This window comes from Falco biarmicus, chromosome 5 (genome assembly GCF_023638135.1).
Source record: "Falco biarmicus isolate bFalBia1 chromosome 5, bFalBia1.pri, whole genome shotgun sequence".
In the NCBI taxonomy this organism is placed as follows: domain Eukaryota; kingdom Metazoa; phylum Chordata; class Aves; order Falconiformes; family Falconidae; genus Falco; species Falco biarmicus.
Window position 1 is genome coordinate 11,953,537 of NC_079292.1, and position 120,994 is coordinate 12,074,530.

Consider the following 120,994-nt stretch of genomic DNA (forward strand, 5'->3'; position numbering starts at 1 on the left):
CATACTGAGCAAACCAAAAAATACATTTCTATAACATATGCAAAAAACCCAGCATCTGACACAGACTGTAAAATAAGCTTTGCTGTAATGGGCTTACAGAAAGCGATGTGATGGACAAGTTATGAGAACCTGAATAGAATATGAACATCATTCACCACAAACCAGTGCCAAGAAAAGGCAAGTGATGAATCTGCACAGCAGGGATGCAGCTGCCATGGGCTGGGTGTATGCGGGGCGATGCAGGCGTTCCTGCCCTGCCACAGAACACAGACCACAAGCTGTTCTTGGCACTGCCAGCAAGGAAGGGGTCCCAAACCCTACAAACATTTGTAAATCTTATCTTAATAGAAATTGATTGGAAACTCCTTTAAAGGACTGTAACTCCTACACTTGCTCTGGACTCAGGCACCCGTAAGTCAGGGGTCTTCCTTGTGTAAGTCTTGATTTGCACAGGTACCCCTGAGAAATGGTGCTGCAGCACCCTACAGTCTGGGGACGAGTTTTGGGTTTGTCTGCCTCCGTGCCACAGTGCTGAGTACACAACACACCACCTGCTGACTGCTGAGGACAAATGGGAGAGGATGGCATCTTACTGTACTTTGTGCTTTTTAATTAATTCCATATTTCTGCACTAGGTTCTATAAGACAGAAGAGGGTACAGTGGAAGCCTTCTTATGCACTTGTAATTGTCAGCAGAGAATATATTTGGGGTTGTCTGCTCTGGGCTCAGAAAAGGAAATAAGAAGTCAGAATATATGTACTTAATTAGTGCTGTTTCCGAACAAAATTCCTAATTAATATAAATTGTAGTCTGATTTAAAGAACGGCTGTTGTTTCTATTTCCTAGATTTGCTGGTGTCTGGGGGGTTTTCTGTTGGTTTTTTTTTACCTCCCTAAATAAGAGAAAGCAGACTGGGAATCTTGAGTTTCTTTCCTTTGAAAATGTTACTGGTGAACACCGACCAGAGCCACTTCTGCACTGGCACTGGTGGCAGACAGGAGGTCCAGCTGTTGAAGAGCTGCCTCTTTGACAGTTCTCTGAGGATGCCCACCAAGAACTGCGCCGTTTGGATTCTCAAGGGCTTCACACATGCAGCTCTTTGATGCCATCCCACGTGACTGTGGGTGACAAAGTCTGTTCTGAAGTCACCGCAGCTCAGTTCTGAAAGCTCAGCGTTCTCAGATGTGAAGCCAGAATGAGAACTTTGAGCACTGGGGGTTGTCTGTGACTGCAACACGGATAACATTGCAACTAGATCTTTACCTAGGACAACTTAGGAGGGAAGGGAAAGCGTTTAACTTGAAATTTAGCCTTCATGTGTCTGCACAACTCCTGTGACTGTCAGCGGATGTAAGAGTTTTTCTCCTCGTTGGTGCTTTGAAATTCAACTTTCTATGCAAACTGGAAATGTAATAGGCGTGCGTGTACTTTTTCTTTATGCTTACATTTACAAACTCACACGTTTGGAATATTTTGTGACCTAATTATATAGTGAAAAGCAAAGTATATGGATGAGCTGAACACATAAAATGTGAGAAATACATTTGTGTATGCATATATAGTGTGAACAGCAAATGTAACTACATTTTTAACAAGAGTAACTGAACTGCTGGTAGCAGATTTATTTAAATTAACCTGGCTACATGAGTTTAACATTAGGAAGCAATAAGGATGGAAATAGCATTTTCTCAGCTGATATATAGCTACCTTTCATATTCAGATTCTGCTGGAATGTTAACAGGAAATTTGAATTTCAGGCTTTCGTTAATAGACTAGACTCTGAGAGGTACCTCCATAACAACACTTGCCCTCCTCCTCGGTTCCATCGGTTGGAGATGATGCCTACCTGAGTTCTGCTCTTTCTACAATACTTCAGATGCATCTGGATGGCCCAGAGAAAGGCTGCAGTAAGACAAGAACCCAGAGGAACCAAAGTGGTTTGTTATGTAATGTGACAGCGCCTAGGAAGCCTGCGAAGTGGGTGCTGTGCACTTAAGTTTCCCTGGAGTCTCACTTTCAGAGGATTATAGAACAGCGTATTCAGTGACTGCACAGATGCCCTGCTCAGATGTTCCCAATGGCTCTGCTTTCTAAATGGGAAGGATTTTACTGTTCCCACCATGAACTGTCACTGCCTACCTCCATACATGCAAAATCTTTCTGAGGATTCATATTTTTTGTCGCAATATTTACATGGTGTTTGACATCTGCAAACGACTTTCATAATCTTAAGAAATTTATTCAGACAATCATATATTTCTAGGCACTTTATTCTGCAAGAAGCCCTGTATAAATCAAAGGAGGGTTTTTTCCAGAACAAAGTGCCACCCAATGTAGTAACAGCAACAGAATGACGTAGTGCAAATGACCTAAATGCTCCAGGACGAGGGTAGTTGTTCCTGGCATTCGATACTTACCCCAGAAGTCCCTGATTTGCATCTGAAGACAGCACTACATTTGGAGCACAATTTAAAGATTTTTGCAGACTTTGTAAATTATTATTGTAACTATTGTAAATACAGAAGATACTGAAACAAGAGGCTCCTCCTTCTTCTGAGCAAGGTTCTCTCCTTACTGGAAAGGTAAGCCAGAAGATGAAGGGTAATACCCCCCTTTCAGCTGACCACTTTGCTGATAATAAAATAGAAAATATATCCCGTACCGATGCCTTAATGGCACTCGAAGTCTGGTACTAATCTCAGACACAGGCATAATTGCTGTGAAATCAGCTGTAGGGGCACATGCAAGAACTGATTTTGTAAAATATTTCCTATGTATTTACTCAGGATTAAAACTGATTCTCACTGTGAAGCTACCTTGATAAAGTGAAGGACTGTAAAAGGTTAAGACAAACATGATTTGGAGACAGGTTATTTTTTGTCCAGAACACCCATCTCCACATGAATTGTCAGCTAAAAGCACATGCGATATATGCTACAGAGTCATGACCACAGTGGGAAGAGAGGCACCAGATGGTGACAGATGTGAGGGCCACCACCGCAGGGTGCTCCGCAGGTCCAGGGCAGACTCTGGAAGAAGCATCTGGCAGCTGAGAGGAGCACAGGGGGCAGTGAGACCAGGTGGGAGAGAGCTCCAGAGAACAGAGCACTGGGGGGAATAAAAAAACCTGTCCAGAGTACCAAAATGTCCTGCCCCTCTCTGAATTCAATAAACAGCTTTGTGCATGGACCTTCAAGACCTATGTATAATCAGTGCTCAGTTAATTTATCTTATTAAAATAATTTTATCTGGGGAGAGAGGAAAACCTATGAACATTTAGTGCATCTGAAACTCACTTGCATGAACCAAACCTCTAGTATTGCTTTACACATGATTTCACTTACCTCTGTTTTCTACTGTTGTAATCCCAGTTATTTCAGCAGACATTTTATGCCATAACATCTGAGGTCAGAGTGGGTCCTTTACAACAGACTTTAAATATTGTGATCTTGGAGGGTATCTTCCGTCTTGTGGCATAAAAATTTGTACTGGTAATATTCAGACCATGATTTTTTGTACACATTTTAAATGTTGTGTATAAGGGACCATAAACTGCCTCTGTGGAAATCAAAGATTGAAATCACTATGCTGAAAGCTTCAAATATTTGTGAGATTCACCATTCAGGGATTCATTAGATGTACAACTCCACTAGCAGAAAAGTTTGTTCTCTTCCGATTACCTTGTTTTCCTGTTTATGCATGCCCCTTCTCACAAAACATGCATTACATTTCATCTTTTTCTAATGTGTAGGTCAGTAATCTACAGTTTTGAGATTTTTCTCTATTAATTTCTCAGTCCACAATATGTGACATTCAACCGAGATTAGTTGTTGCATATTTCAATGTGGGTGATGATTTTATCAGAATCTTAACTAAGGGGCTCCGAAGTGAAATCCTAACCTCTGTCATGCTTAGCTTTGTAGCATTCATGGACAAACACCGTGTGTACTACGCATCTTTATGGGGAACTTCTTTTCCTTCAACTTTTTGCATTAACAACACGGTCTTTTAAAACAAAAGGTCTGTACAGGAAAAGTGAATCGTGTAACTCCATTGGCATCATCCCTCCCTTGATCAGTACTGCATCCTGCTGCTCTTCATTCCACATACTTAACTGTGCAGCAGGGTGGTGGTCATTCTTCTGCTAAGAAATGCCCCCTGTAACACTCAAATATTGTTAAAATGTGGGCAATATGTCTAAAACCACTGCAGTTATCTGTAATGAAGTGAAGGACATTAGAAATATTTCTTCCACACCACAATCCCCACTGCAGCACATACATTTACGAGACACCCCCCAGGCACTGTATGACATTGTGAGGACACAGCGACTGAAATAATGGGTAGCCACTGTGCAGTAACATGTCATTTTACAGCAGGGGACCTGTGTATGGTAGGCATGGTGCCACAAGAAGATTGATTAGAACCAGATGGTAAAAAATGCAGGGCAACTGGCACCCTGATGAGCTTGCTGGAGTGATTATTAAAATGGTAGACCGGTCCTCCTGAAGCATACACACATTCTGTAAGGCACTTTCTGGTGTGGTCCAAGTTCCAGATGTCAGTATTAGGATGGAAATGGTGGCAGTTGGCCACACTACTGTTTAAATGTAATTATATTGGTGATGTACAGTAGAGTACAGAGGTCACATGCCTAGCAAACTTCAATCAAGACAAGTGTTTCTACGGTCCCTTTTCTGGTTGAGAATTCAAAAAAAATTGCGTTCACTTCCTGTCTCTCTATATACTGCCTGTACCACTGCAGTATCATCCTTGTGGGTAAAGGCCTAATCCTGTTGCTGTCACTGGCAAAATTCCCACTGACCTGCACAGAGAGATATTTTAATTCTTAATCTTCATGTTCCTCATCTAGTAAACAAAGAAGATATTCTGTTTCTCTTAGTACATCTGTCTATTTTTTCTTTATTTAGACTGTAATGCCTTTGGACAAAGACTCTTGCTAATTTTGGCTTTTCTGTAAAATTGATGTCAGTAATATCCTGTGCCAACCCCAAGTCAAGCAACATAAGCATGTGACAGCCCAAACAGCAGTACCATAGATTTCTAAAAATCAAGCATGCGCACCAATGGGTAGAAAACTACAGCTAACAAATTGTCAGAGGTTTACATGATCATACTGTGGCGTGCAAGCAGTCCTGTCCTGTGGTTAGTGCTTTTCCCACACCTTCATGGTCAATGCTACACCAGACACCCAGAAAGACCAAGTATCTTTTCCTGCAGTTCACTGGGAACTTAGAGCAGCTCAGCTGCCCCAAGCGTGTAGAACAATTAGATCATTCTCTATAAACTGCTCTCACAAAAGTCTGATCATTGCAGCACGGCGGATACTTTATAAAGTGGCCATTCTCAATTGAGCTAGATTAATGTGGTTAAGAATATTAAACTTACTCTTAGATAATATCTAGCACAAAGGCCCTCAGTCTCAGCTGAGATCTCTCTGGGTTACAGTGATATAAATAATACTTGAATAATTACTGTGGGAATTAACTGATATTCGCAATTTCAGTTTTATTACAGCACTTATCCTTTGAAAGCCGAAGATGAAGTGATAGATTCTATAGGAACATTCGATGCTTGTGGAAACACAACTGTAATTAATGATAACAGCAACAAAAATGTGATGAAATCTCATAGCAAGTCTACAATTCAAAAAAAGATTTGCAACATGAGCACATGTAAAAAGCATTTGTTTTGTTTGTTCTACACGTTCAGCAAAAGTTTTAAATATGTAAGTACTGAAAGCATTTTTTTTTGTCCAGAACTGCTGCATTTTAAACGATATTTGTAGTTCTCCCTTCAGTGAGACAATCCAGTCTCATGTATTTCTACAGCCTAGTAATATCTTCTTCCTGTGTGATAGGTTTTGTCTTACACTACAGTACAGAGTGAATAATTTTCCATTATAAGTAGGACTGTTTTCTCACTTCAGCAGAAAAAAAATGCTTAATTTTCATCCCACCAGCATTTAATTCACTTTGGGTCTATTTTTCATTCTAGCTAGTTGTGTAATTCATGCCCATCTGTTTCTCTGCAGGTCAAGGGATGGTTTTTATTTTTGAAATGTTTTCTTCTTTTTGTATATTGCAGTAAATCTTAGAATAATATTTTGCTGACTGATTGACTATTTCCACTTATCACAGAAGACATTTAAAAAAGGAGTACTAAAGAATTTCCTTAACACATATGAGGTTCACAGTAAGTGCAAAAAATTTCTTTGGTCACAGCAAAACTGAAAGCAATCATTGTCTGGAATGCCAGGTTTATGCTATGCAGTCGCAGTCAAAGGCAAACTCTAGTTTCTAAATGTCTAAATTCTAAAATATAGTGTCTCAGCTCTAGGAGAATGTATAAGAACAAGGAACAGAGGATCATAGCTTAAATCCACATGGCAGCATTCTGCTTGGATCATGAATAGACAGCGGGAAGCAAAATACACAAAAAAGTGAAAGCAAAACAATGAAAAAGGAGATGCAGCTATTCAGCAGTAAAAATAGTGAGATGATTCTTGGGGGTCACATACTGGAAAATTAAATTCTTTAGTTTCAGATGAAAATATGAATGTAATACGAGACATTGTAGAACATCTTCATTACCATGTGTTATATACTGTTTTGACCAAACTTGTCCTAGCTCTTGTCCACACCAATGGGAAAAGACTTCCTTCCAACCTTAGAAGCATTTCTCAGCTTGGGGTCCAGCTGCTGGGCAAGAGGACCATCTCCTTACCTCATTCCTGCCCCACATGGGAGAGACCAGAGCAGCTACTAGGTACAGATGTTCACAGTATTCCCATATTCAAGGGGGAAAAGGAGAGCAAGATGTGTCAGATCCATGCTGCCTCCAAGAGCTGCTCCTGGAAGGAGCAGGTTACCCTGCACACTTTGCCCAGAGCTACCACCGAAGGCACAGCCCAGTCTCTGGCTTTTGGGCTCCTGCAGCAGTTAGGCTTTCTTTTTTCAAACTTACAGAAAACATCAGTTGCTTTAATGAGACGCTTCAAATAATATCGCACGCTGGTGAATAGCACTCTTGGCAGCAGGCTACCACTTCACTGTCCTTCCATAAATATAAAAGATATAGAGGGGGTCTGCTCTCAGCCCTCTCCTTCATTTGGGAATAAGCTATTGGCTCCCTAGATTTGTGTTTTCTACTGCAGGGCTCCTGGAACGAAGCCAAAGAATCATTCCTAAGCAACTCTGAACATACAGTAGACTCGGTTTTGTTTGTTTTAAGGCTTCTCCACTTTATTTTCTAGCCTATCTTTCCAAGGACATGAAGTTCACAAAATTACAACCTCTGTTTCTTCTTTGAGCTGGCTGGCAGGCAGCTCTCCCCCCTCCTCCCCACCCCCCACCCCCCACCCCCCACCCCGCTCCATCCTCATTATTTTTGGTACTCCTTGACCAATTCCAGCCCTGTATAGCAGATGGTTAGAGTTCTCAAATACAACAAACATCTACACTGAAATCTAGATGCTGATTAAAGAAAAGAGACCCTACTGGTGCTTCCTCTGAAGCAACAGCAGAACAAATTCACTGTGATCTCTTTAGCAGCATCTAGCTGGTCAATCAGCAGGCGTGCCCTGACTGGCCAGTTAGCAAACACATTTCACCAGGTTATACAGCTAAGCCAAAAAAATAGCTTGGATTCATAAAAAGTGTTGGTGAGGGGAGAGGTAGATTAACACCAGCAGGCTGGAGGACTACCGTGGTGTGAAGAGAGGGCATGGGGCTTTGGGAGGAGGCTGCACGTACTGCAGGGGGAGCGAGGAGGACAAGAGGTAGCATGGTAGCAAGGCGAAGCGACATAAGGGTGAGCTGAGTGTACTGTGCTAAGGGTATTTTAAAGGATATACTACACAGACCCGTAAGAAACCCAGCTTCGCCAGCTCCGCTGGCTGTGGATTAACTGCTTTGGCATAGTTACCTCACCAGATCCCGACAAAACTCAGGGAATTGAATTTGCAGTATGGGCCGTCCTCCTGGGAAGCAGGCAGGACCAAGAAAGCCCACTAACAACTTCAGGAGCAGCCCCAACCATTCTGATTCCAAGGCTTTCCAGAAACCTCAAATAAAACAATCACTTTTTATTTTCCGTGTCCAGACGAGTCAATATGGGACTAGATTGTGTACTTTTTATGTCGTGTGACTGAATTTTACCTGGCTCATTGCTTTTCCATTTCAATTTCATGGCTTGATTCTCTGCTATCTTAATTTCTGTAACTACATTGCTTCTTAATTTCCATGGATTTGAACTGAGAACATGGAACAGCAGAATAGAAAATTATTTTCCAGTCTTGCAGGATCCTCAGCCTTCCCCCCACACCTTATCTGACCAAAACTGAATTTTTTCAAAAACATCAGAGGAAACAAGTCAAAACCTACACCTTCATGCTGGAATAGCCCCATGATGTGGGTATTCACACAGGATCTGCTTCACCACCTAAACATCCAGAGGGGTTAAAGGGATTCAGATCCAAGCTTACAACAGTTTATGAATGCTTGATCTTTAATGTATAGTGTGTGCTTACAAACATACAAAATGCACAAACATATCTATGGATCACTTATCTTATTATCATCACTTATTATGATATGTACAGAAAAATCTGCAGAAACTGTCTTCCCAGCCCTGCCATCAAAAGCAAGCTTTTTGAATTTTCAGATTTTTTATGTGTGCCCACATTACTTGCACATTTAGGTGTGGGTACATATATAAATACGGATACGTGAATATACAAAAATCTGAAAGCAGTGTCATGCTTGCAAGTATGATTACAGAACATCTAAGTCAAAATGAGCACTTTTGCATGCAGCTCCCAGTGCAGTGAGGTTCTATACCAGTTCACCTCCGCCATCAGTGAAGCCGCAGGACTGGAGTAATTCTAGCCCCATGCAGTTAAGGTGCTTTTTTTGGTTTGTTTATTTTGTTTTGCCACTGAAGGTAATCTGTCCGGGTAGCTGAATTACAGGATGAGATGGTGATTGCCTCTCTGAGCAGGTCCACTGCTCTAGCAGACTGTAACAGCACTTGGTTGGATTTGTCAGCCAAAAGGAAAAGCAGCACAGAACAATTAGAGAGAGATATATTCCTGCTGAGTTGTACTGATGAGCAGATAAGCTGCTGCATTATGCACATGCCCTTTAGTACATTTAATAATTAAGCAATAGGTGGACATCTCTTCCTTAGAGTTTAAGATCGTTAAGCAAATTTACTTGGAAGCATTCCTAGACTTGCAATTACTCTTATTAGATTTAATAGTATCACAGGATGATGTGGGCAGCCAGCATCTTTCCTGACGCAATTCAAGTGATGGGCTTCATGCTGTGTAATTTGAAGTCAAGTCATATTACTTCTTGTCATTATGGTTTTTTCCACATTGAAATATTTTGCTCTTGGCGCTGTGCATACATGATATCTTAGTGCTGAGAAGCATTTCTGTTATCTGCCTTTCAACAGGCACTCTTTATTCACCAACAATTCACTTGAAAAGTACATAGATCAATAAAGCAACATAGCAGCTGATCAGACGAGTGGCCATTGCTGACTTCTTATTCCTTGGTAATGGTCATCAGGCAGATATATAGGTATGACTTCTCTACACAAGGAATAAAAAGAAAGCTAATTGTACAGACTACCTATGTTAAAAGATTACTCTGTCTCCACTGAACGAGAACTCAGGCTATAATGAAATAATCACACTTTATCTCTAAAATGACAATATTCTACGTAGTGCCTTAGCAATTTTGTCATACTGTTGTTACGCCAAATTAGATGATATGAAGGGATTCTTTTTTCTCTACCAGTACCCACATCACATTTGGCTAGAACTTGGCTGAGATCCACCTTTATTGCATGGTGAAGGAAGAGCAGAGCAGCTGAATCTCCAATTATTTGCTCAAACCTCTGTGAACCTCTGCAAACCACTGATGACCACCTAGAAAGCTTTAGCCACAAATGAATGCTCCAGGTACATCAGTGTGCTCTCCTTTTGAAAAGGCCTAACTCGCCCTAAATCTGGAACCCAGATGAGCATAGGAGAGAAGGGAAGAATAAGATGAAAGCAGAAGTATGCTTCTATCTTATACACCACTCTCTGTGCTAACAAGGCCGTTGGCATAACGACTGATGATGGTCCCTGCACCGTCTCCGCTGTGTCGAACCAAGAAGGGGTCTTTGCTGAAGGAGGGTCTTGCTTTGTATTTGAATATGCAATTTTACCAGTTAATGGAGGTTACTGTTAGAAGATGGTGAATATTAGAGTTTCTCAACATATCAATAGATTTTATTTCATTGGAAATGAATGATGGTTTTCTAGCATTAATTACTAATTTTCCAGTATGCCATTACTTAAGAAATCAAGGTGCTTACAATGGAAATTTAAGTGGAAAATATCTAGGTCATCTCTGAGCAAGTATGGTCTAGCACAGTGTTTCCTTAGCCTCTCTAAAACAATTCCTTTGTGCTTGCTAAAGCTTCTTATAAAGTAATTTTGGTCCACAAGCCGTAGGGCTCCAAAGCTATTGGTGGTTATCACCAGTTGCTTTCCCCTTCTAAAAGTGTCTTCTCACTGGGACACCAGTTTACAATTAACATTTACTTGGCACTTAAAACAATAAAATACTAGCATGTATTTCTGTTCCTCAGTTTCTTCCTCAGAGTAAGCACTCTCTAAGCTTCTATCAGATTCCATTTCTGTTTCTAATAGATGGCTTCACCTCTAGCCATTACATCCACTTCCCTCTATGTCATCCTGATAAGCTTCCTCTGAAGCAATCTGTTGAAAAAGTACCTTGTACATTTGCTAAACCTCTATGTCAGGTGATTTTTTAATTGGCCAGAGTATATGATCAAAGCTCTTGGGAAAAATCCATTGGTCTGTTCAGATTTGAAAAATCTTCCTCGAGTAATGACCATTTCTTTTACTCAAGGGTATCCTATTTGAATGGATCATCACAGAAGTTCAGAGACTGCATCTTTTCACCTCCATGCAGGATACAGGATTTTTCCCATTACTTCATGTGACAGGGAATCACAGGAGGATAAGTTCCATAAAGTGGGACCAATGGTTTAACACAGGTGTACGCAGAGGAACTACCCAAAATTCTCCAGATCACATGAGGTTTCCAACCTGCTTTGTGGCAGTAGAGCTGGAACAAATATAGAAGGGTGAGTGACTGTAAATCCAACATGAAAAGGTTTATCTTCTTTGGTTCCACCCATGTGGAACAATGGGAACCACAAACATTGGTATAGCATTTTCGGTGGTGGGATTCCTTACTGCCTTATCAGAAGGGGCATTGGTAGCTGCTTTCCTTCTCCTCTGTTGCACTCACACACTTTGTGCCACTCTTCAGTTGATTAGCATTTTGAATTTTGCCACAAGATCATTCTGTTTCTATAGTGATCTTGGCACCACTAGTGTAGGCTCATTTCCTATCAGTCATGGTTTACTTACGTCAATGAGCGCATTATTTTCAACTGCGTTTCTTTCATTCCTGCATCATCTAGGTCATTATATTTAAATGCAGCCAATGAGACCAACAAGTTTCTAAAATTGCCAGAATATTGAGAACAGTCTGACAAACTGTACTATGTTTCTGCCTATTAATGTGCCATTATGTTGGGAAAACAGAGCATAAGTAAACACTAATTAGGAAAATAGGTAGGAAAAACCCTGAGTATGTCAGTACAGCACTCAGAAACAAAAACCTAAAAGATATAGAAGTTAAAATGTCGGAATATGTTAGTTTTACAGAAGGAGAAGTATTGAGTCCTAAAACCTACACCAGGGGCTTAGCAAGAACAACAACAACAAAAAAGATGGCTAAGAAAGTCTTCAGAACATTATTGTTGTTTCTGCTTAGTTGAAGTTCTAGCTATTATTTACCATAATGTGTATAGCACAGGGCAGATGTCGTGTTCTGGTCTACCTTTTAAGAAGGCACCTGTAAATCAGGTAAATGAGCTTTTCTAATTCTGTGTACTGAAAACACTTCATAATTGTCTACACCGATCCATCTTTTTCACCTTCAGTAGCCACTATAATGATTTTTTGTTCTCTTGGATTACGAGTGTGTATGATGGAGGCCTCTGTTTTCAAACAAGGGAATTCAGGAAGAATTTCTCACTGAATGGGACAGCTAGTAGATAAAGACAAAACTTTCCCTAGAAATTATTTATTCTTCTTCCAGCACAAGTAATACAAAATGTACTGATGTAGTTTAGCTATGACAGACTATGAAAACAGGGATGTTGTTCAGACAGTTAATTTTAGTATGCTTGACTTTCTCTGATTTAAGATCGTGTTTTCAATAAAAGTATTGGAATTCTACATTACATTGAGGTAACCTTTTACAAAGGAAATTAAAGCAAGTAAAAAAATGCTTCTATTTCAGTGGGAGACATCTAGAAAATGTGAAGTTTTGTAGCAAGGATGGGTAGATAAGAATGAAAGTGTATTCCTTAATGATCACTGTGCTCTAGTCTTCAGTAACACGCCTGGTGAAAAAAAAGGGCTGAGAATGAGTTTGCAGGGATAGAAATGGAGGTACAGCTACTGAATGTTATGTTTATATCACTTCAGTTAATACGAGCCTGTGAAATCAACTTGAAACCCTAGAGAAGGTTGTTTGACTTTGAACCTGCGACCATCTCTAGCCCTGCCACAAATGTTGATATCTGTTTTATTAAAGACACATACATTAGAAACAGAATTAAGGACTTTACAAAGCCTCTTCCCAAAGCAACATCTCTGATGAGACGAAAAAGGTTTACTTTAAGAATTTCAGGGTAGAGACCAGTTATCATTTGCATTTGTGTTTCAGCTCTTGGAACAAGTGATTTCATTGCTGTTGTAATCTTGCTGGCTAAACTGTGCAAGAACAGTTCTTTTTGTCAAGTAATGGTATAACCTTCAGCAAAGCTGTAAGAAAAAGTGAACTAGGTGGGACAAGTGTTTAAGTTCTTATTTTGCAGCACTGGAACACTGAATTGAAATTTTTTTTATGCTTTTTTTTTTTTTTTTTTTTTTTTAATAGGTCACTGAAAAATACTGCACTGGGCCTAAGAAAACTGCAGGTTGGGGTCAGGTCACTGAAAAATACTGCACTGGGCCTAAGAAAATTGCAGGTTGGGGTCAGGTCTGCAGCTGATGTGCATTGGTATTGTTTTGTTCTTTTGACTGTTCATTTCATACAACAGCCAAGAATCTGGTCTCCAATAAATAGGGCATTTTATTATGTTAACTCTGACAAAGTTCCAGGATACAAAAGAAGGTGAAATTGTTCTATAACTAAAACAAACAGCTCATGCTCAGACTCTCTAAACTCCATATCCACAAAGTGGGACTGAGACTTCAGAATCTTAAAAAGCCCTGCTACTGCTGCCTTTTCTGCAAAAATAACCAGTTTCAGAAGTGCAAATTCCTAACCCAAGGTGATTTTGCTGTTGGATTCAGGCACTTCCAAAGCTAGCTACTAGCTTGCTGGTCAATGAGACCCAGGTTGCTTTGTGGATCTGGGCCAGAGAGAAAACATTGCTGGAGACAACTGGATTAAGCATAACAATCTCACAGACAGACACATAACAGACTCACAGATTCCACTGAAATGGAAATGAGATTGAAGTTTTAGTTAGAGGCTGTAACTAAATACAACAGCTGACTGAGGAAAACTTCTGATCAAAGAATCATAAACCAAATCTAAGCTATTTCTAATGAGAAAAATGAAGGAAGTAGAGAAGAGGTTGGCAGTCCTGGGTTAGTGGCTGGACTTGATGATCTTAAAGGTCTTTTCCAACCTACATGATTCTATGATTCCATGATTCTAAGATATACAATAGTAAATAAAGAACTTGAGGCCCATGGTTCACTGTGTTAAATGACTACAGAAATGCTGCAGAATAATTCAAAGTAATATAGCTACTCCCCCAAAAGTAAGAAAAATAAAGACTATCAATACAGAGTTCATTTCCATTTTCATCTAATGCTTTCAAATCAGACAAGTGACAGAAAAGACAAAACACGTTGATCAAACAAATATCAGGAAAAGCGGAGGAGGTTTTAATGAAGATTCATAAGATTCTAAGCAGGTAGTCAAAAATCAGTGTTACAAATAAGGCAGGATGTGAGTCACACTTATTTGTAGGTTGTTGTGTGAGTTCGGTCACGTAAACAAATTGTATTGGTCAGGCTCTAGTACGGACACATATCCTAAGCCAGATTGAAATTTGCGGTTGCCATCACGCAGTACATCCTGGCATCACACAGAACGAGGCTGAGCAAATCCACCTGCTTTGGAAGTGCTACCAAAGGAAAATCTCTGCTAGCTGATAGAAAAATATTCCATATGACAAATGTTTGAGCAATATGATATTAACAACATATGCATTCACATTATTTATAAAATTACAGTATGTTAGTTTTCTTTTCCAAGACGGCTAATTTAATTTCTACATTTCTTTGCCTGTAGCATGTCTTTGTGGAGCAATCTTTTCATTTTTTTAAAATAACTGATTTCCCTAACATACCACTTCATTAGAAAGTATACAATACCATTGGTAAGATGCTACGCTTGAAAAAAATATTCAAAATAATGTTCTCCTAGCTTTCATGGAAGAATATTTATCGGTATGAATGGCCAAGGGATAGTAATTTTGTCTTGTTTGTGTGTCCAACAAAATGGTGAATGAAATGACTGCTCCTCATATTCTTCCAGTTGGAAGCCATGACAATAAAAACAGGCGACAGCCTCAACTGGGAAGTCATGTTTTGGAGTAGAGAACTGCTATGGAGACAGCTGTGAAATTTCCATGCTTTCTGCCCCCATTTGATCAAAACTGAATGTCCAGACTCGTCACTGCCTACTGGAAGAGGACAGGTTTAGAATTTTTCTGGTTCTGTCGTTTTTTGTTGCCTGCCTGATAATTTTGCTCACTAGCATGCTCTATGGGCATTTGAAGCAGCACAGTACCAGTCTGACTTAGTGTTCCAATTTCTGAAGCATGCCGAGTCACCTGATGGGACGTCAATATTCATGACAGTTTTCTGCCACATATCCATCTAAAGATGTGACTCAGGAAACAGAACGGGAGCTTTACCCTCTATCATGTGCCTCATGTACAGGTGGACATATCAAAGTGCTTCTGGTTCCCCTTTGCTGCATTTCACTCTCCCTCTGCACAAATATTAGTGTACTCAAGATGTGGGAGAAGGCATCCTTGCATGTGCAAAGATTTTCAGCCACATAACCTCTTAGTGGTGTCTCCTTGAACCTCTCCCATCCACAGTGTCAACTTCTTTCTTCAACCAGGAAACAGTCAGTACTTTTTCTCTTGCAGTAACTGATAAAAGTCTAATAATTTATTTCTCTAATTTTCTTATTACTCAGTTCATGTGCTGAGACAGTAATTTATTTGCTTTGGTGTTGGTTACATTTTGTCACTGTCACTTCGCAGGAGTTTCCAATACACTGCTGGTTCTGTTTTCACCTTTGGTAATGACTTGCTTTAGTGTGAATTCCATTCTTCTTTGCACTAACTGGAGTCTCTTCTTGACTGCCCCAATTCATTTCAGAGGGTATAACCTGTCTCATTCAATGCATAACCATCTCCTGAAAAGTGGGATGTACCATGTATATATGTCCCATTACGCTAGTGATGATTAGTAAGGTAGGCAATGCCGGAAAAGGAAGAGCAGCACTACTTTCTCATAAATACAAGCCAGTGTCATGAATTATATGAAGAAACTTATCTCAAGGATGACACTACCAGCCTAAATGTTGCCTCTTTTCACAAGATTTAATTTGTTGATTCAGTGTTGCAACATGCAGCTGCCATTAAGTGTTTTATAGCTTTCCTATTCATATTCTAAGGTGTCTTTTTTTTTTTTTTTCTTTTTCTTTTTTTCTCGACTACTGACCTGAACTACTCAAAACAAAGTGCTGGTAAAGATCAGTTTAGGGCTAGGCACTTTGATCGGGGGAACAAATGAAGCAATATTACACTCAAGTTCAGAACCTTTAAACAGCTTACTGTAACTATATTGTTGTTCAAATCCCCTTGCTGCAGTTACAAAAAACCAGCATGACAAAAAGAAACTATTAGGCTTGGCACAGTCAAGTCACCTTTGAACAATTTGTCAGGTTCTGAATTTTCTGCAGATTAATAATGCTTGTCCATCAGAATGCGAAATGACTTATCCTGCGATGTGTCTAATTGCATATTTCCAGGATCTTCCATGGAAAAGGCCCATGACAATAATTAATACCTAATGCTATAAACACCATTGCTTTGAGTGTTGCCTAGCAACCAGCATCCCGTAGGCTTCCTAAGGGGCCTCAAATAAAGGCAGGAGTGCAATCCTTTTGTACCATTATGGGTGAGAAGCTGCTTTGTTCTAGGCTCGTGCTCTGTTCTCATTTTTTCTAGAATGATCTCTGTGAAACAAATCTCGTTTATGAGGTTGCATGTCTGAAGAGGCTTTTCAAAGGCTAAACAGAAGCCAAATGCTGCACATGCTGATTTTTTTTATATTTTGGGGTACCTTTTACAATCAGAAACACAACCACTATCCTCTTGTTACCCTCCAGCGACACAGCCTTGTTTCCAAAGGAAACTGGGTTCTTAGAGAATTCATACGTTAAATTTAAAAAAGGACTTGGGCTGTGAAGCATTTTTATAGAAATACTGTTGCCTTTCAGTGGTATATACAGTGCAGAGTAGAACAACCTTTACTGAAATGCAGTCTTTCCCAGCTGTGAAAGCATTCCTTTTTCATAGTGCCATTTTGTTAAGTACCAGTTCATTTCCAGGGCAAGCTCTTTATCTTGGCACAGGGACATCTAAATCTCTTCTCATTAAATATATATTTTCTCAGATGGTCACTTCAATAAGAGCAAGAGTCTGGAAACCTGTATTCCAGGGTTTCCTTTCTCAGGTACGGTTTCTGAACTGTTCTGTGGTCCCTAGGAAGTCACTCAGCTTTCCTTTATCTTTGTTTTTACATTGAAATAACTGCTGAAATATCTTCAGACTCAGAATGATATCGTGGTGCTTAATTAGTAGCTACTATCTTATTTGATAGCCCTTAAGGAAAAGTCACCAGTATCAGGACGTATTTAATTTTGTTATAAATAATGCAGAATTTATATAGTTTTAAGCTAACACATTCAGCACTATTTGAATAGAAAAGATACAGCAAACATTCTGATTTTAAAGTAATAATTTTATTGACAGGACAATGTAATATGTATGCTAGGATCTGGAAGAGGTTAAACTGACTGATTCATAATCCAGTCCTGTGTTTCTATGAATCGTATTTTGGAGTTGTTTTAAAATAACAAAGATAAACTATTATGTAAATATTCCTCATTCCAAATCCACTGACTTTCCTTTTTTTCTGCCTTTGTCTTGCTAGATTATTCAGTTTTTTGAGATGTTTTATAAAGTCATTATATTCATACAGATTTCTTTTTGCAACACACCTTCTGTAGAGCTTTGGGTGTTTATTCCTGCCCAGACTTGAAATCTCAAAGAAAATTGTCAAGGCACAGAAGGCAGGAGAGTCCCCAGCATCCACTGAGAGCTGATGAAACTCAGGAACCTAAACACTCTTTTCATTTTTGCAACAGAGATAGTTTTTTTAATTTTGTTTCCATTTAATTCACAGTGAGGTAGGCAAATGACACCTTGAGCACCAAAATCCCATACAATCTAAGTGACAGTGTAAACCATCTCAGTCTTGATCCAGAATTTAAATGGTACAGTAAAAGCAGAATCGTTAATCCCTGACTTAAAGATTTCAGTGCAGCTGTACATTGGAAGATGTTTGTGCATGACAGGAAAGACTAGACAGGGTTATCTCTCTCCTGCTCATTGCTTTTCCTCTGTCTGCCTCATTTACATGTAAATAAGTGAATTTTGCACACATACTGAATCCCACATGAATTATAATTTTGACTTTTTTACTTGTGATTTCACAATGAAAGTCTCCTACTGATTATTTTTTTTCTGATTAAAACATTCATCAGCACTTGATGGTCATAAACTTGAACCACAGGTTTACATGTGAGTTGCCTGTCTTTAGTTTAGGTCACTATGAGTTTGGCAGTATGATCACGTTAGTTCAGTTTAAGGAACACACATTGTCAACGTTGTCATTTCACAGAATTATTTTTCAACTTTGAGAGTATAAATAAAGTTCCATTGCAAAAGCTGAATTGCATCAGTAAGTGCATCGTTCTCCTACAGGCAAGCAAATTAGTTCATTTACTCTAGCAAATGCTTGTTTTCCAGGAGGGAGTTAACTTCTCAGCACAATGCTTTCTGTTCTGTGTCAGCAGCACAGGAGCTGATTCTCTTGGGCTATGGTTCTACAGTGTCAGTGGTGTAGCTAACAACCTATTGAAGCAGTTTTGTTTCATTAGCAAGGGAATTTCTCCCTAGTGCAGCATTTCAATACAAACAACATTTCATTACCTGGTCCCCATATAGAAGTTCAAGTGCTAAGGTAGTTACACCTTACAGAGACTGATCCTTCTTGGCAATGAATTGATTAACCTCCCTTGAGATTTTATTTCTACAATTACACAGTAAAGGTCCACTCAAAGCTGTTTCATGTGCTGAATGCCCACATACAGTGCTGCACTTGCACAGTCAGCTCTCAGAGCAATAGTTGAGCTTTGGCAGAGAGGACAGCCGCCACTCTGTGCACTGTCATTTCGATTCCGGACAAGTTTCTTCTAAGATACAGCGGTCCATATTGGCAGTGGTACAGCTTCATCCCTACAGAGGGGCATTTAGCGATCCAATATTGTTCCTAGGATGTCAGCAGTATAAGAAAATTTCAAAATTAACCTTTTGTATAATCAAAAGGGGGAAACGCCAAACCAGCGAGGATAACAATCAACGGATTCTTTCTCAAAAAACAAACAAACAAACAACACCCACCCCCAAAACCAAACCAAACACCAACCAAAAAAAAAAAAACAAACCCAAAACCCAAAACAAAAAAACCCCACCAGATTCTGCAATAAAGTGATTTAACAATCACTGAAAAAAATTAATTTCACGGTGTGGTGATTTGAGGGCTAAGAGTTAAATTCCAAAATGAGGTAGTGCACTTCCCAGCACTGCAGATCACTGCATAACTCCTGCCAGTGAAGGAACAAACTCTTCCACGTCTGGCAGTTGCAGCATGAAATCCCCTGCCTCCTGCCACTACAGCCGATATGATCACAGCAGCAGGCATTTCTCCTATGTCCAGAAAAAAATGTGGTTTTTTGCTTGGAAGTGCTGATGCCTGTAAAATTACATTAGTCATCATGCCTGCTCAGGGAAACTGTTTCTGAGACTTCTTGATTCCTGCATCTTTACTGCTTTAGTTAGCAGTCTCTTGTGGATCTACTTCACATTCCTTACTGGTACCTATGAGAAGATGAATGAAAGAAAGAAATAAGATAAGGCTAGAAGTTTTTCTGAATATTTTCATAGATTTTCAGTCTAATAATTTTCACTGTACCTTTCCAGTATTTGGAAAGCAGTACAGTCTTTTTTGCCTTGACAGTAAATGACTTATCATTCTCTTCCTCATAGGGAAACACATGCAAAACAAATATTCAACTTTTTCAGGTATGACAGCATAGGCTTGAAATACATTGATAGTCTAGTAGCAGCTTATGGATTTCAATGCTGGGGAGATCAGTGTGTGATCTTTTCTTTTTGCACAACATAAACTGCAAGACTTCTTTAAAATAAATGTTTCAAATTCATGGGTTGTACCCATTTTTAGTTCCTGGATTCCATTCTGTGCTCAAATTTCTAAAATTTAGGCACAGCAAATGCACAGATTTTAGATTCCAGTTTATCTTTTCCTCCTCATGTGTTAAAATGAGGTCTCATTTAGAATCCTCCTGCTCAAGGTTAACCTTCTGAATTGTCACCTGTAATTTTTAGACATTTCCAAGATGTCACAGTACTGGCAGAATGATGTCATTCAAGGTGAGGCCTCAGTGATACCAGTTTTCTCTTTCTGTGCAAAAGATAGTTAAGTATCTTGCCATTTTGCTCTTTAGTATGATGTAAGGTTTGCAGTAGGCACTAACACTTCATTTTATGTTTTAAACACTAAACCACAGTTCATAAACATTCAAGTAACCTTTCCTGAGACATCAGTAATGCTAACACACAAAACATTCTATTGTGATAGCTTCCCCTTCCTTTTGTCCACTTGTGCCTTTCTAAGCAGATCATAGCCAGTTTTCAACATTCCAGTCATGTGTATCACGTCACTAGCTTATACAAATATGCAGCACTGTTGAATTTATGCTTATAAAACAACAATTCCAATACTTTATTTATTAGATATGTTCTTTGTCCATACATAGTCAATTAAAGCATCTCTTTTGTTGATGCCTACTGGAGATTACATTTTGTTCACCAAGCTTTGATTTTTATCTCCTTTTCACCTTTCTTTTTGTTGTTGCTTTAACATCCTCTGAAGGAGCCAACAGGCCTTCTAGAATACTGATTCTTTTTCTATTGAATTTCACCCAGACAGTGGTACACCATCTTCCAGAGAAAGTAAGCCCTTCTTCACAAAAAACCCAAGGTAATGGTTCAGTTATCAGTGCTTTGAATTGCTGAATTGCTTACAGGTCTCCAAGACCAAAGTTTCCTGAAGAGGTAATCAGTGCAGTATTTGAATTATGTTGTTTGGCTTGGCTTGATGAGTTCTAGATGAGGGTGATGGCAGAAGTGTCTTAAGTTAGCACTGAGGTGACCTTTGAAAATATTGCAATGATACAATGATACATTACTTCTTCTCAGATATCCAATATTCTGTAAAAAATTAGCTTGGGACTTCAGTGTCTCCTGCTTGGTTTAAATTCAGACACAGGCTTATTTTTTGGAAAAGAGTGAATAAAATACCATTTTACATTTTTTGTTCATTTAAATGGTTGGTAGCAAGGCGATAATGCCTCAACACACTTTATGATTTAGATACATAGCAGTTTGCTTCCCTGCCAGCGTAAAGCCAAGGCATGCATTTTCTACTCTACCACATCAGTTGTGTGCTAATGGAGGGAGCACCGTTCAGTCCAGCAGCTGTATCCTGTAAGGTGTGGACATTCCACCGCTGCATGCCAGCTCTAGTCATAGGAAAGAAATATATTTAAAGCTCGGTTGTAAGGCCTGCTCTAGGCTTGGCATTGCCTTTATGTCACTCAAGCCAAATAAAACTGGAACAGCAGAAAAAGAGTTAATTGCATTCAGCTTGCCAGCTATGTGCTAGTAGTAAAACAGTGAGCAACTTTCTTTGTGAAAAGCAACTTTTTTGCCTCACTGTAGTGATAAAATTATTTGTAAAAGCACAGGCAGTTTCTTCTCCTGGAGGGGCTCTGGCTTAGCCATGTGTTAAAGAGGTGTTTTACCCTGTATGATACAGGCAATGACAGTGAACTATGGGAACAATCACGAAGCCATGCTGTCCCTCTCTTATGCACAACTTATGATGTGCATAGTTGCTATATTACTGAGGTTTTAAAGCCAGTTCTGAAGGAGGATGTCAGCAGCATAAACAGAGCAACTAGAGAATAAGTAAGACATTGTTCAGTGATGCAGTACTAAGAATCAGGGAAAAAAACACTTCCTACTTTTAAGATGATCCAAAGTCCAAAAATGTTCTTCATGCAGCAAAACCTCAAAGATATTTAGGCCCCTACCAGCATATCACTGAAGATGCAGCAACAATGGCTATGCAGCATGAGAATCTACTCCCAGTAGTGAATGGTGATATCTAATATGGATTTTAGCGCTCTCACATCAACAGGAATCCCCGTTGCTGTCATTAGGGGAAAGAGAGAAGACACACAAACGTGTAGTATAGGCTCATACAACTCAAAAATCAATAATATTTTCAAAATGTTGTGACAATTCATTTCATGGCATAAAGAAGAAATACAAATCATTCCTCCTTTAAAAGCATACTTGCCGTCTTTTTGACCACAACAGCTTCCAACAACCTCAAAGTGATTCCAGCAGTTGGATGATGTGCTGGATATTAGTTGTCTGGAGGTGGGCTTTTAACTGAAATGTTGCTGGTCCATCTATCCCATTAATTTTTCTCTGGCTGAGATCTGAACACCCCCATCTCTCTCAGAAATCATTTTAAATTTATCTTTGGATGAGGAAAGAGAGATCAGTTCTCCAGTCTGAGACGGAAAGTTATGGCTAACCTAATATTCATTGTTATTTTGATAAATGTACATTTGGTAATTGATAAAATATCAGCTAAACCAGAGCTTAATACCTGAGCAGAGCAAGAGATGAATGGTGCCATCTTTGCTACATCATTGCTGAGAAGTGGATAGTTAAAAAAGGTAGTATTTACACAGCATGTTGCATGCATGTTTGTACCAACGTGGTTAGAAAGACACATAAGTAACTGTGATGGCCAGCAGATGATTCTAACACAAGAGTGAAATACTGGAAATTATAATGGTAGGCAGAAATCAGTAAAAGATATTCTCAAACTAGTTTTAAAGCTTCAAGCTTAAAACCATTTTGGAGAGGAGTAAGTATGACAAAGTCCACAGGAAACAAATGACTTCTTATTAAGTTTCTCAATGGCAAAACACCACATGCTCTTCAAAATGTATATAACTTAATTATGAGTAATGTGTGGTACTTTGCTTTCAATAAAGTAAGCAAGCAATGATGTATCCTAACACCAATTAAATGGTGTTAGAGTTCTGGGAGCCAAGAAAAGCAAGTTGTTTTAGGCTCTGTGTCATCAATGGAGTTTCTCAGTTTCAGCGGTGAAAAGGATGCAAGCACTCACTACAGTTACAAAAAGTGTAAAGCTTGAGTAGGAGGACAGCTAGATGATTTTTAAGGAAAAAGAAAAACAAACCCTGAACAGAGAAGGCATGTTTGACTGGATTTTACGTGCCCTATAATGGAGCCTATACACTGCCTTCTGCTCACTCTGTTCAGTGTACATTTACGTTACGGCTGGGAGTTGATTCTACTAATCACTCATCAGTTTCCCTTCCAGTAATGTAAAGGGGAAAGTTCATGCATGTTTTTACTTACATCCTTAGGTACTGCATGCTTAAAAGAACATTTGCTGTCTTTGATCAAGGGAAGGCATTGGCCCATTTCTGTCTGGTTGCGGTGCCAAGGGAGTTCAGCATGAACTTAGACCTGAAGCATATTTATGAAAGGAGACTGGCAAGGCACAGAGGAGCCTGCTGTTGGTGGAAGTTGTATGCGGCTACAGAGTAAACAGGTTGCAAATTCAGCTTATAATGGATCTGAGCTGGTTCCAGAGGAGGGTACATTTGGATTTTGTTTTGGTCTATACCTCACCGGGTAGGTTCCCATCGCAGTGGGGCAAGACCTTGAGGAACAACCCCTGGAGGCAGACAGGCAGCACAGATGGAAGGGTGCTCCTGGGGGGAACATTTAGCCTGTCTGGTAGCAAGTTCAGCTCAGCCGCCCGAAGAGTCGGAACAGGCTTTAGCTTTGGTACCAGCCTGTTCCTGCAACGGGCAGCCCCAGGCCAGTGTGGGGGCTCCAGGCCTGGGGCTGAGGCGCGTAGAAGCACTGGGCCTATGTGCCCGTCCACCCACAGACGGCTCTGAAGCCACCCTTGCGCGGAAGGTAAGCCTGTAAGCAAGAGCCGGCGGCAGAAATGTCCTCCCCCAGCCCCTCCACGGAGGACAGGGAGGGAGAGGTGACTCCTGCCAGCACCCCCAGAGAGAAAGAGGCAAAGCGATGCCCTTCCCTTAAAGGCTTCAGCGGGTTTAAGGATCTCATCGATCAGGTGAGACAAACCCACCGTAAAAAAACCTTTTTTTTTTTTTTTTTTTTTAGCCCCATCCACAACCTTTCCTTTCGTTCTTCTAGCTCCCAAGCCACGGGTGAGGGAAGGGAGGAGAGCGGTGCCTGCGTGGGGCCCGGGCAGCGCGGTGGCGGAGGCACTCCCCTCAGCCACCATGGCGCGCCGGTAGCCCGCGGCGGGGTCCCGCTCCCCCTCCTCCGCATGGCTCCGGGCCGCCTTATGGCGGCCGGTGGAGGGGGTGGGTGGGGAAACCCGAGTGCCCGCCGGCGGGAGTCGCTCGCCTCGGCCGGCTAAGGGGGCGGCTCGGCTTCGGCAGCCCCGCCTGCGCGGCGCCGGAGGGGTTAAGCGCCCCCGCTCCCGGTGGGCTCGCTGCCGGCGGGGAGGGGGTTAAGCGCCTGGCGGCGGCGGCTGCCGCCACTCGGCTCCGCGCCGCTCTCCGCGCCGGAGCCGTTACAGTGGGAAGATGGCGACGGAGGGCGCGAGCGGCGAGTCGGGCTCCGGCAGACGGGAGGACTCGGCGGCCACGGCAGCGGTAACCGGCTTGGCGGGAGAGGGGGGTTCGGGCCAGCCGGGGCCAGGAGGGCTCCCTGTGGGGATGGGACGAAGCGGCGCTTGGAGACCTGCCTCCCCCGCTCTGTCCCTCCGCCCTCCTTCTCCCCCGGGGCGGGACGGGGCTCGGCTGCGGGAACCGCCGCAGCCGAGCCCCGTCCCGCCCCGGGGGAGAAGAGAGAAGGGCGCGGGGTCTCCCTCCCTGCCGGCTTCCTTCTCCCCCTCTGCAGGGGCGGCGGGCTCTCTCCCGCATTGTTCCTTCCCGCTGCCCCGGCGCGGGGTCGGCGTGCGGCACCCGTGAGGGTGCACGGGGCCGGGGGGTCCGCTCCCCCGTCTCGCCTCGGGCACCCACCCGCTCACCCACCCGCCTTTCCCAGCCGCTTGCCACAGCCAGGGCGGCTGCGCCCCGTCTCCAGGCGGGCTGAGGTGGTGACAGCGGCCGGGGCGGTGGGACCTGTCAGATCGGGGAGGGGGAGAAATGTGGGCCTTTAACCCTTTGCCGGGCGGCGAGGAGCTTGCTCTCTCCTTCCATCCCCCCGTGCGGCGTTTGCGGCGCCGGGGCAGCGTCCTTTCCCCTCCCGTCCCCGCCCCGAGCGCCGGTGTGTGGAGCAGTCTCCGCTCCCCGGGCCTGCGCCCCGGGGGCAGGATCTGTCTCCCCGCTTAAAATATCCCAGAAGCCGGGCAGACCCCCCCCCGCTCCCGGCGTGCCTTATCCGCGGGTGGGTGAGGCGCCTGGGGCGGCGGTGTGCTGCCGGTCGGTTAAAACGGTGTCGGATGGAGGCTGCGCTCCCCTTGGCGAGCGGGGGGCTGCTCGGGCTCGCCGGCCCGACGCCCTGGCAGGGGAGCAGGGGCTCGCCTCTCGGGCGGTCTGCGCCTGTGCTGCTTCCCCGGCTCCTCACCCGCAGCGGCAGACCCCGCTCGGCGGGCTGCGCTCCCTCCCGCGGCGCGTCCCAGACCCGGCGTGCTCAAACCTGCCTGGGCGCCCACCGAGGCTCCGCTGCCCGTGGCGGCGGCCTGGCCGGCAGCGGAGCGGGGTGGCCGGGTCCGAAACCGGGCTGCAAGTGCTCGGCCTCGTCGTGACATGTCCAGGTTGAGGCAGTAAAACCCCTGTGCCGCCCCTTTTGCTTGGGGTCGTCTCTGGAGGGGATCACCTATCGCTAGCGATAGGGTCACTAGTTTCTGTGTAATTATTGCCGGCATTTTTTATTATTATTTTGTTTTCTTTCAGACAGGCACTAATTCTTATCTGAAATCCTGTTCCAACTGTGCACTTAATCATCCTTGCGTGTATTAACTACTGCAGTGTTGTGGAAATTGAGTTTTACTTATAAAAAGTAAACCTTACACAGTGAATTTTTATAACGTCATTGTCTTTTAAAACAATGACATAACCATGACATAAATGAATGTTAAGGTAAGAGTTCACAAAAGCAGACTATTAAATACTTTAAAGCCCTAGTTTTGAGTTTAAAAAAAAACAAAACAACCAACCACTAAATTATTTAGTACAGTCATGTAATTACTCTCTTGAGTTTGAGTTTTAAAAACTCAAACGAGTAGCTCGTAATCAAGGAGCACTCCAGTATTGTCCTGCTAGGTAGTGCAATGTAAGCCACTCGTGCAATTTGATGTTCTCATTGTGGAAGGCAGGAGCAATAGCCTTATACTGCACACTGCTTTTAAAACATTTTTTTAAAGCTGAAGAGATGCTAGGAAGTAACCTGTGTGTTGCTCCCTTACAAAAATAATAGCCATACTGAAGCAATAACAAAATGTTTTTTAAATTATTGCTTTTAATTTGCCTTCAGTCATTAAATATTTATTACTCCTTTTCATCTTTTTTTGCTTTGCCAATGCAAACATGGTATTGTTGATTTCATTTTATCTCTTGTAGAGGAAAGCAAAAGGAACTCCTCTGTGCAATGAAAAGATTTTAAAAAATGTTTATATAATACTCCAGTATTCCTTTTGAAGGGTTAGTGTGAATAGCTTGTTTTCTGTCTTCAAAGTCAAGATACATAATTATGAATTGGATTGCCTTGCTTACTTTTAGGATGACAGTAAATGTCCAGGTGACTAACTTGTAAGTCATGCTAAATGTCAACTTATAATTAAGTACTGTTTTCAGTACAGTTTTAGTTTGTGATTTTTGGTTTGAGGGTGTTTTTTATCCAGGTCTCAGAATTCTTATTGCACAAATGTTGCAGTAAAAAACTGTAGGAACAGTATTTGTAATAGTAATATGTTAATGTATAGATTTTGTGGTGTAAGCAGGGGATATAATACACAAGACAGCACAGTAGGGTTTCTTGATACTAAATGCTGTTATTGCATCTTGGTATGCTTTCAGTAAAATCACTGGAAAAAAAGGACTGTTTTTTGCTGCTTTTAGAAGCACAATAGAAAAGGATTAAAAGGGCCCCCCTCCCTCCTCTTTTTTACATTTACCAGGGAATTTGACTGAAAAAAGCCTAGACTGCTTTATAGTATGTTACAGTAAGAAGCAAAGCTGATAATCTTGTCATTCTGATTTTTCTTGGACGAAGCACAGCATTTGGTAAGCCCACCACTTCTTTCCCACAAAATGTTGGTATTTTTATCATGGTAAGGATGACAAGGAAGAATGGCAGGGGAGTGGTTCTGGTCCTTTTTCATACCTGCACAGCTTGATTGCACTGAAGCCAGTGAAATTGTATTGGTGCAATTTGGACTAGAATTGAGAGAAAACATATGTGTGTATTTTAAAACATCTTTGAATGACTTCCATCTGCATAATGTCTACCAATAATGATTATATAATAGCAAGAAATAATCCAATTTAACAGTCTTTTTGTTGAAACACTGAATATCAGCCTGCTGTGCATAGAGGGCTGGCTTGTCACACAGTACAGCTTCAGTGTAGCTTTAACAAAGCCTATGAAAAGCCTGTTATATCAAACACGAAGTCTGTTAAAATTATTCAGTACATTTTCTCGGTTTGATTTTTGCTTGACCAGTGATCAAAAGCATAAACGTTATTTTTCTCTGAAAGACAGTATCTTCTGCTGTCTGTAAAGCTGTAAATGTAGAAGATGTTGGTAAAATGGGAAGTGGAACCTTGACTCCTCTGAAGTGAGGAGAAATTTTGCTGCTGTGTTCATTGGTCAAAATTTCATTGAGAATTATGTGTGCATAACCAAAAGGATCAGTCTGTGTTGCTGTGGGTCACGTAACAGTACAAAAAAGTTACACTACAGGAAAAAGTCAATATTGAAAAAAAAATTGATAAATGGAGAGAAATTCCATGACACTTTGTGGTGACGTTGTGTACGATTTTATGCTCAGCTTGGTATACTCGCTATCTATTGATCTGCAAGAATGCTTGTAGTAGGACTGCCATTCTGGTCAATATAGTGAAATGCTAAATAATGTTTTGATCAGATCAATTACAGAGGCTGATTTAGATCAGTTGGAGTTATTCTTATCTGAAAAATATTGCAAGTAGCAGAAAATGAGACCATAACCCTTGAAAAGCAAAGACTATGTATCTTATTAGGGATTACATCCTAGGAATGGCCACTTGCAAAAGGACTTAGATTAACAAGCACTGTCCTCATCTGAATACGAGTTCTCCATGGAGTGTGATTGTTCAGAGGAATTGTTTTCATCTAGTCAGATGCGTGATGCTGTTGTGGTGTTCCAACATGGAGGTGAGATGGAGAGACAGGACAGTTTTGTCTGTTTTAGTCCTGCTGCACCTCTGTGGCGAGAGTGGTCTTGATCCATCTTGCAGTGATGTGCTCCAAACCTTTCTGCTTCTTTTCCTCCTGCTCAAACTACAGCATTGCCTTTTCTGTGCCTTCTACTCCATGAAGGCGCTGGGGGGTGAGAAAAGGTGGCTACAGAATGTAGTTTGCTTTTTAAATGTTCCTTTTTCTTCCAAGTGTGGACTTGTCACACTGTCATTGAGGGTGAAGTGCAGAGGGGCAAGGCTGTAAGCTGGATGTGTGAAAGTGGCATGGAGGTGCAAATCTGTAGGATGCAGTACGTCCTGTCCTGTTGTTTTTCCAACCACTTTGACTTCATCTGTTTAGGCATTGCTTTGGCCTCAGAGGTGATATACAAAGACAGGAATAGAGATGGAAATTGGGATGGGAGGGAAAGTACTTAGGAAGACAACAGTTTGAGGTCTGCTTCCGCACCCATTCCTACCCAAGAAAAGGATCAGTTGTTTTACAATACCTGTGTAATCCTTAAATATGTAGATGGCAGCGTGTGGGGTAGGCTTAGGGAAGAGGTACTGTCTCCTGGGCATTGATTTTTGGTTCTATTGTAGCACAGGGTGAGGTGTAAAATTCTGGAAGACTTAAAAGATAGCTTCTGGAAAACTTCTAAAGATAGCTTCAGCAATGCCTGCCTGTATCTGGTTCTAATCCTATACTATTTGCCTTAGAAGTGACTTATCTGAAAGTAACTTTCTGAATAGAAATTACCTGTTAAATTTAATTAAGACTTTAAACATTGAAGGGTTGTGGGCCTAGATCCATAAAAATAAGACTTAGTTACCTAACTTGCACTGAAATAAAAAATGACTAAGTACCTTTGTGGCTGTTAATAGATTGCAAACATGTTTTAACAGCTATGACAATATCTGGGTATGTGTAAAGGTCAGTGTCTTGCTAATTTTGGAGGGGTTGGGGGCTGGTTTTCTTGTTTCCAAAATACATTTCCCAATTTTGAAGCATATTTATGGTTAATGTTGAAGCTGTTAAAAGTTTTTGCAGTTAGCTCAAGCAAAAAAAAAAAAACAACGCCACAGCAACTAAACAAAACCTCCCCTATACCTTTTAAAGAAAACCTTTGAAAAATCCAGAAAGCAAGGGAGCTGTGCTTGGGAAAGAGGGCAGAATAAGCAGGTAACTTCATGTGAACAATCTAGTAAGAGTAATTGAGCTAATGGATAGGCATAATTAAATGTGTGTACAGTCTCCTCATGATCCCTCAGATATGATTGTATGGAATTTTATGTAAGTCCTGGATGGTACTCTCTTCAGCAAGATACTTAGTTGAGGAGCAAGTTCCACAGCATTGATTTTCCTTGAATGATACTTTTCTGCCTTCATATTTGTTTCTGTTGCTAAAAACATTCCTATAGGTCACATCTTACTTCTTAATTTCATCTTGGATGGGTTGGGAGACAGACATGTATTTTTGCATCAGATAATTTCTGGAGAAGCATGAAGTCACAGACTCTTACCCTGGTTTTAGAGTAAAGAACAAGCCTTCCACAGCCAAAGCAATAAATTTTCATGTTCCCTAAAGTATTCATGAATACTGTATGGTGAAGTAACCACTGCTTTTATTACCCTGTCCGTTTGCAGAACTTTCTTTATTAGAAAAGGGTTAGGATTTGACTGCATACCCATGTTTATGTTGAACTAGGTCTTGGAACTTCCTTTTATAGTTGAAGTAAGTAGTTAGAAGGAATAACCTGTTTTAGAAACAGGTTTGTGGGCTTTTCTGTTTCTGAGTGAAATGACTTAGGCCACTGACTCTTGGAGGTATGGATGGGGTTCGAGACACTTTTGGGTATCTACAGGTATGCACAGTGTTTAATATTCTATTACAGTCAGTGGAGCCACAATCAAATAGTTCTGGTGGCTGGTTAGCTGAATCTTAGTTTTCTTGGCTGTTTCACCTAGGCTAATCAGTTCTTTGTTGAAAATAAAGGGTACCTAGCATACCTAGCTCACACCTACCTATAGGTGTCTTAATCTTGAGGGCTTCCTTTAGTGGTCTGTATGTGATACTCTGGGTTATTCCAGCTGGCCTTCTGTTACCAGTCCGGATAGCATGGATGATTCATCTAAGTCATGTATCATATCTACCTTTCCCCAAAAGATGCCTCTGATCCCCCAGACATTTCAATTCGCACTAGATACTTCTATGTAAGCAACTAAATACAGTCAAAACAGATCTTTCTACTTGGTTAGATGAGTTGTACCTGGAGGGACATAATGATGTTGTAAAATGTATGAATCGGGGTTGTGTTTCCCTGGTGCAGTGTTTCATGGGTCTGACAGATGTGAGGCCATCATGATATTAAAAGATTTCTTTGTATAGCCTAATAAGTAAAAAATAAAAAAAATTTTTAGAACCTCATCTTGTAAGTCTTCTTTGTGAATCCTCAATAGGATTCTTGTGTGTATTTACTAGATTTCAATACAAAATATGTAACAAATGTAGACATGTACATTTCCATTGTCTTCTGAAAGGATTCTTTTTTTTTTTTGACAGCTTTTCCCTATGTGTTTTCCTGCACAACATTTTTGTACGTCTCCCTCCTTGTCTTTCCACTTCAGCCCTCAGTTATGCTCCACAGGTTTCTTTCCCAAGTGCTGGGTTATTACCCAGTTCCACCTTTAAAAAGGCCATGTAGCTGTTTTCTGAGCAGCAAGGGCCTTGTTTCCCATGATCATTTGTGATTAATCCACAGCTAACTCATTTTTTGCTTCTGTTCTGCTTAGGGGAAGTACAAAGCTGTAGCTTTTATGCTTTACCTATTCAGGCTTCTGCTGAAGGCAGCAGAGTTTGTAACAGCTGCTTTTAGCACTTTTAGCTCCTGAAGTTGCCAGTACTATCAACTAGGCTAGGTCAGCAAAACCAAACTATTGGCACTGCCAATCCCCTGCAACAATTTTTGTGGTGGTTGGGGTGATGGGATAAATCTAACTCTAAAGACTTTTACCATCTCTGCTTTAAAAAGCTATGGATGTGGGAAAGAACTCCTTCTGTTCATATGCCTCTTGGTGACCTTCCAGTTTCATTCTCTTTCCATCTTTTCCAGAGACAATGGAGGTGGGAGAACGCCTGTCCAGTTTGATGACTGCTGTCCTAAGTTGTTCTTCCCTTGTTCAGAAAACAAGCTTTTGTCTTCTCTTTGGTTCACCACAGAGCTTCGTTTAACCTTTAGCAATGCAGGTTATCTTTTTGTGATGCATACGCAGGTAGTTGAATGAGTTTTGGCTAATTAGCTGTTTGCTCTATTGTCAGTGCACTTGCTGCCAGGCAACACACACTGCTTACAAAACCGATCTGAAAAATAATGTGGAGTTTTAGAGACACAGAGGACTGAAGCAGTAGTCTTTTTCAGGCACTTTATTCTTATAAATCAAATAAACCAGACATTTTAAAATCCAAAAGAGGTAGAGAAAAAAATTCTCTTGTGTTTTGGTTGTGTATGCCAGATGTCACCCTGGGGCAACATATTCCTGTGTCTCTGTTATAAAACCAATATAATGGATGGCTTGGTTACATAGTTGTTAAATTGTTGGTTAAATTGTTACAGCTTGGCACTTTACCGCAGGTATTGTAGCTAAACCCCAGATGACATATAAGCCATGAGCTACTAATGCAGTCTTTATTTTCTGGAGATCGAAGACTTAGAGCTCCCCTGCAAGATGTTAGGAAGATTACTTTTCTAGATCTAAACAACAGTTTTCTCTGACTTGTTCAGATAGAGCACTGTTTGCCTGCCATGACTGACATTTTGATCGCCAGGAAATGGCAGGGAGTGTTTAAGAGGAAGGATAGTTTTATATTACCATGTGCTTTATTTACTGAAATCTTAAAAATATTTTTATGACTTTTTTTGAGAATATATTGAAACTTTAAACTATGTATTTTGGTCCAGTTAGGCTAAGCTATGTTGTAGCTCCATAAGTGCTGATTAAGAGATGTGCATGCAGAGAAGGTGTGGTAGCTTTTTCAACGACCCTGTGTGCAGGGATTCAAGGTTGCTTATCCATAATGAGGAATTCTAAGATGTCCTTAAAGTACTGGAAAAATATGGTCATTCCAGTTTCGGAGTTTATCGGAGAAAGTTGTGATAAGAAAACCTCAGTAGGCATAAAATTATTGGTGAAAAAACCCTTAAAAATGTTGACCTTTTCTTCCATCCTGGAAAGCTCTTAAATTCTTTATTTACCTTTTTCTGTTTGTGTGTCTTTTCTGGTTGATTTTGGACATCAGTTTGTTCTTTCTATGTATGTGAGGACTTGTCTGAAATTGTGTAGCATGGAGAGTGTGGGTAATAATAGATCATGTCTTCTGTGCTTAATAAATTAGAAGGCATCAAGCAAAAGTGGCTGATGGCAGACTGACTGCAAAGGTGGTGGTTCTTCATAGAATATGTAGTTGTGCTGTAGAATGTTGTGGATGCTAAAATTACATAGAGATTCAAAAAGCAATGGGGCAAATTCACAACAGGTACATTAGCCAAAGGCTACTACGTGCCAGATCACAATTTCTGGCTCAGAAGGTGCATAAGCTGAAAAATGCTGGAAGCTGGGGGAGTATTTCTGGGAAGTATCGTTATGTGCTTATCTTGCTCTGGTACTGGTTTTGAGGCACCCATTATTGCTGCTTTTGGAGACAGGATGCTCAGCTCAGTGGCTTTTTAGTCTGATATGCCAGAACTGTTCATATATGAAGTGGTTTTGCTAGTTCTTATTTTAAGCTTTTAAAATTAAAAATGCAACAACTAAGTTACATATCTTGTTGGTATGTCTTTCTATTAACATTTTTGTGTATTTATTTCTATAAATTAACAGAGCGCACTTTTGAGTAATTTTTATTGCTGTCTTCATATGTTCTAGTTCAGGGTGTGTACTTGAGCAAAATTAACTTTAATTGCTTGATCAGATGCTTAGTTAGAAAAGCTCATCTCTGCATCACATATGTTGAAGAATGCCTCTGGTTTGTAAAGAATGTAAAAGAATGTTTTCATTTATGACTTGTGGAAGACTGCGGAAATGTAAAGTTTCACCTGTCATGTTCAGTCAGTCTTTTGACAGAGAGCTGCCCTTTTTTATACCTGAATTTACTGACTTGGATAAAAGAGTAGGATCACATTTCTTGCATCCACAGAAGTATACTGCCACTCTTAACTTTGGTGCCTTTTCTGTCAGATGTAAAAATATTTTAGAAAGGGAAGATAATGTTATGGTTATATATATATATATTTATATAAAATGGTCAAACCACCGAATAGAGACTTAAAAGACTGTTAGTGAATACTTGCTTTCTGTGTTGTTTGAAAAAAAAAAAACAACCTCTGCATCAGTTTTACATCTGAAAAATGGAGACAGTTTTTCTCTGTTACAAAGGAAGTTATAGGAATAAATCCGTTGCTGTCCTTGAGCTATTAAGTAGTATAAAGTGATTCATAGAAGAGGGAGGGTGGGTAAGTGGATCCTGCTATCTGAATTGAATTTAGTAGTTCGAAGTGCTGAGAGTGAAATCTGCTGCAACCTATAAGGTAAAATTATTCTACAGATATTAATTTACATAGGGAACTGTATACATTTAGTAACTTTATATGTGTCTGTAGACTGGTGAGCACTGTTTAGAATTGTGAAGAGTGCTGTGAGAGGCTGCTGCAGCATAATTTGGGGAAAACACCTTCAGAGAAACTTGCTTTTCTTGATCCATTGGCGTGGAGGGTAAGAAGTATCTTTTGGATTACAGAAACAGCTGACACAGGCAGCAAAAATAGAGGATAACTGTTGTTCAGTCTAGAAATACTAGTTAGAGTGGATAGCCCTGTCTGTGGAACAGTTAGACTTAGTAGTAATCATTGCTCCTCTTGTTGATCCATATTGTACACATTAACGAAGAAACTCAATCCAATGCACGTTGACTGCAAATAGCTACGGTTCTGGCATACAGTTCTCACTAGCCATTTGTGCACCCTTGTGTGTTTTAATTGCGAAGAAGAAATGGAACACAGAGTAAATATAATACAGTTACAGCTTTTGGGTAGTTTTGATCTATGGTCTTCTAGCCTGAGGGAAGAACAACTGTTTTGCCCTCTTATTGCCTTGAGAAAACAAAAGTGGTACTTGCTTTATTTTTTCTTGGATTTTCCTGTGATGGAAGTTAAGCTCCTGGGTAGCTGAACTCTTAGATTTTTACAACCTTCAGGGAAAACAGACAGTATATCCAGATACACAGTTCAGATAATTTGGAAACGGATTACTTCATACTGAAGATAGATGAGTGTCTGCATCTCAGGGCTTTACTAGGATGGACACATCTACATCATAGCAAGGACTCCAGTATTTCTCCTAAGCGTATTGGAAATCAAGCTGGTCAGCTGAATCTTGCACATAGAAGATACATATTTTTCTCTCCGTTAAAATTACCCCCTTCTAGTTTCACTGTCTACTTGTGTTACCATTGTGGATATTGGTGAACAAGAGATTCATATTAATCTTATCTACTACCTTTGTGATTTTGTAAATATTAATAACATTCCTGCTGCCCCACCTCCAAAATCAAGACTTCCAGCCTTGTAGTCTTTCCTTATATAGTAGTTACTCCTCTGTTCATCCTTTTATTTGGCCAATTCTATACTTTTAGATGAGGACTTAATGCAGTACTTGAGATGTGGGTTTACCAGGGTTTTATATAGTGGCAAAATGAGGAAATGAACCTTGTCAGTGAGGAATTATGTACCAACACCCACATGAGGTAGATGTCCCTGCCACTTCTGTGTCCTTTTTCCAGGTTATTGATGAAGAACTTGAATAAAGCCGGTCCCAGAATTGTCCCACTGCTTACCTGTCTCCATCTTGAAAAGCAATTGTTACCCACAGTGTTTGCTTCCTATCCATGAAGCGTCATCCAATACTGTTGGATAGGGGTTTCTGTAATAATGCTTGATACAGAACCTTGTCCAAAACTTCTGGAAAATCTAAGTATATTAGTGTCTAGTGGATCCTCTTTGCCCATGTGTCTATTGACGTTGTTACAGAACTGTGGCAGTTTGTGGGGAGGATTTGGTTTTACAGAAGCCATACTGATATTCACAGCAAACCATGTTTATGCATATGTGCAGTGATCTTATTTGTCGGTATAAACTTGTTCTCCTGTCTTTCTAGGCGTGTAAGTCAGACTTACACTGACCTTGGTAAGTGTGGCATGAGAAGATATTATTGCTATGAACTGTTGTTTGTCAGTGCCTCTTAACCTGAACTGTACCCTTCAGCCAAACAAATGGGACGGCAAATAAAGCATACAGATAAGATTTTATGTCTTTTCATGAGTTGTGCTTCAGAAATTCACATTCAGCTTGGCATACTGGGATGACTTGGTAGTTGTTTGCAAGTGAGGCACAGGTTACACTGGATTAGGTATGCTATGGTTTAGGTTCTTTCATCTTCTCTTGCCTGCATCGCTGATGTGCTACTTCAGGTCTGCTGAATTGTTTTGGTCTCTTGAGGCTGCTGTTAGTCACCAAGTTATTTTCTTTACCATTTCACCCTTACCGTTTACAAGACTTTGCCAAATTAATTCCTTGTAACGGTGTAGGATTTGGAACAGTGTCATACTCATACTAGAGGGCTTTTAATTCCCTCACTATGAATAAAAAGAATCAGAGTATTTGCTATTAATTTTGACTTTATATGCTACAAATAAAGCCACCTCAACTTTTGAAAGTTATAGATGTTTGAGGAACCCACAATTAGGATGCTGATATGTTTTATGTTTCAGATTTATAGTAACTGGTGCAGTCAGTCAGTGTGTTCATCAGTGTTTTGTTTCTTACAGAAGAGAGAGTTTGATGTGGATAATTTGAGCAAGCCAGAACTGCGAATGCTTTTGAGTATAATGGAAGGAGAACTAGAAGCACGAGACCTTGTAATTGAAGCCTTGCGGGTGAGTTACTGGGTTGTTGTGGTTTGCTTTGTTTTTTTTAATTCTCTTTTGCCACTTCCTTTATGCTGTGCGTAGAATATTATTAGTGGAAGAGTAAATTGTGACTTTTAAAGTTTTAGGTTGACTAAATCTCAAAATCATAAAATATGTTCTTGTTTAATTGTTGCTATTCAGTAATTCTATGTAATTTTGGTATAAAAACCCAGCAAAATTTCAGAGAAATAAGTGCGAAAACTGTAAAATTACTTCCTCTTTAAATTCTTTCATATTGTAGAGCCTGCTATTTGTGAAAGGGAGGAGTAACTTCAAAGGAAAATTCAGTCCATTCACCATTTGTTCTAATGGTCTATGTATTTGTGCGTCTAGTCTATTCAGTGCATTAATTTTCTGTGAGATGGAATGAAGGACAAAATTGGATGGTCATATGCATATGCAGTTTTTGTGGTGGTTTTTGTTTTCCCTTTTTTATTTATTTATTTATTTATTTATTTAAATGGTGAAATATTGAGTATGCACTCTGACCAGCACTGACAAGTACTTGATTAGATTTTCGCTGTGCTAGGCACATTTGAAGGTTGGTTTTCTGCTTTGGAAGGTTGTAGTCTGAAAGGCAGCTTAGTTGACTGGAAATGTACAAACAAAACTGTATTTTAATAAAAAAATGATAAATTTTTATGACTTAAAAATTGATCTGGAACAGAATAAAATTTAACAGAGATGCCAAACAGACTGCAGGTTTAGGGGGGGGAAAAACCTTACATGGTTTGAAAATATTTATAGCTTCACAGTTGAATAGAGGGAAATCATGCCCTTTAAGGTCTCTTAAAGCAAAACCTCAGTAAAATAAAGTATATCTAATACTAGTTTTTAGTAGCATGTGTAATGATTATCAAGTAGTGTGGGAACATTTTCCACTTGTAATGTCACAGTAACAATTGTAAATGCATTTTTTTATTCAATTTTGATTTGTTTTGTGATGTCTTCAGATCACTTGGTGCCAATGGAGCTTTAAAGTAGTTGTCATTGATGTACCTGCATTAATAACTAAAAGACTTTACAGGTATAAACCTCTTTTTAAAATCCTATTTTCATTTTGTAATGACAATAAGACACTGGAAGCAATGCGTTTCTGGGGGATTACTGCACTTTGAAGATATTTGGTGGTTGGCCTTCAGGTACATGCATGTGTTGAAATGTACTGCCTTTTCATCTAGCTGTTTTATAATTTCATATCTCATTTGCTTGGACTATGCCTTTTTATTTCCCCTGACTGCCAGTTAAGGTTTTGTAAAAAGGGAAACAATGTGCACACCAGATCCAGAATTTTTTTTTTTACTCTTCTAACTCTGGAGGAATGCAAATAGAATACTCTGACAATTTTCTCTAATGCCTATTCGTGAACAAGCTAGTACACTACATACCAAATGATGGATGTATTGAAATTGACCAACATTAAAAAAAAAAAAATAAATACAGTACACATTTAATGATAGTACACATTAAACATTCAGGATAGTGCAGTCCCAGGAGAGAAAAAGTCTATGTCAGATTCCCATGCACCTGCTGAAATGGGTAGTATGTTCCCAGTGGTTTTTGATGACTAATATAGATCAATATAAAAATAACTCAATTTCACAGAAGGTATATCAAAGTTGAAAATTGTGTTTGTTTTGGTTTTTTCTTCTCCTGCATCTCAATTTCCAGTTCCTGTATTTTGTAGTAAAAGCCTCTAAACAAAATCCATATGTAACTCAAATCTTCCAGGCAGTTTGCCTGGTTAGCTATGCTAGTACTGGAAAACTTGGAAGTTATACTTACTGAAGAACTGTAGCCTGATACCTTGGAATATGATACTTTCGGATAATCTGGCTTCTTACTTGGGAAGCCACAAGTCAGCAGTATTAACAGCTAGAGTCTCCAAGCAACATGCAAAATAAGCTCCTAGACAGCCAAATATTAACAAGAGAATTCCATTGGAAATTTGATATTTAGATTTGTTTCAACAAATTGGCATATATACTTTGTGTATCCTTAAAGCAAGAAGGAAATGGCTTTCATATAAGGGAAAAGACTTCTTATGTTACTGTTTCAAAAGCTGATCAAGCTCTGTTTCAAAATTAGGAAAATTTGTGTGTGTTTGGGCAGGTTTGTTTGTTTCTTTTAATCCTACTAGTACTGCAGAGCTGTTTCAAAACCTAATTTCTCTGACTGATCAAAGCCTGATAATTTCCAGCCCTATACTAGATAATATGTGTGTTGTCTTTTCCTCTCAAGTGATCTTTCTGTCAGTTTTCAGTCACTGTGGTATATACGTTTGTTAAGCCGTCTTACATGTTCTTGGTCTTTTTGTAAGACTATAGAACTAGATCTTTTAATCTTGTCTTAGAAAGTGACTGTTCATTCTTGCAGCTGTCATCTCAGATTTTTCTCTATAATCATTGAAGTTAAACTACACCTATGATAAATGTATGTGCCCTTTATGTGCTCTTTTTGCAGGATTTCACTGAGCATTTGTAAAATTTGTACAGTAAACAGTACTTATGTATCTATTGGAAATACTTCTGGGAAGTTCTGGCGTGAATCAGTCTTGACTGATCACAAAAGAACTGATAATACTGAATTTAATTGAAGACTGACTCACATGGCACTACTCAATCTGCATGTAGCATGAAGCTTCTTGTTTTAACAAGACCTTTTTGATGCATCTGTTAGTTTGTCCTTTTCCCATTGTGTAAATTCTTACGCACTCCTCTTGTTTCCCACTTCACGAATTTTGTGTGAAGCCACATCATGTGCTTTACTGAAGATGTGAGACAGAACTGGTTTTTCCCTGTCTGTAAAGCCAGTGATGTAAAGAAATCACACCTACCTTCAACATAATTAGGTAGGATTTCTTTTCAGGCTGACTCTTATAGGACCATGATATCTCATAATGCCAAATCTTTTTTTCTGTTGGTACACATGTCATACCATCGCAATCCACACCTTATCCACAGTATTCCCTGGTGGAATGGAAGAGAAAATTCTGACAGAGAGTTCAGGGGCAAAAACTAGGGAGCAGGAACAGTATTTTTGAATAAGATATGGAATTGGAACTTCTGCCTTACTGGTTTTGGTTTGTTTGTTTGTTTGTTTTTCTATGCCATGTTTATCATGTATATGTATGATGGACTTCGCAGTTAAATCACTTTTTAAATCATGTTTTAAAATAAATCTTTTTGTTTATTTTAGAAATTTGCTTTTCAGGATTACATTTTAATGCTTCTTGATAATATCATAAAAGTTTGATTTACCTGTGTGGGTTCTGATGGATTAAGCAGAAAACACTTATCACATCTTTGTTTTTGTGGTTTGAGCCTCAGTCCTACACAAATTACTGCTTAATAGCTCATAGAAACTTAAAATAATGATCTTCTGACTGTGTTGTGGTTTTGTGACTCCTGGGGTGTGGTGGTTTTTTTGTTCTCATTTAAAAAATAGCTATAAAATTATGCACAGTTTGAGGTGTCGGTGAAAGAAATGAAACTCAAAAATTATACCCTATATCAGTTAGTACTGCTGCAATACTGTTTTTCTGACAGGGAGACAATGCCCTTGGATTTCAGAATTGTATTGTCTCAGGTGCTTGTCTTCTGGTTGTTTATTTACAATGTATTCATTGTATCATAAAATGAATTTGTAATTTATGACTTCAGGTTTAATTTCTCTTAGTGCTAGCAGCCATCAGAGAAGATGGCTACTAACTCCTCATTTAACACTTTTAAGATGTTGTGTAACTTTTTCTGCTTACGTAAAGCTTCGTTTCAAAAAGAAGAAAGAGTTTGTTACTCTGCTTGGAAAAGATTGAGCTAGGGAATTTTAAGTCTGTTCACTGGATGTTGTTCCAGTGCAGAGTATTTATTCTGTCTATTCTGTGGTGTTTTGTTTTGTTTTTTTTTTAAAAAAAAAGAATTGAGAAAAGCCAGGCCAGTAGTTTGGGATTATAGCAAGAAATCTTGTGAAATTAACTAGTCATCCCAGGGAGTGGGACTAGGGGAGAAGATAAGTTTAGTTAGTAAATTAATGGTGTTGGTGTAATAGATTTTCACTAAGGCACTTGAATTTTTGCCACATAACAAATCGGAGAGAACCAAACCCAAGGTGTCACATATAATAATTCTTTTTATTGCATCTTTGTGCATAATGTATTGTAGAGTTTCCATTGTATTTATATAAAGTTTTTATACCTTGAATTCTGCTTTTGCAATAAAAACTAAACTTCAAATCCAAAATGTGTTTGTAAGAAGTATGCAGATGACATCTGTGTACTTCCACGTTTTTACAATACATTGTTGTTCCTTTATAATATGCACAAGTGCAGATACACGAGGACGTGCAGCATTCCTATTTCTAAAAAAGGGCTGTTGTTTCCTGCTTCAGCAATTGAAACTTTATCTAACTGGATCGATGTCTCCTACTATTGCTGTAAAAGTAGTTTGGTGCTTCGATATAAACAGAGAAAGCTGAGGGTATTTTTTGCCCTTAGCATGTATAATTTTTTATAGTATACTCTGATTTGTACAATACTGAACTCAGTATTTTGCTAACAAATCTCTGTCTGAAGACTATTTCTTTTTTGCGGGAATATTGGATGTCTGGAATTTGGAAGTTGGAGAAATTCAGATTTGAAAAAGTTACAGTAATTATCAACCACAGCAATTTAAATTGCTGGACAAGTTCAGCCCTATGAGGATCAACAGTCTTGGAAGAGCAGAACTTTGTCATGCTGAGGGTCAGATTTCCAGATCTATCCTCAAAGTGAACAGTTAATTTTCTGGAGAACAGCACCAGGATTCACCTCAGAGATGATCTTTGTGTAAATCTTTCTTATTAGCACTCTGATTTTGTAGAACTACTACACCAAATGAATTGAGATGGTTCTTTTTCAGTCTGGAACGTCTTTATTTTAGTAGCTCCATAATTAGGGTCGCACAGCAATTAAAATGAAATTCAGATTAACATTAAATCATTAAAGTTATTTCGTTAATGAGAAATAACATGCTGTCTAATTGCTTTTGGGAATGCATATAGTTAAAAAAGGAGGGAGACTTAACTATAGCTGCTGCTTCCATCTGTCTCAATTATCCAAATAAACTGTCTGCCTATAATAAGGGGATAATATATGCCTAATGTGGAGGTAATGTGTCCACATAATCAAAGCACAGGTCTGGTCTCCCACAACTGTGATCTCAATACAGCATTTATTTCATTGTGGGGTTTTTGGGTTTTTGTTGGTTTTTTTCTCTCCTAGCTGTAAAGTGGTTGCTATATCTGCCTGCTTTCTAGAGGATTTTTTTAAAGTGCGTTGACCCTCATGTGATGAATTGAAGTGCTAGCGTTAGTTGTCAAGCATGGAATTACAAACACTAAATGCTGCTTTTAGTGATGCTCTTTCATAAATTTAAATCATTAGTAGGTTATTTTTCATCTAAAATTTTAAAGACCAATTTAGTTGGGATTTTTGTTTATTTTAAAAATAATTGTAATTACCTATGTAAATTTCATTAGGTGGTCAATGGTAAAATGAAAATTAATATTATACTTGCTTCTTTGGTGTGCATTAATTAATGTGAACAATGCAAATTCTTACCATACTAGATTCATTAATATACCACACTATAGATTTAGAGCAACATCTTTGGATTGTTGGGAAAAATCTCCAATGAAATAAAAAAAAAATGGCTAAAAGAATTGTCAGTACCAACAACAGATACATTTTTGTTTAGTTGAAATTGACTACGCTATCAATGACATTGCTGTGGAGCAATGTCTTTTCTCCGAGCTTAAGTGAGCTCCAAGTCAATAGGTTCTGTGTTGTGATGGCGGAGTCAGGAGGACGGTATGAGAATGGCAAGGTGAATTTGGTTGTAGGTGTTTCTTCAGTGTTGTAAAGCCCTACTGTATTAAAATGTGGCTGCAACTTCCTCCGGCAGGAAACTTGATCTTCTCTGTATGTGTTTGTACTAACGTCTGTTGAATCTTTTAGCCAGTTTCCACAAAATCTGAAAGAAATGCTAAGCATTTCAGAAATCGGTAGTCATAAAACAAGGCAGCTGGGTAAGAAAAGTCATACTGTTGTTAGGGCCTTAGTTGAAGAAGGGCAGAGATTTTTGGTGTCATTTATTGAGCAATGTATATGAACTCTAGAACACAGAGTTAGGGAAAATCAGACTGTTATTGTACTGCTCAGAGAATTTAAGTTAGACTATGTAAGTTTACAAAAATATGAGGGAGGAAAAAAAAAATCTCTGCTGTGGGAGTTAGTTCTGTCTGCATTGTGAGTACAGTATATCTCCCTGAATGTAAGCATTTTGACAGGCCTGCAGGCTAATCAATACAGCTGGAAATGACTCATACTTTTTATATTATGTCTGAGTAGCAAAGCCATATAAGGTGATTTCTGACTGCCCCTAGCAAGTCACGTGAGTTCTTGAAGAGCCGCGGTTGAGTTTTGTGATGAAGTGTGGATATTAATGTAATGAAATAAGTAGATCAAAAGACAGAAATTAATGTATCGTGTAATAATACCTCATAGATACATTTAAGTTTCATAACATAACCCGTTCTATTAGCTTTACCTTATAAAGCTTCCAGTTTAAAAAGACAAGGTTAAACAGCCTTTAGAAAGTATAGTGATTACTGTGTAGAATCTGCAACATGTCTTTAAATTTGATAATGCATAGTATGTTGAATACCAGTTTTCCGGTTCCAACTCTCATTAATCATTTTAGAACTACTAGGTTATCAGTATTCAATTCCATGAGCAATTCAGTATTTTAAAGCAAGTTTAAAAAAAAAAAAAAAGTTTAATACTTTTTAGGAGGATCATTTGTTTTGAAATGATGGGGTGGTTTCAGAAATTTCTTAAATAACTAGCTGCAATGAAAAGACACTCCATTTCCAAGGTTATAGTGGTATAATCCAACATTACTTCACAACTCTGCTCCGTTTTTTCTGGAAGTATATGTGTGTGTGAATGAACTGCTTGGGTGAACTACCTTGGGATTCAGACCAAGAGCGCAGTTCTGAAGAAATTCTCCCCATCGTCTCCACCTCGCTTTGATTTGCCTCACAGACTACTGTCAGGCAGTGTAAACTGAACGGAGAGCAGAGCTAGTCCTAAGATCTCCTTCAAAATGGTAGGACTATAGGCACATCCCCAGTATCGATAAGTTACACGTTAAAACAGAATTATTACCAACACCAGAATTGTCAGTTGTATATGGATATATACAAGTTTTTATCCTCAGCTACTACACAAAGTCGACAAGACTACAAAGTTTGTTGCTCTACATACTTGTTTCTGTTGTGCTACACTACCTGCTAATGTTGACATAATCATGTATACCTATAAATGCCATTTTCCAGGGTTGTTTGTGTAAATACAGTAGGAAATCTGAGTTGTTTTGGTCTAGATTTTCTTAAAAATTAACTTTATATCCCCATGTTCACTTTTTAAAACCAGAAATTCCCCAGTGCTTTCTACAGTTGCAGTCATTCTTGAATTGAAGAGAGATGGACCTTGCTTGTGAAATTGCCAGATGGGTCATTGTAAAATGACTCTTTCTCCCCAAAGGGCAGAATGCATTTTCTGCTCAAGCTAGTTTGATTTCAAGCCCTGAGCTGTGCATTGTGGAAGGCTATTATTAGTAAACTTAACTTTCCATTTCAGCCAACAATGATTAAGCAGTGAACAGTATAGTTTTATTTTGATCTCATTGAAAACATGAACTATTTTGATAAGTCATGTATATATATTTCTGTACTAATTTTGCATTTTTTTAAATTTGTGAGAAGATCAAGCAATATTAAAAAAACCCTGAGTGTATCATAGTTTGTCATAACAGCATACTATGTAACAATGTTAGGTTTTTGGTGGGTAACAGAGAGTGATACTGGAATAACTCTGCAAAATGTGGAGCCCTTCAGGCCTGGTTCTGCATTTTCAGTAATGAATTAGCTGTTCCCTGGGGTGGGGTGGGGAAGGGGGTAAATATTAAATAAAATATTTGGAAGGAGAGCTGCAGATACTTGCAAGCTATACTTGCCTAATTTGACTTGTCTGCTTCCCAGTGAGTTCTGTCTAGCAAAGGAGATTCCTTCACCTGGCCAAGGCACACTTTTGCCTACCACAGGTTGAAATTTTAGTTATGAAAATTTCATTTAGATAGTTTGAGTTTTAGTGTCCTTTTAATGTTATTTATTGTCTTCTGCATCTTTTGATGGGATGATACTTTGTTTTGTGTGTACTCTGTAAGTAATATGTTAAAACAAAATATTACCCACACAACAATTATCAGTTGTATATGGATAATTTTTTTACCCTGAACTACTACACAAAGTCAACAAGACTGCAAAGTTTGTTGCTCTACAAACTTGTTTTAGTAACAAAGTCAGCTTGTACTATAAGATAGTACTTCTAGGATGAACTTTGGAGTTAGAGGGGAAGAAACCTGGTAGCCATCAGGAAAAAGGGAACGAATCCATATAGTTTAGTTATCACATTGACTGATAGGTAAAAGAATTACATGTATATTAAGAGTAATCTGTCAAAGGAAGCTACACCACCTATAAACTATGAAGACCCTTACCTGTAGTAATTCTGTTTAGCTGTTGTGAATTTAAAATGCAAATCTGAACGTCTCCTATATGTATGAATCCCATGGCACGCTCGTACCAAAGAATGGAGCTAAGAGCGCACAGAAGGCAGCTTTAGAGGTTTCTGGCAGCCAGTAAGACAGCCTATTTTGTAGCAGGTGGCTTTGGAAATGGTGATTAGGTAGAAGGAGGAGCAGAAGATGTTAAACTGTAGTAACAGAAGGTTATTGTTGTAGACAGTATGATGGCAGTTGCTGGCCTTGGTGGCAGAAGTGAACCATGAAATAGAAGTCAGATAATGCTTTGTTTGCATTGTCATTTTTGCATGTTGCAATTTCTTTGCAAAAAATTAACTTTTACTAAATTTTTGGGAGGTAATGATCTGCAGTTTATGTCCTTGCTCATCTGATTGCTACTTTTGATTTATTGACTTTAATTATAGTGCATATGCATTTTCTTTGCTCTTAACAATAGTTTGTTTTTACCTGTCCAATGATTCTGGTTATGATTAAAGCTTTTACTTTCTTAACATTAGTTTATTGTAATTTTGTGAATATGGCTGACAGAGTTTTATTTCACTATCACAAACCGTTTAAAATCAATTACAAGGAAACTATGAAATATGAAGAAACCTCGGACAGGTTAGAGTAAATGATTTTTCAGTGCATAGTTTGGACTGATTTCTTCATCTGCATTTTATTTAAATTTGTAAAGTAATGCAACATGCTTTTTGTTCACCTCATTGAAAAAGTGTTGTTAGACATGACCTTAAAGAATGTTCAAATTTTTATCGCCCCCCCGTTTATGTATTTTAATGTATTGTAATTTTTTTTTTTTAGTTTATATTATGTCAGCTAAATTTAGTTTTTATTAAATTACTTGACATGTTTTGATACACTGCTTTATTGCCAAACAATTCAAGAACCTAACACTGTTCCAGTAAATACCTGAAATACCTGTGTGGACCTCAGTTTTTGAGAATTGCATGACTGGTTAGAATGTAAGAAAATAGCTTTTGTTGTATGACAACAAAATGACCAAGGCTGCTGAAGACAGCATAGACTTCACAACATTTCCTGAAGTCCAGTGTTAATTGAAGGACAGCCTTATACCTTTATCCTTATATTACCAGCATCCATGTTGCAAAAATTTGGAAATACTCTTTATAGTATTGGTGGATTGGCTTTCTATATAGCATCTTATATAAAGGATCATTTCAGGTATCTGTGAAAGTATTTACTTTCCTTATGTTCAGTGGTTTTTGTAGTAATAGTTCTGTAAGTGTGGATAACTAACAAAAAATACTTTTCTTTGCATGATGGAAGGTATCACATGAACTGTATTTAGACTTTCCTTCAAGTAGCATCTTTTATTTCTTGCACTTTATTATGAATGGAACAGAGAGTCTCACCTTTTCCAATAGATGCTGGAGATGTAGCAGCAGCAGTCACTGAACTGATTAACTTTGTTGATCTGAGGGATCCTGGTATTTGACACATAAAGGCCTCTTCTAGAAGCCACTGACAAAACAAGTTTTCAGTTGCATTACATCACTTCTTGTGGTAGTTATTTGCTATGTGCCAAAGGGAGATAATAAACACTGAGCAAAGCAAAATTTTTGGTAAACTGTATTAAAACACTCCTGTATATGTGATGTTTTACTAAGCTTAAGCTTCACTATGCAGGTAAATAACCTTATTCCAAGTTCTCATAAAATTGGGGACTGTAAGTATGAAACTAGGAGACTAGTTTTCTATTATGAAAACTCTATGGCCTTGCATTGCAAACATCCTTTTCACTCTGTCGTTTAGAGCAGTGACTGTTAAACTGATAATAGTCTCTCTTTGTTTTTCACATAAGATCTGAATATCTTTATTGTTGCGAGGCACATAATTACTGATCTAGCTGAAAATATTCTGCTGGTTTATTATTTGGATAATTGCTTTGCCTTTTCCACTTGATTCCTCCTACCCTTGTTTGATCTTTCTGCATAATCCAACATAAACTAGTGAGTAGAGATGCACACACTATTTGTAAAAACAATAAAAAATTCCAACATCACGTTGATGTAACTGTTTCTCGGTTTCTGTGATCTTTATGAATAATACAGCTGTGACTTCATTGTTAGAGTGACTTATTTAAAATGCTTTATCTGTTTGCCATCATTACTCATGTTGCTGACAATGAGAAATGCAACTGGGTCATCCTATCTGTATTATTATGTTAACTGAAATTTTCCATTTTTAGTTAAGGGAACATACACAGGATATTTTCTCTATGCCAATAAGTGGTACAGTTAATTTTGTTGATGGTAACATTAAAATGCAACCAGTAACAACGCTTCTTCCTTTTGTTTGTGTGTCTTCATCTTGCTGAAGAAAAACTGTAAAAGGTTTATTCTCTGTTCTTCCAAATAAATTATGATAGTAATTTATAAGAACTAATTATGAATAAGATAAGAGATTTGATTGGGGTCCTTTAGAAATTCAACACTTGTGAAAATACTCACATAGCAGCAATTACTTTTGTTATGCTTGGATGTATGTGTTCCTGTGCTTTTCTCTCTCCCGCTCAGTTTTGATGCTGTTCTGACTGATGGATAGGTCTTTCCACCTGCAGCTCTTCCAGAGAGAGGCATGTGTCTTGGAATGTCTGGCAGTGTACTAAAAGTACTTAGCACTAGGTCTCTTATAAAAGCAGCATTCCATTTGTACAAATAAATAGAAAGTTTGAGAATATAGAGCAACAGTGATTATAGTGAGTTCTCTCTGAAATAGCAGAATAAAATTTTAGCTAGATATTGTGGAAATATAAGCTGTTAGATGGCAATTTTAAAACTGGTAACTTTTAAGTAATGGTATCTGTAAAGAGAGTACTATCTGGAAAATTGCTTTACAGTTGTATTAAAGGGCATAAAAGCCAAGATATACAGTGCAGATCACTATTCTGTTTACTTTAAAATGTTCCATTCTAGAAATCAAATTTATTTAGTTAAATCCATTTGTTCGTTCAGCTTCTTCAGTAGTTGTAGTAGCAAGAATAAAATTGTTCTTGTAGGTAATACATATCACTCTCACAATTTATCTTCAGTGAATACCAGAAATAATTAGAAAATACTGAATTCACTTACTATACCTCAAATTAATCTATATTGTTAATAGAATGACTATTTCAGTTGGAAGGGACCTACGATGATCATCTAGTCCAACTCACTGATCCATTCAGGGCTGGCCAAGTTAGAGCATGTTATTAAGGACATTGTCCAAATGCCTCTTAATCACTGACAAGCTTGGGACATCAATTGTCTCTCTGGGAATCCTGTTCCAGTGTTTGACTGACCACCCCCTCGCTAAAGAAATGCTTCCTCGTGTCCAGCCTGAGCCTACCCTGGTGCAGCTTTGAGCCATTTCCACACGTCCTATCGCTGGATACAGGGAGAAGAGCTCAGCATCTCCCTCTCCACTCCTCCTCCTCGGGAAGCTGCAGAGAGCAATGAGGTCACCCCTCCGCCTCCTTTTCCCCAAACTAGACAGGCCCAACGTCCTTAGCTGCTCCTCACGGGACATTCCTCCCAGCCCTTTCACCAGCTGTGCTGGCCTCCTCTGGACCCATTCAAGGACCTTCACGTCCTTCTTGAGCTGTGGGGCCCAGCAGCGCACACAGTGCTCCCGGTGAGGCCGCACCAGTGCTGAATGCAGGGGATAATCACCTCTTGCGAGCGGCTGGTTACGCCGTGTTTGGGGCACCCCAGGGTGCGGGTTGTCTCTTGGCTCCAGGGCACACAGCTGACTCGTGCTGAGCCTGCTCCCCACCAGCACCCCCAGCTTCCCTTCTGCGGGGCTCTTCTCCAGCCGCTCCTGACCCCGTTCGTATTTTTGCCTGGTGTTACTCCGTCCTAGGAGCAGAATCCAGCATTTTGACTTGTTAAATTTCATCCTGTTAATCATTGCTTAATGCTCCAATCTATCTAGATCATTCTGCAAGGCCTCCTGTTCCACGAGAGAGTCAACAGCATCTCCTAGTTTGGTATCGGCACCAACCTTGCTTGATGGTGCATCCAGATCATTGGTATATTGAACAGAACTGGCCCTAGACTTGGAGCCCGAGGAACACCGCTGGAGGCCGGTCTCCAGCCAGGTGTGGCCCCATTCAGTACAATGCTTTGAGCTCTGCCCTTCAGCCAGTCTTTCACCCAGGGAGCTATGAACCCACTCATCTCAGAGCCGGACAACTTGTCCGGAAGGATGCCATGAAGGACAGTGTCAAAAGCCTTTCTGGAATCCAGAAAAACTACATCCACTGCCTTTACTTCCACTAGGTGGGTCACAGAAGAATATCAAATTAGTTAAACAGGACTTTCCTTTTGTGAACTGATGTTGACTATAGCTGATGATTGCCACTCATAATTTGCATACAATTGCATTAAGCTAATTAAAGTTTGGTTACCATGTAATTGCCATACAGTAATACGGGATGATATTTTAGCTGAGATTTTGAGAGCTTGAAAACACAAAAATCCAAATGCTGTAAATTAAAAAAGAAGCACCAATTGATTTAGTTGAAGTTTTTCTGTTATGCCTTTGTTATGTTTTCTTTCTTACTGAGCTGAAGAAACTTTTAAACTGCTAAGCATGGAGGTTAAAGTGCTCTTTTTTGATCAGAGGTGAAGTCGTATTTCCTTCAATATTTCAGAAGAATGGCTGACATTTCCATGCAAAGAATTATGAATTGATTTGCATGAATTTGAACTATAGATCTGAATGTGCAAAAAACTTTAGATGACAAATGGTTACTTAAAGTATCCAGAAAGCTCAAGTCTCTTCTATCATTTGGGATTCACTATCAGGATGAAAATCTGTGTTATTTTCAGAGATAAATGTCTGGGTGGTTAGATAATCAGAGCATCGAATAGTGATACTTTCTTACAAAATACTGTCCTATAATTTTCAAATATTTAGGCATCAGACAAGAAGGCTGTCATAAAATAGGTCTAATGTCATTTTTATATAGAACATCTGGATGGTTCTTGTTAGTTAAAAACTTGGCTTGAGCTTTTTCTCCTTCATCATTTAGAAACTTAGTGCAAGGCCTGAGTTTCAACTCTTACATCTGTAAGAAGTGAATAATATTTTATATTGACTGTATTGTTTTTTTCTTGTTGGTACTGCTCTGTTAGTAACTGATCTTAGCTTTGTTATATGGCCTTTTCATTTTTAAATCTGCATCCTCAAAATAGTGGATTTTCATCACTCTAAGGGCAAAAATTTGTAATGAAGAGTTGGAAGCATGTGTATGTCTGTCCTGTCTGTATCTCTTTTATGGAGGTTTTTGTGAGGTAGCAGGGAGAAAGGGAGGGAGGTTGTGCTCCTTAGCAATGTTAGGGTAACAGTAAACAGGTACTATTGGGTGATACTCTCTTGGAGTCAGACCCCTAAGGAGGTTTGGGGTTGATCATTACCTTGGTTGTATAATTCTTCTTCAGTGCTTTCTGATATATTCTAAGTCAGGACTGTTTAAGTGTTAATTAATTAAATGTTTGTCCTCCTATACACAGAGAGATTTCAATTAGTCGTTAGGCATGTTGTGCTTTCGTTAAGTCTGCTTTTTAGTGCAGAGAAGAGGAAACTGAACGGCTTTTTGCAAACCACTTTAATATTTGGCTGCTTGGCATGAAATAATCTGGTTTGTTGTTTTTATCAACACTAGGTAAGATCTGACCTTTTGTGCCTTATATTGATGGGTTTGTATATCTTCTTAAGTGGAGGTTAGTGAGGATAGCCTTTTAAAACAACATACCGTCTTATTTCAGAGCTTTCTTTTTACCTTAAAAAGTGTTTTTTTAAAAAGCTGGGATTTAAAGCTATGTGATTCTGAGAGAAAGGGGTACTTTGTGAATTAGAAAGTTTTGGAAAAGTTCTATGGGTTGTTGTGTATAAAAGAATAATGCAGTGTTTTGTTGTTACTCTTATTTTAATGATTCACACTTGGGATAACTTTTCTGGAAAAACTGATTTTATCTCCGCTTTCATGCAGCCTACTTCAACTGTAATAAGTTTATTTATATAGCTTACGACTGTTACGAGAGACTGCTCCAAGATAGTTTTGAATGTTTTTTTCTGAGTATGTGTGCCTTACATTAAAAATTACTCAACAGGTATATTTTATTTTCTTAGTAGCTCTACCAAAAGACTTGAATTCTTTCATGATCCTGATCAGTCATATGTAAAGAGCATTTTTTATAGTATTAAACAATTAATTATGCTCTGAGAGACCTATATAACCTGTATGTTGGTTTTGTTTCCTTTGCTGATTGCATCCTACCATTTCTCAATTCTTTCTACTGTTTTTACTGTTTTTGAACTAGCAGCCTGTTAAGATCATCAGTTTTCTTCAGAGAATTTCCATTCTTTTCATCCTTAAAGTGTATGTACAAATTTTTGTCTTATGATACATGACACTTAACATGGAAATGACAGTTCAAATATATTGGCCAAATGTTTTTCATATAATATTGAGTTCATTAAAATCTAAATCACTTGTAGACTTTGCATAGGTATGCACTGTCACAGTGCTGAAGAAAGGTATTTAGACTGTAATTAAGAAAGAAATTGAGTATCATGTGTATTGACAGAAATCATGCTGCAGGATACAATTTCTTCATCTGTGATTGATGTTTACATTTCCATGTTTAGTTTGTTCTGTAAAGTTTTATATGGAAGTAACATCCGATATGGTACTTTGAAAACATTCATTTACATCTGCTTTAAAAAAAAACCTACCACCAAAGAGGCCACCAAAGACTCCAAACAGTATTGTGAAACAGAATTGCTAGCATTCTTTAAAGATGCATTCTTAATAACTCTTAAAGTCACTGATCATATGATTCTTAATTAATCATAGTAACACATCATATCCCCCACCCCTGTATTTTGCAGGTATCTCTCTGAAAGTACTGCTTTTATTATGAGTATATAGAATCATAGAATCATTTAGGTTGGAAAAGACCTTTGAGGTCATCAAGTCCAACCGTTAACCCAGCGCTGCCAAGTCCATCACTAAACCATGTCCCTGAGTACCGCATCTACAAATTTTTAAATACCTCCAGGGATGGTGATTCCACCACCTCCCTGGGCAGCCTGTTCCAATGCTTGACCACCCTTTCAGTGAAGAAATTTTTCCTACTATGCAGTCTAAGCCTCGTCTGGTGCAACTTGAGGCCATTTCTCTTGTCCTGTCGCTTGTAATTTGGGAGAAGAGACCGACCTCCACCTGCCTACAGCCTCCTTCCAGGTAGTTGTAGAGAGCGACAAGGCTCCCCCCTGGGCCTCCTCCTCTCCAGACTAAACACCCCCAGTTCCCTCAGCTGCTCCTCATAAGACTTGTGCTCCAGACCCTTCCCCAGCCCCGTTGCCCGTCTCTGGACACGCTCCAGCCCCTCTGTGTCCCTCTTGCAGTGAGGGGCCCAGAACTGAACACAGGGTTTGAGGTGCGGCATCACCAGTGCCCAGTACAGGGGGGTGATCACCTCCCTTGTCCTGCTGTTTCTGATACAAGCCAGGATGCTCTTTGCCTTCTGGCCTTCTTGGCCACCTGGGCACCCTGCTGGCTCATGTTCAGCCGGCTGTCAACCAGCACCCCCAGGTCTTGTATTGTTGTGTGGGGCTGGTGTGACCCAAGTGCAGGACCCGGCACTGAGCCTTGTTGAACCTCCAACAATTGGCCTTGGCCCATCGGTCCAGCCTGAGCAGATCCCTCTGCAGAGCCTTCCTGCCCTCAAGGAGATCAACACTCCCCGCTAGCTTGGTGTCATCTGCAAACTTACTGAGGGTGTGCTCAGTCCCCTCATCCAGATTGCCAATAACGATACACACACATATATATATTTATGTGTGTGTGTGCATATATAGCGTGTATATAACTTTCTATCAGCGATCTGGATGAGGGGGTTATACATACAATACATAATATATAAAAATTATATATATAATCCTATATTGTATATATGTATAGTGTATATATATACTATATCAATGAGATATATAGATTCATTAATAATTCTTTTGCTGAAGTGAATAGCTCCAGCAAATCATTTCAAGAGACTATAATTCCACTAAATAAGATTTATAAACATGTTCTCTTTCAGCCACCTTCCTCTTTTCAATAATCTATTAACCTTCCAATTTTATTTACAGTCAAGGGCTCACCCCCGTCTTTAACATAACACATAAGCTTTTACTGCCTCCTCTTCTGTGCTGGTTAGTTTTAGAAAATGTTTTACCAGTGCCTAATACATATGTCAAAAGAAAATATTAATATGAACATATCAACATCTGTTGAAACGATTTCAGTATATGTGGAAAGGGAAATTAATCAGAGGAACAAACGTTCCTGAAAGGAAGGAAATTTTGTTTAAGGGTTCTGGGGCAGCTTTAATTCAGTTCTATTGTTTCACAGCAGTGTAGGACATGCAGTCCTATTTTTGATGTTTATCATCACTTGCTTCATGGAAGACTTGGACTTGCTGAACTCTTAACTTGGCAGGTAAACGAAGAGGAAACTCTTGAGATATGTTGGGGGAATAATGCAGTGTTAACCTTAAAAATACTGTTGCTTATATATTCTGTTACTGGTTATGCAAGCTGAAAACTCATATCAGCAAATGTGTGCAACTAAGATCAATGTAGATTATTACTGAACATTACTTTTATAGTTAGTTTCCTTTATGTGATTTTTCAGGTTTCATTATTGATCTTATTATTTACTATTATTTTATATTTATTTACTATCTATTGGCCGTATTTGGTTTTCCTTGCTTTTTTAATGCTTTTAGCTTTAAGTCGACAGCTGGATACTGTGTGAAGGCCTCCTTACCCCCTTGCATTCTTGTTTCAATAACAAGGGGGAAGAATCTAATTAGACTTCATAATCCTCAGTTTGGTCACTGAAAATATATTTTTTTTTGTTCCTTCTGAAGTGGAACATCAGAAACAAGTGACTGCAGGCCAGTTCTTATACTGGATTTGCAGCTTTTTGCACAACCCATCATCCACATGCCTCCACTCGTTTTGTTCCTCTCCCAGCACGTGCCTCTGCCAGTCCTCATCTGCCTGTAAATGAGTGGGGTCAGTGATTGTAAAGGGTCAGCTTGAGAGATGGAAGTGTCCAGGAGGGAGCTGGATAGATGCATAGACATGACTTGTATGACTTTGTGTGAAAAAAGTTGGTGTAAGGGTGAATGAGGTGTCTTGCTGTATGTGGTACGAGACAGGCTCCCTGAGAGAGTAAGAAGCAGGTTATCTTACAGCCTGATCCTCCAGATTCTTGTTGGCCGCAGACATAGGAGAGAAAAATTGAGGGTAAAACTTCACCTTGTGTCACACAGCTGTGTAAGCCCTGGGATTGTTCAGTACTGATTTTTTATTTTGAATATAACAGACTAAAAGTTCTGTTTTCTAAGTCTTAAGTCTGTTTTCATGATCCAAAGCAAGACATAAGACTTGTTCCACCATTAAGTATTTGGTTGTTTTTCCTTCCTCTGAGACTACATTTCTGTCATTTGTTACTTGAGAAGATGGTTAGCATCTACACGACAAAAGTTAACCGTCCTAGAAGAAATCACTAATCACAGAGTAATTTAGCTTGCAGGCACCTTTAGAGATTGTTCAGTTCCATCTTCTGCGTAACGCAGGACTAATGTCAAACATGGATTGGGTTGCTTGTGGCCTTATCCAGTTGAGTTTTGGAAATCTCCTAGTGACAGAGGTTGTATGTTTTCCCAGTGCAACACGTTCCAGTTCTTATCTGCTCTCAGTGAGAAGAATGTGTGTCCAACTGCAGTTTCCCTCAATTAGATCATGGGACAATTGCTACCTGTCCTGTCAGCGTTCAGTGTCCAGTGTTTCTCCCTGGTTGTCTGTTTCACACTGAAAAGTCCTTTTTCTACTTAGCTCTTCCTTGAAGAGAAGCCATGTTGTACCTTTTGATCTTCTTTCACTCCTCTCTGAAGATGTTTTCCAGTTCTATTGTATTTTTTTAGTATAAATTTATAGTCCACTCTTGATCCAACATAATGCTATAGACCAGCCTGTCCATAAAAAACCTTGGAGTTTTCATTCTTTTTAAGTAGTAGTTGCATCCTGATTTTGGTCTACTTGTTTAATGTTTCAGATCCTGTGTAAGGATTTGAAAGCTCTGTATAAATGTGGTGTTCCTTCTGGACTTAATTAAAAAGCTGTTGTAAATAAGCTTAAGTTTTTACTCTATTGCAGTAGTGAATTTAGTTAATTAACTACTTAAAGGGGGTTTTTTTCTTCGTTTTTAGATCTTTTCCCTTTGTGTGTGTTTGCTGTCACTTTTCATTAGCAGTTACCTGTTGGAGGATTTAGCTTAAGTCATAATTTTGTGTACAGCTGGCGTAGGGTGCAAAAAGAATAGTTTTCCATGGCCATTTTTTATACCTTTAAGTACTTTCAATCTCAGTCTTTCCATTAAAAGGCTAGTCGCTGTGCAAGTGGGTATGTACAGAAAAATATAGCTCAGGGTTTATAAATTCATATAGCACCTTTCACAGCGCAGCAGTCCTGATTACCTCCTATGGGTGCATATTCTGTTTGGTTTTGAAAATTTTCTGTTTGAAAATGCATTCAGTGAATTATTCACTGATGAACTTTTTAAATGTTATTTTCTGTATATATAGTTGTGCAATTGAAGTTAATACACGAGACAGTACTAATGCTGTTTTAGCACAACCACCAGATTATGCAGAGCCTATTTTAGAGGATTAATTACCCGTATGACATTAGACTGTACATTCCCCAGATAATAAGTGCCATAAAAAACAGATATCTTGATATTGCTACTAGCTCTTATGACTGGAAATTCAATGCTGAAAGGTGGTGTAACAGAAAATTTTCTAATTCTAATATTTCTATTTCTCTCATCTGGTGTACTTTAGTGACATGCAAAGGAACAGAAGTATTATTTTAGGGGCTGGAGGAATCGTGTAAAAAAAAAACAACCCAAGCCTAGCTTTTCTTTCTGCCACTTAGTGCCTAAGTTTTGAGAAACTACTCTTTGATTCCCTTCTACCAAGCTTCTGCTTTATCTTTTATTCTGGTATCTTCATTTGAAATCATGCTCATCCCATAATTTTATTTTATATGTTTAGTTCTTGTATAGAAACATGTAAACATTGTTTTAATATTTTGCATTTAGCTCCCTTTTGAGTTGGAAGCATCCTGACACAACTTGGCTGTTAATGGTTTGAGAGTCGCCAGTCTGTTTTATCCTGTGCTTAAAGGTATATAGTTATGGCTTCAGCCCTACAGGGTCTGTCATCCCAAACCACGTGCTGTTCAAGACCTATTGGTTTTTTGACAGTCTTAAGCTTTCAGATTTTCCTGTAGCCATTTAATTCTTAATGCCAGCAGATTGTTTTGATTTTCATTGGGATGAAGCTCAACTCTTCTGTGTAGTTTCATCTTTTCCTTATTTAATGAATCTGGGCACCCCATCCTGTTACTATTTTGGCAGGTGGACGCTGAACCTTTCTTTTCCTTGCTTGTTCTGTTAATAGCTATGCATGTTAGAGAACATATCAAATACATTCATATTGCATGCGTACAGCATGTGCTGGTCATAGAAAAATTGGAAAATACACATTATTTCACTGGTTGTCTAACTGTGTTTCCTTAAAAGCATGAGTGGTTGCCTTTGCCTGTGAGATCAGTTAATCTGCTTGGCTTCTTTTTTTGCTGTTGGCCTCTGGATTGAAGGATGGGGGCTTTGGTGGTCTTTTTTTGTTGTTTACAGCTGAGCTGCTACATCAGTGGTTTTTCCTTTACTTTCATGGCTCACTTTCTTTATATAAACTAAGTGGCTTTTACACTGCTGATAATTTATATATAGATTGTGCCTCCATCTCCATTAATATTCTTAACCTGCTTGGGTTTGTCATCTTGTTTGGCTACTTAGCACTCTAATCCATTTAGGGTCAGGTTTTTGGTTTTGATTGTTTCTTTTACATGAAGGTTGAATTCCTAAGCTGCATACTGTCCTGTAACTTCAGTCTATGGAACCAGGAGCTACAAATATAGCCCCTCCCCACCTGGCTTTGTAATATTACCTTTGAAACCATCTATTTTATTTTATTTTAATTTAAAATCTAAGTTAAAAATTAAGGGATTAAAATATTAGACTAATTAGGGGTTACTTGCAAGGCAATTTATAAAAACCCCAAAGTTCTATCAGCTTATTTTTGTCTCTTCGACCAATTATTACCTGACTCTGTAAACCTAGCTATACTTTCAGTCTGAATGAACTCTGTGAGCTTTTTCTAAAGTTATGCCCCAAAGGCCTGGGTTTTTTATAAATATTTTCAAGTTCTATTTATACTATCAAATTGAAAAATAGGCTAAAAGTATTTCAAGCATCAGAATATGTAGGCACACTCATTTCTGTTGCAGTCAAATGCTCTTTTACCTTTTGATTTCCCACAACAGTTCAATTTTGCAGACAATATATAGGGAAAAGTTGGGCATTCACTAAGCTGTGTTATTTGTAGTTAGTCTCCGGACAGTTTTTCTAACATAGTTCTTATGTTCTTTTTTGGTTTCTCATGCCCTGAAATGTGCGTTACCTCTTATGATCTTTACATATGTTTCAGTTTTAGCTTCTTCAAGCTTTCCAAAGGATTTATGAATCTATTTGGTAACCATTAGGCCTGTATCTCATGTTTTGTATCTCAGAAATGGCTTATTCATCCTCTTTTTTGCTTATTCAAAACTGAATTTGAACCTAATCACAAATAAATCTTGTATGCATTTTTTGAGAGATTCCTTTTTCTGATGGTCTTTCTATGCACTGTTTTGTTTAGGTTTTTTTCTGATTTTTTGAGACTTCTTCAAAGAGCTCTTCTGGTGACTCTTTTAATTTTTAAAGAAAGAAATCTTAATTTTCTTCCAAAACCTGTGCTATAATGGTTTGGCTGTCTACATTCTGCTTTCTGTTATATGTGCAAGCACAAAACCACCACAACAAAATTTTAGAAATAATTGGATCTTTCTGGTGGTGTTTTGGTTTGGGTTTTTTTTGGTTGGTTGGTTTGGTTTTCTTTTACCCCCACAAATTAGATGGGTCTTAAGCCTGAGATTTTGGAACAATATTTTCTATTAATATTGTTAGAAGTCAGTACTTATCTGTGGCCGTCCTGTGCACTGTGTATTAAATGTATAAAAATACCTTCTCTGAAACTGATCTTGTTTTCTTGTTGGGCTGAAGAACCAAAAATTTGTCAAGCAAAACTACCTCTGATCTTTATTGTTTAATTATTTTTTGTTATGACAATGATGTGTTGTACTGTAGTTTGGAAATATAATTATGTTTTAAAATAAAGGTATGGAGAAACATGATCATTAATTTCTTCCTCAACAGAGATATGGGAAATGTCTTTATTTCAGATAAGTCATGGTGGTATTTTTGCTCTCTGCTTGTCTGCTATTACTTATCAAAATCTCTGTATGTATAAACATACTGTCAGATTTTTTTATTTCAAAAATATTTATTTTGGTACTGCAGTAAACACCCAAAGCATGTTTTCATATCTTTTACTAGCATCATTTTAATATACAGAAATAGAAAACTTTTATTTTAGAATGTTTTTCTTCCTTTTCCTCTCTGTGTATCAGCCAATTTACAAGTTGTTATTTTCATGATACTTTTGACAATGATCCAGATTGGTATTTCTGTGTTGAATTGAGAAGGGGGCATGTTTTTTATGTAGTGAGTTGTATTGACTATAATGAAATCTGTGTGCAACGTATCTGACTATTTCTTTTAGAGCTTGTAAATGAATACCTAAAGGAAATATTAAAAAAGCATAAATAAGTAACATAACTTTCCCTGTGGTTTAGATCTCTTCTATGTGTGGATGAACTCCAAAGCATGCATTTAGTTTTATTTTTGTCTGTTTGTGTTTTTTGTTAGGCCCGGCGCAAAGAGGTTTTTATCCAGGAGCGATATGGAAGATTTAATCTGAGTGACCCATTTCTGGCTCTTCAGAGAGACTTTGAGGCAGGTGCTGGTGATAAAGAAAAGAAGCCAATATGCATGAACCCTCTGTCCATTTTAGAAGCTGTTATGGCTCACTGCAGGAAAATGCAAGAAAGAATGTCAGCTCAGTTGGCTGCTGCTGAAAACAGACAAAAGAAGGTATCCTGCTACTAACTTTTTTTCCTTTTCCCTGTCCTGACTTGTTCTTTCATGCCCCTTTTTTAATTTGCATCTTTGTCCAACTTGGTTATCATTGCAAGTGTTAAAATTTTATCCTTAATTGTCATATATAGTGAGGTGCTGATTTTCTGGTGATATTTTGTGTGCACACATCTCATTTGTTCTGTGAATTTAGCTCTACTTCTGGAATAATGAAGTATAACTGGTACAAGTCGATGCAGTATACAAGTGGATAAGTCAGCATGAGCTGAGAAAGCATCATAACAATACATTTTTAAACCAACACCATTGAAGCCTAGAGAAGCTACTGTTATTTTTGTTCTAACCTAAATAGCATAAAATAAATAATTTATTTGCATTTTATACTAGGTGGCTCTGTTTCATAAATCAGTAAAAATAAATTATAACTCTAAAAAATACTTTTTTTATATATTTAGAAAATTGCTGTAAAGAAAAATATACTTTGGAACAAGTATGTTGCAAAAAAAAAGGCTCATATTGAAGATAAAACAATGTCATTTTGAAAGGGAATGGTTGGTTGCATGTATTTCACTAATACGTAAGTCATACATTCCTAAGGCATAGCTAAATATGCATATGTTGGAGAGGGGTTTCTGAGAGAAAAGAGGGGAACGGTAACTTAATAGGCTAATCTAGACCAGGCATTTTGGAATAAGTATAAAAGAGTAGGCATTGAATTGTCCTCGCTGGGTATAAGATGGGTAGAATGTCTTCAGTAGCTGTGAAATACCTTTTGGTGACAGTTTCATATTGATGTTTAAAAAAAAACCAACAATGCTAAGACAAGTGACATAAAATTGATTTTGGTAGTAATTGTTCTTTGGGAAATAACATACACACAAAAGTACTGGAAGTATGCTGGAAATACATGCTTAAATTAATTCAGCAAACCTTTTCTTGTTATTTTAGCTGTATTGTTAAGTTTAAGCATCCCTTCTCTGTTAAAACTTCAGAAAAACAAAAAGCATGAATAATACTAGACTGTATGTATGATACATGAGTCTTGAAACAGTGCAATGGCCTGTGTAGTGAACTGTTACTTTTACTTACCTAGCACTTCTTTTTGACGGCTCTTAAATGTTAGTTTTCTTTTTTAAATGCTTTGTAAGTAAATTCAGATTTTGGAGAAGGGATTGTCTCAGCATAAAAGTGAGAGAGTAAGCTTCCTAATTCTGACTGAAGAATGATATTGGGAGAGACACTGACACATCTGCCTGGACAATTGGGTTAGTTTCTTGTTTCAGTGCATGGCAACAAGTCTCTTCTTGCTCCTAAATTCTTCATCTATCTCTGGCTTTTAGTATATGGACAGATACATGCCTGTAAGATGAGCTTACAATATTGAGAACGTGTCTCAAAGTCAGGGTATTGATATGTAAATTCTGTTTTGTCCTTTTTTTAGCCCAGGTTTATTACCGAAGTCGGTATCTGTATGCTTGTCTTTTGTCTCCTAGAAGAATACATGAGATAATTTTTTTAATCACTATTTTAAATAGTTTGATCTTAATTTATTTTGCAGTTTGATTCTTACTTTGAGAAGTACCTAAACCCCTAGTACACTCAAACCTAGTCTATAACTTTCAAGCTAAACTTGAAAGTGTTACACTTGAAAGAAACTAATGTTCTTTGAAAATGTATTATTATAATTCTACCATTTTACTCCTTGTAACAAATAGGAAATTTAAATAACACAGGATTTGAAAACAAGCTACATGGTGCTGAGCAGCCATGTGCATGACTGTCTGCAGAACTTGCATCTTCCTCTTTTAAAGACAAATGCTATTTGGAGAGGGAACTCTTTTAACTCTTTTGGGTTTGTGGTGACAGATGACACATCTCTCAACCATCTCAGTTCATTCACAAACCATTTATCCAGTGTTTTACCTTCCCTTAGTTCCACATTTTCCAGTCTATTCTTCATGTCTCAGATCCCTGTGTGGAAAAGAGTAGTGGAGGTATTTTGAGGGATTTCTAGAAATGTTTGACAAGGTAAAGTGACCCAATGTAAGAAAAAAACCACAGTTAAGCCTAGACAAATGTGACCGAAATACAGAGCCAGCTGCACCTCCTCCCTCCAAGAGTGATTCCTCCTTCTCTAAATGTGTGATGCCTCTATCTTTGTGTTTGGAATTGCCTCACGGTCTCGCTCTTACACTAAGTAATGAAGTAGGTGTACAGCTGTGTTTGTCGTCTTTGGAAATTACTGACATTAAACAGGCTCAGACCGAACTTTTATTCCTGGGGACTTGTTAACTGTGAATGTAGTGACCTTAAAAACATTAGTTGAATAAAATTTTTATTTGATCATAAAAGACAAGTCATAACAATGTCCCAGAATGTAGAAAAAAAGGGGCGCGCACAAAATGACTGTCAGTCATAAGTTTACCATATACCAAAAGCCTAATCCCCAGATGTCATCTGCTTTGTGTTAAGTCTCCATCCTCTTCCATATCTTTGAATGCTTTTTCTGGAGCTGTTATCAAACTTAATTTTGAATTAATTTCCTGGGAACTCAAAACCAGGTAATCAAAATGACAGTTCCTGATTTTTGTCAATAGTTTGCAGAGAAGTTAATATTGGGATGCACATTCAAAGACAGACAAACATGTTTGTTGAAAGAGGCCAGTTGATGTGATTTCATCTAACTTTGTGCTTAAAGCAAATTGTCACCAGCAATACATCTGTTTATCTGTGAATCTGTCTTTCTGAATGCTGAAGACCCCCAGGAATGGCAATACTGCAGCCTTTCTGCACTACTATCCTTGTGAAGAACTTTTTTCCATGACTAAGCCCCTTAAAGGACAATTTTTCATGTTAACATCTTGTTACGGGGCCCAATCTGCCACTACCAAGAACTTGACTCTGTCATCACTGTAAGGACCCTTCAAAAGGAGTGGTATGTTGCTATTAGATCATCCTCAGGCTTTTTCACTAGATGAAGCAAGCCAAACTCCCTCAGCGTTTTTTCACAAGGCATGCACTCAGTCTCTCACCTTTGAAGGGCCTTTGCTGGTTCGTTATTTGTGGGACACTATAATTTTTCTCAGTATCCTTTTTTTTACACCCCTTTTAAATCCTTCTTGGACACAGTTCCACATGTTTACATTACTGATATGATTTAGTATATGCATATAGTTAGTACACTGCAAAAATTAGGTCATAGTTAGTTCATAAACTCATAAATAATTACAGCTAGTTCCAAAGCTGATTTCATCCCAGTTATATGTTACAATCTGCTTGTGATTATTTGAAAGTAATGTAATTTCACAACAGTTAATTTATAGAACTAGTCCCTCATCTGAAAGCAAAATGGAGGAATAACAAAGTGTAGAAAATCTTGATAAAAAATATTTTCACTATAATCTTACTGCAGGGTCAAGCTTTAGAAATCATATATATTTCTCATGATTTCTGTATCTGTTTTAACAAAAAAGAAACTGTTGAATGCTTTGCTGTTACTGCTGGGTGCTCCACTTGCTTTGAAATGCTTGTGAAGCATCCAAATGCTGTTGGATGCTTTGAAAAAAACCAATGAAATGCTTGGGGAAAAAAACCAGTTTTTCTACAGGTGAAGAACTATGAATGTTCTTAATACAGTGTCGTCATCATAGCTTGTTAGTTTAGTTTGCAGCTGTACTGTCATTAACGTAACTGAAGAGTTGTTACTGATACTGTTTGTTTAGCAATGACTAAGAATGCCATATCTTATTTTTTATATATTTAACACTGTTTTTAAGAAAGAGTGAACTTGTTTTTGTGAAATGCATTGTACAGAGTGTATTGGTTAACCCGGCATGAAGCTCTAAAACCCCAGTGGAGCCCCTCCACTGCAAAACAGTTTTTGAGATATCTGAAGCTAAGGTGTCATTTATAATATAGGTATAATTTCCCATAGTGATCTCTTGCTCGTAGTTCACTGTTTCTTATGATAATGGTATGATTTCAGGAACAAATTTTACTATTACTATAAGATAAATCACATCAATATTGCCATCACCTCTTTATGCTTTTTCCCATTCTTCTGAAGAAAATGGGAGAGAAATTTACAGTCGGGTAATATGGTTAGAAATGTCAGGAGACTGAGACTCATGTTTATCTGTAAGTGTAAATTCATGCAGGATTTATTGTTTGTTCTCTCTATGTCATTTCACTTGCCTTAATTTTTAAGTGTTTTCTTGCATATGAGGTTTTACTTATCATGTGCGAAAAAATTATCCTGAGGACAATGACCTATAGCAGGTGGGATTTATTTCTATTACAACTGCAAACTCTCTGTCTCTTGTGCTCACTTCTTGGTGGCATGAGTGTCAACCCTACTCTATGGTGTAACTGGAGAGTAACAAAACTGTTACTTAAAAATGGTATTTGTATTAGCTGTTGTTTAACTGCTGTTTAGTTAAAAATGAATTGTAGACACACGTTCAGTGGAAAAAGCTTCCAGAGCTAAGAAATTTCATCTGCTATTGGAGAGGGCAGGGAATAGCGTGCTGTAGCAACAGGCTTCTGAAAAACTATTTTATTGTAGTGCCTGGGTGGTTTTTTGCCTGTGTGTCTGTCTGGTTTCATCTAGCAACCAAGACAGTATTTTAAGCACTGACTGAGAGGAGATATGCCGTAGCTGTTGCTGATGCCCTAAATATGGCTATTGCTAAGCCGTATAGGAAGCTACTGCATCAGTATGTGAAGGGAGGAGCAGGAAGAAAGAAATCAGTTTTTCTTTTGTTGTGGTTTGACCCGTGTAAAAGTTTGCTTGGGAAATACAAAGCAATTTAGGTTACATTATTACTAGTAGGCATTTCATAAAATGGTGCATTAACTTATTTTTCCAGCACTTTTCTAGAACAGGGTCTTTGAATGAAAGCATAATCAGCAAACAAGATGAATTAGAGGCGATGACTGTATGAATGAGGGGAAAAATTACTCTTATCCATTAGCTGCCCATAGTAGGTAGATTTTTGATTCTAGCTTATAACATAGTTTATACATCACTATGTCAGTGCGACCTTCTGCTGTTGAGAAGTACAGGAAGGTATTTGTGCCTGTGCCAAAAAGTCTCAGAAATGAATGTCTTATGAGCATGATGGACTGTGTATTTCAACCCTAATCTTCTTTAATCTGATGAAGACCTAAAACCTAAACCTTTCATTTCTGGGCTCAAAGTTTTTTTGCAAAGCTCATCTCTTGCTTGTGTCTGGTTCCTTTACTGAGAAGAAGACTTTCTGTGATGTCTTATATCTAATTTCTGGAGAACAGATAGCTCCTCACTCAGGAATCAAAAGCATGTAATAACTTTGGAGAGTCTCTCTGTTTTTAACAGAGGAAAATAGCTGGACTTAGTTGGTCTCTGAATTGCTCTTTAGAGATGCTGATCTGTTTCTTTTGCTTGTGTAAAATTATAGCACTTGTGTTAGATATGACAAATCACTTCCCTGGGGCAGACAGGTTATTTCAGGCATACTCTCAAAGGTTAAAATATCGATGTCAGGTTAATATGAGGTTATGTTGGAAGTCTTTATCTTGTTAATGAGAATTTTTCTTTATGATTTCTTACAGTTGGAAATGGAAAAATCTCAGTTACAGAATCTTGAGCTGGAGCATAAAAAGCTATCCACTCGTCTTGAAGAAGAACGAGGAAAGAACAAGCATGTAGTATTGATGCTAGTGAAAGAGTGTAAGCAGTTGTCTGGCCGAATTGTAGAGGAAGCCCAGAAACTGGAAGAAGTGATGTCAAAATTTGAAGAGGAAAAGAAAAAAGCTACCGAGCTGGAGGAGTCGCTTGCAGCTGAGAAACAAAGGAGCACACAAATGGAAGCTCAAATGGAAAAGCAGCTGTCTGAGTTTGACACGGAGAGAGAGCAGTTGCGTGCCAAACTTCATAGAGAGGAAGCACACACCAGTGACCTCAGAGAAGAGAGAGATAAAATGGTCAAAATGATTGAGCAATTAAAAAAAGAGAATGAAAGTAAAGCTAATCTTTCTCTTAAAAATAAAGATAAGAATAAAGATAGGAGTCTTGTTTCTGTTTCTGTTGAAACAGAAGAGCCAAGTTCAAGAACTGTTGCCTGCCAAACAGATACTGTGGTGATGGACAGTAGCACAGAAAATGTTAAGAAGTTGCCTTTGACTGTACCTGTAAAGCCGTCTACAGTGAACCCACTAGTGTCTGGCAATACAAAAATGAATGTGTGTGCCAATGCAGCATTTGTGAAGCCTGTCATTGATAGACAATCTTCATCTAGTGAACTTGTCCCTCCCACGACTCCTGTTCTTACACAGAATCAAAACAGAATTGAGGAAAACGGACCAAGTACAGGCTCATCACCTGATTTACCAAGTAGCACTCCCCCTTTTTCAAACAGTACTTCCCTTTGCGCCCCTGCAGCACCCACTGCCGCAGCTCAGAATTCCTCACTCACTTCATCTATGCACAGTTTGCATTCACCGTCTGCCAACACTACTGGGCATCTAGGCCTAAATCCACGCATCCAAGCAGCTAGATTTAGATTTCAAGCGAATGCAAATGATCAAGACCAAAATGGAAACACAACCCAAAGCCCTCCCTCAAGGGACATATCCCCTACGAGCCGTGATAACCTAGTTTCCAAACAGGTAGCTCGGAATACTGTTACCCAAGTCCTTTCAAGATTTACAAGCCCTCAGAGTGGTGCTCCATCACGGCCGGGGACATCACATTCAATGGAAGTTGGCACTTACCCCCCAGTTGGTAGAATGAGTTTAAAGACTCCCAGCGTATCAAGGATTGACAGAGGAAATCCTCCACCTATTCCTCCCAAAAAACCAGGGCTTTCGCAGACTCCTTCTCCACCACACCCACAGCTTAAAGTTTTAATGGATAGTAGTCGATCCCCAAATACAGGTACAAAAACTGACAGCAAAACCGTGACCTCACCTCTTTCAAGTTCACCACAAGGAATCAGGGTAATAAATGAGGAAATTATTTCTAAGTCCTCACCTCAGCTGCCACCAAAACCTGCTATAGATTTATCTGTGGCACCTGCAGGCTGTGCCATACCAGCCATAGCCTCATCTCAGGTGGGTGCCTGGCCTTCCCACTTCCCTGGACTGAACCAACCTGCATGTTCAGAAAATTCCTTTGTCATTCCCACCACCATTGCCTGTAGCTCCTCCATAAACCCTGTTAGTGCTTCATCCTGTAGACCATGTGATTCAGACAGCCTCCTGGTAACAGCATCAGGTAAAGGGATTGATATGCTACAAACAGTCTCCCTCTAAAATGTTTTGGTTTTCCTATATGTTTCTCATTTGCTTTATCTTTTTATACCTTTCTCTTTTTTTTTTTTTTACTTTCTAAAAGCTGAAAATTTCATTTATATTTTTCCACATGCCAGGGGTATGGGAATTCTTTTGCTGATTAGTAACATTATAAATTAGTTTGCTTGCTGAAGGAGGTCTCCAAATTGAAGGCTTTTTTTTCTTAAAGGTAAAGACGAGTAATGTTTAAAGTAAGTGGGCTGCAGATTATGGTATACTAAAGAAACTCCTTCTTTTGTTTGGTTTTTAGTTTGGTTTGGTTTGGGGATTTTTTTGGTGAATGCTATTATTTTTGGACTTCAAAATGCTTTCTCAGTCTGAAATAATGTTTTGAAAACTACCTCTGCCAGTAGTATCTTACATGGAATATATATTTCAGTGCTTTGTGAATCTTTTAGAAAATAGGCCATAGCTGGGGCTACTGTATTCTCCTCTAGCATTAGATGTTTCCACATTAAGGTATATAATAGCCTGGATAACAGTGCAGTTTCAAATATATCACTTCGTATCTATAGAATATCTTTTATTTTCATTTCAGTTTTTCTGTAGTTCTTCTGATTTTAGTTGTAGGCTTTGTTAATACTTGTGTGTGGCATCTCACAGGTTTGCTTCAACAGATCTCAGCAAAGGGTTGCTGTTGGAGAGTTTAAATATTGATAGGTCGAAGTCTGTAGTCAATGGGGCTATCTGCTATTCATTTTGCATTGCAGTGGGGACTTTGTGTGATTAATGTGCTGCCAACTTAAGGGTATCTTCTTGATGCAGTTAAATGAACAAAGGCAGCCCTGATCTACCTTTCGGCTAATTGTAGATCTCCTATAAAACTTTCTGTCAACATATTTCCCTCCTGCAATCAATATCACCAGAACATTAGTAGAAGCCCTTTAGCCTGACTTGGCACTGCAGTGAGGAAGACAGACACACAGTTATGGAACACTTCGAACCTTCATCAGCATTGAAGAATGAATGGTCTCAAATTTTCAACAGTTATTCTCAGTTCAGCTGTGATACTTCTGTCCCTCATAACTTTAGTCCCTGTATCATCATCATCTATAGGGTATAAAACCTGTGCACAGCTGGTCTGCTTCCATCACACAACCAATGACTTTCTGTTGGTAGCTGCAGTGCTGTCTGATAAGGCAGCTGAACTCACTCACCAGTCTTGGGGAAGCTGTTCCAAAAGCAGCGTGTGGCAAACTTACAGTTCACATTCTTCAGGAATTTTTATTCCCTTTCCACTTCACTGAAGACTTTCTTCATGTTTCTGGTGTAACCTAGTCATGGTTTTAGTGCTTGGCTGTGTACCATGCTGTCAGAATCCTCTCTCCTTTCTGAACTGTGCCATGAAAATATGAGTTCAGAAATCTTATATTCCATTTGTCTGCTGTGTCTCAGAGTTAACAGCCATGGGATTTGATGGCTGCCCATTAGTTGGCTGTTTTTCATATGGATGTCCTGAATTTTCGTCTTAAATTCTATTCCTAGCTGAGTCTGAGTGCCATGTCAGATAAATCATTGGTATGCCAGTATTCCAGATATTCCCCAAACCTCATTTACCTTCAGCGGCTGTTAAGCTCCATAATGGAATTAAAATTTCATCAAAAAAAAATAAATCTTAAGATTTTATTACATACAACAAATTATTGACAGATTCAGCTTCAAAGTGAATAGTTTTTGTAGGCAAGAGGCTGTCTTCCACAAATACTATTAGCATGAATCAGGCTGTATTATTTCAGTTAGTATTACATTAAGTAGATGATGTTTGGTATTCATCTGAGATAGTTTTTGAATATTTAAAAAAATAAATCTTCTATGTTAAAAATGAAATTACCACCACTTGACTTCATAACTCCATGTATCGTTATTGCTTTAGTTTGTGCTTCAAAGTTTGTTGTTGTTTTTTTTTTTCTTCGGAGAACAGCCTTTTAAACAGGGCTCCTCCACCAAATAGTCAATTTGTGTTTCTTATGAAATTTGTGACAGTTCTCAGAGGTAATTCTCAAAGACAGGAATTTTTTGTCAAAAACTGTTTTGGTGGTTTTTTAATTGTGCTGGTTTATGTGTTCAGGTTGCCTTTCTTCATTTAGAGTCCATTTGCTTGTTTTGGGGAGGGATGGAAACATTTGGGTTCATTTAATCCCCTTATAATCCTTGCTCTGAACATTTGATTCTGTTAGTATTTTGTAAGTGGTGGTGCTTTTTCTGAATTTTTGCAATTACAAATGGGAAACGTATCCCATAATCAGAAGTCTGCAAGGAAAGATTGCTTAAACTCTAGTTAGTGGTCTGCTGTTTTATTTTGTTAATAACGTTATTTTAATATCCCTTCTTGCTTGTTATGATATGTTATTTTAATATCCCTTCTTGACTGACCACAAACAGGCTCAAAGAAGTTTAATATCTTTTATCTGCCATATTCAAGTAAATATTCAGGAGCTTCTTTGTCTTTTACCCAAACTAATGCTTAAGTTTTATTGCACATATTCTCCAATCCCATTTTATTTAGGTTTTAAGGAATATTAATCTGTTTTGTCCAAGTGTTCTGGCGAACTTCAGAACTAAATAAACTTTGAGCAACAGATGTTATGCAAGCATGGAAAGATATTTCCTTCAAAATTCTGTGCTGAGAAGAGAGAAAAAAATAGATTTTATAAATATGTATGTCTTAGAAAAGATAAACCAAATTTAATAACACCATTTTCATTAAGATAATGGGGTCAGTAATGCCTGAATTCATGTCACTTATTCACTTTCTTTTTTTCAGTTGCTTTTTTAAGTATGACTTTTCTTGAAGTGAGCAACATCTAACAAGCTATAAATGCTACTGAAACCTCTTTACCATATCTGCATTTTCATGCCCTCTAGGCACAGGTTCGGTTATTTTATCAATATTCTGGTATATTTTAATCTGTCTTATTTACTTTTTTCAGAAAATGTTTAGAATTTCAATTTTGCTTTCAGTTAAAGCAGAGCATGGTGAAATCTTATCTGTATTTTATTGTATAGTAAGTAGTGAGCTTCAATCAGAATTTGTTCATTTTTTAAACAGTGCAAAACAAATTTAACATGAAAAAACACATTGAAATAATTTTTTTTTTTTTTTTGTCAATACATCCATGTTTCTTTCTTCTTACTGTGGAGTCAGACTTGATAATAGCCTAATCACTAAAGTATTTTATTTATTAATTTTAAAACTATCCTAGCTTTAAGAACATAGCAGCTGTTGTGTCTTGGTTCTGGAAAGAGCAACTATTAAGAGCAAACTTAAAATCACAGCAGCAATTCTTTCAGTTACGCATTCTGCTAAATTAATGTGACAGTACCTTGTTTTAGAGATCGGGCATTGTACTGCATGTTGCTTTTTTCATCCCTGGTACAAAAAGACATGAGCTTTTGTGATTACTGTTGAACAGAATGTACATAGAGAAATTACAATGAACATTTATGCCCTGATTCAAAAATCTGCAACAGTGTTTTCTTTAACTTCAGCCTTTGAACTAGTGCCAAAATGCTTCTGCTCTGTTTGGATTTCTACATTTCAATGGCTGTAAGACTTCAAAATGGAAACGATTCTAGGCAGTTGGATTTTCATACCCCTGGGATTTCTGCTTTCACTTTCTTCTTGGTTTTGCGCTTTCTGTGTCACTCTTCAATGAAGTATGTTTTTTATTTTGCTCGTTTCTATAATGATTGATTTATTCTCTATACAATTGGCTTCAAAGATAAAAGCAGGGGGGTGGGGGGGGTGGGGGGTGTATGGGACTGATCTAGGCTCTGAAATTAACCATCTCACATTCTGAAGCTGATGCCAGAAGCTGTTTTTGTCTATCCCTCTGCCCTTCATCACTGCATGCCCTACAAGCTTTCACAGATGATTCATATTTTCTAACTTTTTGCATCTGTAATGGCATACCTTATTTATTGGTATTTTCTAATGTTGGTGTATTTAGTTGGATTAATTCAGCTTTGTTGTATTGTTTTACATTGATAATAGAAGCTAAAGTTATGTTTATGTTACTGCCTGGGGTTTGTATCTTTCTCAGTAGAAGGTTTTCATCAATGATAACCTCATAGAATCATAGAGTGGTTTGGGTTGGAAGCACCTTAAAGTTCATGTAGTTCCAACCTCCCTGCCACGGGCAGGGACACCTTCCACTAGACCAGGCTGCTCAAAACCCCATCCAACCTGGCCTTGAACACTTCCAGGGATGGGACAGCATCATCATCATCATGATAATGGATTTCATTGCTGAATTGCAACAACATATTCTTCATTTCAGGGAGCTGAAATGAAATTTAAGATACCACATATGGCACACACACACAAAATCCTTTTATTTTGGCATTTCTGTTAATGATGCTTTAAAAAAACCAATACCAAAAAACCTAAACTATTTTCAATAAGGAAGGGAACTCGGAAATACTATTTACATTACAAAACTGCGTGGCAAAGTGAACTTCATATCTAAATCTTAGTGTCAGGCTCCACAGATTCCCCCAGATAATTCCAATATAACTTGAACAAAGAGTGTTAGCATCTGGAGTGCCACGCAAGCCATGTCCACTATCAGTTAACTACCATGGCAAGACAGTAAAAAATACAGGAATACTATTTTAAAAACATGTATATTTATATTTTTATATATAGTAACAGCTGCTGCACAGTTAGTTTCAAAGAATAACATAAGTTTGGAAAAATAAACACACTTTTATAATGGAAAGGAAGAACAAAAAATAATCTTCAGACCTTTGGGGATTTCATAAAAGTTAACTGTTCTCGAATATTGGAAGTGGAAATAAATTTTTTTACCACTTGAAGGATGTAGTTTACTTTGTATATTGCTTGGGTTTTTTTACAAACTTCAGAAAACACTCAAAATCCTCTGATTAAAAATATTGGAGAAATAAATATTAGTAAGTGTATTAATAGTCAGGAGGTAGCTTCAGAACTGAAGTTACATAAAGATGGATGGAGTTAACTTTACAGTTTATCATTGGTTTAAAGTGGGATTTATAGGGTAACTTCATAGCTGTAGTGATGACTTCTTGTAGTGAATATCAAATAAATTAGTTGAATAATAAGCTAATGTTATGAAAATACTGCAAATACATTTCCTTTACGTAAAAAACTAGTAAACTTAATTTGAGACAAATGTAGCTTACTTTAGAATCTAATATGAAAATACTCCAAGCATTTATTTTTATTGATTTGATCAAACTACATGTTTCTCATTGGGGCTGCTCAAATGATGGATTGTTGTGTAAGTCTGGACCTTAGTTAAAATTTGTCCGGATCTTGCAAGGTTCCCAATTCTATTTTTCCTATAGAATTCTGTTGGGAACTTCCATTTTATGATTTTGGTTTTCCAGAATAATAGAGCAGATCATCCCAGCATGGTAGAGCTACTACTACATGCTTTTTCTAGTTCTAGATGCTGGAGGTTGGATAGCACGTTTATCAGCTTGATGGAGCTGGAGGTAATGCCCTGCAGCTCCTCTTCTGTCTTGGGTGTTGCAGAACCACAGTAAAAGCTGTGTAAACTTGCTTTGTATTGTCAGAATTCAGCCTCATATAATAGCTTATATGTGGCCACAGAATAAAAAGTAATTTATTCAAGAGAAATATATAAAGTAGAATTTGGTAATAGTGAAAATAAGAAAAAAAATCTTTCTCCTATTTTTTTTTTTTTTTGCAGTCCTTAATCAAAGAAGAATGCACAAAATTTTCTATACCTTATGCAGCAAGTTTCATATTCTTAACAAACTCCCTACTAAAGCTGATAAGTAATGAACGTTTAACCAAGATAACTCCTAAGCTTTCAGAGCTTTGAATTGAATATTATTTTTTAACAGGGTGACTTGAAAGCTTTCACTCATAAATTTTATATAACCCCTTATTGATTCACATTGGACTATTTTATAATAAATTGTTTAAGTATTGCTGAGTAAAAGGAACATTACCTTAAGGTACAGTTCAGTGATAAATATATTTATTTCTGTATTTGTGTACATGATTTTTACATTTTATTGCAAACTTATTGGAAGATGCTTAAAGTTAATAAGGGCTCTGCAATTTGTCTGTGTAACTGCAGGTGAGATATAAATACTAAAGTTTGCACCAAGGCTGTAAAAGAGAATGAAATTTCATATGAAAAGTGTTTTCTCTTGGAAACTTTCTGTACATACTTAAAAAAGCCTTCCTGGCATATCAGAAATTACACTAAAACTTGTATAAACTTTTTGGTAGTTTCTGAATTTTAGTAATATAAAGTATTTTGAGACAACCAGCTGCTACTACAGTTCATAACAAGTTTCACATTAACCTTTTGTAACACAATCCTGTTCATTTGCATTAACAACTGTTACCCTATATGCAGTTTTTATTCTTCAGAGCACCTTCTAATGTATAGACAAAGCATCATCGCAAACCTTGTGTGCTATACTACACAATTCCTGTCATTTTGAAGATCCTTTTTAATTTTTAAAAGAACACAGAAAATGCAGAGCTTTATTTATGTGTCTTCCATCTAACTTCTGTTGCTTTAACTCACAGGCTGGTCTTCCTCCCTAACCCCTTTGTTAACAAGTGGTGGTCCTGTCCCCCTGGGTGGCAGGCCCACCCTTCTTCACCAAGCTGCTGCCCAGGGAAATGTCACTTTATTATCAATGCTGCTTAATGAAGAAGGACTGGACATTAATTACTCTTGTGAAGATGGCTATTCTGCCTTGTATTCTGCTGCTACGAACGGACATATAGGTAAGTGACACTAAGTTTTGTTACAATATTCATGTGAAATTGCGAAAGCTTATTTCATAAGTTTTTAATATTAGGTCAAATGCATGATTTTTTAAAAATGTGAAATTGAAACTGACATACAGATTATATGACAAAAGTCATACTATATTGTATATATAAGCTGTGCTTCTGGAGGCAGACTTATGGAACACAGAAAGCATTCTTGCTTGTGGTAACATTCTGCAGGAACACCCATTCTACTTCTCCACTCCTTTCCTCTAAAAAAACGCCAGATATCATCACCCATCACCCCATGCTCTGTGACAAACTAAAGATTTCTTTATAGCAAAGGCAACTTGAAAGAAACAACTTTTCTCTACAGGAACTAAGCAGGAAAGAATAGGTCATCACCAGGGTTTTGATCTTCTGCAGCAGTGGTGAAAATTATGGAAGATCATTTCAGAGTGGTGTGTTAGTTGGAAATAAAATGAATAGTCTTTCTTTTTGAACTTGATGAAATGGCCTTAGTTTTTTCTGTGGGCTCTACTTGAGATAGTTAACATTCTTCTTTTCCTTTTCCACACTACCTCAGTGGTCAGGCTCAAGGAGGTAGCATTTCTGAAACTTTCAACAGTCAGTCTTCATATTTTATGAATGTTTTTACGAAATGAGGCACATATGTTAATAACAGATACAAATTTCATGGATACAAACTGCAAGCGATAATTTTCAGGCTGTTAACATAAGGCTTTTGAACAGCAGCTTTCTTTTAAAATTCCAGTACACGTTACTATAGTTTTTTTCTACCTATGTAAAAATCTCCTAAATTCTTATATTGCAAATAATATCATTATGCTGTTTTGAACACTGAAGGTGAAAATGACAAATACCAATGACAAAAATTCCATTAAGTTTTAATAAAGTCAGGATTTTATTTTACAATAGAACATAGTACCTTCAAAGCTAGTACTTTCAGGAGTACTTTGTGATTTTATTTATTTATGTGTATGTCAGTGACATAATTGTAAAACCCCGATCCAGTGTTCAAAATACTATTTAGAGATACTACTCTAATTATTTTTTTTTCTGAAGTATTTTAGAAATCAAAGTAAAGTTAGAATCCAGAATCGATAGCTAGGCAGATACTGTACATTTTTCTGACATGTTCAGGGTTAATTTTGTTACCAGCCACAGGGATAGGAAGAATTTTCCCTCTGTTCGGAATGGTATATTTTCTCTTTGCTTCCTAGGTGCTATGGTTTACTTTGTAGGAACATCTGGGGCTTTTCATCTGACAGATTCGTTGCTGTTGCCAAGACCCTTAAATATTGGAAAGGTCCTTTATTTTCTTCCTTTTTTTTTTTCTTGCAAATTTTATCTTTAGTATTAAACATCGATGTTTATTATATTGTGTGGATTTATTTCTTCCCCCTCACTGGATGTATGTTCTGTGGATTCTTTTAGGCTTACATCCATTTATCATTGCTGGTGTTTGTGGGAGACTGTAACTGACCCAATTCTTTACTCATCTTGTATTCCTAAAATGCTTCGAAGCAATTGCCATGATTTTCAGTTACAGTTACTGAGCAGCTCTTACTGACAGCAAAGGCAATTTGGTTTCTTGTTTTATTGTCAAAAATTTCAAATAAGAAGAACTTGACAGAAATATGAAAACACAATAATAAAACCAAGTACATGCATATGCATCCTGTAATTGTTTAGTATCTTCTACTTTTTAAAACAAAAAATATATTACAAAGTTTTAGTGTTGCTCTTCTATTTAGAGTTGACAGGATGTGAAAAACACTTTGTTGTACAAATCATTGCATCATAGCGACTAAATGGATTGTATGAATTCTGAATAAGGGAATCACACAGCAGCAGTATTGATGTCTCTTTAGTACATTATATGAAAAAGGAGAGTAGTAGATTTATAATATTTTTGGAGAAAGGTTTTTGTGCTTAAATTTAATATGTAATCCTTTCTTTGTTACCTGCAGTTTGCTTCCAAGTGCATGGATAGATGCAGCTGTTCAAAGTGAAGACTTTTAAAAACAGATTTATGTAAAAATATGTAGCTTTAAGAGAGGAAGTATAAGAATAAATCTCTTAAGCTATTAAAAACAAATTTTAAACATTTTTTAATTAACCAGGTGGAAAGAAATGACGTAATTTGAGGAAGGATAAAATAATTTATTGTACAAATTTTTCATTCCATTGAGTAGGATTGTCAATGGTAAGTTACTGTCTTTTAGCTGGGTGGGCTTTTTTCCCCATGGAATCATAGAATCATTTAGGTTGGAAAAGACTCTTAAGATCATCAAGTCCAACCTCAAGACTTAACACATAAGCCTACCCTGGTGGGTGATTGCATCATGATTTAATTTATTGAGAATACTTTCAACCTGGAGTTAGTGACTAAATAGATTTGGAGATTTCAAGAACCCTTTTTTCTTCTAAGTCAACTAACCAGATTTTCTGATTTCTCCTGGGAAACAGTTGGCCAGAAGAAAAGAGTAGATCTAGACTCGTTAAGAGTCAGCATAATGAGTACCTCCCTTCAGAAACAAACAGCATGTTGCAGAGAGTCTGGAAAGAGTGGAAAATGAATGATCTCCACACATTTTCAGTGAAGAAATACAGTATTTGAGATGTATAGGTAACTAGAGAATGGTAGAGCACATTGTAACCAGCCTGGTGGCAGCAGCTGTTACATGCTTTCAGCCCAGTCTATAGAGAAAATTGAGTTACACAAGAGAAGAGAGCACTCAAATATTCTTTCCTATTCTGTCCTATTTGCAAAACACGCAGCCTTCCTGTTCCTCAACAGTTGCCTTTTGAGAGCTGCAGCTGAGGGTTTTTCGAGCGTGTGAAGCTCATAGCAGCTGCTTTGTTTCCTGCACGCACAATCCCCAGTTCTGCATGTCTGAAATGCAGAACTTCAACCCTAAAAATATATGCTAAATACTTTTGTCGTGTTTGAATGGACATGAGGAAGCTGTTCATTTTCTGTTTTAACTACTAGATTGGGATAGCTGAGCAGATCGTTTTGTCAGGCCGCCTTGATTTGATCCATTAACAAAGCAGGAGCCACTTCAGCCTGTTATGCACTTGGTAACATGGAGAGTAGTTCACGTAGCTAATATATCTGCTTGTCTGTATTGTGTTGCTGATCCTGACCATTCTCTGCCACACACGAGGTGACTGACAGAGTGAAATAATAAGAATTCCTGAAACTGAGATGTGAAGAGAATAATAATATCTTTTGGACTCAGCTATGTGCTAATCATATGCATTTATGGTATAATCAATTCTCTTCTGTCCTGAGTATTTGGAGGCTGTGGCACCCTGATTGATAGGAAAAACTGGAATGATGTGGGAACTAGAAAGGAGTGAGGTGCAGAGACATACAGCTACATGGAGTCAGCTCTGCCGAGCCACTGGATGTATCTGCATGGTGTTTGCCAGCACTCTGGAAGAACTAACTACCCAGCTGTGGTCGAGAGCAGTAAAGTCTCCAGGTGTTTGTGCTAATACGCTTCCATGTTTTGCTTTTGCTTTGACCAAAACGTTGGAACTGAGTGACAGCATCAATGTCTGTCTTGTGCCTGCCCTTTCGCCCGGTCCTCTCCACTGCTGATCACTTCTGTGGCAGACAGCAGTGAACCAGAGTTAATGAGTCTGGACTGACCCAAATTGCCCTTCTCCAAATCCCATTCAAAAGTCCATCCAGAGGACCCAGGCTTCTTGGAGATAATTGCTTTTTTTACTTGGTACGCCACCAGAACAGGTCATGTAGAGCTTACTCGCTCACGTGGTACACCTTGTGAAAGTAGCTGTATTTCCTCATGCTTGCACCTGTCCCTGAGAATAAACAGCTCTTTACAGTGATCTTCATCAGAAACAGTATTTCCACATAGATAAGCTACCACCTGAATGATCTGCCAATCAATAATTATGAGTTAACCATACCTTTCTAGAAAGGTGGTCTTGTTCTGTGTGTTCTTCATGGCTTTTGCATGGCTAACATATGCTTTATAAAGAAACCAAAGAGTATTCTAGTCAAATACTTGAAACTGCTAGAAGAAAATTTTTTTCAACATCCTTCATAAACTGTAAAAGTATTCCAGGTTGTCAAACAGGAATCTGTACTTTCAAGTTAATTGTCTAATATAAGACTGGGATTGACAATGGAAAGAGGGGGAAAAAAATGTCACTGTTAGCAGAGTATTTTTTCTGTTACAAAGTGATTGAAAATATAATTTGATTTTAATTGGTATTATCTTACAAGTGGAAATACTAGGTTAGTTAGTTAACTGAAAGCTTCTCTATGATTTTAAAAAAATTATTACAGATGAAGTCCTGGTAGCTTATACTGAAAACCAATTTTTAATTTTTTTTTTTAAAAAAGACATTTCAGATCAGATTACTTACTTAAAAATTTAAGACTCTTAATTTACATTATAATAATTTATAGTGTTTTAAAATCTTCTTTCTTAATGTTAAATCATTTATTTGATCAACTCCACAACATCTGTATTAATATTTGAAAGAATTGTAACAGGAGTAAATACATTCAGGAATGGTTCAGGGTAGTCAGGTTTCTCAGTAATTCTAAATATTATGTTTCTGATATCTAGAAATAAGCTTCAGTAGCAAAGCTGGGCTCCAGGACGTTACAGAGGGCTGGAACAGAGTGCACTAAGCGTGCTCAGAAATCAACTCGGGAGTTTATACCTGGTGCCCCAGCTGAGCTTATTTTCAAAGTAGTAGTTTCAGCTACAAAAGACTTGTTTTATTTTGGTTTGAATTTCAAGAATATAAAGCAGGTTAGGTATTTCTTCAAACTTAATTGCATCAAACGATATTCCAATTTGTGGATGAAAAGCAGTCTAATTACTGTGTAATTAATGATCTTAATTTAGCTGTAGGATGATGGAATCAAACTGGTACTATTTTTAGCATGTCGTTTTGGAAATATATGAATGGGAATGGTTTGGGGAGGTTTGAGTTTGTCAGCTTATCTTATTTGTCATTGCAATCCTAAGTCAAAGTGTCCTAAAAAGAAGACTGGCCAGTGTGCTGCCTGAGTTACGTGTAGCTTGTGAGCATCTCTCCTGTGGCCATCGTATTTGGGATGCGTCACATGACTGCCAGTGGGACTGTGCTGCCTTTAGAGGCTGCTGGATACTTTGAATACCCCACTTCGTAGGTATGTTACCTAACCCTGTGGGAGTTGCCAGTGATGGGCACATATTTGGATCCCGGTAGAACCCAATCCAAGCCCTTTTTGCAAGAGTGGTGGTGCCCCAGGGAGTCTGTTCTCACCTCTCTCCTGCAAACTACTTCCGGACCTTCTGCTTTGGTTCCCCAAGGTGTATGGTGTATAGTGAAAAAGACTGGCTGCTGTTACCCCTTGAGAAGTTTTTAACTTCTGGTAGTTTTAAGCACTTGTTTTTGTTGTATCAGTCTATGTTTTTGCTGAATTTATAGATTGTGTGAGATTGCTGCTGACTGCAGAAGCGCAAGTGGATGCTGCTGATAAAAATGGCTTTACACCCTTGTGTTCAGCAGTTGCTCAGGGACATGTCAAGTAAGTGAAGTCTTGAGATTTTGCCTGTCAACTATTACAGAATTTTATATTCTCTTTACATTATATTATATACTTTTTTCATTACATTACTTTTGCATTCTTAGGTCCAAATTCATTTAGCTGTCATTTATTGAAAGCAGCTACTAAAACTCATATTCATATGCCATTCTGGTTTTAATTTTTTTCATTTGTTTTGTTTCCCATTGCAGCTCTTCAGGTTGCTGAACACACATGTATTCTTAGTAATCACAGTATGATACTGGTCTATGTGGGCATCATACCTTTGAATTTCTTAATTTTCTTCATATTATCAACCATGATACAGGATTAACAGAGGAAGGAGGAAAAATTATTTTTGCACTGATTTTTTTTGAAGCACAGAAAACTATCATGTTCAGTGACAAAAGAACATTTGTCTGAACATTCTCCTGAGTGATATAGAATGGGATACTTTAAACAACAAAACATTTTTTAAGGTTTAAGTAGATTTGAAAAACAGAAAATTATGAGTCAAAGGATATTTCTAGAACATTTTCTCAAAATGTAGTTAAAGTAATTTCCTTTTACTTTTGAAGCTCCTAACATTATAAAGATTGGTGTTTTTTGACAGCATGATTAGAAAATACTTTATTCTTTTTTATACTGAGAACCAGTACAGAACAGTTCACCTAGATGATTGATTTTTTTCCTCCCTTTTCCTCTTTTCGTCAGAAGAGCTGAAGGCTGATGATGTGTTTCTGCTCTGCAGCTTTGCTGTGTACCATAAAACCATAGGAAACAGAGCTGAAAGTTGGCAACAACCATTAGATAACCTCTTCCAGAGCATCCTTTCCTAGATAAAATGATTTTACAAATGGAGAAAGTCTTCAACAGCATGACTAGGAATCTGTACTACAGACTTCACCTTCATTTTATGTTATCTTTGGGTTTGATTATCTTTTAGTTTTTTTATTCTTTTAATGCTGCATTTTAGTATTTTTACTCTGATACAGTAACATATAGGGCTCAGTCTTTGAATGTTATCATACTGTGATAGGCCCTGACCCAATGAGGAAGAGCGGGATCCCTGTCCTTCTCATGGTCTTCCATGAGTATATAAGGATCATCAAAAATTTTTGCCACTTCTTGGAAGACTTCAAGCTTATCAGCCAACGGGCATCTTTTACTGGAAGTCTTAATCCAGAGGTAGCAGATTCTCACTAAGTGTTTTCAGCACAAAAATAAACATATAAGTTAAATGTTTTGGTGTTTTACCTAAAATCTGTAAAAAGTACATGTGACTTGACAAGGCAAACCAAAAATATACTCTTCATATTCTTCTGCTAACATAAGTATCTTGGACTTTGTTTAAATAGGCAGCTGTTTATTTCTCTGACTTACCCTCACGGTACTTTGCTATATATCATCTGCTGTGTTATGATGTTGCAGACTTTATATTCTTTTTCCCTTAGAGTTACCTATGTAGTATGATATCCTTAAACACTTTTCATGCTTTCACTTTTTTTAGCTACTAAACAAAACCTGAATTTTAAAAGGGAGCATGGAATAATAGCGAGGTCGACAAAAAATATGTAGGATACAACGAATGCTTCAGGATCTTTGATTTCTTGATCACTTCAAAGTTCTGGCTCAGAAAATTTCTTATAGGCAGAATTTGGGCAGTAGTACAGTCTGTCCCCTTTCAAGCATTGTGTGGCGTAGTCTGTGTTGTACTACAGCACTGAGAATCTGGTGTTAATGAGCACTAAACTATCAATTACCCAGTACTTGTATGTGCTAGATTTGCTAGCCAGTCCCCTGTGACGTGTTCATTAATTTTATTCCTGAACTGAGACAATACTGTTGTTCCAGCCCTAGTTACATAGTCAGAAGGAAAAAAAAAAAAAAAAAAAAGTATAGTTTTTTGAGACTCTTCAGTAATACCACCAATTCAGAAAATGCTCTTAGGAGAAACTTTCAAAGCAAAAAAGGCCAGGCTGGGTTGACCTTACCTGATCTTGAGGTCGAAAGTCAATATAGTATTTCCGGGATCATTAAATACAATGCAAAACAACAAAACAGGTATTTTTAACATAGCAGACTTAAAACTCAGTCTGACTTGCTCTATGGAGTTGTCTTGTTATGAGCCCATCTTAAGATGATTTTTGTGACTGTATGGTTAGGGTACATGTTCAACATTTGATAAGGTAGAGCATTACTTTTATTCGTATTTTTTCTGTTGATCATTTTCAGAAAGCACAGCTGAGTAATTCATATTAGTGTTATCTGTTTTACTGTCTTCTAAAACTGCATTTTATCTTGAACTTGATTGATTGTCTAACAAAAAAAAATACTTGTGATTTTTTTAATTTGTGATTTCTTATATACTTATATATACCTTTACATTGTTTTAAATATTTAGTCATCCTCTTTGTTATAGTATGATCTCCTAACCAGTAGTTATTTGGCATTACATTAATTGCTTTGAGGCTTCCTTGTTGATATCCTTCTATTTTTATGGGGTGATAAATATTGAGCCAGAGAGATATGGAATTATCTTTGTAGCACTTGTTTGAACTGCAGAGGTAATAGACTGGCATCAAGATTTTTCTAAAGTCTTTAGAGTCGTTGAAAAGCCAGGTTTGGGAAGGGAAAGGGGGCCAACCCTGGCACAAGAACTGGAAAGAAAACTGGATCTACTGCAGGAAGTACAGGATCTTGGATCCATGTAATGGATCCAATAAATGCTGGTCTCTAGTGAGTCACTCTGCAGCGCTCTGCCTCATCTTCTGTCCTCCCTAATGCAGCAGCTGTTACCAGCACAACCCAAGCCATCCTTCTGGAGCAGCCTCCGTTCAGGGATGTGAGTGGTAGGTAGTGCCATAGCTGGTTTGTTGTCCCCACCAAGTTACTCCCTTAGACCGGTGTCCCTTTTGTTGATATCTAAAGCTAGCATTCGTCCTTTTTTTTCCCTTTTCTTTTTAAAACTATTTTAAATATCAGAAAAATCAATGATCAGTCATTGAAAATCAATGTTCCTTTTTTTCTCAGCTGAAGGTTTTTCTTAAGCAGCTGCCATCAGGTTTTTATTAGCCTTCTGAAATTAAATTTTTTACATTCACAGTTTTTAAATGCAGCTATGGTAGTTTAAGACTTATGGGTTTAAAGTAACCTGATTTTCTGTGGTTATACCTGTGTGTGAAATTATACCTTATACTATGGGATGGATAAAATCACAGGTAGATCTGTGTCTATCAAATCAGTACTTTATAAAAAAAAAACATTTAAATGGTGTAAGTTATAAAGAGGTTTTGGATGTTTAACAGAAGATGATTTTACTACCTTATTGTTTGCTGTAGGTGTGCAGAATTATTAATCATGTATCAGGCTGATATTAACCATGCTGCTGAAAGAGGACAGACACCTTTGTACCTGGCCTGTAAAAATGGAAATAGCAATTGTATTAAGCTATTGTTGGAAGGTGGAGCAGATCGAACAGTCAAAACCAGTGTAAGTTAAAATAATTTGTAAAGTTAAAGTGCCTTGTGTAGTACTGAATAACTGCAAACAGGTAGGAGATATTTACATTAAACATTTAGTTAAAGTTTTCTTCAAAGCTGCAATAAACCATGTAATTTGAAATAATATTTTGTTCTTTTCATTATAGTTTCTGTTTTTTTTAAAGCTGTGTATTGTCTAAAAATCTCTGAAATTATGTGACTTCGATATAATTTTAAATATTTCAGATTCCACCTGCAGTTTGCTGCAGACTTTTCTTCAGCACTGGATTTGCAAAGCAGGACTCTTCTGTTTTGACTTATTTTTAAGGTGGAGAAGTGGAGATAGGGAATGTTAGGGTGCTTTATTGTTGTCCTTGAGTGGATCCCCACCCCCAAATTTGTCAGCCAGTATTTTAAAGTCTCACATATCATAAATGGGAGAATATGGGGAAGAAGAATTATCTACAGGAGAAAAGGAGGAGGACTGCCTCAAAATGAACATCTAGGTGTTGCCTTTTTCAGGTGCTTTCCTGAAGTTTTTCTTAAGACTTTGATGCAAATATTACAATAAATGTTGGTTGTAGGCTTTCCAGAAACACAGCACAATGACTATTAGCTTCACAATACATTCTGCTCCTCTCTTATAGTGAAATTTTTTGATTCATTTATTTTGGATTTGGAACGTAAATATATTTGACTTAAATGAGAGAAAGTTGTGATGTCAAAACCATGAAAATACCTGACTGCTAAATCGATTAATGCAACATTAAACAAATTATTGATAGAATCCATGGTAGTTTGGTACATGATAAGAAAACAGTTTATTAACAGCATGTAAGTCCTATATCACTTAGACTCTCCCAAAAATTATTGAAGTCTCTGTTGGACTGTCCTTGGAGCAAGCTGTAAAATTTTCTTTCTGTTACATTTTCTTCCCTCTCTTTCTTCCACCTCAGACACATATGAGCAACTGTTTTCCCAAAGGATTATTATATCACTCTTGCTTAACTTTTTAATTTCCAGGCAAAGCTTTCCATTCAGATTCATTGCTGATGTAAGTTCTGCAAACATTTTTCTATGCATTTGGTTGGAGTGTGCTTTCTGCTTTTTTTTTTTTTTTTTAGGATGGCTGGTCACCAATTCACGCAGCAGTGGATTCTGGTAATGTTGACAGTCTCAAGCTCCTTATGTACTATGGAAAGCCAAACAATGGGAACCCTTTGACTGATGCAGAGACTAATTTAGACTACTTTGATTTGGAGAAGCGAGAAGACAACTATGGCAGTAGCATAAAGCCTGTTATTTCTGCAGATCTCATCAACCATGCTGACAAAGAGGGTTGGACTGCTGCCCACATAGCAGCATCAAAAGGCTTTAAGGTCAGTCTGTGTGAACAAGTTACAGTAACCTGATAGAATTTAGGCAAGATAATCCTTTCTTATCTTTGAAGAACTAAAACTTAGATGTCAAATATAAGTTTGTTATCTAGTTTATTGTCACAATTGATTTAACAGAGAGAGAGAGGTATTTCTAGTGGACAATTCACCCTAGAAGTTAGGTGTCAAATGGAGTGAAGTGTCATATTTAGGTGTCTATTTCTTTTGGGATGACAATAAAAAGACAAAACATGATTACCTGAGATTCAGTTTTTCAAAGTTAAGGCAAGGTGAATCCTATCCTAAATGCCAACTCATTGGGTGTCATGTACTTATTAGTGGAACATAGTTTCTTGTTACAGTTAGAGACGATTTAGCTATAAACGATTTTTCCAGAGGGAAGGAGGGAAGAGAAAGAAATTTAAGGATTAGATTTGTGCCATAACACATTGTTCAATTTGTTGTTTGGGGCAATCTTTTTAGCAGGCAGCGAGTAAGTTTTTTGGGGGGTGGGATAACTGATGACATGGAGAATGACCTGACAGCTCTTACTGATAATAAACATGAAGATTTCTGGAAAATGAATATTACTTGAAGTATTTGGTATCAGGAGCTTTAAACTTCTAACACTGACTGTTTAAAGGATTATTATTTTTTTAATGACAGCTGTCAGTCACATCTTAACTGTGAAACTTTTACCCGGGGAGAAAATAGGGGATACTAAACCCAGAAGAGAGTGAATTTTAGGAAAATATAGTCCAAGACTATGAAAATCAGCTTGTGATTGCATGCTTAATTCAATATCTATTATTATATTTGCTTTTTTTCCTGATAAATTTACTATGATAAATTCAAAATATACACAAATTTAAGATTCAGTTTATTAAACTATTTCTTTTAGAGACTAGCCACCGATCACTCAGCATTTTGCATTACAGAGTCTGGATTCCGTGACCAATGTCTGTTAGGCAGGAATAGACTCTTATTTCAGTATCCACTCATCTAGTTTGAGATGGAGTTTAAGGTATTTGTTATAGTCTGCAAATACCTAAATAGCATGCGGTATGTTGATTCTTTCTGCAATAATATAATCCTCAGGACATTGGAAGCTAGCTTTTATTTACTGAGAGGGGCTTCAGCTAGTTGTTCTCTCTGAAGGCTCTGGCGCTGGAAGTCTTCAGACATACCTATCGTGAATAGCTCAGTTTTGAGTCTCTGAGCACATTCCAAGTCAACTGTTCAATAATGTCTCTGTCGAGGGTTGAAGTTATTCTTTTAGGTGATGAAGGCAATATACAGCTGGCAGTCAGATTCCTGGTTTCAGTGCTGCAGAGATTTTGTACAATTGTATTTGATTAAGATGCATTTATTGACTTGAGATGTTTGAGATATGAAAAAGCTAAAGAAAGCTTAATAGCCATCTTCAAGCACTGTTAATACTTCATTCTCTAATCCTTTATCTGCACTGCATGTCATTCATGACACTATATAATAGTCGCATATAAACAGTGCTGGCACTTTCACCCTTCTCTGAGATTGGTAGGTGCCATTCTTTACACATGAATTAAGCTGTGGCATCTTGGCTGCTGTTTCATAGGCAACAGAACCAACAAAACTTCCCATTTTACTAAGGGAATAAGCCTCATTTCTTTGTTCTCTTCTACTTGTTTCTTCCCTCTTCTCACTTTCAGCCTCACGGTTCGGTCCTTTGCCTTCTGCTGACTTTGCCATTCATTGCACCCATTTGAGAGACAAGAGTTAACTTACTAACCTGGCAAGAAACTATGCTCCTTTTTTTTTTCTGGTCTATTTTCTTCTGGCAAAGTTAGTGAGCTAATTGATTTTTAAGAGTTTCTTACAAGTGCTGGAGCCACAATCTGGTAAAATTTCATCTCACAGGGAAATACAGCTTGAAATGACTGTTATGTTTATGAAAGGCGTTAAGAGTACCAGATATACTGACAAAAGTCTTTCTGTTAGAACAGCTACAAAATTGAAACCAGTAGCCAAACCTGCAACAAGCCACTGTGCTGAGTCCAAATACTTAATAGCTGCTTCTCTGTGTTTTCAGGGTCTCGTTTCTCTACTATCTAAACCTCAGAGGTTTTCAATACAGTATTAACTAATGTAATTTTTGGTGGTGTCTAATTCTAATATGGCTATCTGTCCTTGAAAGGCATGTTTGAGGATGACAAAGGTTTCATGAAGGCCACCTGTATTGTTGCTCCATCGGTCTTCTGATCACTGATCAATCGATGTTTGAATGTAATTTTGTGAGGGCATTTTTTTCCCCTGCTAGTTTGGAAGGATCTATAAAATTGGATTTTTTTATGTTACAGTATGATTGTACCAATACAAATGTATCTGCTAGTAGCTTCTTTTTAATGAATTTTAATGATTTTTTGCTTTTCTTGAGCTTTTGTTGACTTTTTTAAAGTCTTTGAATTTTAAGAGGACATCATGTTGGCATCCACAAAATGTTTGTCTTCTGAGTTTAATAGAAATGCATTTTTATTTCTATGCATTGTTACTATGCTTGCACAAATTCAGATTTACCTGCCAAAGAAGAGGCTTGCAAGGTGATTTTGAAATTAGTGTTTTTCTTTTGCTGTGTCCCATTCAGATGTCAGGCACAATGGGAACTTGTACTTGGTGAATTGCAAAGTTAAAATTGATTTTATGGATTGCCATCTGAATAGATTCATTAATGAGTCTGTGTTAAGCTTTAGAATTGCTTTTCTAGTGTTGACTGAACATTGAAGCCAAGATGTTCAAAACAGGATGCGTAGCTGGGCATGTTTCCTTACGTGAATACCTAAACTAGTGGGCAGATGTTAAGAATTTCTCAATTCAACTGATCAGCACTTGAGGCTTGAAGACTGTAGAAGCCTGGCAGCATATGTTCTGCTTTTTCAGAATCTTGATTTGAGACTTTCAAGTCTGCTATAAAACATTTTTACTTCTGGTTTTCAACTCTGTGAGGAACATCATTTGGATGCTTATATATGAAAACTCCATAGCTGACTATCTTTGGAAATACATGTGTAAGAATTTCATTTAGTAGTCTAACTGCATATTGATAGAACACTTTAATGCAGCAAATGTACAAGTAAATAATGCAGTTCTTACTTTGCAGAACTGTCTAGAAATCCTTTGTAGCCATGGTGGACTAGAGGCTGAGAGAAAAGATAAGTGTAATCGAACATTGCATGATGTTGCTACTGATGATTGCAAACATCTCCTAGAAAACTTAAGTAAGTAAATGCTATCAGCACTATATAAAAATGCTTTTAGTAAAGAGCTCATGGGACAAAAATGAGAAATATGAAAATAGCAGTCGTCACTTTTTTGGCACCACAAAAACCAAACAAGTTTCTACTCTCCAGATTTTGTAAGAGTGTATGATAAAATTTTGTTGGAGGTTATTAAATGACTTAGGTCTTTCTTTTTAAACCGTTTGAAAAGATGGTGTATATTGTACATGTGAAAACATCTATATTCTCCTAAAATTTCTGAGTTTAATATTAGTAATTACTTTTTCCAGAGCTATAATCCTCCTCTTATCTTTCCTTCAAATTCTTGCAGAACAATCACTTGATGGTGGATAGTTGTCAAATTTCTTAGGCCAAGGCAATCATCTATTCCTGTCTGAATCTCTTTTTAGAGCATAGTTTTATTTGTAATTTGTTTCTTGTTGAGGGAATTGCTTTTTTTATTCTTCAAAAAAAGTCTTACAGACAACATGAAAGAACTTCTTTTTTCCAACATTTATAACTTCTGTTAGAAGGTTGTTCTTCTGTTGGAACCTGTCATCTTCCTTCTCTAAGTTTTCTCAAAAATCAGTAAACCAGGCTGAACTGTGTATTTCTTGAGTTAGAACTTGCAAGTTCTGTGTTTTCTGTTTCTCTGCATACTCAGAAGTATTTCTTTGTAGATTTGGACGCTTCATATTTATTCACTTTTTTGGTGTTTGTGTTGTGGGTAGTCAAGGTCATTGATTATCAACAAATTAGGGAAGCTTTGTGTGTGCTTCTTCTGATTTTCCTCTTCAGCTAGCAGAGTATCTATGTTCTTGTCATTTTACTGTTGGTGCAGAGAGGAACACAACTCACTTTCTATTAGAAATTCCTCTGGGGTCTACTTCTTTATCAGACTGAAGCCAGTTACTGATGGCTGAATCTGTAGCCTGTTAAATTGATGCTTGTAGTATTTTCATCAGTCTTAGTACCTTGTTTCTCTGATCAGGCTTATCATGAATTCGGCTGCTTTTGTCAGGTCAGGTCAGAACTTTTGGACTCCTTTTCTCTTCTGTTTCATTTGTTAAGCCTGTAGATAACATCAATGCCATCATAATTAATTCTTCACCCCCGCCAATATCTGATCTGTGGAAGCTTGGAAACAAGAGTTTCATCTGGGTATACACCGTAACAAGGCAAGGCTGCGTTGGGGTAAGCTGCGTATGTACTATCCTCTACCTTCCTCACAGTCCAGGAAGGTTTCTGCTGTAGGGTGTTCCATGCATGTAGGACAGGAGGATGTCCTCCAGCAGATCTGAGCCATGACTGCCAGCTGTGCTGTAGAGGTCACATGCGCTGAAATTGAGGCATATGCTGTACCTCTGTCCTAGGGGCCTGATTCCGTGTAGAGAACTCTGTATTTCTTATAGTCATTGCTCATTTCCCTGAGGTCCAGCCTTCAGAAGGGCAAGCCTTTGATACATTGCTCACAATCCCACATCTGAAGGATGCCTTTGAGTAATCTTTTCCCTATGGTAGGCTACTGGATTTAAAACAGACTTTTTTCTGACATTAGAAAAGCTTCATTGGTTTCTATCAGCTTAAGATTTAGCTTCTGAACTCAAAAGCAAAACTAAAATCATGTTGCAAGATTTCATAATCTGATATTTTTTTTTTTTTTGTGGTGCACTTATTTTTAATTTCAGGGATAATTTCCAAAAAGTATTGTTTTGGCATTAGTTAGAAGGCAGTTTCATTTTCACCTTGAGTCATCTAAATGTTTTATATTAGACTGCTGCTTCTGTTGAGTTGTATTCCATTTTTCAGAGCAAGATTTAAAATATAATCATTAAATTAATTTTGTTTCTAGAATATGCATAGAAATTTCCTACTTTCTTTTTTATATGTTTTGTCAGTTTATTCTATAGTAAATCAAAGATAGACTTCCAAGTGACTTTTCTGTCTTGGCTCTTAGGATTTTACTTAAAGACATTTGATTCAGCTAACTGTGTTTTCCATTTGTGCACAAAAGCCAGAAAATTCCTTTCTGCATTGACAATAAAAATGTGCACAACCACAATAATCTAAAACATTAAGACACAACCTACCATCTGTCTTAATTTATAAAAAATTAGTCTGTAAAGAGGAAATAAAAGATTAAGTAAGTTTTCTCTTGTTTCCTGTTATTTAAGCGTAATAATAATTTTTTTGTAAAGTAAAAAAAGAAATGTTGTTGTTTGTTTTTCATCACAGCTTTGATTTTTTTAGTGGTCTGTGCTGCTTTTTAACATTTGCTTTTCTGTAGTGGGAGTTATTTTGTAGCTTTCCTTTGCAATATTGAATGTTATTGGTCTTTAATAAATGGATTTTTTTAATTGAGTTTTACAGATTTTCTCATTCTTTATTTCTGTTTTTCAACAGATGCTCTCAATGTACCTGTAAGGATTTCAGTCAGTGGCATTGAACCAGCCCACTGTGGTACAGAGGAATTTGATACAGAAAACACAATATGTGCTTTAAATATCCGCAAACAAACATCATGGGATGATTTTTCAAAAGCAGTGAGTCAGGCAGTGACAAACCACTTCCAAGCAATTGCTTCTGATGGATGGAGGAGCCTAGAAGAGCTGTCATTTAATAGTGCTGCAGAATCCAACATTGGCCTCAGTGCAAGCAGTATATTATCTGTCAAACTAGGTATCAATATTGGTGTAATAAGAAAAGCAAAAATTTGGGGTTTTCTTGAATTGCTGAAATCTTGTAAGTGAGATAAAAAATAGCTTTAGATTTCTGGATCTTTTAAAGCTTAGACTAAGAAAGACCAGTACTAGCTATGAAACTCTGAACAGCGCTGGCATGAAAGCATTCTTTACTTTTAGCTATGTGTATGGTACAATTCATTAAGCACTGTAATATCATATTGGGGACCATGAGGCCCTATGTTAATTAGTCTTTTACTCAATTTAGTACTCCTACAGGTGAAACAAAACAATTTAAAGTAAAGCCCACACTATGTCTTTACAGACATCCAGAATGTACAGTAAATCCAGACCATAAATCATTAGCATAGGTAGAACAGAACTGCTCCTGTTTTATGTAACTTCACTTATCAAAGCAAACCAGAAGAATCTTTAAAATGATGAGAAATTGGCCAAAATGCAGTGGTGGTAGTAACAGTTGCATAGGATTCTGAAAATTCATGTGCTTCATCTTAAATCCCCTTCCACCTGTCCACCACCCCAAAAAAGCCCAATTCAAATCAGAGTGGGCAAGTAACCTTATTTTACTTTATTTTACACGTAAAGATGTAAAGACAAGCTAGCTATTAAATCTGTGTCTCAGTTGGCAGGAAACATTAGTATCCTCAGTCATGTATCAAATAATAGTACGATTTAGTACATGGGACTGGTTTGTTTGTCAGATTTGTCAGTATGTGCACAAAATCTTTGTAAGCAAGTGAATATGCTTGAGCATAGGACACAATATATATATACAGGAACCATCTCTCTCATTTTTTCTTCGTAACAGGAAACATTTCGTGGTCAACAGGTCAGATTTTTTCCCAGCCACCATGGGACTTTTTGAAGAACAACAGAGCTGAGCATATCACAGTGTTTTTGTTTGGTAATTTTCAATTCATATTTTTTAGGTTTGAATCTTAAGTCGCACCATGTATATATAACACATAATTTGAGAATCATTTGCTACTGGTTTTGTTCTTCAGTGTTGCTTCATCCTCGGATCATATCCAATTAATATATCCAGTTATTTTTTTTAACTAGATTTGAAAGGGTCTACAACATTTAGAAAATATGCTGGCACATAAAAGCCCTACTACCTTTTCCAATTAAATAGTAGTATCCGTTTTACTTATGTTATGGATACCTGTGAATCTGTGTTGGTAGATAAACACCTTTCATTTCTTCACCATTTTAATTGGCATAGCCTGTAATTTTAGGAGATCGCTGTAGGATATTGCATGAAAAGCATATGTATCCATCATACATGCTTATAAACATGAGAGATTTAGAAAAGTTATTTGTGTATCTTTTTTTAAAGGACCTCAAGAAGGCTGCCTAAATAGTGTGACTTACGCATCTATGATACATCTTCAGACACTTCAGAATTACCTCCGCCTGGTAGGTACTAAGCTACTTTCTCTCTGCATGCTGTTTATACATGAAAAAACTTCTGTAATAGCATTGACTAAAAAAAATTATCTTCTACGCTGTGAAAAGAATGTCAAGACTTCTGAAAAATGGAACAGCATGAAAGCTGTTATTTTAAAGATAAAGTTCCCACTAGATCGTATCCCAAGAATTTAAGTCACATGAGGGCATTAACTTCCTTCTTTAAAAAGCTGCCACCTGATTAACTGAACTGCTTAAGAAAATATATTAAAAGCTCTGTTATGTCTTTGTTCTTTCTAAATTTCTTTCTAAAGTTATTTCATTCCACTTTTTGAGGGGAAAGTAAATCAGAATTATTTGAGGTATGATTTTTATTATTAGCTTATATATCTCTATCTGTGCTGTAACTCTTACAATTTATTTAATACCTCGTAATGTAAGGATAGTTGGATAATATGAGTTAACTTTCATACATAATTTGTTTTAACATTACTAATAAAATCAGCATTAGTTTAAAATTGCATAATTTCTGCTGTGTCCTTGCTGTTGTGTTTTTGTTTTGTTTTTATAACATGTTTTATGTTGTTATAAGAACAGCTACATGCCATAGGTTTCTGCTGTATTCAACAATAGTGCACAACGATATGAGTGTGTTCCCTTACTGACTTTTTAGTGCTAATGTAATTTTACAGTTAAGACAGATGATTTTTATTCTGCTGTATTGAGAACATGATCCCATTTCAACTGGAAATAAAGTCCTTAAACTACATCCTTAAGTTAGCAGTGATTTAAACTAGTCTGATGATTTTAAAATCATTCTGGTTTTTCAGTTTTAATTCAAAATCAAGAAAATATTTGTGACTCCTCAACTCATCCTTCCTACATTACTTTTTCATTTTTTGGTGATTGTTATAATGACAAAATATTTTTTCATGTAGTTTTACAAGGTAGGATATAAATTTATCAACGTAATTCCAAGATATTGTATGCAAATATTGCCTATTGTGAAACTGCTATAGTAAGGATTATTCAGCTCCTGTAGTGCAAAACAAATAACTTTGTCTGTTAGGTGCTGATTGTCTCATCTAGGTTAAAAAAAATAATCCAAGTCTGAACTTTCAAGAATCATTTATTGTCTGTCTGTAGGTTGAACAGTACCGTAATGTCATTTTCCATGGTCCAGAAGGAAGTTTGCAAGACTATATAGCATATCAGATAGCGGCCTGCATGAAGGTATTAACACAAACGTATAAAGTAAATTAGTTCAGAAATTAGAGTTTGCACTATTTCACCAAATCTATAAATTTTCAACACAGCAAAAGCAAGTTGCTGCAGGATCCACATGTGAAATCATTAAAGTTGAAGTGGATGCTGATTTCTCCAAGGAGCAGCTTGCAGAACTGTTCATCAGTAGTGGTAAGGTTATTTCAGCAGGACTGATTTTGATGATTTGTAGGAAATGTTTTAATGGTACAAAGTAAAGAAATACATTAAAAAATTTTGCATGGTGGGTGGCATGTTTTGACAGAAGACGTAGTTTTCCAGGTGCTTTGGAAATAATGGTAAGAGTCTACACTGTGGTAGAACTGTGTATGACAGTCCAATAGGGAGCTCTATCAAAAGTTCATGCCATTTAAGTAAAATTAATAGTTCTTAATACTTTTTTCTGTCTCATTTCTTTTTCCCTTTGTTTGTGAGCCTTTAAAAGTTGATCGTTGTGCTTCAGATCTAGCACATCAGAAATGAACGTCTATTGTTGCTTTATTGTAGCTGTTGTAATGGCTGTGGGTTTTTAACAAATACAGGAGAAGGGAAGCTATAACTATTTCATTTCTGGGAATAAAAGGAGCAGTAAAAGAGTTCTTTAAAAGTCAGACCACTTGCTTTTGACATATGCTTGTTTGCTAGATACTTATGTGTGGGTCTGAGCCATATTTTATCACCTGGGCAGGCACGCGAGTGCATGTGTGTGTGTGCATGTGTGCGTGTGTGTGTCGGTGTGTGCAGAACAAATTTTTCATCGAGGTGAATAACTGTAGGTGGCTTAAAGTCCTGTTACTTGGGTGCTTCACAATGAAGTATTCTCAAAGTGGTCAGCAGGCTGTATTGTGCAAATTCACGATGACTAATTGGTAAGAGTGAAAAAAGGACAAAGTAGCCAAAGATGAATGATGGTAAAAATGGGCAAATTAAGTACAAAAGCAGAAGAATGGGGCCACATGGGTCAGTCAGAAGTGAAGGAAGTCATAAAAAGCAACAAATAGAATAGTGCTAAAAGTGAAGGAAAAAGTGGTGTTTTCTGTGGAGGGCTTCTTCTTGGGCAGGTTGGGCTGCGTTTTGCCCATACTCACGCATTCAAACTCTGATTTCTTTTATTTTGCTGTAGTGTTAACCATAGAGTAATAATATAGTACATAATATTGCTATATACTATTATTGCTATTTTATTTTATATATTGTATATAATATTACACATACAGTAATAAGAACCTGAAGGGTGATATGGTGCTTCCTTCTTTTTGGTACTGTTCAAATTAATTTTGGCTCAGATACAAGTTTTGTCCTTTGCAGGCAGTTCTCAGGTAGCTGCTTTCACCCCTTTGCAGCTTTCTTCTATTTTTTTTTTTTCCATTTCTGTTTCATGAGTGTTTAGTTTTTGGGTTTTTTCTGTTGATGACAACTGGCAATATAGCTTGAATCTAACCTTGGTAGCAAGACCCTGTTTGCATCCAAAAATGTTGGGCTTTTCTCTTTTATTATCGTGGTCTCTTCTACAGCTCTAGGATTTTAAGTTTACCTCTCATTCAATATGGTGATTCACATTAAAAATAAATGTGATAAATGTCATTACTGCTTGGAATAACCTTGTGTTTCAGGAGCTTTGATTTTCACATTTCACTTTCCATACTGAAAGAAGCTGGGCTTTAGGCATTTGAAACTTCATCAGTTTCAATTTTATTAATGCAGTGCCTCTGGATACATTCTCATGTGCTGCCATGATGAAACTTTGAGACAGACAGAGCTTTGAGAGGATCAGCCCCTACCTTTTTCCTTCTCAGTATGGTCAGATCAGAAACACCAAGAGGAATTTGAATCTCCAAAGCAAATGTTTTATTCAAACAAACTAGAATTACTAACTTATTAATAGAAAAACTACAGTTCAGTTAGAAGACAGCATTCAGTCTTACTACCTGCTGTGCGCTTGCAGTGTGGATCCTATTCTCCAAGTATGCTTTCGTCCTGTCGCTTTCATTGGCTTTCTTGATTGCAGTAAACTGCACAGTGCCCTCTGACAACATCCATGCTCATGAACAAAAGCAGAGCCACCCCACAGGCTCGTACAGTGGTGTGCAGAAGGGTGCTCCGTTCTGTTGGTTAGCATACTTTCCGGTGTATTTTCATCTATGTCAGGTTGGGTTTTTTTCTCCCAGGAAATCCTGCTCACAGTTCGGAGGATAGCTGGTGCCAGTGATTATTCCCACGTGTCATTTTCAGTGCCATCACACTGCTGGGGGAGAAGAAGAGACCATTTAGTCACAAGTCAGCTAGGCTTTGGTGTTTGACCTGCAGGCGAGAGTCATTCGTAGTCTGGTTTGTTTACTAGCCACTGTCTCTTAGGAAAGCTGCTTCTTTTGGATGCTTTACTCTGTCAGCCACACGCTCTTAACACTTTGTGCTTGCATTTCAGCATCGTGCTGCTGGTTGCGTCTCATTTTTCTGCCCGCTTCTTGCCCCATTGTTCTGCCACGTGTCCTCTCTTAGGAGGGCACTCTCCTCCTCTCTCTAAATGGTTCCGTCAGACACGGAGGAGGTACCTGTCCTCCCTGCTGTCCAGCTATATCCTCTTAGTAGAACAGGGCAGTAATATTCAGGAAATCGGAAATAAATAGCCATCACCCCCTGCAGTCAGTTGCTCTAAGTTTTGCTCTATCACTCATCATATTCCTTAAAGACCATCTTTAGCACCACCTTCAAAAAGTTCTGAAACAATGCAAGGCACGATATACTCAAGACAAGTGTTTTGTTGAGTATTTGTATTACAGAAGCATTCATCTGGGATTTAGTGTTAGAGGAACCCTTCCAAAGGCTGTATCTTTTTTAGGCAATAAGATGTTAAAATCAGGAAAAATGAAGGAAAAGATATGAAATGTGAAAATAGGAGATAAAGATATATATTATTTTAATGCCTGTTAGGTTCAGATGCTACTGTTTGTGCCTCAAACTAGCTCTGATTGTTTGAGTGATTCTTAAAGATATTGGAGGAAGTTTTGAACAGAGGATAGTAGCAAACAAATAATTAGTTTTTTATAAACGTGAAATATTCTGAATCCTTTTTTCACTACATGGTATAAAGAATACATGTTAGAAGTTTAAAATGTATTACAGCAAATGAAAGAAATGTTTTCAGAGGTCTTTGCTATCTTTCCTGTTGCATTTATTTTCAGTGTGCTGAAATCCTTCCTATATATGAAGATACTATTATAGCCGTTTCAGGAATTTATTTTGATAATAGCTTTTTTTTTTTTTCTTATTGTACAGTATGATATTCTTCCCATCATTTGATTTTTATGCTTACAGTTTTGACCATACTATACAGTCTGTCTGCTTCTGTGAGCAAGTTAAAAGGAAAAATTTAAAAAAAATTGTAAAAAAACCCTTTATTGCATTAGTAGCAGTACAAGCTGTATACATAAATAAAAGTAAATTTTCATAAGTAGACGTTAATGGGATTTTTATCTTTCAGCTTGTCTGGTCCCAGTTAAACAGCCTCCTGTAAGCAAGACAACCATTGTGATTTTAGAAAATCTGGAGAGAGCTTCTTTATCTGAATTACTAGGAGATTTTCTGGCACCTCTTGAGAATCGGAGTTCGGAAAATCCTTGCACTATTCAAAGAGGTATTTAAAGAATTTGGGATGGAGAAATGTTTTTACTACAGTACAGTTGTATTATAATGCATGGCAGACAGGGAACAGTAGAATAATGTAATGTTTGTACATTTACAATTTAAATTGTTTTGTATTTTATTACGAAGAGTTGTTCTTAACAAAGTACAGTGTGTTTTGAGGCTAATTGATGGTGTTTTTTTCTTTCTAATTATGTCACTTCTTGCTTTTATATGAAATTGTGTCAGAGCTTTGGTTATTTCAGTAAAAAGTTTTATGGTTCATTTTTAGCAAATGGAGTTTCTGGTGCCTTTTACTTTCATGAGAACTGCTTTTTGCTGGGGACAATTGCAAAGTGTCATCTTCATGGCTCTGACCTGCTGGTTCAGCAGCATTTCCGTTGGGTTCAACTTAGGTGGGATGGGGAACCAATGCGTGGCTTGCTTCAAAGGTTTTTAAGAAGAAAAGTTATAAACAAGGTAAGAACTTGAACTGGCTTCAGTGATTTTGTTCTTCACCACATCTGTCAAATACATACGATGGTAATGTCAAAAGCTGAGCAGATAACTAGGTTGTTTCAGGAAAAAAGCTTTAATTTCTGGGAGCTCTGTATCTGTAAATGTTGTGCTTGGCCTCTTACAGGAAGGTGTGCAGCTGTGGCTGATCAGCATAAACACACAGGATGGCTGCAAATAATGATACTGTGGATAGCTGCTTATCCACTGTATGAAAACGTCTTTCAATAATTTATTTTATCTTCTGTGTGAGTGTGATAGTAAAAATCTGTTCAGCGAACGTAAAATCCCTTTCTTGAGGAATTTATTCTATATATCTGAAATGAAATAGTTATATATCCCGTGTGTAATGTCTTATGTTTTAAGCAGCAAAAAGAGTTTTCATGATTTTCAACTTAAAGAGGAAAGAGGGGTGAAAATATATCAGTCGGGAAGTTGTTTTGAGCCAGTATGCCTGCTGAAGCTGCAAAAAAAAAAGTCCAAAAGAGAATAAGGATGGGAAGTCTGTTTTAACTTGAATAAATAAATGGAGGATGGGAAATGAAATGAAAGATGTGGGCAAAAGCAGAATTGTGGAATTTTGAAAGTTATTTGGAAGAAGAACACTCCAGTGTGATAGCAGCTATTGCAGACGTCAGGGAGTGTTAGATGTTGGGAGGGGGAGTTTGATCGAAACAGCTGCAAAGGGAAATAATCTTGGCAGCAGAATTTTGAACAGGCTTAAAAAGGGAGATTGTTCTAGGAATAGCAAAAAACTGTCAGTAGTAAAGAGTCCTGGTCTGGAACAACAGACCCACTGTCATTTCTGAGTGTTCAGCTGTATGTATCTTGGTTATCCCTGGGGATGTCATCTCCTGTACCCTGTGCCACAGTTCTCATCTATAAAAGCTTACTGATTCAAAGAGATCCTAAAGAGGAAATGTGTGGTAACTGAACGCTTCAGTTACTATAATGAGGAAATTTAAAAACATTTGTAGGTATTCTTTAATAGCAAGAACAGAAATACAGAATATAAAAAAAGAATCATGTGAAATGTATCAATGAAACTCTTAAAGAGATTACTTCTCTACACTGGATAAAAAGCTGGCTGGGTGGCCAAGCCCAAAGAGTGGTAGTGAATGGAGTTACTTCCAGCTGGTGGCTGGTCACAGTGGTGTTCCCCAGGGCTCAGTACTGGGACCAGTTCTGTTTAATGTCTTTATCAACGCTGTGGACAAGGAGATCGAGTGCACCCTCAGTAAATTTGCAGGTGACGCCAAGATGGGGGGGCGGCAAGCATTGATCTCCTTGAGGGCAGGAAGGCTCTGCAGAGGGATCTGCTCAGGCTGGATCGATGGGCCAAGGCCAATTGTTGGAGGTTCAACGAAGAAAAGTAAAAGTACCGGCTCCTGCACTTGGGTCACACCAACCCCACACAGCGCTACAGGCTTGGGGCAGAGCGGCTGGAAAGCTGCCTGGTGGGAAAGGACCTGGGGGTGCTGGTTGACCACCCTGTTTAGTCTGGAGAAGAGGAGGCTCAGGGGGGAACTTATTGCTCTCTACAGCTGCCTGAAAGGAGGTTATAGGCAGGTGGATGTTGGGCTTTCCTCCCAGACTACAAGTAACGGGAGAAGAGGAAACAGTCTTAAGTTGCACCAGGGGAGGTTTAGATTACATATTAGGAAAAATTTCTTCACTGAAAGGGTGGTCAAGCATTGGAACAGGCTGCCCAGGGAGGTGGTGGAATCATCGTCCCTGGAGGTGTTTAAAAAATGCGTAGTTGCGGTGCTTAGGGGCATCACTTACTGGTAGACTTGCAGTTCTGGGTTAACAGTTGGACTTGATGATCTCGAAGGTCTTTTCCCACCTAAATGATTCTGTTACTTTTTTCAGGTGCATAGTTATTTATAAGTACTTTTTTCTATGTGAAACATTTCCTTTTTTCCCTATGCGCTTTAAATCTTTTGAGTCCCTACAGACATAGTAAGCTGGAACCATTATGAGTCATTGTCTGGTTGAAGGTATGAATGGTTTCCAAAATCCTGGCAAAGGATGGGGAGGGTAGCAATTGTCTGTAGGCAAGTAAGTGGGCTGGTTGAAGCTGTTATCTTGCAGATATGGTACGGCACTGGAATGAAGTATAGGCCAGAGGACAGTGCAATGGAAGTATGTAGCAGAATCCACCTCCCTCCTCTTGAGGAGCGAGTTTGCATTCTCAAGTCTGCACTGGAGAATATCTAGTGATCTAAGCCCCTTTATAAAAGGACGGAAGCGCTTTGATCATAAATCATTCAACATCAATGAGAAGGACTGTCTTTGACTGAGCACAAGGCCAGGAAGCACAGCAATGCGGACAGTTGCCAAAGCAGTGGTATTCTGACTTGTTTGCAGACAAAGCTGAATCAAGCTTACTCTGCCAAACTGCTTTGGCTACCAGATCTTGCAGCATTGCGTAACAGATGTCATTTTTAGGTTATTTTGTTTAAGCTTAAAAGCAATCCTTAGGCTCATAGGTTAGAGTTTAACAATGTAATAGGTTCCTACCTCTGACTGAATTTGAACAGAATTTCTGTAGTAATCTCATTATTTTCTCTAAAGCATATATGCAGATGGTGGCTTTTTGGAGGAAAAAAGCTGTGTGTCTTCCTGTACCTTCCCTAACTAAATAATGAATAAAAATGCCCAGTGTGCTAGTACTTTATTATTTTTTTGATACATACATGTGCCATGTGCAAATTCAAATGCCATTGGTATGGGGCTTAAAATAGTGGATTCCAAAGTTAAAAACAAAAGGATTAATCTGTTATAACAATCTTAACGGAAAGCAAAAGCACATTTATTGTTTGAACAACAGACTATTTCAAAGATCCTTGCTCTGTATTCTGATACCTTGTTTGTGCCTTAATATTCATGTTTTCAGATGAAGAGCTCTTTTCCCCATATTTTGGACTATTATGATATATGGGAACAGTTTAAATGTTTTTCTACATTAACTTTCTGTTCACCTGTAGATTCTGTCAAGAAGCTCTGTCTTCAGTGCTGGCAAACACTATCCCTAGTGCATCTTTTAATGCTTCCTCTAATTCAGATGGCTCCAGAGGATAATCCTAGGATTAGGATGATGAAGGCTGTAATCTGGAGTCAGATTAAATAGATATTTCTGGCACCAAATGATTTGCCTTCAACAAGACATACTAAAAAAATGTAAGTCTTAGAGGAAGGCATCTTACCTTCCTTGCTACTAAATCTGAAATCAGTAGAGAAATCCACTGAGAACGTTCCTGTTCAGTGTGATCGTATGTTCTTTATATGCCTTACTTATATCATGTATATTGTGTAGGATATGGTAGGTATCTCTTGTAATCCTAACCTTAAACATCATAGAAAAAGCACTGCTGCCAAATCTGTGTCTGTTTCCCACAAGAAAGTACAGGCATGTCAATTTATTGGTAGGGAGATATCTTTTAAAATATAGTGAAGAAATAAGTTTTAATACAACAAGACTTCAATATACTCCATAAAAAGGTTTGACCAGTTTTTGACTGTTGCTGATTTTGTAACGCCAGGAAAAAGCCGCCTTGGGGTGTCAAGGAAAGTGTGTGCAGCAGAGGTCTTATGTCAAACATCTTTTCTCTCTGCAGTTCAGAGGCAAAGTACCCCCTCCATGTGATCCCGTGTGCAAGATCATAGACTGGATTCTTGCTGTTTGGCACCAGCTGAACTCTTGCTTATCACGTCTAGGAGCACCTGAAGCACTTATGGGGCCAAAACATTTCTTCTCTTGTCCTGTGGTGCCAGGGCATGGCCAGGCGACAGTGAAGTAAGATTTCCATTTCTTGTTTGCCACTGTTCAGTGCCAACTATTGCAAACATAGTAGCTATGTTTCTCCAAAAACCCAACTGACTCAGCAACTTTGAAAGTATTTTAGTGGAAGTTGTTGAAAGTTTTAAACTTTTGTTTGATATTTAAGTACTAGACGGGCAATTCTGAAGGACACAAGTGGGAACTGGGTGTCTAACACTGGCTGAAAGTCAGTCTTGTTCTGATCTTGCAGTTATTTTCTGACACAGAGGTTGCAAAATATTACTTGTACTGGATAATAATGCTCAACCCTTTAAAGGTTTTGTTCTTCATTTTGAGACACCCCAGTAAAGAAAGCTGTTCATTAGTGAACAGATCAAAATAAGATTCAAGAATTCTGAGCTTGAAAATTTGGTAAAGGTTCCTTTTGAAGTTGTATACAAGGGAAATTTGGAGAACGATTTCTCACTATTTAATATCTGGTATCATTTTTAAACATACACATAATTTCACAGCTTAGCAAATAGGGCAGAAATATACCTTTAGCTATATATCTAACCATATGTATATGTATAACCATATGTCCAGTAACATAAAAGAATGATGAAAATGTTGTCTTTTCTTGCCTACAATTGCATGAACGTGTGCTTACGTTCCAACTTCTCTGCAAATGCTAGCAGGTGAAACAAGAAATAATTATAGGATTTTAAAATATATTAATTTCATGCCAAGATGTTTCTTGGCTACTGTAGAAAGGTTATGAGCCCCTAATTAAGATTCAAGCATGTTCAGAATGCAAATAATAATGTTGATTTCTGGAGATGCAACGTTACTTTTATCACCTTGTTTCACAGCACTCCTGAATTGCCATTTCTGCTCCCTCTGACTTTTTTCTCGTAATGGTTTCTGCTGCTTCATAAAGGTTTCCAGGGTCCTTTGCTTACTATGTTCACTGCCTTTCTCTTCTTTCATTCTGTCTGCAGATCTAGATACATTTCACTTGTTCATTTTCTTTTTTTTTTCTAAAAGGACACATTATCTAGTATCCAGTGTTATTATCAAACTCTAAATGTGTATGTAGCATTGAGCTGAAATCTTATGGGTGCTGTGAAATAAAAAAGTAATAAAGTATACCATGCATCTATCTCCCTCTTGAATCATGTCTTCTGAAATGTTTTAATCATTTATTTATTGCAGTGGTATTAGAGGACAGAAAACTGTTCTTTAGATACCTTGCGTTTCTGAGTTTGGATTTCTCCTAAGTATAACTTTGACTGGATTCACAATGCTTATTTTGAGCTCAACCCCAAAATGTCTTTCATAGTATCGATATGCCATCTGACTCCTCATTTTAATGTAGGTTTTGTCCACTAATAAATTATTAAAAAGCACAGCTCCAATGAGCACTTACTGCACGCTTTTGGTTTAGCAGCATGGTGGCTAACAGTGTGGTCATATAACTAGCAATAAATAGTTTTAATTAGCAGCTGTTGCTGTTATTTCAATCTAATTAACCGCTCCTGTCTTCTTGTCCCTCCTCTCCGCTGTGCTGTTCTGCTGCTTTTTACATTTATTAAAGCTTCACTGAGTCAGTTCAATTCATTGAGACAGTAGGCAGCTACCTACGAACTGGGTTTGTTCTGGGCTGATGTTAACATGAGGCAAGTGGCAGCAGCAGGCAGCTGGGAAGGGAGAGAGGAGGTGAGACAGGCAATTGTTTCCTGCTGTGTGGTGTTTCGTGTAGCTTCACATTTTGGATAGTAGGGTGAATAAATTAGGACAATTTTAGTTACATTTTTTTTTCTTGATTTTGATCTATGCGTTAAAGATGATGTTCCAACAAGAAAGAGTTTCACTTTCCAGCTCTTTGCAGGGGCAGGGAGGTGCTGTACCTTTCCTGAGTATCCGCTATATCAAGGAACTGGGGACTTGGTCAGGATGAGCACAAACATAAGACTGAATTTAAGCACCAGGTTGGATTTTTTACTTAGAGAGGATGGCATTGTACAGCCCATCAGTTGTTAACTGTTTGATTAGAATGGGCTCAATTAATTTTATTTCTTCAGCATTCATTTCTCACCATTTATGCTAGCAGATTGCAAAACGCCAAAAGCTTACGTAGGCAGAAATGGACAGGTAGAGTTCTTTATTGCTAAAATGAAAGCAATTGTTTATTTTGGTAGCTTAACTCAGCTAGCAGAAGTAGACTGTATCTATATGTAATGGTATCTACAACATTATGCTAAGGAAGCTTGAAGGAACATCACCAATATGCATTTTACATCTTATTTTAACAACTCTACTAATTATTTTTCTAATTAATGTAACTTTTCTCAAGGTTATACCAGCACTTTGTAGCATGGTTATATATCATAAAAATTCAATTTTGTGCTTCATAACTAACCAAAAATACATCTATCAAACGATTTGTACAATCAAATTTTAAAACCCAAACAAACAACAATACAAACAAACAAAAATAAAGCCAAAAATGTTGTCATAATCTTTTGGGTAATAGGATGATTTCTATGTATCAACATATCCAACAAAATGGTTCATTTAAGTCAAACACATTTTAGCGCTCAGTTTTTCTGAATGGATTTCTGTGAAGCTGAAACACAGCATTATAACCTATAATTTCTTATAGATCTTCAGTATAAACCCTCTGACTCTCAGTCTTACCATCTTCCTCTTATAAGAGGGTATAAGAAAAAAAAAAAAAAAGAGATGGATTTGATCTAAAAAAAGATTGTCTCAGTGTCTGTTATAGATGTGAGCTGAGCCCTAAGCCTGAAACTCCTAGCTTTTATCCCTTGAGAACTATAAGCTGTAAGAAATAGCATTTATTTATTTCCTAACACAGATTTGTCACTTCTGGGCTAAAAACAATGTAATATTTCTCTCTTAGAAAAGCAAAAGTCCCAGAAGAGCCACGTCCCTTTAAATCAATTTTTTATGATCAGACCCAGTCTCAAAACCAGACAATCTGGAAAATTCACAGCATCCTGGAAACGCAGTTCACCATAGATCAAATAGACAAAAGGAGAGTGAGAGCAAGGCAGCTGTATGAATAGAAGGGTCTTGTGAACTGGACAAGTTTGGAAGTGGAAGAATACTGGAAAGGGTGCAATCATAACTAAATACCTCCTTTTTCCCATGCTGGCAGCCAGCGGGCAATGAATGAACACCTGCAGGCATGGAACCTTCTCAAGGGGCTTTTGTTGTACACACATGAAGGTGCATCTTTCTGGGACATTCTTTCTTTTAGCCTTAAAAAGGAAAAGATGTTTTATGGTCCTTACCTGAAGAAGGAAACCATCAGATGGTAAATAGTTTGCCAAAGCAGCCTGAAGAAAGTTAGGTCAAATAATTTAATATAAAACAAACAAATATACCCCACTTTAAATAAAATCAGTTCCCCTCTGAAATGGGGTACAATACAAAGTCCAAAATATATGTGCTTCCTGAAAATGCAGAATTGGATATGTTACCTGAACTATAAAATCTTGGGTTGTTTATAATTCTCTCTGAAGTTAAGGGATTCTTTGTGTGCCTACAGGTGGATGTCCAGGTTATGGAATGCTGTGATAGCTCCCAGAGTTCAAGAAGCAATACTCTCCAGAGCCTCTGTGAAAAGACCATCTGTACCAGGACAAGCCATAGCCAAAAAAAGTCCTAGCCAAGGTCAACAGGCTGTCGTTAAAGCTGCTCTCAGTATCTTGCTAAATAAAGCTGTTTTGCATGGCTGTCCTCTCCCCAGACCAGGTAACTGAACAGTCTGAAAGGCAAGTAGTTGTACGTTGCCAGAGTGGGGCTTTTAACTCTTGGATTCCTTTTTTAAAACTTTCACAAAACGTAACTATAGTTATGATGGGAGGTGTGTGGTTAAAAGCATTTACAGTCACTAAACTAAGTAGTTGTATAAGGTAGTCAAAGAGGAATCATTTGCAAGAGTCAATTCTTCTTAACATTGTTCTACTTTTGTTTCAGAGCTAGATAATTACATAGCAGATTTTAAGGGAGGAAACTTTCCTTTATCTGTGGTTTCGAGCTACAAAAATTGTAGTAAGAAAAGAGGTGAGAATGCTTCTTGGAGAAAAGTGAGCACAAGTCCTCGCAAAAAGTCAGGCCGTTTGTCCCCCCAGTCATGGAATAAGCAGGAGACAAACGCTGAAGGTAAAGCTTTCCGTTTTCAGTTCTGAAAGAAGGTGTGGGTGCTTGACCTGTGTCGATAGGAATCTTTTTTTTTCTTCTACGTCATGAATTAAACATTCTCAATGAAATGACGCTCATGGTTATGTTCATCAGTAAAAAATCGTTTACTTTTTTTCCCCTCAAATAATTTTGTTGTGACTGTGAGGTATCCTGATTAACTATTGATTTTTTGTTTGTTTGTTCTAATGCCTTTCCTGTTGTCCTGATAATGAGGTAGGCTTTAGTTCAGGTGGTGGAAGATTCAGCAGTGGTTCCACCTCATATTGCATGGAATGATGTTTTATCATTCTCTGCCCCAGCACCAGATGAGGGAAAGACTTCATTACTTGGTTGGTGCTCTTTAGAGCTGCACCTGATTTACAGTATTTCTTTTTTTGCTTTTTTTTTTTCACATACTTTGTAGCTTCGCTACAATAATAAAATATAATAAATAAATAATAATAAAAAGATCATGCATCCCTTGTTCAGTCTTGTTAAATAAATTGAGTAGAATAATCTAGAAGCCCTGTAGCGGAAGCAAGAGGTCTCTGGTTTTAAATTGAAGATTTTTGTTTGATTTTCTTTTTAATTGCAAAAACTAAATGTAAAAACCTCTGCGTAGTCACAGATACTGTAAGGTTTTCATGAAGTTTCCACATCATTTTTAGCAGGCTGCTTGATAAAGAAGGCTTTATGTGACAGTCTGTGTGTGTGTATGTGAAAGTCGTATTAGTAGCTGACACTTTTGAATTGTCTTTTTACCTCAAGCTCACAAGCCGTCTAACAAGCTGTTTACTACACAGGGATAACATCTGGGTATGTGCAGAAGCAACATTTCATTCTTCTAAAATTACACATCTGTCTAGAAAGAAAACTTGGGAATACCATAACTGAATACAGTATTGAACAGGAAAGCTTCTAGAGGACAAAATCAAATTATTTTGCTTTTAGAAAATGAAGGTAACTCCTTCAGAGAGAAGAGTTAGGAAGGGATGCAGAGAGAAAGAGGCTTACACACACACACACACACACACTCTCTCTCTCTTTCTCTCTCTCTGGAAACAGTAAGATTCTAGCCTCAATTACCTCATATATAAAAGACTGAAATACTTGATGCCTGGTACTTTGTAACATTAAATTGAGCTATTCATTTCTTCAGCTCTTGTTCAGAAAGAAATCTGCTTTTTCTGAACTCCAGCTCTAATGTCCTGATTTTGCTTGTGAGTTCTGTGTTTGAATTGTGAATTTACCTAATTCCACTAAGAGGATTTAAGAAATCAAATGAATGTAACCTGAAGGAGGATGGTTTATACTGTGTCTTGCACCTGAAAATGTTCTTAGACTCCAGTTAATATCTGTGAATATAAGTAAAAAATGGAATGGTGAATTTAAATAGGCTTCCATTTCTGACTATCAGAATCAAATGCGGTTCCCGATTCCAAGGGTAAGTTGTTTGATTTTACTTAAACGAAGAAAGCTTAAATCTTTTCCTGTTGACAAGCGATTTCTCTTTGAGAGAAGCAGTAAGGGTGGTTCAGGTGCCTTGCACAGAAACCTCATGTTCTATATCCACAAAAGCTTGGGCAAGTCATGCCCCATTTGCCATTTTAGCAGTTCCTACTGCTGTTCTGAACAGTTTCAAGGGATGTATTCTGACCTTTGACAGAGTCTATTGATATGATTAACCAGTACACAGAAACACATTTTCCTTGTTTATCACAGATTTTAGAATAAAGAAACAAACACACATGGTAACACACTAATAAGTCCATCTGTCTTTTGTGCAGTTATAAAATCTAGGACTGTGTTGCAGCCAAACTGTAAGAAAAGAGCTTCTCTCACCACAAAGTAAGTTTTAATTTCTGGTATTTGTAATACTTAGCAAACAGTAAAGATAATAAAATTGTGTTGTAAACCAGCACATTATAATTAATAGATTAAGAGTTTCTATTTGGTAATGTTTTGGTTCTACATCTAAAGAAAGGAATCCTTTTTAATTCTCAGTTCTGAGAGAAAATTTTATATACTTCAAGATAATTTTAGAATCCATTTCTGTATTTTAAACCTTGCAGCACTACATGCCTTTTTATGTAACAGTCTATTACTTAAGACCATTATGTAACATTTACCCTGACACGAAAAGCCAACCGTATGCTTTTCTCACCTGGCATTATATTTTCAAAACTCTTTTGGCTCTTTTAGCTTACTGAATGGCAATTCAAAAGCGTGTAGTATATGTGCTTTAGTCTAAACGCTACAGAGTTCCCCTAGGAAAGTGTACAGTTAGCCAGAGGGAACTGCATTTGAGACTTTACTTCAATTTGAAACCTTGGTTCTGCCACATTCACAGGCACAGAGAGCACAGAATGTTTATGCTTCTTGGTATGCCAGGGTTTTTGTAAGTGTTAGGAGTCAAATCCCCCCCAAAAAGGAGTGGAATAAATTTCATTTGGTCCATCTTAAAAGAGGAGAATCTTTGAAGGTAGTAGGCAGAAGAATCCTTTGTTAGAATTTCAGAATGGAGAGAATAATTTGAATAGAAAGAAGATACCTTATGATGTAACAACTATTGCTGCCACTTAATTAGATGCTATTTTCTTTTTGTTCATGGTAGTAAAGGTCACTTGGAAAAAAACCTACTATTTTTCAGGTGTGTATAATATTTATTTTAAAATTCTGTGTCATAGCTTCATTTTAATTGTTCTCTTTGTTTGTTTGTGGTTTTTTTTGAACAAGATCTTCAGAGAAGGATCAGTTGGGAACATTAAATCTGGAGCAAAGGCTGTCCCTTGGTTCTGATGATGAGGTAGATCTTGTGCAGGAACTTCAAAGTATGTGTTCCAGCAAATCTGAGCCTGATATAAGCAAGGTAAACACAAGGCTTTTAAATAATTTACTACTTTGCCATATGCAGTTGTTTGTGATGTGTTTAAAATGAATTTTTAATTTACAAGCACTGCTTGAAGAAAATTATAAAATTGTTTGGAAATAAGCCAAAGTAAACTAATAAGTTATAATTGGAGTGTAAGTGTTCTGGTTTTAAATTACACCTTCACTATTTTATCTGGTAGAGATTTTTGCAGTGGAGGCTGGAGAGGCTGCAATTCATAAGTTCATAAATGCTAGCAACAATAACCTCCTCTGCATTATTGTTCCCCATGTTATCTTTCATGCTATCATCGCTTCCACTGGGAAACTGTTTTGTAATTTTAGACATAGGAAGTTTTTCCTAATATGCATAGCACATTTTGTTTATTTAGTGTAATCCCATCAGCCATTACTGAACTGTCTCAAAGCTCCTCTGCTGCGTAGGCAAAACGCAGTTTTGCTGCCCCGAGCAAGAAAGAATGGATTGGCCTAGTTCTCTAACAGCGGCAGCAGAGGGTGAAGGATGCTTGCAAGGCTTACAGGTTTGGGGCTAAGTTCTGTGCTGCAGAGGGTGGAGCTGTGGATCTTTCTCATTTGTCCTTCTACGCCAAAAGCATCCAGGCTCTCCCTGTAGCCGTAGCTATTTATTCTTTTCCTTCTTGCCTCCTAGCACAGCTGAAGTAGGATGGCTGTGACAACAGGCTGTGTTCACACTGGAGCAGCTGTTCTGTACCATTTGAAACACAGACAGAGTTAGTCTTAAGCTATTATCCCGTTAGGCAGTGTGTTACATCCTCTAGGATCTCCCTGAACAGCAGGTCCATTCGTTTTCCTTTATTAAGTACTCTGTTTAGTCTTAGAAGTCAACAAAGTTTTTATTAAAAAAAGAAATACTGTGTTTGGGAAAATTTTTCAACCTATTTAATGAAATCCTTTATTAGAGTCTTTTGTTTTGGGTTGGTTGTTTTGTTTTGTTTTTTTAAAGTATTTACAGTCCTTGCATGAGTCACATGAGCCAAGCTGGCAAGCTAATCACCAGTCACTTAGCAGGGATTTACCATATCTATCTTTGAAAGAATGGGATGTGCTTAAAGAAATGGTAACCAATTTAAAATTGTGTTTAATAACATGTAAAATGTAATTGCTCGTTGTTGACAATTCAAGGAAATATGGGTTAGATAAGGAAGGAGATAGATGTCACTGTCTTTTGTTCAGTTTCCTCACCATGGGTGGAACCATCCATGGCTGGAATTTCTGTTGTTAATTCCCGAGCTGCCTAGTTGAGCCTTACAGAAGTAAGGGTGCTGTTGCATGTTTTCTCCGTGTGATGGAATTTCAGGCTGCCATAAAAATAAGTACTTCTGCTCTCTAATTTGCCTTTTCACTTGAATATGTGCCTCTGTTCGGTTGGGATTGAGTACTTTTGCAGTTGCAGGGAATTGGATCAGCTTGCCCCAGAACAAAATACCTAGTTTTCAGCGAGGACAGAGGGCTGATTAGACTCTGTCTGCTATTGCATGGTCACAAGGTTTGGAGGAAAATAGTAGGGGAGAAACATGGCAGAAGGAAGAGAAAAGGATTATTCCTTTTTGTGATGTTTCTGGGGCTGAATAAAATTTAACGAGAAACTGCCCTGAAGTTCCGCTGAATAGTATTGCTCTGGAAATGTATGGTTCATCTTCTTCTGGTTATGGTCCATGTGAAATCTCTCTCTTCATCACCCACCTCCCGCAAATGCACTCTATAGTAAAGGAAATGTATTTTAATTGTTCTTTGGATATTTATGCATTACATTGCACAGAAACTATATGAAAATGAAATCAAGACTCCCAAAATTTGGCAAAGTGAAACATAATCTGTGAATAACTAAAAAAAACATAATCACCATTTTCTTATCTTTTTTAGATAGCAGATTCTAAGGATGAGCTATTGATGTTCAATAACTCTCAGAAGAATCCTGTATTTTCAGCAAGTGGTACTAACCCAAGTAAAACAACAGCACAAAAGGTAGGTGAAATGAGTTTTGTAGTAGGATAGGGAAGATGTCTTGAGTTTCTCCAAAATCTGAATTCCTGATTGGATCCATAGAATTAGTGTTCCAGTGCCGTGTTTATTACAAGAATAAACTGTCATGATTCTTAGGAAACTTGCTAGACATACCATGCCAAATTTCTTCCATGTGTTTTAATGGAAACTTAAGATTTATTAAACAATGGATGTATTTGCTTCCGTTTTCATGTTTACATAAAGCCATCTCCTTAAGCCAAGTACTGTTGACATTTCTTTGACATTATAAGTTACTTGCATCAGATGAAATAAAAACCCTGGGTTCATTCCTCTGCCCCCACCCCCCACCCTAGTTAATGTTATTCAGTAACTTTGCAAAGGCACACAAGTTTTTTAAATTCTTGATATATAATTCCCGGCTTATGGTTTATTTTTCTACTATTTTTTTTTGTAGTGACTACCCAAATATATACAATTCCAGACCACTGTTTTCCTAAGTGTTATTATTTAAGTAGAACTGAGCTGCTCTGGTGTCAAAGCTTTCCAGTGGTAGAAATTGTAAGACATGATATTATCAGAGTTTGTGAAAAATAGCATGGATTTTTTAAAAGGGTTTTCAGTATTGCCAGATTATTTATGAGAAATTAAAAGAAACCCTGTGTTAGAAGTTTGGTGATTATGGGAAAAGATAGTCTAAATGTAAACGAACTTTACTAATTTCAGAGCAGTTTCAGAGTGGGATGATAAGCTAAATACTACTGGAAGATATAATCGGTCCACTATCATCATCTTTTCAGAAACTGAAATAATTGTTTGTGAGTGCTAACATCCCTATTAAATATGAAGATGGAGTTGTATCTTGCTTAGTTTTCATTCTTTGGATAGTAAAGTTAAAATTGTGCTTTCTCTTTTTCCCTTTTCTTTCTTGCTCCTTGTGGTTTTGAACATCAAGAGGGCTTCTGAGCACATGGCTCAATTAACCTTAGCCAGCACAGAATCTGTCTGTGTTCCCTCACTGGGCTCCTCTGTTCCCTTAACAGGGATCCTCTAAAGTCCAGTCCAGACACTTTTACCTGACCATGATCATTTTTTTCCTAGAGACACTCTGTCTATTTTCTGCAGTTACAATGAAGTAGCCCTGAAAATAGCTTAACTTTGCACACCTAAGCATTAAAAAAACTACAGTTGGATGAAATCACTTACCACGCTTACCGTATTTTTTCATATCCAAATATTCAAAACGTTAGAATATTTTCCATAACTTTATTTAAAATCCAGAGAACAGTGTCCACTAACAAACAATTTTAACATTCCAGATCCGCATTTGGGTATACTGCTTTTGGATATTTCTCTAAACACATTATTTTAGAATCATCAAATCATTTAGGTTGGAAAAGACCTTTGAGATCATCAAGTCCAACCGTTAACCCAGCGCTGCCAAGTCCATCACTAACCCATGTCCCTAAGCACCACGTCTGTCTGGCTTTTAAATACCTCCAGGGATGGTGATTCCACCACCTCCCTGGGCAGCCTGTTCCAATGCTTGACCACCCTTTCAGTGAAGAAATTTTTCCTACTATGCAGTCTAAGCCTCGTCTGGTGCAACTTGAGGCCATTTCTCTTGTCCTGTCGCTTGTAATTTGGGAGAAGAGACCGACCTCCACCTGCCTACAGCCTCCTTCCAGGTAGTTGTAGAGAGCGACAAGGCTCCCCCCTGGGCCTCCTCCTCTCCAGGCTAAACACCCCCAGTTCCCTCAGCCGCTCCTCATAAGACTTGCGCTCCAGACCCTTCCCCAGCCCCGTTGCCCGTCTCTGGACACGCTCCAGCCCCTCTGCTCCCTCTTGCAGTGAGGGGCCCAGAGCTGAACACAGGGTTTGAGGTGCGGCATCACCAGTGCCCAGTACAGGAGGACAATCACTGCCCTTGTCCTGCTGGCCATGCTATTCAGATTTAAAATTCGTAATTTCAGACATTACAAATCAAATCTCCACATAGTGGCAATGCCTGGATAATTTTGTAAGTCAGGTGACCTACCTGTTCTAATGTAAATTTTTCCTAGTTAATTTTTTTACTTTTAAAATTCCTGCTAACAATTTAAGGCACAGCTGCATTGACTTTGGAGGTAGACGAGTGTCATGGTTTAACGGCAGCCAGCAGCTAAGTACCACGCAGCCACTCACTCATCCCCCACCACAGCAGTGGGATGCAGAGGAGAATCAGGGCAAAAGGTAAAACTCAAGGGTTGAGATAAGAACAATTTAATAATTGAAATAAAATCAAATATAATAATAACAACTGTAATGAAAAGGAGAGCAAGGGAGAGAGGAATAAAATCCAAAACAAAAAACCCCAAGTGGTGCACGATAGAGCTGCTCACAACCCACTTACCGATGCCCGGCCAGTGCGCAAGAAGCAGCAATTCACAGGCCCCAGCCAACCCCCCAGCTTATATACTGGGCGTGACATTCTATGGCATGGAATACCCCTTTGGCCAGTTTGGGGCAGCTGCCCTGGCTGTGTCCCCTCCCAGTTTCCCATGCCCCTCCAGCCCTCTCGCTGGCAGAGCCTAAGAAACTGAAAACTCCTTGACTATGTATAAACATTACTTAGCAACAGCTAAAACCATCAGTGTGCTATCAACATAATTCTCATACCGAATCCAAAACACAGCCCTGTACCAGCTACTGAAAAGAAAATCAACTCTGTCCCAGCTGAAACCATTACAACAAGCTTAGCTACCTTTGAGGGTTTTTAAGAACTTGGTCAAAAGATTTCATACTGGTTAAAAAAATTGATTTTCCATACCTTGTGAGGAAATGTTGGCCAAAATGAAGGAAATACAACCCAACCTTTTGCTAGAGGGGAAAGAGATCTAATAGAATGACAAGCTTTGTTTCTAGATTTAATCGTTACTACAACAAATCTGTCAAAAATCTAGAAGAGCACAGTCTTAGGTTGGAAGCAGAAGTCAAACTTTTAGAAGCAATTCCAATGATGATGAACCTATGCAGCTGCAAGAACTGGTGTCTGAAAACGAGTTTGAGATTAGAAAAGCATCCTTTTCTGAAAGTAAATAGAATTCTGTGGGTAACAAAAGCAATACTGCACGAGCAGAGGAGATCTTATCAACAGTAATGAGACAAATTACTTACAAGGGCAACATACCCATAATTAATTTTTTTTTTAATTGGCTGGAAGAAAAAATGCTTTCAAGTATGTGAACGAGAAAGAGAAAACTGATAAGACATGCAAAATCTTTGATCCAGGATCCAAACAAATTGATGAAATCAAGGATTAATAAGGAACAGACAGTGATGAACAGTTTACTTGCATGCCACCAACCTTTACTTGAAGAGCAGCAGCTGCTGGTGAAAATGAACTTTTTAATATTGCTGCCCAGAGGGTGACCTGGATTCAGGTGATGCCAACAGTTAAGTTCCTAATTCTCCTTTCCTGTCAGAGGAAAGGTAGGCACCTCTCATGAAAGAGATGTGTTAGCGACCGTCATAAACTGGCTTAGCTAACATCTTTCTCCTTGTCTACAAAGGAACAAAAAGTGACAACACACCTCACTTCGGCACTTCCGCTGTCTAAATTTGGGCGGGGTGAATACGGTCCAGTTTTTAAGAATGTAGCTTCTTAGCATAAATAATTTGAGAGGCTAAAATCTGGTTTATAAGAAAGCAATCTGTAAGATTATGTAACTAGCCTTTCAACTTCTGTTATATTAAATCTTTTTATTCTGTTATATTAAATATTTCAACTTCTGTTATATTAAATATTTCAACTTCTGTTATATTAAAATGTAACTAGCCTTTCAACTTCTGTTCTTGAAGTATTATTTTTGTTGTGATAATTTTGTTCTTATTTATGGCCTTGATGGTACAAAAAAAGTGTGTATCTTTATTCAAGCTTTAAAGCTGAATTTTGTGCCTGCAAGACCTAAATTTCCATTTTTCCCTTTTAGCTGTGGCTACAGCTGTCATTTTTCCACAGTAATGAAAGAAAGAACATGAAATGTTCTCTCTGAAATGGAGACATGCAAGAATCAAATTTAAGGCTTTTTCAATAGCAGTGGCAAAACCCCATTGTCTTATTTCAGTACTCTAAGATGTTGATATGTCTTTTCAGTCAAAGAAGCAAAAAAAGCGCCATAGTTCACCAAGTAGTAAGAAGCTGTCATACTAAATGGCAAAAGATTGTAAATACCAAGAGTTTCCATGAGGCTGGTAGGGTTGGTTGGTTGTTTTCCAGGTCAAATGGCAACAATTACTTATACAGAAAATGCTTTTTTTTGTTCATAGGATGGAATGCGTCCGCTCAGCAGCAGTCGAACTGTGGAAAGCAGCAACAGTAAATCAAAGACAGAGTTGGGTGTTTCAAGAGTTAAATCTTTTCTTCCAGTTCCTAGAAGTAAAGTCACCCAGCCTTCTCAGAATACTAAAAAAAGCAGCAGCAGTAATACAAGGCAAATAGAGGCAGATAATAAGGCAAAAAGAGAGATTTGGAATTTGCACAAAAAAGAACAAATAGAAAAATCTAATAAATAAACCTGCCTACCATAAAATTTTTGATGATCTTATAATTTCTATTGCAAAGAACCAAGTACTCAAATATGTAAATATTTTTTGAAAATAAACTGTTTCCCTGTAATGTAAAGTTTGTACAGGACCACGTTTATTTCTTATGTAAATCAGCTGGAAATTATATTGACTTAAACTTCAGAAATGGGCAGTTTTGCCACCTTCATAGGTGGTTTGTTTGGTTTTTTTTCTTCTTTTATTATGAAAATTACTTGTTTAAATGATAATATTCAGGGGTGTTACCACAGGATTCTGTTTGTGTATATACTGTACATAAATATATTCTATCAAGTTCACATGTTAAACTGCATTCAGATGAGTTGCACAATATGTACAGCAATGGCTTCAAGCTATTGTTCGTGCATTTTAAAGACATGTTTTTATCTTCACTTAACGAAAAATTAATGGAATGTGGCAATAACTAAAATGATTGGAAATGCAGATCAATTACTTTCAGCTACAAGCCATATTAAATACTTTGATTTCCCCATCATCTGCCTGCTGAATTTTGATCTTGTTTCTCTCAAGCTTCTCTTCATCTAAAATGTCATGAATTTTCGTTATAACTTCTATCTTTTAAAAAAGGAAAGAGATTGAGAAATTAAAATGCAATAAAAGTTATTTTTCTCAGACTCTTATTCTTTAATAGAATTGAAGAAAATGGGATCATTTATTAACTTTGTTTTTCTTGTATACTGTAAAAACTTTTATATACTTCATCAGTGTTTTAAAAGGATCTGAGAAATAATAGTGTTTTACAGAAACAGATTTTACTGAAAAGGAGTTTGAGCACAAGCTGAACTACAGTATTATCAGAGATAATGTAGTAGCGATAACACGAGTTCCTATGTAATTATCAATTTCTATTGTGGATTTAAGATGTAATTGCTGTGAAATGATACTTGAGCTGCAGCTAAAATTCTTTATAATTCCCCCCCACCCCCTACTACAGAGGTAGAGCACGTTCACACATAGAGGGAGAGTTTCTACAGGGGGATTATGCCCCCGGTCTCTGCAGTAGCTGCAGTTACACGCTTGTGAAGTGTAGTAATGTGGAAACGCTCCCTGCCCAGACACCTCGGCTGGCTGGCGGAGCAAAGCGCGGAGTTTTCTTGAGATCAAACTGCCAGGAGATGGTTTTGAGAGCTATGAACAGCAACATGGTCATGCCTATACTTTCCAACGTAGTGTTTTTCTCAAATTCAGCCTGGAAAAGGAAAGGATTACCTGTTTCCTAACGCTTCACCTTTGTACGTAAAACAGTCATCCCAAACTCATGTCAATAAAACTTTTGTACTGTATATTGTCTTTCTGTCCCTTAGTTTGTACGTGTGTGTTATCTCTATCGATATAGAATATTAGAAGCTTATTTCTGTAATCATTTTCCGCACAACATATTTAGAAAGTATCTTGTCTTTTGGTAATTGCTTTTTTATTAAAACTTCAATTTGTTGTGTGATAGTAACATATAACTGAATACTGGTGATTTCTATAGAAGTTGATTTTTTTTTTTTTTTTTCTGTAATTTTTGGTGCTGAAAAATGGATGCTACTTTTGCAGTTGGTTCTTAACAGAATGAGTCAGCCGGGAACTGCTGGAGGTCAGAGCAACAGGTCTCAGCAATTAGGATCCCTTATGCGCTGAAGCGGTGTCAACAGCAGTACGGCAGCTTGTGTGAGAAGCTCAGGCATGGATTTTGTGGTGAGGAGGAACGTAAAATGGAAAATGTTTTTTGTAGCGATCACACAAGTTGCAACATCAGGATTTGTAATCACAATAAATCGAACATTTTTAAAAAGAGATATAAGAAATGAAAGGTCCTGATATACTTCTAAGCTAGGTTCGTTTTACATTGAAAATGCACCTTGGAAATGTCAGCCCTCATTTAGATCAAGAGTTAGCAGTGTGTTTCTGTGTGGGAAGATCTTAGGCACAGTATCCTATAGCATGTTTTGAGATATATTTTAAGACTGTATATTGTCTGTGAGAATGGAAAGTCTTCTTGCTGTACTTTGACTGAAAATCTGCAGAGGGCAGAGTAACTTTGATCATCTGTTCACGGTTTGAAAGTTAGGTCTCTTGCTAAATTTAGCATTGCCTTTCAGTGCCCTCATTATCTTTCTTTTCAGCCTGCTGTCCTAATCTCTGTCCATCTGCATCTTTTACCTGGTTGATTTCCATCTGCTGTCGTTTTTTTTGGGTCTGTCTTTCAGTTCAACACAGTCTGTGATCTTCATACATCTTTATAATCACACAGTGTTTTGCAGATCTCTTTATCTCTAAGATAATCTTATCTTTGGTAGTAACTATTAAGCTCTCTTGTTAGGTCATATCAGTTCCTGCCCCCAAATATTGAATGCTATATAACCATAAAATAGTTTGTGTGCGAACATAGCGGCTTCTCCGTTGGTTTACCATTGGGATAGTGGCAAGAATGTGCAGAAGCAAGGCCGAGGCTCTGGTCAGGAGTTCGGGGCTTCATTGTATCTTCAGGTTCTTCCTGTGATGCTACAAACAGCACTGCTTGTGCACGACTCGTAGTATCAACTACTCTCATTTTGGGTTAGAAATGGGCAAAATGCTTTTTCTTCATTCCTTCCTGTGTCTTAAGCAAAGAGGTTTTAAGTGTGCTCTCTGTGGTGGACCACGCTGCTCCGTGCTGCACGCCGCTCCCATCCATTACCCTTTCTGTGTAAAGAAGCAAGGTAAGTGAAGAGAGAGAACCTGTCCGCATGGAGAGGTGTCTCAGGAAGGGGTGTCTCAGGGGAGCTTCTAAGGTTGCATCCTTTCCCCAGGCCACTAGGTCAGTAAAAGACTTTAGCCCCTCTCTGACTACATTACACTCCTTATACACAGCTCAGCCTCTTCACCAGAGGAACCCTAAACATTCCAGCCCTCCAGGTCACTTCTGAAAATAGAAGCTTTCAGCATGTCTCCTGTGATTCTTATTTCTTGACAAAGAACTTGGAATATGTTCCTTAGAAGAATGTCTTGAGTCCATCAGACAATATTTAAGCTCAGTTACTTAGTGCTGAGCATGAGCTGCAAAATGAAAAGTGTGCCAAAACCTGCTCCATCATTCAACCAAGGCAGCAACATTCATAAAAAATAAAAAAAAAGAAAAAAGAAAAGAGCAAAACCAGAGAGCCTGAATTTCTGAGGCATGTCTCTTCCCATAATACAGCTCAAGTGATTTACAAAACAAATCAAAACCCTCCAGCTTTCTGGGAAAACCGGAGAAGCAGAATAACCTCTACAGGTAGGAAATGTTTGTGGAAGGAGCCAATCTGAAGAAAGGATGAGGGACAATTTCCCGGTGCTAACTGGCTAAAGTGACGATTATGGTGTTCAAACCGTAATTAAGAGACTTTAGAATTCCCAGGTGGGCTGTTCTTACAGAAACCTGAAGTCAAAGTGACAGTTGAGTGGGCACGCGGTGTGTTTGTACTGAGCTGTAGCAAAGGCAGGCTCAGAAGGTGGAAGGTTTTGCACAGAGTTAAGGTATCGGAAAGAAAGGACTTTTAATTCTGAGGATTTAGAGGTACAGAAGAAGGTCTGGGAGAAGGGAAATACTTCCTTAGCACAGTGGTAGTCCAGCTGTAGTTTGGCTAATATTAGCTGAAAAAGGAGCTGGGATGTGTTCCCTGTGTCACGCAGTGTCACCCAGGCTTAGGAGAGAGCAGGGCACAAGTGAGTAGCGGGTCCGGGCGGCGGCACGGTCCTTTTCCAGCTGTAATGGTTGGTTGCATCAAATTCACAGGCTCATCACAGATGGATCAGCAGTAATTGTAGGCCCCTGAACATATTGGTGTGACCAAAATTCGGTTTTATACAGTACATTTAAACGGTTTGGGGAGAGGAAACTAAGAAAACCTATTCACCCGTTAAAGCTTTGATCATGAGAATGAACCCGTTCAGGAAGAAAACCAGCAAGAAAGTTAGACATCACTTGAAAACATCCAGTTGCATTTACAAGGGTTGTATTTTGAGGCTGAAGTAAGTCCTGGTGAATAAAATTAGTAGTAATATTGTTTATCCTAGGAAGAGGAAATTGTTTTTGGAGAACATGAAGGTTTTTAAAGGAAATGTGTTACTGTATTGCCTTGCACCTTGCTTAATTTGCAAGATTTTTAGGCAGCAATTAACTGTCCGTTAATGACCAATTGTACATACGGTTCTAAAGTGCTTTTTCTTTTCCAAATGTTAAATCACAGCATTGTTGATAGATCTATGTGAGAGAGAAGATCTCTTAGCTGACAGATAAGAGAGATAAGGTCTCTTAGATAAGGGAGATAAGATCAATTAGATCTCTACCATAAATGGTAGAGCTAAAATACCAAGTCTATATCGGAAAGAGGAGAAAAGAATTACCAGAACACTCTTTATACTGAACTGACTTCCAACAATTAATGCCAGTTCAGAATTTATCTTAATGTGGGGAAACGTTTTAAAAGGCATCTTTGCCAAGAGCTGCCACATTTCAGCGAAATAAACCTGTTGCCTGAGCAGGGTAGCATCCAAGAAGTGCAGAGGCCATTGGATGTTTAGTGACACTGATCATGGTGTAACATGCTGAGGGATGTGAGGCTTGTGGAAATAGAGAAGGTGGATCTTAGGAAAGACTTTGGAAAAAGGTATGTAATGTGTAAAGTACTAAAGCTAGTAAGACACCAGTTAAGCAACTGTGAAAGCAAAACTGGTTTTTGGAAGAACAGCAAGCTTGTTTGACTCCAGTGAGATATTGAGCATATAGTTTTGTTTTATCAAATGTATGTGAACTGAAGCACATGAAAAGAAAAATGCTCTTTGAATACGGCTCAGCCTGTGTTTATGAAGGTAATTGTTCTTTTCTTCCACTGTGCTTGGGTTATGGCCTCATTTTATTTATATACATATATTTTTTTTTAAACTCTGATGCTTCATTTTCCACCATGAACAGCAGGTGCAACTTCCCAGCTTAGGGCCGCTTTATCCCACCGAACACTTACTCGAGAAGGCAACGTGCTCTCCTCAGCCTTTGCTGGGGAGCAGGTGGGGTCCTCTCCTCATCAGGGCAGCCGGTACTGAATTACCTCCGGTTCCAGCCTGAACACCACAGCGGCTGAAGCAGTACTTGTGCACTGAAAGAAGTAGCTCGTTCTTCTCCGACCTTTGCCCACTTGCCCTTGGAGGGCAGAGAGAGAAGCATTTCTGCAGCATCTTGCCTGGGCTTCCTGGGGCAGGCAGCGTGGTGGGAGCCGGGGAGGGATGGCACAAGCTGTTTCACTAAATGTTGTGCTACAGGGGGGGGGCCCTCAGCTGCCATTTCTGCCTTCAAAGTGCTCCTAATGAGTGCTTGTATCGGCAGCTTCCACGGGTGTCCCATCAGCTTACATGGTCCTGCTGTATCTACCTTTTCCTTTCTTGACGTGTCTCCTTGTCTGCTCAGTTCAACTTGCCTCTCTCTCTAACGACGCCCCTAAAAAAATTACCTCCAGTAATTGTGCAAGCTTTGAAGCGCACGCCGATTCTGATGACACAGTGGTTCTTTTCTGCTGATCTTTCCGTATCATCTTGTTTATTTAGATAATAAGCTCTCCCACATGGTATGTCTGCTACTCTGAGCAACATCCTGAAAAAGAGAGATCCTTGGCGTTCCTCCTTGGGCTTCAGCACGCTGCAGCAGCCCTGGCCTCCCAGCCAGGTGTGGCTGCATACACTGTGAAGACTCGTATAAACTGAGAGCTGGCTCCGTGGGAAAAGCGATAGAGCAGGAGGTGAACAGTTTGAGGGGGTAGGGGGACTGAAGATGGGATTCAGAAGTGATGCTGCTTCAATATACAGTTGGTTTTCAGCTGTTGCAGAGCTTAGCGGCAGAGAAATGGTGACATGGCAAAACTGAGCCTCAAGGGTATCCAGAACTGTCAGCAACAGGCATTGCTTTATGAAGAAAGCCGGGCAAAGCAAGGAGCCATCCATGCAGAGAGGAAGGAAAGCAACCCAAGTCCTAGACGTAGAAGATAGACACGACTGAAAATACAGTAGGAAGGACAAGGCAGGAAAAAATATAAGAATGAAAAAGTGTAGTTGCAGAGGAATTCTGTAACGAGGAACAGAAAGCACGTAGTGTGGGACTAAGCTAGAGGAAAACTAGAACAGGACAGGGTGAGCAGCTGCTCCAGAGCGAGCACTGACCCAGCAGCACCCCGACTGGCTCCGGAGCACAGGACTCGGCTCAGCGGGATGCTGTCCCAGGCTAGCAGCAAAGCTGCTGCTGCTACGCGATGCCTAAACGAGTTTATTTTCAAGATTCGCATGTGCTGCTCTTTGCAGCTTTAGAGCCCAAGTGGTGGAAGAGCTATAAAGCTCATTTAAAACCACTGTTGGTCAGGCACACGAGTGGTGGTGCTGCTAGCCAGCTGGTAGCAGCGGCCGTGAGAAGGCTCTTTGTAGCGCCCTTCCTCTGCCAAGCTGCTGCCCGGCGGAGCAAAGGAGGCTGCGAGGGACGGGCGGGCGAGGAGCGTGCGGAGGGAGGCGGCAGCCGAACCCCGCAGCACCACCTAGTGCCCCCGGCCCCGCCTGTTCGCAGTTACTCTGGTGATAAAGAGAATATTTATTCAAAACTATAGTCACCTGTTCGGAGAGGCAGCAATGACTGCAATGGAAGGAGCAGAGTCAGTCCGCAATGTCTGCACCATGGGGGGGGGGGGGGGGGGGGGGCGGCGGGGGCGTTGTAACGTGTCATACAGGCAGTTGCTTTTTTTTTTTTATTTAAAGGAAAAAAAAAATTTCTAAACCGTCTGTATCACTAGAATAGTGCACAAAGACAGCACTGGAAAGTACCTGGCCTAACTCTGGGGCTGCCCTCTTTAACAGTTCTATCATGCGACACTCAAAAAAACCAACACCCAACAATCCACATGTAAAACTTTTTGTACAAATATATTTTTCTTTATAGTACATAATCACTTTTAAAATACATCATTTCCTTAGTAAATGTTTGCAACAATATTAAAATAAATAAAATATCCTACTAGAGGAAGTTCAGTTTCACCATAAAACTGCAAACCAGAAGAGTATAAAAATTAATTTCATTATGAAAGTCTAATTCTGAGATGTTTCTTTTTTTATTTTTTTTTTTTTTTTTAGGCCAGGGTAAAAAGCGTGTAAAGGTGCCAGACCTGCGCTAACTCTTACAGTTCCACTGCCAGGAGAGTCCCTCCCTGGACACTAATGTCAGCCTGCACTCATCCCACTGCAAGTGCGTGCAGGGGCGGGTTGACGGTCCCCTAGGTTTTAAAAGGAAAGACCAGTTCCCCCTTCGCTGTGCAGATG

General features: G+C 38.1%; 1 protein-coding gene across 1 annotated transcript; it reads left to right on the top strand.

The window, feature by feature from the left end:
• Positions 1-23,939: 23,939 nt before the first annotated feature.
• Positions 23,940-114,981, top strand: CTTNBP2 (cortactin binding protein 2). The gene is made up of 23 exons (XM_056341328.1): positions 23,940-24,399; positions 36,009-36,116; positions 58,737-58,961; positions 64,557-66,219; positions 72,850-73,053; positions 78,526-78,625; positions 81,964-82,114; positions 83,229-83,483; positions 86,617-86,734; positions 89,138-89,413; positions 90,245-90,340; positions 90,776-90,855; positions 91,993-92,079; positions 92,163-92,262; positions 95,591-95,743; positions 96,023-96,210; positions 99,867-100,045; positions 103,587-103,792; positions 104,018-104,203; positions 106,009-106,069; positions 106,958-107,090; positions 108,995-109,096; positions 113,402-114,981. The coding sequence occupies exons 1-23, from the start codon at positions 24,331-24,333 to the stop codon at positions 113,645-113,647; spliced, it is 4,986 nt and encodes a 1,661-aa protein (XP_056197303.1). The 5' UTR covers positions 23,940-24,330; the 3' UTR covers positions 113,648-114,981.
• Positions 114,982-120,994: the final 6,013 nt, after the last annotated feature.

What these genes read in the sequence shown, in the direction of transcription:
- CTTNBP2 (XM_056341328.1), top strand. Translation starts at nt 24,331, where the DNA reads ATGGCGACGGAGGGCGCGAGCGGCGAGTCGGGCTCCGGCAGACGGGAG. An exon ending in TATCACAGTGTTTTTGTTTG is followed by an intron (nt 90,341 to 90,775) that starts GTAATTTTCAAT and finishes CTTTTTTTAAAG; the next exon opens with GACCTCAAGAAGGCTGCCTA. An exon ending in GTAAAACAACAGCACAAAAG is followed by an intron (nt 109,097 to 113,401) that starts GTAGGTGAAATG and finishes TTTTGTTCATAG; the next exon opens with GATGGAATGCGTCCGCTCAG.